Genomic DNA, 144,179 nt, shown 5'->3' on the forward strand with positions numbered 1-144,179 from the left:
CCTGTGAGATGAGATGAAGGTATTGTCGGAAGATGATTTCATATAGATTGGAAGTACAGTATATTAACATTTTATGCACCACAACACTGCAGTAAACATACAGAATGACATAACTGTGGAATATGCTTTGATGCATATTCATCTGATATCACTTCATGTCATCTCTCCCTTACCAATCTTGAATAAACGGGACACAGCTACCTACCAGTCACAATGGGTTGATTGCTTTACAGAAAAGTTTAAGTCATCAAAATCACATCCCTGTTGATGTTATAAAATGCCTTCCTAATATTTACTTAGACCCCCCTTCTACCCTCAGAACAGCATCAAATCGTTGAGACATGGACTCTACAAGTTATCGAAAGTGTTCCACAGGGATGCTGACCCATGTTGACTCCAATTCTTCCCACAGTTGTGTCACGTTGACTGGATGGTGGACCTTTGGTTGGTGGACCATTCTTGACACACACGGTAAACGGTTGAGTGTGAAAAACCCTGCAGTGTTGCAGTTCTTGACACAAGCAAACCGGTGCGCCTGGCACCTACTACCATGCCCTGTTCAAAGGCACTTAAATCTTTTGTCTTGCCCATTCATCCACTGAATGGCACACATGCACAATCCATGTCTCAATTGTCTCAAGGCTTAAAAATCCTTCTTTAACCTGTCTCCTCCCCTTCATATGCACTGATTGAAGTGGATTTAACAGGTGACATCAATAAGGAATCATAGCTTTCACCTGGAATTCCCTATGTCATGGAAAGAACAGGTGTTCCTAATGTTTGTATACATATTTGACAGTTGCTCACAACCACTGCAGACTGTGCCTCGATCACTTTCCCTCTTCCTATACCTGCCATTTTGAAAATGTCACAGAGTGCAAATGATTTAACTTACTGGTGTTAAACCTTTCTTCATCATTTCATTTATGCTGGGTTTTTTCAAGCAGTGTAGTTTTAATTCTGATTGTGGTCTTGGCCGTCCAAATGTTTTGTCTGGCGGCACCACCCAATTTAAATTCCTTTCAAGTGACTGCCACTCTAATTGTTCTTAATATGCACATTTAGAATATAAATAGTTACACAATCAAAGCCTCCAGGGAGTAGGTGTATGACATTTGGCACACCAAGGTATAAGAAAAAACATAATTTTTGTGTGTCAGAATATTTAAAAATAAATTCATAAAATGTCCAAATAAAATTCTTATCAATCTGTGTGTGTGTGTGTGTGTGTGTGTGTGTGTGTGTGTGTCCAACTTGTGCTCAATTGAAAAGTTTCCATACTAGCAATATGTTGTAAGATGAAGATGATACTAATGAGAGAATCAAGGTACCAGTAAGACAGCGATTCAAGTTTTGTATTACCATTGGACAACACTGACATCAAGTGGCAGGTTGCTATGGTTGCATAAGACTGACATCGAGACCGGTAAACTTCCCATCTATTGACTGAACTGCTTTTACTATTCCTCAGCTTGATGCTGACCACTGTTACTTCATTCAATACAAGGATAAGGCAGGGAGAAGTGAATGAAGTTAACATGTTTAGCAGATAGATCATTTGGCAATGATACAGAAAAAAAGCCCTTTCCAGAAAAAAAGGCTTTCATATTTTGTTCTCTATTTCTCCTCATATTGTTCCTCAAGTATGATGAGATAAGCATGATGAGATCAGAGGGCACCATCAGGCCAGCTCATTGATTGGCATACTCCATAATGTTTGCACTTGTGCTCAAAACATATTTTTTAATAAGTGATAAGCAGTAATTAATTGTTTTATGATGTGTTGATACAGCATTCAACCCCATTCAACCCACATCCGTTTCATGTTAAAACATTATCGAAACTGAAAACCACTATTATTTTTTAAATTGTCCAACCGAAAACCTAACTAGCCTCAAAAAGCACTAATCGCTCAACAATAATAATGGAGGAGGGTACTATACCAATGAGATGCACCAAAGGGCAGACGGGGCTATTGAAAGGGAGAAAGCAATCATTTTGAAAGAGACAATTCATTCAGCCTTGTTTATTGCCTTTTTGAAAAACATAGCTCATATGGCTGACCATATCTCCCTGGAATATTACATCATTTATACAGCAGCGTATAAGACATTTTTGGACTCACCTTGTTTTGCATGGCTGTCCTCTGTTGGCAAATTTTGCCATCAAAGGAAAAGTTTACAATTCCGAGTTGTATTTCCCCGTATTTTCCCAGTCTGACTTCCCAGTTGCAATCCTTGCGGTTAGCCACTGTCACCAATTCCTTCCAAACAACTCATTGTTGAATTTGCGATTTCCAACTTGTTGTGTAATGTTTGTCCAATGGCCGATGAGCACCGATACGTTTTATCTATAATTTATCTTCATTATTTCTCTTCATGTGACAAGGATTAAAAAGGATTTGCCAGTAGACTGTCTACTTGGTTTATCATGATGACTGCTTGCTAAGATTTTGAAAGTAAGATGTTGACCAGTCCAATCAAAGCTATTGTAGGTATAACATGATTTGACGTCATTTTATCTGTGGCCAATGACCTTGAGCCTTCTTGGAAGGGCACTTCTAATGTACCTCTATGGCAGCACCCAAAGGGCTCACATTCTTGGTGTCTACCCTTACTAAAGGCAGGTGATGTAGTGTCCCCATGAGTGACAGAACACTGAGCCAATCACGGTGCAATGCTGAGTCAGTCACGGTGCAATGCTCCTCCTTTCTCCTGGCCTGTCCCACCATCACAGAACGCACTGACCTAGGCTGAAACACCTGCATTTTGGAGCTGCCTGTTTGTATGCAGCTTTATTAATTCAATGATAAAACTTTTTTTTTTACATTGTTTGCAAACTGATATGTGACACGTATTAATGCCAAAATATCATGCAAAACAGCAAGTCCCCCCCTCAAAAAATGTTGGGGCTCTGCCCCACCTGCCCTGAATGACGGGTCGCCACTGAATTTATTCCATCCTAGCCAAATTTCCTCATCCGCTTGCGTGCGCCTCCCCTATACCAAGGTGTTTTGGTAATTCCCTTATGCACTACGCTTTCCTTGTGTGCTAACTTTTACTATACCACAGGTCAGTATAATCTACCAGTCTAAAGGTTTACCCTGCCCTTTAACCACCATTCATATCGACAATAGTGGTAGGTGGATCGTTTGTCCAGATCTGTAACAGGCTAACAAACAATCATTTCCCACCTTCAAAGCTGCATAATTTTTTTTAGATGAATCAACAAGAACAAATAGGAATAGCTGACAGGCAGCAGAGAGGCCAGGTGCATCATTGTGCATGAAAGAACAGTGAAGACATGAGACACAATCTCCAATATTGATCTTGTTTATGGACAATACAAGTATCCTACCCAGATTATCTTACAACACCACAACGCAATGAATTATTGCATTATTGTTTTAAAATGAGTACAACATTCTACTCTCGGCTGCAGTGAAAATGTCATTTGAATAATGACTCAAAATCCAAGTGATTTGAATGTTTTTATTCTATTTGGATCAGTTGTAGGTTTACTCTCAACAGTTTATAAGGTCTAGAATGCTAGCATGGAGGAGGAGGTATGATGGCGTGGGGGTGCTTTGCTGGTGACACTGTCTGTGATTTAATGAGAATTCAAGGCACACTTAACCAGCATGGCTACCACAGCAATCTGCAGTGATACGCCATCCCATCTTGTTTGCGTTTAGTGGGACTATCATTTGTTTTTCAACAGGACAGTGACCCAACACACCTCCAGGGTGGTAAGGGCTATTTGACCAAGAAGGAGAGTGATGGAGTGCTGCATCGGATTACCTGGCCACCACAATCAACTGACATCAGCCCTATTGAGATGGTTTGGGATGAGTTGAACCTCAGAGTGAGCCAACAAGTGCTCAGCATATGTGGGAACTCCTTCAAGACTGTTGGAAAAGCATTCCAGGTGAAGCTGGTTGAGAGAATGCCAAGAGCGTGCAAAGCTGTCATCAAGGCAAAGCGTGGCTACTTTGAAGAATCTCAAATATAAAATATATTTAGATTTGTTTAGCACTTTTCTGGTTACTATATGAGTCCATATGTGTAATTTCATAGTTTTGATGTCTTTACTATTATTCTACAATGTAGAAAATAGTACAAATAAAGAAAACCCCTTTCAATGAGTAGGTGAGTCCAAACCTTTGACTGGTACTGTAAATGTGGCACATTTGACCAATATCCCTCATTTATTCATGGTGCTGGCTGCACCAAGTCGTTTTGGATGCATATGTATGTCCATAGTCAAACATTGGCAGTAGAACTCAGTGACTTTCAACATGGCACCATCATAGCATGCCACCTTTCCAACAAGTCAGTTCCTCAAATTTCTGTCCTGCTAGTGCTGCCCCGGTCAACTGAAAGTTCTGTTATTGTGAAGTGGAAACGTCTAGGAGCAACAACGGCTCAGTTGCGAAGTGGTAGGCCACACAAGCTCACAGAACGGGACCGTGCTGAAGCCCATAAAAATTGTCTGACCTCGGTTGCAACACTCACTACCGAGTTCCAAACTGCCTCCGGAAGCAACGTCAGCACAAGAACTGTTCGTCGGGAGCGTCATGAAATGAGTTTCAATTGCCGAAAAGCCACACACAAGCCTAAGATCACCATGTGCAATGCCAAGCTTTGGCTGGAGTGGTTTAAAGCTTGCCTCCATTGGACTATGGAGCAATGGAAACGCAGTCCAATGAAGTCCCTCGGAGGAATGTGGGTTTGGCAGATGCCAGGAAAACGCTACCTGCCCCAATACATAGTGCCAACTGTAACGTTTGGTGGAGGAGGAAAAATGGTCTGGGTCTGTTCTTCATGGTTTGGTCTAGGGGAATTCTTAACATTACAATTACATTCTAAAAGATTTTGTGGAAACAGTTTGCTGTTGTAACTTTCCTGTTTCAGCATGACAATGCCCCTGTGCACAAAGCGAGGTCCATACATAAATGATTTGTCGAGATTGGCGTGGAGAACTTAACTGGCTTGCACAGAGCCCTGACCTCAACCCCATCAAACACCTTTGAGATGAATTGGAATGCAGACTGCGAGCCAGGCCTAATCACCTAACATCAGTACCCAAACTCACTAATGCTCTTGTGGCAGAATGGAAGCAAGTCCCTGCAGCAATGGTACAGCATTTAGTGGACAGCCTTCCCAGAAGAGTGGAGGCTGCTATAATAGCAAAGGGGGAATCATATCAATGCCCATGATTTTGGAATGAGATGATCGACGAGCAGGTGTCCACACACTTTTGTCATGTAGTGTATGTATTTCAACTGACAAATAAAATCAATCAATCAATCCAAACTGTGCAGCGGCCAATATTGATGAATGGAAAGAGACATCTGTTAGAAAACACCAAAAAGTTTAATGACATTCAGAGATTGTCAAGCCAAGCCTTCGATACTGGGTAAACCTAGAAGGCAGTGAGGGATGTGTTTTCGATTTGTCAAGATTCATATAGTCTATTGTGGTGTTGAAAACGCAAACCATGATATTGAAGTGCCCGAAGTCGGTATATTTTATTTATTGGTTGTGTGGTGCATTGGCACAGAAACCTGTTGGTGGAAAATCTGTTGCATATATTGTATATAATTATAAATATGTCATCAAAATATTTAAAATCTGATTCCCCTAGCTGATCATTGACTGCAACCGGCTCTGATTGTGAAGTAATGAAACAGGCAGGGAGAGTGAGCTCCTCTGTGGTGGTCGGTGAACCCTCAACCTTCTGGCCCATAGCCCTGCGTGGCGTCGACTGTGCCACAAAAGCAGTAGATATTCAGGTTTATAAACATAGGATCGCTACACTTATTGTTATTTGTGTTCGGAAACATTATTTTGAGATATTGTATGAGGGGGTGGCTGTTCAATTTATTTTACAATACAAAGGGAGGGTCATGTGAAAATATGTTTAACGTTAGGAGAGGGGTGCAAATAGTCTGGGTAGCCATGTTCAGAAGTCTTATGGCTTGGATGTAGAAGCTGTTTACAAGCCTCTTGGACCTCGACTTGGCTCTCCAGTACCGCTTGCTGTGCGGTAGCACCCTCTGTAGTGCTTTGCGGTCATGGGCCGAGCAGTTGCCATACCAGGCAGGATGCTCTCAATGGTGCAGCTGTAGAACGTTTTGAGGATCTGAGGACCCATGCCAAATCTTTTCAGTCTCCTGAGGGGGAATATGTTTTGTCGTGCCCTCTTCACAACTGTCTTGGTGTGCTTGGACCATGTTAGTTTGTTGGTGATGTGGACACCAAGGAACTTGAAGCTCTCAACTTGCTCCACTGCAGCCCCATCGATGAGAATGGGTGTGTGCTCTGTTTCTCTTTTTCCTGAAATCCACAATCATCTCCTTTATCTTGATCACGTTGAGGGAGAGGTTGTTGTCCTGGCACCACACGGCCAGGTGTCTGACCTCCTCCCTATGGGCTGTCTCTTTGTTGTCAGTGATCAGGCATATCACTGTTGTGTCATGGGCAAATTTAATGATGGTGTTGGAGTCGTGCCTGAACGTGCAGTAATGAGTGAACAGGGAGTACTGAGCACGTACCTCTGAGCGGCCCCAGTGTTGTCGATCAGCATGGTGGATGTGTTGTTACCTACACTTACCCCCTGGGGCCGGCCCATCAGGAAGTCCAGGATCCAGTTGCAGAGGGAGGTGTTTAGTCCCAGGGTTCTTAGCTTATGATGAGCTTTGAGGGTACTATGGTGTTGAACGCTGAGCTGTAGTCAATTAATAGAATTCTCACATATGTGTTCCTTTTGTCCAGGTGGGAAAGGGCAGTGTGGAATGCAATGGAGATTTGATCATCTGTGTATCATTTACATTTACATTTAAGTCATTTAGCAGACGCTCTTATCCAGAGCGACTTACAAATTGTATCTGTTGGGGAAATATGCTAATTGGATTGGGGCTAGGGTTTCTGGTATGATGGTGTTGATGTGAGCCATTACCAGCCTTTCGAAGCACCTCATGGCTACAGACGTGAGTGCTATGGGTCGGTAGTCGTTTAGGCAGGTTACCTTGGGCACAGAGAATATGGTGGTCAGCTTAAAACATGTTATTACAGACTTGGACAGGGAGAGCTTGCAAATGTCCGTGAAGACACTGGTCAGCGCATGCTCGCAGTACACGTCCTAGTAATCCATCTGGCCTTCCGGCCTTGTGAATATTGATCTATTTAAAGGTCTTACTTACGTTGGCTGCGGAGAGTATGATCACACAGTCTTCCGGAACAGCTGGTGCTCTCATGCATGTTTCAGTGTTATTTGCCTTGAAACGAGCATAGAAGTGGTTTAGCTCGTCTGATAGGCTCATGTCACTGGGCAGTCTTTTTATGCATTTTGTTTTTCTTCTGTACTGCAAATTGAGATGTTCATTAAACAATCATACATAAAATACAGTATATTATTATAATACACTTAACAAATATAGAAACCCAACATATGTGTTGGTCCAATGTTTGTTGAGTAAAAATCTTCCAAATGCACAAAAAGTTATTTCTCTAAAATGTTAGGGAGCATTTCTCCTTTGCCAAGATAATCCATCCACCTGACAGGTGTGGCATATCAACAGGCTAATTAAACAGCATGATCATTACACAGGTGCACATTGTGTTGTGGATAATTAAAGGCCACAATAGAATGTAATTTGTCACACAATGCCACAGATGTTTCAAGTTTTGAGGGAGCATGCAATTGGCATGCTGACTGCAGCAATGAACACCAGAGCCGTTGCCTGAGAATTGGATGTTAATTTCTTTACCATAAGCCGCCTAGTTTTAGAGAATTTGGCATTTTGTCCAACCGGTCTCACAACCACAGACCATGAGTAACCACTTCAGCCCAGGACCTCTATGTCCGGCTTCTTCACCTGCAGGATCGTCTTAGACCAGCCAACCAGACAGCTCAAATCAAATCAAAGTTTATTTGTCACGTGCGCCGAATACAACAGGTGTTGACCTTACATTGAAATGCTTACTTACAGGCTCTAACCAATGGTGCGGGGGGAAAAGGTGTGTGTGTGTGTAGGTAAGTAGAGAAATAAAACAATAGTGAAAAGACATTTGAAAAAAAGAGTACCAGCCATTTAGGCAGGTTGCCTTTGTGTTTTTGGGGACAGGGACTATGGTGGTCTGCTTGAAGCATGTTGGTATTACAGACTCAATCAGGGACATGTTGAAAATGTCAGTGAAGACACCTGCCAGTTGGTCAGCACATGCCCGGAGCACACGTCCTGGTAATCCGTCTGGCCCCGCAGCCTTGTGTATGTTCACCTGTTTTAAGGTCTTACTCATGTCGGCTACGGAGAGCGTGATCAGCCAGTCGTCCGGAACAGCTGACGCTCTCATGCATGCCTCAGTGTTGCTTGCCTCGAAGCGAGCATAGAAGTGATTTAGCTCGTCTGGTAGGCTTGTGTCACTGGGCAGCTCGCGGCTGTTCTTCCCTTTGTAGTCTGTAATAGTTTGCAAGCCCTGCCACATCCAACGAGCGTCGGAGCCGGTGTAGTATGATTCAATCTTAGCCCTGTATTGATGCTTTGCCTGTTTGATGGTTCGTCGCAGAGCATAGCGGGATTTCTTGTAAGCTTCCGGGTTAGAGTCCCGTACCTTGAATGAGGCAGCTCTACCCTTTAGCTCAGTGCGAATGTTGCCTGTAATCCATGGTTTCTGGTTGGGGTATGTACGTACAGTCACTGTGGGGATGACGTCCTCAATGCAATTATTGATAAAGCCAGTGACTGAGTCACTGGTGCTTCCTGCTTTAATTTTTGCTTGTAAGCAGGAATCAGGAGGAATCAGGAGGGTAGAGTTGTGGTCAGATTTACCAAATGGAGAGCGAGGGAGAGCTTTGTACGCATCTCTGTGTGTGGAGTACAGGTGATCTAGATTTTTTTCCTCTGGTTGCACATTTAACATGTTAATAGAGATTTGGTAGAACTGATTTAAGTTTCCCTGTATTAAAGTCTCCGGCTACTAAGAGCGCCGCCTCTGGGTGAGTGGTTTCCTGTTTGCATATTTCCTTATACAGCTGACTGAGTGTGATCTTAGTGCCAGCATCTGTCTGTGGTGGTAAATAAACAGCCACGAAAAGTATAGCTGAGAACTCTCTAGGCAAGTAGTGTGGCCTGCAGTTTATCACAATATACTCTACTTTAGGCAAGTAAAATCTAGAGACTTCCTTAGATTTCGTGCACCAGCTGTTGTTTACAAATATGCACAGACCGCACCCCCTCCCTTACCGGAGTGTGCTGTTCTATCCTGCCGGTGCAGCGTCTATCCCGCTAGCTGAATATCCATGTCGTCATTCAGCCACGATTCCGTGAAGGATAGGATATTACAGTTTTTTATGTCCCATTGGTAGGATATTCGTGATCGTACCTTGTCTAGTTTATTGTCCAATTGTGGCACGTTGGCGAGTAATATTGATGGTAACGGCAGCTTTCCTAGTTGCCTTCTGCGGGTCCGCACGAGGCATCTGACTCTTCGTCCTCTGCGTCTTTTCCTTTTGCACATAATTGATATGTCTGCCGTGTGGGGTGTTTGGAGAATATCGTGTGAGTCCTGCTTGCTGTTGTTGTTGTTGTTGAAGAAATATTAGTCTAATCCGATGTGAGTGATCGCTGTCCTGATATCCAGAAGCTCTTTTCTTCCGTAAGTTACGGTTGCAGATACATTATGTACAAAATAATTTACAAATATCACAAAAAATAATACATAATAGCACAATTGGTTAGGAGACCGTAAAACGGTGCCCATCTCCTCCGGCGCCATTTTCAGAAACCTCCTGAAGTAAGCTCATCTGCGTGCTCGTTTGCAGTTCGGCCTGATTTGCCTGATTGCAGTTCGGCGTCATAACTGACTTCAGTGGGCAAATGCTCACCTTCAATTGCCACTGGCATGCTGGAGAAGTATGCTCTTCACAGATGAATCCTGGTTTCAAATGTACAGGGTAAATGGCAGTCAGCTTGTATGGCGTCTTGTGGGTGAGTGGTTTGCTGATGTCAATGTTGTGAACAGAGTGCCCCGTGGTGGCGGTGGGGTTGTGGTATGGGCAAGCATAAGCTATGGACAACCAACACAATTGCATTTTATTGATGACAATTTGAATGCACAGATATACTGTGACGAGATCCTGAGGCCCGTTGTCTTGCCATTAATGCGCCACAATCACCTAATGTTTCAGAATGATAATGCACGGCCCTATGTTGCAAGGATCTGTTCATAATTCCTGGAAGCTGAAAATGTCCCAGTTCTTACATGGCTTGCATACTCACCAGACATGTCCCCCATTGAGCATGTTTGGGGTACTCTGGATCGACATGTTCGACAGCATGTCCCAGTTCGTGCCAATTTCCAGCAACTTCGCACAGTCTTTAAAGACGATGGTGGTGACACCAGATAATGACTATTTTTCTGATCTACGCTTCTATTTTTTTAAGGTATCTGGGACCAACAGATGCATATCTGTTTTCCCAGTCACGTGAAATCCATAGATTAGGGCCTAATGAATGTATTTCTGTAACGGTTGTCGTTGGTGGAAGAAGGAGTAGACCAAAGCGTAGCGTGGTATGTGTTCATATTTACTTTTAATACACTGAACACAAAATACAAAAGAACAAGAGAATAAATGAAAACCGAAACAGTCCCGTATGGTGCAAACACTGAAACGGAAATAACCACCCACAAACAAAAGTGGGCAAACAGGCTGTCTAAGTATGGTTCTCAATCAGAGACAACGATTGACCGCTGCTTCTGATTGGGAACCATACCAGGCAAAACACATAGAAATATAAACACAAGAACAAAACATAGAATGCCCACTCCAACTCACGCCCTGACCAACCTAAAATAGAGGCATACAAACGGAACTAAGGTCAGGACGTGACAATTTCAGTTGACTGATTTCCTTATTTAACTGTCAATTAGTAAAATCTTTGAAATGTTCCATGTTGCATTTATATTTTTGTTCAGTAAAGTATGGGGAAATTCACCCACCTCCAATGGACCCACATTTTACTGTCATACTTGTTTCAGCAAACCTGAGAGAGATGGAGGACAGGCAACCTTAATGTTAAACAAACTGTAGCTAGCTATGAAGGCATCCACCTACTTGGAGGAGCAGATGACGAAGCTTAAGAAATTTGGCATTGTGCCTCAGGTCCTCAAGAACTGATACAGATGCACCACTGAGAGCATCTTGTCTGACTGCATCAACACCTGGTATGGCAACTGCACCGCCCTCAAACTCAAGGCTCTACAGAGGGTGGTGCGGATGGCCCAGTACATCATTGGGGGCAAGCTTCTAGCCTTACAGTACATTTACACCAAGCGGTGACTGAGCAGCAAGGCCTGGAAGATCATCAAGGACTCCAGTCACCCGAGCCATGGACTGCTCACTCTGGTACTATCTGGCAAACTTTACCGGAGCATCGAGTCTCAGATCAACATGCTCAGAGACAACTTCTACCACCAGGTCATACTAAGGGTCTGGTTTCAATTATGGACTTTTTTGGCATAGAGGAACTACGTCACAACCTACGTCACTACTACACAAAATAGTAGCTAGCTAGCAAGATGGAGATCACATAGTTTTTTAATGTGGCTAGTTTGCATCAACTACCTTCACTAAAACCAAGTGCTGCAAACGTTTGCCTGCAAACTTTGGATTTGAATTGTGACGTTCTGGCATGCCTTTCTAGTCACGGTTGCCTAGGGTTGGGCTTTTGAGACTAGGTTGTCACCACTGAAGTAAAACAAACAAAAACAAGCAGTAGCTAGAAATGTAACGTTAGCTAGCTAAAGTAAGCATTTTCAACATCACCTGTCAAAAAGCACATCCTCTGACTGCAAATGAACAGAGAGGTACATCAAGAACTTCACCAACGCTACTTCATGCTCACTCTTCATCAAGCTATGTTATGTTGCTTAGTCTTCTGCTGAATATTTCAAAGGAGTCCTCTTCCCATCTTTTTGTATGCCTTTAAGTTTTCCCACGATAGTGACATTTCCCATTTCAACCAATCAAATCTCGCTGTTTTCAATTTTGACCTAGTGTACACTACCGTTCAAAAGTTTGGGGTGACTTAGAAGTGTCCTTGTTTTTGAAAGAAAAGCTATTTTTTTGTCCATTAAAATAACATAAAATTGATCAGAAATACAGTGTAGTCATTGTTAATGTTGTAAATGACTATTGTAGCTGGAAACGGCTGATTTTTTATGGAATATCTACATAGGTGTAGAGAGGCCCATTATCAGCAACCATCACTCCTGTGTTCCAATGACATGTTGTGTTAGCTAATCCAAGTTTATCATTTTAAAAGGCTGATTGATCATTAGAAAACCCTTTTGCAATTATGTTCGCACAGCTGAAAGTTGTTGTCCTGATTTAAAGAATCCATAAAACTGGCCTTTTGGCTCAAAATGGCCAGAAACAAAGTACTTTCTTAAAATAAAATAAAAGGAAAATATTAAGATGGGCAAAAGAAGACAGACACTGGACAAAGGACCTCAAACATTTGAACGGTAGTGTATGTCATAGGCATCAGCTGATGGAGGCAAAAAAAGTACATTCATTTTTGGACCATTATTTGGACGATTTTAGATCTCCCACACCTTCCCCCAAACACCGTGCAGTTGTGTGATTCGCTAAAATTAAATGATGAAAAATACTTTACTAAGTAGATCACTCCCATAGAATTCTATGGTGACTCCCAGGCCAACATTGAATCTTTGATATGCCAGGCTAATGCTGCGTTCATAACCAAGTGCAAAGGTGGTATTTACCACATACGACTGGGAAAAATCCTAGTTGCCCTCCAACTGGTAATTACTGGTGGGAATCTCTATTATCCCTGAGCTCCGACTTCTCCAGTGGAGAACGACTGCCCCCTTTCATTGAAACCAAGGAAGTTCAAGGCTGACTGCAGTACTGCAGGCATTGTTAGCGGAAAACAAGATTAAAAATAGCAATCTTAAAAATTGTATTTACAAGACCGTCATGGTACCAATGACAGCTTCTAATACTCCAGATGTATGTCCTTGAACCAATTACTTTAAAATTGCACACAGAAGAAGTTTAAGGATAAGTTAGTTGCTAATTGTACCCCGATCGGCCATCAACTTGAGTTACTCAATGAGAGGGGGCAGCACTGAGCTTCTGTAGCCTGCAACGTCACTTTCTGGAGAAGCTCAACTAAGCATGTTAGGTCTCCATCCCCCGAGTGCATGTTTTGGTTTTTGACATGCCCTAGCATTACACAACTGATTCAAATAACCAACTCATCTTCAAGCATTGATTATTTGAATCAGCTATGTAGTTTGGGAAATCTGGCCCTAAGGCAGCACAAATAGATAATATTTGACTAAAACATAATAATTTCAAACCTTGCTTACATTTGTATATGGTCACACATATCTCTCTATTATGCGTGGGAAAACTTTGGAACAGATTTTCCAAATTAAAATCACTTGTAGCTGAGCTGCTGGTGTTTTTACAGTCATTTATGTCCAATAATTAGGAACATTTCGGTGGCCCCCCAAAAAAACATTTGATGAAACATTGCATTTGGCCTATCCCATAGAAACACATTGAATAAATCATACATGGAAAAACAGATAGTTCAAAAATAAAGCAAAAGGAAGTATGTTTTGAAGTGTCTGTCCTATATCTGAGCGTTGGATTTATAATTATAATTTTACCCTGGAATAATCTGTATACCTTTGACATGGAAATGCCCCATTCACTTCCATGCTTTTTTTCCGGCCTGGTAAACGGTTATCTTCAGACAGTCCCATGACACTTGTGGGGGTCATAGAGCAAAACGGAGAACATCAACGCGAATACATCCAACAAGTTATGACTTTACAACAGGTAATTAGCACCTTTCCACTTGATTCTGGTTATAAACACAGCATCATATGCGCTGTGCGCAATAACCTGGGGAGGAAGTTAATGTTTTCGAGGCGTGAGTAACCCACTGAGGTATAATAAGTACTAGTCCCGATGATACAGTCATCAGTGATACAACCACAAGATGCAAGATAAGATTATGCAAAGTGAAATGAAAGGAGAATTCTCTGATACTTGTTGTATGTATAAGAAGGAAAAAGACACTCATGGCCATAAATACTCCATTCTCCTTAATTGGATAAAAGACCAGCCACCAACAATAAATCTGTGGTATCGTGAGAAGTGTTGCCACCAGAGAAAATGAGTGTAATATTTAGGAACAAGGAACAAGGAGGGAGATTTCTGTGCAATATGGGATCCCTTTTTGCTATCTCTTTTCCTTAATCTTGCAGATACCATAAAAAGTGTAAATATAATTTTTTTATGAATTTATGGTTCAACTGGACTGCGGTCACTTTTTTGTAAAAAATAAATATATTATTCTATAGGCCTCTATACTTTGGTAGGGGTATATTACACACTACATCCACACATTTAGCGACAGTCAATGTATTAATGCTATGTAAAGAAAATAAAGAATTATAATGGTAATGAAATTAATTTTAAAATATTAAAGTATTAAAATATTAAAGTAATGAAAAATTAAGAAAGAGAATGTATGATATATTTTTTTCTATGTTCTTGTTTTGGTGTTTACTGGTTATGTTATGTTTTATGTTACCTTGGTTTCTTTTTGGAATTCAAATGTATGTACATACTATGTACAATTTGTTTATGATGTTGACCTGAAGCAAGTAATATATATATATATATATATATATATATATATATATATATATATATATATATATTATATAAAAACACAGATAAAAAGGGGGGGTTGTAAGAAAATATAGCAATTCGAAATCATGTAACTCGTGACTGTCACATGATCTGAGCAGGGGCGTGGTTATTATAATAACGCCTGAGTTTGCAGCTTGCTGTGCTGTCAGACTTTTTGGAAACATTGGTCAGGATGATTTATAAATTATCTTTCGCTGTCGCCTTGTGTTTTAGTTTGTTTTTTGATCTCTGTATTGCCGAGAGCTACGTTTTGGATGATAAAATTGGATTAGGAAGAACGTTTGACGGCATTGGCGGTTTGAGTGGTGGAGGGGTAAGTAACACGTCCTCGCTGCTAATACCAAGCTAGTAGCTACTTCCTGATTCGACTGTACTGTGAACTAATCAATGAAACGAGTGCGTTGTAATCTAAATCGTTTTGTCACTTTTCTGCCACCTTTCCCTGTTCGTTTTAGGCAACATCTCGTCTACTTGTCAATTATGCAGAACCCTACCGCAGCCAGATATTGGACTACCTCTTCAAGGTAGCTGATACATCCGTATACATTCTTATGTTAGGTCTGAATTCCTCATCTCATTTCATGCAAGGTAGCCAGCCAGTAATCTTATTTTGGTGTGAGATCCATAACAGTATGTAACTTTTATTTTCTGTCTGTAGCCAAACTTTGGGGCTTCTCTACAAATCCTGAAAGTGGAGATTGGAGGTGATGCCCAAACTACAGGTAAACATTGAAAATGTACTTTTATGGTGCACTACTTTGACCAGGACTATTTTGGGATTAGGGTGCCATTTGGGAAGCATTCTTTGTGTATATCAAGGATGACACAGGCAGAGTGTGGCTTTGAGTTACGAATGTAATGTTCGCTGAAGACTACATGTAAATTCTGTTTTTTCACCTAGATGGAACGGAACCCTCTCACATGCACTATGAAAATGATGAGAACTTCTTCCGAGGTTATGAATGGTGGCTGATGAGAGAAGCCAAGAAGAGGAACCCCAACATCACTCTCATAGGTGAGGCTGAAGGAGCAGTAGACCCTTTCATTGCCGCCGTACCCTTTTCATCCCTGTATCAAACTAGAACACAAGACCAGTTGGAAATATCTGTGTACTGTGGGGTCTCTCTAACAATAGTCTCTGTTCATGTTTCCTTTTGTAACTGCAGGCTTGCCATGGGCCTTCCCGGGTTGGGTTGGACATGGGAAGAACTGGCCGTATGACTTCCCTGATATAACTGCATCCTATGTGGTGTCGTGGATTTTAGGAGCCGAACGGTACCATGACCTGAATATTGATTATGTTGGGGTGTGTATTCAATTCAATTTTGTGCGTTGTGTATTGAGAATATTTTAATTGGATACTAACATGATGTATACACTTACTCTACCCACCTGTTTTAAAGTTATCATGTTGATGTTTTATAACTATATAGATTTGGAATGAACGGAACTTCGACAGCAAGTACATCAAGGTTGGTGTTATGTTTTCTGTTCATATTTGTCCAGCCATTACCATTACACATTGTGAAATGTCTTAAAAAGAAAAAGATGACAAAAAAACTGCCACCAACATTTTGGTTTTACTGTTGCAGCCATTAGTTAATTTCTGTTACCGGTGGCCAGTGGCACCTTAATTGGGGAGGATGGGCTCATCGTAATGAATGGAATGGTAACAAAGGACTGGTATTCAACACATGGTTTCCATGTGGTTGATACATTCCAGTGACTCCATTCAAGTTATTATTCTGAACTGTCCTCACCTCAGCAGCCTCCTGTGATTTAGGGCTATTGGCAGAGAGAGACAGAAAATTGTTCATCAAAATCTGATCAAGATCAGCTGTTTGCATCTGAGAGCATATCATTTGTTACTAAGGTGCTCCGAGACACATTGGATAAAGTTGGCCTAACCGGTGTGGGCATCATCGCAGCAGACGGCAACTGGGATGTTTCCAATGCCATGGGTGTAGACCCGTACCTCAACGACGCTGTTGAGGTAGTAGGGTAAGTAAGGGACAACATGGACCACAGCTTGCGCTGAAGTGGCACAAAACAGCCTTTGCAACTCCGGCTCACAGCAAATCACTCAGTTTCCTCCATGGCATGGTATGGTATTTGTCACGTGAAGCTGACTAATGTCACAGGTGTAGTCAATAGCATTCTGTGGGTCTAGAAATGCAATGATCATGCTAAACAAACATGCTCTCAGATGCGTTTGCACTAAAGTATTAAGTTAAAGAATGTGCTATCATTAAACCCAGATGCTGGTCAAGGTGAATGAGGAACTGAACACACAGGGGTTTACTGTAATAGAGTATGGGTTCTCCATGGGTGTGTCTCGCCTTTCAGTTCCCCGGATCTGGTATGTTTGCTTCTGTCACGAGTTAGTTTTGCCACTCTACGATTCTAGAAACCTTGGCAAGCAATAAGGAAGTCTGCGTGCCACCTTTCATAACTTTGATTGCTCTGTTGTTGTCGTCAGACAAAGCTGAATGTTGGTGGCTTTTTTTTTTAATGCCTGAGTGGTCAGAAGCACAATTACAGTCAACTCCTGATCAATTTAAATTTTAAGTGATACTTCAGGATTACTTCCCTAGAGTCAGATGAACTCGTGGATGCTATTTTTATCTCTTGCGTGCAGTTTGAAGGAAGTTGCTAACTAGCGTTAGCCCAATGACTGGTGGTCTATGGTAAGTACTAGTACATACCATAGACTTCCAGTCATTGTGCTAACACTAGTTAGCATTGGCTCGCAAAATTACCTTTAACTTCCTTCATACTGGATGCAGAGACATGCAAATGTTATCCATGATTTCATCTGACTCTGGGGAAGAAGATTAAGGGCTTCATTGCCATAATCCCGAAGTAACACTAAGTGAATTTCAGTAGACCAGTACCAATTCAAATAAATTCTTCATTATTCTTCTGCATATCTGAATAATCTTATTTAGTGCATATATTCATGACAGTCTCAAACCACAGCAATATCAGGAGTTGATTCCATACTAATAGAGAATGTGCACACTTGTATGTAAGCTACGTTTATTGCTTGACATGTGCACATGTAAAAGGGCAATGTAGTGAATTGTCCTGAATGGTTCTTCAATACAGGATCACCTTTTCACTCTCCTCTCTTTCTGACTGTCACTGGTTAGCTGCTGCGGTACACTCTGGATAAGAGTGGTTTGGAGAGGGTCAGAATCATAGCCAGTGATAACCTTTGGCAGCCCATAACCTATTCATTGTGTGTCGATCAAGAGCTGGCTGACGCAGTAGACGTGATAGGGTAGGAGAGTTTCTATTTTGTTTCTACTGTTACAAGAGACCACTTCTGTTCAATTTACTGCATGCGCTGTTCAATTTACTGCATGCGCTTCTCCCATCTATTTAGGAAGTTATTCCTCAGAACTACCGCTTGCACGCACAGTGTTGATTTAGCTTATTCTTTTAAGTGTGCCTTTGTGCTCATCACTTTTTATAATTCCATTTGTGTGACCTGACAGGGCCCACTACCCAGGCACCACCACAGTGATAGAGGCCCTGAAGACCCAGAAGAAGCTATGGTCGTCTGAAGACTACAGCACCTTTAACGACGAGGTGGGAGGAGGCTGCTGGGCCCGGATCCTCAACCAGAACTATGTCAACGGACTCATGACTGCGTATGTAGCTAACTGTCGTAGTTACTGATTTCCACTAAAATCATTGACTCCTGTGCTCACTTTTAATTTCACAACAGAATGTGAGTTTGTGGGATTGGGCTGATTTTAAACAAGACTACTAAAATCACCTGTAGTATTGGAAGGGTGAGAGGGTAGTGCTATGATCAACACAGAGATTGACCTTAAAGGATTCCCCTAATGCCCGGGGTAAGTGAACTGATCTGTTGGGCTCTAAGGTTGCCCCATTGGGCAGGTGATTTCCAGTTGGTAACCTGAGACGAGGTGCAGCTATAAGAATCTGATAGATCAGTGTCCAAAACGTGCAACCCTCACTCATATAATGGTAGGAATGGGCTGCGTCCCAAATGGCACCCTGTTCCCTACATTGCTCCCGAGTGGCGCAGCGGTCTAAGGCACGGCTTCTCAGTGCTAGAGGCGTCACTACAGCCACCCTGGTTAGAATCCAGGCTGTATCACAATTGGCCCATCGTCATCCGGATTTGGCCGGCGTAGTCCGTCATTGTAAATAAGAATTTGTTCTTAACTGACTTGTCTAGTTAAATAAAGATTCAATTTAAAATTCTGACCGGAACCTATGGACCCTGGTCAAAAGTTGTCAGCCATTAAAAGGGTTACCTGTTGTCCTTTTTTTGTAAAAGAGTGGTCAGTGAAATATCGGTTTTGTTATTGTTTCAGCACCATATCCTGGAACCTGGTAGCCAGTTACTATGAGGACCTTCCCTTTGGGAGAGATGGCCTAATGACTGCAGAGGAGCCCTGGACTGGGAACTATGTGGTGGAATCACCCATCTGGATAACTGGTAACCCACAGCACTTAAATGGATAGTTCACCCTAACATTATTGGTACGGTTAACTTGCATACTAGCTACAGATTAGCACAATAATGTTTGCTTACCGTGTCACTGTTTTGAGTGGTTATTGCTTCCCCAAAAGTATCGCCAGCTCACATGTGATGTGGTGACATTGGCGGCCGTATCCTGCTACAGTACAGAACTCACCAACATGTTTTAGACAAGTGTGTGACAACTGCTAATGTGAAAAGGACTAATTTCATTGATTTACATGAGGTAATTTGATCTCCTAGCCCACACCACCCAGTTTAGCCAGCCAGGGTGGACCTATCTGCAAACCGTTGGGCATCTGGTACACGGGGGAAGTTATGTTGCCCTGACAGACAGTAAAGGAAACCTCACTGTTGTAATCGAAACCATGGTCAGTATTTATCTTCCTATACATTATGCCTATTAACCAGGATCTTTATTCTGAGTAATGATGTATAATCTGAGTAAAAGGCTTAATCCTATTGTTGATTGTACACTGTGCTATGAACACTTCTCATTTTGAATAAACAATTATAGTAAAGCCCTTTTTAAAATCTCTGAAACTTAACTTTTAATTCTGCTTTTGACTGGAATGGAAACCTGAAGAGGACATTGTTTACTTTCTCTTTCAAATTTAAGCTCTGCTCTCTCTGGAGCCTACAATTTAAGCTTTAGAAAAGCAAAAGGAAGTCTTGTGAGCTAGCAGCTCACTTCTACTTAGCTTTCTGCTGATGCAAGGATGGTGTAGCCAGAGTGGTTTGCGCTTCAGACAACTTTACTATTTTTTTATCCCATAAACACAAAGATATCTGACTACTGGGCTATCACCTTCGTTTATACATTTATTTGTCTTCTGTTCAGACTCATGATCATTCTGTGTGCATCAGACCTCCACTCCTGCCCTTCAATGTCACAGCCCAGAATGTAACATTCCAACTCAAGGGATCTTTTGTGAGTACTGTCGCGATCCCCTGGGACTTTTCTGCCCACTTAATGATTGAGAGGCTACTTTGTCTGAGTACGTGTTTCTCTGTCCTAGGCTTCGATCAAGGAACTACAGGTGTGGCAGTCAAAGTTTGACTTCAAGACTAAAAAGCCGTTCTTCTTCAAGAAATTGAGCCCCTTAAAGGTAAACGTACTCCTCTGACAGAAATAGCTCTGCAATAGGTCACGCCAGCCTCTAAAAGATTATGACAAGAGTGTCATCCTGTCAGATATCATGTCTTTGGATCTTGTTTTTAGAGTGTTGTACAAAGTGATATTACTCCCCTGTGACATTTCACATCTCCTCACTAACTTTTTTATGAGTGGTTTTGTGATTTTTAGGTTGAAGATGTTTTGATGTGGGCAATTTTTTTATTGACTACATTGTCATGAGTTTCATGCTCCCTCCCTCTCTGGTAGATTTATGATGGTTCGTTCACCTTGAGCCTGGATGTTGATGAGGTTTACACTTTAACCACCATATCCACTGGGCAGAAAGGGACATACCCTGATCCACCTGCCTCTGGCCCATTCCCTAAAGTCTACTTTGATGACTTTAATGTTGGTAAGTGCATTTTCAAGCTAGAAGTGTCACTATCTGCCAAAAACAACCTGCAAATGTAAATTCTAATTATAGTTTAAACGATTAATTAAATGCTTTTGTCTCGCTCGCTGCCTTTCTCTTTTTCACTCTCTCTGCAGCCAACCCTTCCTTCTCTGAGGCCCCATACTTTGCTGACCAGACGGGGGTGTTTGAGTATTACATTAACCTGACGGACCCTGGTCCTCATGTCTTCACTTTGCGCCAGGTGGTCACACAAATGCCTGTTACCTGGGCAACAGATGCTGACCAGACCATCAGCGTCATTGGAGACTATAAATGGTGAAAGGGCAGGGGTCAGGGCCGATGCCAACCTTTATCCTGGAGGGTCGAAGTGTGCACTTTGTAATGTATTGTGTATGTACAGTAGTGTTTCAGCAATAGGCCTTAGATCCTCTGCTCAAATCCACAATGATAGTAATATTACCCTGGTAAGGAAAACGGTTCAGTTCAAGAAAGTGGGCATTTTACTGTGTGTTTTTGTAATGTTGCATACTGTATGTTTTCCAGGCAGAACCTGACAGTGATGTGTGATGTCTTCATGGAGACGGTGAAGACTGGAGGAGTGTTCATCGCAGCCAGAGTAGACAAAGGAGGGCAGTCTGTCCGCAGCGCCAAGGGAGTCTTCTTCTGGGTGTTTGCAGATGGCTCCTACAAAGTCACCAATGATCTAGGTCGGTATTTCAATCATAGACATACACATTAAAAAGGCTAGTTTCCCCGACACAGATTAAGCCTCGTCCAGGACTGAAAACCATGGTCAAAGGATAATCTCCTTTTGACTGTAACTGTTTAGTCCGTGACTAGGCTTGTCTGGGGAAACGGCGCCATAATGTTTATACCTGAGTTTTAAACATTCCTTATCAGTAAATGATGTATCATTGTAAAGCACAAGGTGTTGAGAAATCAATATGCCAAGTCTTATTACTCCATAGTTGGCAAGACTGTACTGGCAGAGGGTCTGTCTGGAACGAGGGCGTATGGCTGGCACACGTTAACCCTCACAGTCGAGGTATGTTTACAACTTCAATCTCTGAAATGGTACACCAAATATTTCCAGAGAAACCTCATGTTCATCATCAAAATGTGTCTCTTTCAATTTTGTTTTTCATTTAAATGACTTCCAGACCTTTTGTAGGGTGACATATTGTCTATGGGCACATTAGCTATACTAAATACTTTTTCTTTTTCCAGGGGCAGTATGCCACAGGGTTGCTGAATGGATATCCACTATGGAAGGATGCTGTGGTATTGGGACCAAAGAATGGCTGGGCTGCCATAGGAACACACTCATTTGAACTGGCACAGTTTGACAACTTTGGTGTGGAAGTAAAATGATAATTTTTCTGTGTGTTTGTGGTGAATTAACCTTGGTCATTAATTAATTTATTGGCACAATTATGCCTCTATGAGCCCTTAAATGTGACTGTGTAAAATGAGAATGGTGGCTTTTTTTTCCACAAATATTTTTTAAAGGGATTGATTTGGATTCAGTGCCATTTCACTCACAAATATCCATACTTTCTATTGTTATTGTGTGTGTGCGCAAGCAGAGACTGAAGAGGAAGCGAGTTATCTCATTGGCTCCTATACAGTCAATGAACTAAGTAGACCAGACCCAGTTGCTATTGCATTGATTAACCACCCCTTAGACCAGAACTGTGACCATATTTATTTTTTGTTTTGTCAACTGCCTGAGTAATAGTTGCACAATTTAGCAGAGAGTGTTATCAACTGACTTTTCACCTAGTCTGCTCTGGGGTTCATACCAATGACCCTTTCGGTTACTGGCCCAACGATTTTTAACTGCTAGGCTACCTGTTAGTAAGACCTCTTCATTTATCCACCATCTTAAGTGCAAGCCTTAGCTTTAAAGATTGTTGAATGCCTAGTATTTCCCCAGAAATATGCTGAAATTACTGAACAGTTTGGATCTGAGCATTACTGTGATGGAATTACTTTTCTGTTAAGCCTTTGTTTTGTCTTTCCACTGATAAAATAATCATTGCCCAATCACTGTTAATATCGATTTTTAAAGAAGTATGACAATTAATGCTCTTTACAATAAAGAGATGGCATATTTTGAAACTGACTCTTATTTGTGCATATTTGTTAAGTTTGTGTCAAACATTTGGCAAACGATACCCCTTGAACGTTTGTTGCTAAGTAACGGGAGAGACGCCCAGTCAACATCTGAGCGCAGGATGGCTGAGGGAAGTTGAGAAGATTATTCATCACACCAAGCGTATTTTTATCAACAACGTTGACTCCTATGCCTCGAAATGTATCGCAAAGGTTGGGCGTTCTGAAACCTACATTTGTCTAAATTAAGCTGCGACTCGGAACTAAACCGTGTGTCTCATCCATTGCTATCCAGCTAACGTTAGCCTAGCTGTGTGCTTCACCGTTGCTATCCAATCAAATATGTGTCGGGTTGTATGCGTAGCTATCTAAAAGAAAGTTGCTACACCAATGGGTTAGACTGGCTTTAGCAGAACCATACCTGCTTAAAATGTCTCTCTATGCTCTGTGCAGTTCTTGTCTGCCTGTGTAGTGGGGGCGTCCTTGGTGGAAACTGACGAGCCAGAGGTGGAGGAAGGGGAAGAGAGGCTATCAAAAGATGACCATCCAAAAGTCAAAGACGGAACCTTTCAAATTGTCGGAACTATCGCAAACAAAAACGAAAGACAAAGTTATGTGTTGGATGAATATTTTGTGAGTAACATTAGCCTAATATGTGTAGCAAAATGTCATTTCCACATGCTCTGTCTGCATCTTATCAAAGAAGGAAACGAACGTTAAGTGTTACCTAAACAAGTCCTATGCTATGTGTTTGAATGATTTCAGCAACTGAAAAGGGAAGAACTCCTGGAGCGCCTGATGGAGTGTGATATCATAATTTACAACATCACTGAGGATGCTGACCAGATGGACGAGGCCTCTTGGGCAATCTCAGGTAGGCTACTGTTTGTCTCTCATTGACTGATTATTAATGCACACACACACACCACAACACTATCTCTCTGTGTTGGTCTGGGAATTATAACACATTGCATAACACACCATTGATTCAATTGAAATGTTTGCATTGCATGACCCTAGAAATCAATGCCTACTTCACAATTCACTGTTCTTTCACCAGCCCTTCATGCTGTGATGGCCAGGTTCAATCAGCCAAAGATGTTCATCCTCATATCAACTGTAATGACCTGGGCTCTCAGCAAGCCTGTCGATGCGGTGAGTGGGCCAGGATTCACTTCCGCTTTACTGTAGCGACCTTATGCCAACACCTAGCCTAAGTACCAGTCTCTTTAGCTAACATTCCACTCCTTGCCACTCCTTGTCATTGCCAAAGAGACTGTCCTTTTGGCAATCTTCAAATATTAACATTCTATCATTGATGAGCTTGAGGAAATCAGAGGATTTGATTCTGATTCAATAACCCTCACAGCTATCATTCAATGTTAATGAAAATTAGACAGGAAATAAAATAGGAAAAAGTTCTAACTTAAATCATAGTTTTGATTGGAAACATTCTAGCATTGGGCATTTCATTGTAAACATAAACACTGGACGTGGGGAAAGCAGAGGATTTCCCAGCAGTTCATTCTGAATACTGAGCCTATTTTATATCCAGCAAGCAAGAGCAAGGTGCTTCTTTCCTCAATAATAAAATATTGCTCAAAACGTATTAACTTAATAACCAAACTACTATGTTTGGGACATGCATTGGGCTAGGCTACTGGTTCAAGAGCTATAAGAGGAATACAGAGGATGGAAGAGAGAGAGGCCAGTGGAGATGCCAGCGGAGATGTAGGCAACAACACGTCTGCCACGCTGATCCTCAACCCTTGGGCCCCTCAGGGGTGTGTACTTAGTCCCCTCCTGTACTTTCTGTTCACCCTAGACTGCGTGGCCAAACACGACTCCAGCACCATCATTAAGTTTGTTGACGACACAACAGTGGATGAGGATGACAAGGATGAGACAGCCTATCTGGAGGTCAGAGAACTGGCAGTGTGGTGCCAGGACAACAACATCTCCCTCAATGTGAGCAAGACAAATGAGCTGATCGTGGACTACAGGAAAAGGGAGGCCGAACAGGCCCCCATTAACATTGACGGGGCTGTAGTGGAGCGGAGCGAGAGTTTCAAGTTCCTTGGTGTCCACATCACCAACGATCTATCATGGTCCAAACACATCAAGACAGTCGTGAAGAGGGCACAATAAAACCTTTCCCCCTGAGGAGACAGAAAGTTCTACAGCTGCACCATCGAGAGCATCCTGACTGGTTGCATCACCGCCTGGTATTGCAACTGCTCGGCATCTGGCCGTAAGGCGCTACAGAGGGTAGTGCGTACGGCCCAGTATACCACCGAGGCCAAGCTTCTTGCAATCCAGGACCTATATAATAGGCGGAGTCAGAGGAAAGCCCATAAAATTGTCAGAGACTCCAGTCACCCAAGTCATAGACTGTTTTCTCTGTTACCACACAGCAAGTGGTACCGGAGCGCCAAGTCAAGGACCAAAAGGATCCTTAACAGCTTCTACCCCCAAGCTATAAGACTGCAGAACAATTAATAAAATGGCCACCGGACTATTACATTGATTTCCCCCCACCCTCCCCATTTGTTTTGTACACTGCTGCTACTCGCTGTTTATTATCTATGCACCCCTACCTACATCTACAAATGACCTCTAATATGTATATAACCTCGTATATAGCCTCATTATTCCTTGTATATAGCCTCGTTATTCTTATGTTATTGTGTTACTTTCTTTGCTTTCGTTTGTTTGGTAAATATTTTCTTAACGGTTCTTGAACTGCACTGTTGGTTAAGGGCTTGTAAGTAAGGTCTACATTTGTATTCGGCGCATGTGACAAATTAAGTTTGATTTGATTTGCACAAGAAGGGGAACAGGCATGACAGAGATTCATAGGCTGGGCTATTAATCCACCATTCGTATGCTAGCCTATATATTAGGCCTAACCAAATCCTACTACAGTGAATTTAGGCACCCCCTCCTGTGCTATGCAAGCCCTGACACACGCTTTGTGCCAATGAATAGAAGTTGAGCATCGCATGAATTAAATGTGCAATAAAAAAGTATTGTGCCTAGGCTTATTTAATGAAACCCTGGCTGTTGGGTTGTTGACGTAGGCAACAGATCGCAAAGCAGGGAATCCCCATTCCCCAGTGAGCTGGTTTTTTACTTTCTCATCAGTGCAAGTGCACTGTCCATCAGCTCACATCAGCAGGATGGGGAGCCTTTTCATTGGGACGGACGTCTAACGTAGATCACTAAAATAATTTCTATTACATTTCCTCAATTTTAATATTTGACCTATGGGGACACCTATACGTTCGGCAGCCAAGCACACGAGTGATCATTGTAGCCTTTTATCGTCGAGACATAATGTTGAAATGTCTTCACGCCTAGAATAAAAACCTCCAGGCTTCCGTCATACTCAAATGAATGAAAAAAATGAAGAATTACGTGGGGCAGTTTTGAAAAATGAATCCCATGCTAATCTTCCTCTGGAGTAAGTCACATACGTGGATAATAATTACATAACCAATGTCTCTGGTAATACTATTAGTTATCTCTCTCCCCCTTCAAACTTTCCTTGTCAATTCATTTGAGGCAATATTATTTTAGCATTATGCTATAATGTAGCCTAGGCCTACTTTCTGATGGACTACAGCCAAGATTTGAAGGTGAGCCTAGGTTTTTAATATGTTTTTAGGAAAGGACAAATGTGATTTTTGTGTCTTCCTCTTTGTGCGCACTCCATGCACGTTCCAGAACGTTGTCATGGAAAATATGAATGTTGTTTCCAACTACCAATCAGCAACTGCGCCGTAAATCTGGCTGCATATTGAACGTTGAGATTGCTGAAAGGCCAGTCTCTTTGGCAATGAGGAGTGGCAAGGAGTTGAATGTTAGCCAAAGAAACTGGTACCCAGGCTAGCCAACACCTAACGACCTTGTCAAGAGGTTTCCGATCTCTTGGCGTAATGGCTATGGTGTTGGGTTGACAGTCGCTGGACCTGTGTTCGAATCCTGGTTAGAGCCACCCCCGAACTCGCTACATGATCTAAACTGATCCACGTGTTTACAAAGTATTGTATCACTTGTAATCAATAGCTTTAACTGTTTCAACCCAGACTTGTTCACTGGAAGTTTTTTTGAATGTATGTTTGCTGTTACATTTTCAGGATGACCCTGAGATTCCATTCACTGAGGAAGACTACAGGAGAAGAAGAGCCCATCCCAACTTCAAAGAGCATATCAACGTTGAAAAACTTGTGGTCAAAATGGGCAAAACGGTTAATCTGCATATTCTTTGTCAGTTTATTGTGTTATTAAAATTGTTTAGGCATTACTGTTCAGTGCCAACACAACATTATTTTCAACCTGCTCATTCCAATGTTTTTCTTTCGCTATAGAAAAGTTCATTGCTCTCCACATACGTAGTGGCCTCAGGAGTTCAGTATGGAATGGGAGAGCAAGTTTTCCACTTCTTCTTCAAGGTAGATCATAACATTGATTGATTATTGTTACCTACACTGAGTGTACAAAACATTAAGAACACCTGCTCTTTCCATGACAGACTGGTGAAAGCTATGATCTCTTATTGATGTCACTTGTTAAATCCACCTCAATCAGTGTAGATGAAGGGGAGGAGACAGGTTAAAAAAATATTTTTAAGCATTGAGACACTTGAGACATGGATTGTGTATGTGTGCCCTTCAGTGGATGAATGGGCAAGATAAAAGATTTAAGTGCCTTTGAACGGGGTATGGTAGTAGGTGCCAGGTGCACTGGTTTATGTCAAGAACTGCAACGCTGCTGGGTTTTTCACGCTCAACAGTTTCCTCTGGTGTATCAAGATTGGCCCACCACCCAAAGGACACCCAGCCAACTTGACACAACTGTGGGAAGCATTGGAGTCAACATGGGCCAGCATCCCTGTGGAATGCTTTCGACACCTTGTAGAGTCATCCATGCCCTGATGAATTGAGGCTGTTCTGAGGCCAAAAGGGGGAGGGTGTTCCTCATATTTGGTATACTCGGTGTATATTTGTATAAGGGATCATTGAATGTAAGTTGTCTTGTGTGGTTCCTTTTTCATTAGACATCTTGGTTGGGAGACTTGCCCAAAGTCCCTATCTTCGGAGAAGGCACCAATGTCATTCCTACTATTCACATCAATGATCTTGCAGGGTGAGTCCTATTCTTATTTTCCTTCAAAACAAGCTCTGTTATGTACAGTCACTAGTGAAAGCCTACACACCCCTTGCATGGTCTTCACATTTTGCTGCTTTAATAAAATTTTATCTCAAAAGGGATTCAAATTAGGTGTCTCCCTCTATTGATTTATACGGTCTAAGACACTGCATCTCAGTGCAAGAGGCGTCACTACACTCCCTGGTTCGATTCCAGGCTGTATCACATCCGGCCGTGATTGGGAGTCCCATAGGGCGGCGCACAATTGGCCCAGTGTCGTCCGAGTTTGGCCGGGGTAGGCCGTTATTGTAAATAAGAATTTGTTCTTAACTGACTTGCCTAGTTTAATCAAATAAATTGATTAATACAACCTACTCCACATTTTCAAAGTGAAAGAAAAATGATATAACATTTCCCAAATTACTAAGAAATACAGAAATTTGAATGTATTGATTGCGTATGTCTTCACACCCCAGAGTTAATACTTGGCGGAAGCACCTTTGGCAGTCATTACAGCTGTAAAAGAAAATGTTTTATAAGATTCTACCAACCTTGCACAACTCTTAGGGCAACATACAGTATATCCATTGTTTTTGTCAAAATTGCTCAAGCTCAGTAAACTTGGTTGGGAATCATTGATGGACAGCAATATTCAAACCTTGTCTCAGATTTTTTTTAAGCAGATTTAAGTCAGGATGGAGACTCTTGGAAAGGCATTCCGGTGTGGTGTGTCTTTGGCATTAAAATGTGTGAAATTGTCTCAGGGTTTTCTGCTAACTTTTTACCTGGGCTTCGCTCCTTTTATATTTATTTTGATCCTGACAAGCATACCTGTAACATGATGCTGCGGATGGTCATTAGTAACCTACCGAACTTTCTAACTGCCTGGTACACTCTATTGTCCCTCTAATCACTTTTTACATCAATGCAAATATAATCCAAAATTGAATCAAACAGTTCTTGAGAGCCCATAAGCTCATGTTGGGCAACATTTCTATAGACTATGCAGAGTTTTGATGGCCATCAGCTTTCTATAGTTTAAGCCTACTATATTTCTCAACTTTCCTAATATCAAGCACATTGCTTCTCTTTACAACAGGGCATGAAAAGGAACCACGGGGGAAAAGCATCCTCCATTCAATATTTAAGTGCATAGATGACGTGTATTTGTTTCCCCATTGCTCCTGTTTTGAGACGGGTGCGTGATAATGGTCCATTCCAAATCAAAACAAATTCTCACATATATTATTTAGTATATGTAAAGACTAGATGAAATCAAGAATAGTCTGATGGGTGACAATATTAGCCTATATCTTGTGAATGATGCCCAGCTTGTGTGCAGTAAGGCAGGAAACAGTGAATGTCTTTTTTTGTGCCTTTTTTCAAATCACAGTCACACACCTCATGTTGCCTAGCCCATAGGCCTATATATTTTGATAGGGTTTGTATCACAACTAAAGTGGCCAAATAGCTTTCAAAATTAAGAAAATGAATCCACTTTACAAGGGGTGTAAACTAACTGTTTACCTAACTGGCATACATATGCAGCTCGTGAGTTTCAAGTTTAGGGAAGATAATTTTCACAATACAAATGCACCTTTATAATAAAAGCATTACATGCATAACGCATTTGCGATCACTTTTGAGAAGATATGTTTTCCCATTAATTGATTGCATTTTGAAACATTTGCGCTTATAGCCTACTGCTGCGTCGCATTGCTGCGCTTATAATGTGAAGAATTAGCCAAATAGTTTGTCAGCATTTTAAGCTAAGCTTTTAAAAGTTTTTTTGAAGCTAGTGGTTGTATTAATTTGGAGTCTTATCGAGTCCCACAACTGTCCCAGACTATGTAGTTGCATCCCCGATGTGTTTGTCTTCACTTGTAGCCTGTGAGAAAGACCCGATCATGTGACGGGCATTGGCTAATAAGAATTGAGATAACTGAGAGAGCCATGTGAGTGAGAAATGCTTCGGAGCACGCATGCGGAAGAAGGGAATTATAATTATTATATTCAGCCCAAGGACACAATGTCCACAAAGGGCATAGATTTTTTTAGGGGGCATTACAGCCACACAAAGAGGATACCACCGGGAAATGTAAGGCATTATCAAGTCCTTGTCAAATTGTAAATGATAGACTGATGAAGTGTGTGCAGACTATGCAATAAACAAAGCAGAGCTCATGCCTTTCAATCAACTTTTTTCAAATCATCATTAGAGTCGCATAATGCAGCCTTAGAATGTATTAAAAATCAGAACATATAGCCCAATGTTTGTATCAGAACTACATTTGCATAAATAACTAAATTAAGCATATAGGAGGACCTGTTTCTTTGTTAACCACTCAACTCAAAATAGCCGCATGTGGGCACTCCCTCATTGTTTGGAAAAAATATCCTTTCTATTTTATTCAACTATGACCAATTGTATTCTTCATACAATCAAATAATGCCACGGAATTCTGAGCAAATCTTGTCTGCTAAATGACCTAGTGTAGCCAATTTGGCATAGCCAGATCAGGACCTAACATAAGGACAACTCAGAGTATGCAATTCTGTTCTTCTGAAATAGACTACATTTTATTCATATCATGTTTCTTTAGACCTGTCTAAAATAAATAATGGATTTATTGTGATGGTATAGGCTATATTAAATTGATTTATCAGATTTTTTTAAAAATGTAGATGTCTGCATCAGTGGCTTGTATGCTATGCGTGGAAGCCAGGAGACGCTAAATGTGTTTATGTTAATTAACGATCAATAACCGTGAGACCGGCAGTTATTTGCATGACAATCACCGGCTGACAAAACTTCATGACCACCACAGCCCTAATGCTGCCACGACAATACTTGAAAATACAAAGGGATCAACAACATTGCATTCACTCAACATTACTGAAAAGAAGGAAGCCTGTGTTCCAAAAAAATCCCCTCCAAATCATCCATTCTTAACCGCAACAAGGCAGTTAAGTAATACTGCAAGACAACAAGGCAGTTAAGTAATACTGCAAGACAACAAGGCAGTTAAGTAATACTGCAAGACAACAAGGCAGTTAAGTAATACTGCAAGACAACAAGGCAGTTAAGTAATACTGCAAGACAACAAGGCAGTTAAGTAATACTGCAAGACAACAAGGCAGTTAAGTAATACTGCAAGACAACAAGGCAAAGACATTCACTTTTTGGTCTGAATTAAAAACTACAGGTTTGGGTCAAATCCAATAGAACACAACACAGAGTGAAACCCTCGGTATTTTCAAGTATTGTGGTCACGGCATCATGTTATGAGTATGCTTGTTATCGGCAGGGGTTGGGGAGTTGGTCAGGTTTAAAATAAATGTGAAAGGAGCAAACGCCCAGGTAAAAAGTTAAAGGACAACCCACTTTGGTCTTCTGAAAACTTATCCCTGGGATATAGTTTTATTTTTCCACGAGACAATTACATACATTTTCATGCCAAAGACACACCAGAATGGCTTTCCTAGAGGTGTTGAGTGTTCCTGGGTTGCAGAGACAAGGTTTGAATATTGCTGTCCGTCAATTATTCTCAACCAAATTTACAGAGCTTAAGCAATTTTGACAAAAACAATGGACATATGTTGCACTAACTTTCTTCTGTTCTATAACTTTCTTTCTCTTGGAAAATGTGGAGTAGGTTGTGTAGACTGTAGGGGGAAAAATCCAATCTAATCCCTTTTTAGATGTAATTTTAAGGCAGCAGAATGTGAAGACTGTGCAAGGGATGTGTAGACTTTCACTAGGCACAGTATCTATTAATCGGACACTTTTTTCTCTCTCCTGAAGTGTGATCCAGAATGTAATTGACCACAAGCCAAAACCACATTACTTAGTCGCTGTGGATGATTCCAAGACCACTATCGATGACATTGTAAAGGTAGTTCAAGCAAATATGTTTGATCATTGGGAATTCGACTCTATAGGTTCAATCATCCCAAAATAGTGCTTTAAGGATTATTTGAATTCTTATTTTTTCATCACCAGACAATAGCCGATGTGGTGGGGCCAGGAAAGACCAAGAGAGTGCCAAAAGAGGATGCTTTTCTCACTCGGGATTTGAGAGTATGTACAAAGATCAAATCAAACTTTATTCATAATTCAGACGTTACAATATGCTTCACATAGAATCTAAGGTAAATACAATGTTTAGATGGCAGTTTTATTACCATGGTCTACTGTTCATCATTATATTTATTCAAGAAGCAAATCATTAAATCTGGTTTAAAAAAATACAAAAAATTGTTCCTCAGCAAATGGACATCGATGCTCTGTTTGTCAACCTTCGGATTGAGGCTGTCTACCTGAAAGAGAGCTTCAACATCCACTGGGTGTGTGAGTCTGGTCTCATAGACAACATTGACCGTGTTGTGGAGGAATACAAGCAAACCAGGGGCCTGCTGGTAAGTTAGACAGCAGCCGTAGCAGGCTAGCAGCCCATACTATCATTTAAGATTGAACAAAGACACTCTTGTATTGAACGGGTGTATATTGTTGCATGACGGTGTGTATATTTCAACTAGATCAGACTAAATTCTGAGTGTGGGTTGCTGGAATGATTTCATGTAAAACCACATTGCGTTTGACTGAATAAGTTATCTGGTACGTACTGTAAATTACTCTTGGTATAGTAAATGTGGTCTTTTCCCTAGCCCATCCGAGTGTGTATCATGGGCCCTCCAGCGGTGGGAAAGAGCACAGTAGCACAGAGGATCTGTAAACACTACAAACTGCACCACATCAGACTCAAGGAAACTATCACTGAGACCCTTGCACACCTGGTCAGTTTCCATCCAGTAGACAGACTAACAAACCAGGGCTATATCCCAAATGGTACTCTGTTCCCTATGGTGTGTACTACCTTGGGCCAGAGCCCATAGGCCTCTGGTCAAAAATAGTGCACTATAAAGGGAATAAGGTGCCATTTGGTAGGCAGCCTAACGATCCAGGTGCACCATACCAATGTGTGCCTTTTAAATGAGATCCATGCTGCAGAGGCTAACTCTCCTTCATTCCAGGAGTCTATCGTTAGGATGGAAGACGGAGAGACTGAGGCAGAGGATTCTGCCACCTCATCAGAACTCCTGGAGACTTTGAAGGAGAACATGGATCAAAATGGAGGTACAGAATGATGCAATTTGTTGTTGACCATATTCCTTTTCTAAAACAAGATGATATAGTCAGTGCAATACATGCTTTCTCTGTCTGTTCTATCCTGTTCTATTCTCCAAGGTCGACTGGATGACCAGTATGTGATCAGGATCATGAGAGACAAGCTGAAGTCAAAGCTGTGCAGGAACCAGGGTTTTGTCCTGGACAGCTTTCCCAAGACATATGAACAGGCCAAGGACCTGTTCTATGGTGAGACAGAGATGTATCCTCACTACTGGAAGTATGTTACAATGGCGGCGGCCCAATAGCACCTTATTCCCTATATAATGCACTACTTTTGACCAAGAAACACATTCCCTATGGGCCCTAGTCAAAAGTAGTGCACTATATAGGGAATAGGGTGATATTTGGGAAACATATTTATAGTTTCAGCTCACTTACCAAAATCTGTATTTTTTGTTTAGCTGATGATGATGAGCCAGAGGATATGAGGTCAAAGATCCCTCCATTCAACAAGAAGATAATTCCAGGTCTGTCCAAGCTGAAAACACATATGTTTGCCGTTTTGTTCATTACACGATGAACGTGAATACCAAGCCAAGTAGTCCTAGACACAGTGGTCATCATTATTTCAAAGTAGTTACAGAGCTGACCCTGTCTTTTGAGATCTTTCAGAACACTTCAGTGCTTTTCTGCATCTCTTCAGTGCTTTTCTCACCCCAGAACCAAAAGTATTGCGTTAGAGATTGCGTCTCCCCACTGGAGATTATAGTGGTTTTATTATGTTGTGTACTCTCGGTTCTAGAGTTTGTGTTCTCCCTGGACTCCTCCGATGCATTCCTGAAGAACCGTGTCCTGAACCTCCCGGAGAGCCTGGTGGAGGGAACGTCCTATTCCCAGGAGCAGTTCCTGCACCGCCTTGCCAGATTCCGGGAGAGCAACGTGGAGGACGAGACCGTCCTCAACTACTTTGAAGAACTAGATATTCACCCGGAGCACATTGGTAAATACTGAGGGAACTAACTTTTTGAACAGTTTGGCGGTGTACCCATAGAAATTAACCACTGGCATACCACTTGTACTAGTACCACGCATACCACTATGTCATAAGTAGATCTCCATATTGTCCATTTCTGTTGGGGCTATAAAGTACTTTTCTATTTAATTATATTCTACTATTCATCTATGAATTCAGGTACAGTACAGTGTGATTTTACTAACTACTACCTACTCAAGTGTATCTAAACTAGTCATTTTGTGTTATTTCGGTGTCAGATATCACCAGCAGTGACGACCAGGAGTACCTGGTGGTGACAGAGAGGATCATCAAGTCAGTGGGCAAGCCTAAGAACTACGGCCCCACCAGCCAGGAGCTGGAGGAGGAGGAGAGGAGGAGCGCAGACCGCCGGCTGAGAACGGAGGCCCAGAAGAGGGCTGACACAGAGAGGCGGGAGGCAGAGGAGGCCCAGCAGAGAGCAGCCCGCTGGGAGGAGTGGGTGAGTTTAAGAGGCGGGGTATAAGGGAGATTAGAACTTACCCACTCTCTTCCTCTTACCTGTAGCTTTCTTGAAGGAAGTGAATGAGGGGTAGGTACAACAAAAAAAATCTCAACACACCTATGGGAACATCTCTCATAATTCCCATATATTTTTTATTCAATACAGCCGCTGTGACAGTGTTTTTAGTAGCAGTCCTCTTACTGTATGTTAATGGACAATTCTGCCACTTTTCAACCTCAAATTCATCATCTCCAGCACCAAACCAGTGTCTACATTTGTAAAAACAGCGTGTTTCTATGATCTGTGGTTCAAAAGATTAAAAAGAAAGGTCTTTAAAAAAAATGCTTCTCTATGACATCAAATCAACTGGGATTTTTAAAACCTGCAACACATTTCCGTCCAAGGGAGGGTCTTTTCTTGCTCCCCATATCACCATGAATCTCATAGTGTTTGAAAATCACTGTTTTTAAAATGTTGCAACTTTTGATGATGTCATCGGGTAGCACTTTTTAGCGTCATATTTGTTTCTACAAAACGTAGAAATAAGCCGTTTCCACATATGTTGACACTGGCATTGTGCTGGCGATAGTAACAAAGTGGTGGAGTTGCACTTTAATGGTTCTGTATGTGTCCCAGAGTAAGTGTCTGGAGGAGGTGAAGAAGCAGGAGCATGATCTCCTGGAGGTCCAGGCTGTTCCCCTGAGAAACTATCTGATGAAGAACGTCATGCCCACTCTCACCCAGGGCCTCATCGAGTGCTGCAAGACCAGGCCTCAGGACCCTGTTGATTTCCTGGTGAGTCCACATTACAGATTTTTTTTAAAGAAGATATATTTCAGTAATTTAGCAGATAGTCTTATCCAGAGTGAATTACAGTTAGTGCATTAAACTAGGTAGTGCATTAAACTAGGTTTAGTAGCGAAAACAACCACAGACACAGCATTATTTGTTGAACAAATCCTCATACATAATATGTAAAGATTTTCCAAGACATCCTCACATCAAAGTGATGTATTGAAATATGGCCATTTCTTCCATATCAAGCTATGCTATATAGTTGAGGTTAGTTGAGGTTTTCAAAAATAGTTACAAGGTTTTAATCCGACAGCGACTACATATCTTTATTATGAAATGGGACTTTGTAAAACATATTCAAATGTTGTATTCTGTGTTTTGTATTTCAGGCAGAATATCTCTTCAAGAGCAACCCCCAAGTGGAGTGAAATCAGACTTGTCTTCAGGATTTATAACCTCACATCAGTACCATCTACAATGCAGATTTGTACTCACATCATATTTAAAAGTGATTTGGTAAAAGCCTTTTCTCACAAGAGTTTTTATTTTGATTATATTTAGGGGGGATTCTTATACATTTACAGTATATTGTAGCTGTGTTATATGATTTCCCCAATAACATTATTACAACACAATTGTAAAAGATGCAATGAAGCCATGATGTTCAACTCATAACATTTCAACTTAGTGAGTTTACATCAAAAGTAACATTTCAGTTCACACGTTTAAAGTGTCTAAATATTACTTTTGATGTAAACTCACTAAGTTGAAATGTTATGAGTTGAACATCATGGCTTCATTGCATCTTTTACAATTATGTTGTAATCATGTTATTGGGGAAATAATATAACACAGCTACAATATACTGTAAATGTATAAGAATCCCCCCTAAATATAATCAAAATAAAAACTCCTCTTGAGTTTGGTTGCAGACATATTTCAGCCATAACATTTTAGGTGGCCCTCCCCCCATTTCATGCTGTGACTTTGATAAACTCGATTAGTAAATTATGTCATTCCCTGCCCTGTTTTATTGACACACAGCTTTGTTTGTGTTGTTTTCTGCAGACCATTACTTAAAAGCCCCCAAAACTGGAGAAAAAAAAGCCTGACTGAAGCCAACAGCTAATTAACATGTTAATTTGCGTAATGAACTCGGGTGCGCTTGGTAACTTAAAAGTAGACCCAGTCGGGTCATAATGACTTTGATTTGGCTTGTGATTTCAAAGGATAAATGTAAAAAATGGCAGCTAATTGCGTCACTCTCTCATGTTTCCACTCGCCGCTCTAAGTGTACATAATTAGCTGTACTGGAACACCAAATTATTTCATTGTACATGCTTAATCACCACACTGGGAAATCACTTTGTTTGAGAACATTGTAGCGCGAGCCACAACAACACAACACAATTTCAAGCTGTGTTTTTATATTTTCCATTTTGATATGTAGGCATAAATCAAACCACAGATTTGAGGTAAAAATATGCATTTTTACTTTGACTTTTACAGAATTTTCCCCTCAAACTAAATACGATGTACTTGTCTTTGTTGTTGAAATTGTTTTATTCGGGGGGAAAGTAATAGATTCTTGACAGTTAGGCTACATTACCTTCTTCTAGTCTCCCTTTTGTCATCTGAACTGATACCTTCACAGGGGAAAATAGTGGTTGACATCCACCTCCACATTGCATATTGCTTTTCAGCTTTTCTGATCCATGCAATTGTTGGAGAGGAGACTAGGAGAGAAGAGGAAGCCACAAAATACTATAGAGATGCATCCTTTGTAATAGAGACTGGTGTCATGTCCAATATCATCCAACAGGGGTCAGTCTCTACTGCTTTTGAATGGCAGTATTATAACACTAGGTGGCAGCCTTGCCTCAGCTATGGGCTAATTGTGATAATGTAGTTTTTTGGTTTTACCAATAACAACAATTATACACTAGACATTGTATTTTATTTGTATATATATGTATATGTTTAATCATAAATAGATACATTCATCTTTACTATAAAGAATTACAGCACATTACCCAATTTAAGCAGTTATAGCTTACTATATCATAGGGTCAATATGCTGAGCTGCAGGTGGACAGAATACAGTGTGATGCTGGTCACTGTTCCTTAAAGCCACTTAAGCCATGGAGGAATGTCTCTTTCACACACACACACACACACACCATGAGCCGAGGCCTTAACTTGGTGGGGAAATTTTCCCCCAGAAAACCTTGCCTCATTGGCGTTCAGAAAGAAAATGTGTTTTGTTGCTTAGGAACAGTTTGCCTTCCGTCTCTGCGGGTGGTCTCCTTGTGAATATCATTATGTGCCCCTCGAGTCGGGAGGACGACACATTTTTCTTTTCTGCCAATATTTATTGTCTGCTCCACTCACTGTCGGGAGGTCTGGAAAATGCTTTCATTGATTAAAGGGGGTGCTAGGCAGGCGAAGTCTGTGAGAGACGTCACCTACCTTTATAATCATTTGTCAACATTATATTTCTAGAGGACAGCTTCAAGCTTACAGACAATATTGTTTTGCTTTGCTTTATGGGGAAATCTGCAAAGACAATCGAATTGCTAAATATTACAAAAACACAACTATATTAATGAATTGTTCTTATTCTCAGCTTTGTGTTTGTGTCCGTCTCAAGTTATTTTGAGTGCTTTGTCCTTTAGATGAGTATAAATGAGCCACCCTCTAAATAAGTGGCACCTGAACATTTCCAGCATTTCCTACACACACACACACACCCCTTCCCTGTGAAAACATGCTTGACTTTGAAATCTCCTCAGTAGCTTACATTTATATCCCAAGTGTGAAAACTCTCACCTTACATGATCAACACACACACACACACACACACAGCAGAGGCACTGCTCTTCTGCTCCAAACATCCTCCTCTGACAAAGCCAAGAAGCTGCTCTCTCTCATTAGTGTGTGAGGACAGCATAGCAAGCCCAGAGTGAGAGCTTCCTCCTTTCTCCCTCTGAAGTTAGTTTCTGCCTATTGTAATGGCAAGGCAGATTCATTAATATGCCACTGATAAGTACCAAGGAAATTATTTGGAGGAGGAGGAGGAAAAAGAGAGGGAAAGTGGTGGGGCGACGGGACAATCACTCTCCCTCTTCCGGCTGGGCCATGCCAGCTTTCGGAAGTAGATGACAGGCGCTGACAGAGGGAGGGGGTGCGTTCAGGCGGGGCGGGGAAAGAGGTGGCCCAGTGAGCGCCTAGAGGACACCGCAAGGGGCGGAACGGCCCCCACCGCGCCCCGGCCTCACAACGGATCGACAGAGGGATTGTGTTGACAGGGGGGAAGAGGAGAGAAGGAGAAGCAGCCACATTTACAGCAGGGATGGAAATTCATCAAACTAGGGGAACACCTCCAAGAGCCACGCTGCAACAGCAGGCTCTGTTGAGCTCTGTGTGTGTGTTTCTGTGTGTTGCTCTCATTCCTATTGGAAAGTCAGGGCTATTTCTCCGTGATGGATGGGAGAGTTGAGGTGGTCTTCGTTAGAGCATTGCTCATTAGTAATGTATGCTACTGTCCTGTCTAATTGCTTGCCCATAATTGTCAGTGTAGGAGAAATGATCAAACTCCCCCTGACCTATTCTCCATCGGTGCTGCAGATTTCCCCTGCGCTGCAGCTTTACTACTTTGATATGTCTAAAAGTGGATATTAAGTGGGTCATTAACATGTGTCCAGCATCTGTTACGGTAACAATGTTTAATCACAAACTAAAAGTTGCTTTCGTAAAAAATGTGTTCAGCACTTCTAAGCTCAACTACACAAGCAGTTAATTATTCATTTCTTTCCCCGTTTTCATATGTGTGGGATTAAACAAAACAAATAGGTTGAATGAAGTGCTAATAGTGCTGACCCTGTGCTGTTTCTCACTGCTTTTCCCAAATGTGATAAAGGGTGTAGGTGTTTCACTCATGTGCAGCAGCCGTAGAGGACCCAGCCCTACTCCCACTGTCAGTGCATCTGCTTCTGTCTCTCCATCGTCTCGCTGCCATCAGGTTTCATACCTAGTTGATTCCAGGATTGTGGAGGCTCCGCTGGGATGGGGCCTGGCTAGAGGCTTGGAGCTAGGGTTGGACCTGGCTGTGGCTGACCTGGCTCAGGTAGGGGCTGGCTGGGGCTTGGAGGTTGGGAGGGAGCCATGGCCATGGTTGTGGTGGGTGCTGCCGATGGTGGAGATGGAGGCCTTTGTTAAAACATCAGGTGGAGTGTGGGGGTTTGGGCACAGTGAACTAAGGAGGGCAGGGGTGCTCCATGCTGCTCTGCCAATCTGCTTCTAACTCTACCACATCACCCCCTCTACACAAACACACAGTCACAGACACACCCCTTCCCGAGCTGAAAGGAAGGAGGGGGTGTGAGAGGCCACCAGGGGAAGGGACTGGCCGGCAGGGGTGTTTGGGTGGTTATCCAGGCAGTGTGAAACCCAATTCACACCCAAGGACAAAGAGGGAGAGATCATCTCCTGTTAAATACACCTGGCTACCCTCATCTGTCAATCAGCAGATCTTTAATAAACATGGTTTTAGAGGAGAGGAGAGAAATAGGCTACATCCCAAACGGCACCTTATTCCCTATGTAGTGCACTACTTTTGACCAGGGCCTCAAGGGGCCATTTGGGACGCAAATAGACATGAGAGAAAACAGAGGGGAAAATAGTTTTTTTGTATTGGTATTTATTTGGTATTTAACAAAAAGTGCACAAAGTTTTGTAACTGTTATAGCCACAAAAAGCACAAATCCATCAGAATCACTACAAACTTCAATCCCTGTATGATTCAAAGTGGAAATGGTGTCCAGTAAGTACCGTAAGTACTATGTATTAGCCTATACATTAACAGAGTGGTTATGCAGAGAAGCATTTTGCCCACGCTCTCATTTCTATGATGCGTATGTCAACATCAAGCAATGCCTTCCTTAGCTGCAATTCTGTCATTCCTTTTTTACTGCAGAAACAAATCCGTGTGACAAATATACACTTTCTGTAAGTGTGACAAACACACAGCAACAACGAGATGACATCATCATACGTATATAAAATCCTAGATAGAGAAATTGTCATATAATACAACATTAAAATAGTCCCGTTCCCTGTTGATGTGAAGCATTTTGATCCCTTGTTCCCTCAGTCCATCTAAAATAGTTTTACCAGAAGCTCCAAACCAATGATTGAAATGTTCATATCTGTTTAGAACTACATCAAGTTTCTGAACATGAATCCTAAAAATACCAGGGTACAAACTGATTATGTGAAAACTCATAAAAGGAAGCAAAACAGCGCAATAAAAACAAAAGGCAAACTGTCGTCGCTGAAACTGTGTGACATACCTGAGGCTGTCCATGTGCGAATGTAAGTTAGCAGAGTTCAGTTCAGTTGTGGCTGTCATGCAGATGATGCTGTGGAACATAAGTAACAACCAGACACAAGAGTGCTCCCCTGAATATTAGTCATGACACACACACACCTTTCCGTATCAACAGAGCTTTAGTCCGCATCACACTCCGGGGACATTAAACGAGGGGGGGCGAGGCGAAGAAGAGAGAAAACAACTCTCTTCATTTCTAGGTGATTCACGTTTTGAGTGGGCTTGCAATATTGCTTCATGGAAAGTGTGTGAGCCTAGGCAGGAGCATTAGCCTGGGAACAGCAGGGCGGACCATTGGTCCGGGTCAAAAGTAGTGCACTACATAAGGAATAGGGGTGCTATTTGGGACATACCCCTAAGTTTCATTAGGGACCAGAGCTCCGGCTTTATTACCCAGATTTGGAGTTTTATGGTTAGCATTATTTGCCATATAATTATTATTCGTATAGATCTGCTAGTCAACTGTTTGGGATGGACATTAGGACAGGACGTCTGTGTGTGTGTGCGTGACAGAGAGTGAGGGAGAGAAAGTGTGCGTCTGCGTGCACGTGTGTATCCATTTCAGTCATGTTGTGGGGTTGTCAGCGGGTCTCAGAGGAGTCGGGCCACGGCAGCTCTGTTTCCGCGGCGATGCGGTGACGTGCAGCGTTCCCCGTGCAGAGCTCACTGATCTCTCTCAGTAGACTCTTCTGTGTCTCCATCAGAAAGTCCTCCTGGAAATGACAAACAGTCAAAGACACTGAGTACAGTAGAGTACAGTAGGGAGGACCACAGGATGCATATTTCATCTCCTACAGCACTGTCTTTCCATCTCGTCTTATTCTTATTTATTTATCTATTCCTTTGTGTTTCTTTGGGTTCTATATGATAGAGGGGAACTCATGAGTAAGTAGGAGAACACACACAGATGCTTCTTGCTGCCATGTTGTGTTTAGAGAGATATCGAGAGAGAGAGCGAGAGGGAGAGGGAGAGAGGGAGAGAGCGAGAGAGAGAGGGAGGGAGGGAGGGAGGGAGAGAGGGGGAGAGAGAGAGAGAGAGAGAGAGAGAGAGAGAGAGAGAGAGAGAGAGAGAGAGAGAGAGAGAGAGATCTGACGCGTAGCGAGCTGGCTGGAGGACAGCATTAGAGATGCTGTTTCCTCCTCATAAATTATCGGCGTGACGACCAGGCCCTCCAGCGCACCGGTGTGATTCTTTCAGCGTTGGGGATGGAACCCTGCGTAGACCCGCTGTCATCCCGCAGTGACTACCCACCCACCCTCAACCGCAGCCCAAGCAAAACCCACACCAACCCAACCCATGTCCAGGCCCATGTGTTACTGTGAAGCAGAGGCAGCAGTGTATGGGTCTCCTTCTCCCTCCTCCTCCTCCTCCTCCCCACCGCGCGGCCGGGCCGGTCTGCAGCAGAGCAGTTAATAAAGAGATTGATTATCAGGCTGTCAGGAAGTGACAGTTGGACAGGGCGTCTCTGCGTGAGTGACAGAGGGCACGCTCGCCGCACAGCAGCCAGGAGAGGAGGCACAGGCACCACACAGCCTTCCGCTCTACCCGCTCCAACCGCCCTGTGCCACCCACACCCCCGGCACCCAACCCGACACCCCGCTTCAAGCCGTGCCAACACTGCTGCCTGCCGGGGGAGAGGGAGGAGGGTGAGAGAGATGGGGGCATGCAGAGCACGCTGCTCCAGCCTTCTGGAGTAGGAGAGAGAAAGACAGGGAGAGGAGGAGAGGAGAAGGAGATGAGGAGAGCAAATCAGCGGCTGGTGACTCTCACTGCCAGAGTCAGAGAGTCAGAGTTCACAGCCGCTGCCTTCTGGAGAGAGAGAAAGCACGAGAGAGAGCGCAAGAGAAGTGGGGGAGGGAGAGAGGGAGGGGGGAGGAGAAAGAGATGCCAGTGACAACATACTGTACTGCCGGCGAGGTCATATATGCAATACACACGAGCACACGAGCACACACACACACACACACACACACACACACACACACACACACACACACACACACACACACACACACACACACACACACACACACACACACACACACACACACACACAGGTTTTAGGCATTATCTTGAGTAACATTTACAATGCTCAGTTTTTTAAAACTTAAACACAGATATGCACTGCCAGTCTCAGAGCGTTCTAGTGAGGATATCCCTGGCTCGGTGATAGAAGGGGAGGTGTTGAGTGCCGAGTGCACAGCCCACACCCTAATTAATGATTTAACAGCACACAGGTACGCCCAGACAGCCAGGCAGGTGCTCTACTCGTTCGCTTTGTGCTCCTCTCAGTGTCACTCCTCCCCTGCACTGAAGGCTGTCTGGGTGCTACACCTCTCCTCCTTCTGACTCTGTTTGAAGTTTGGGACCTGCCTGCCCATCGGTCTGTCTGTCCAACAACAGCGCATCCCCCAATCCCCAACACCGTCCCCCCTTTTTAATGAAATCCCAGCACTGATAACATCAGGTGACAACAGTGGATTCATCCTTTCCAGCTGAGTTGCAGCTTGCCGCATTACCCTGTTCAAACAGTGCATTGTTCAAAGACAATTAGTGTGTGTGTGTGTGTGTGTGTGTGTGTGTGTGTGTGTGTGTGTGTGTGTGTGTGAAAAAAAAGCTGCTCTCTGTCTTGAAGAAGATCAAAACAACCAGTGAAGGTTTCTGATCTGCTCTGGCCATGCAGCGCTGTGATGAGAGGAGGAGAGGGGATAGGAGCAAGGAGCTGTCCGCCTGCCATGCTCCCGAACGCAGTAGCAGACTAGAGAGGAGTGGAGCAAGGCCTCTCGCCGGATGGACGTTTCTTCTGGTAGCACATTGTGTGTAGTACTAACATGTTCATCTCGCATTGTACAGTAAACAGACAGTATAGGCTACAGTGTTCTGCGTGTACTAACTGTACTAACACACACACACACACACACACACACACACACACACACACACACACACACACACACACACACACACTTCTTATTCTGAACACTGGAAGCATCTACCTAAGAGGGGAGACTACCTACTTAGTAATAGTCATTTTTATTTGTTTTACAATACCATTGTAAGATTTTATTTTGACCATGGGAAAAATACCATCTGTATTGTGAATGTGGGTTCAATTGGAATATAGCCGTATACTGTGTAGCCTAGCTCCCTTCTGACACACAAGGTTGACACACCGCAATAATGACCATATGCTATATAACGAGCATGAAACGTTTTATACAAAGGAGCAGCATGACCACCACACTGGAGCTACACCCCATGCTCGCTCTCTGCCACGGGGAAACACAGAAACCGTCACAACCATCAGACAATGGGTATGCCCATCACACTGACATGGTAATAAGATCATGGCGATGTGTGTATCAAGAGTGTAATGATTTAGGATGACTGTGGCCCCGAAAAAAAAAGGACCCGGACTCCAGAAGACTCCAGAGATGATCACATTGGGCTTTTTTTTCTGTAGGAGGCAACGTTTATAGTTTCTATGTTAGAGTACATAACATTCTTGCATTAGTATGTCATATGAAAACAGACCTAACGGCGTAATTGTTGAAGTCGATTCACAGGGCATCAATCTGGAATTCTGAATACAATCACAATGCCATTTACAATACGTGCTGTGTGTGTGGCACATATCGGTCTCACATATCGCACCACTATACGTGTTTTATAATATTCACAATGTGTAATGAATGTGATAGCAACAGTATGCCTATCCTGAATGCAATTGCAATTCCATCTTCAATGGGTCACCAGCTCTCATGCCAGGTTGTCAGTCTTCCACCACTATGTCACATGGGTGCAGCAACAAAGTGTTAGGGAAGGTTATCAATGCAAAATGAACATGACTGTGAGAGGATTGTAAATACAACCATATCCAACACTTAAATGGTGCCTCAGAGTATCAGGACTATCTATCACCCTTGCAGTTCACATGCGTAACACTTTCCTTCGATAGTTCGTCTGCTCCACAGACTATCAAAGGGAAAAGGGATTCAAACCAGCGACCTTTCGGTTACTGGCCCAACACTCTTAGGCTTCTTGCTATGCTACCTGCCGCCCCTTATCAGTTACATACCAGTAACATGCCAACTGTATGTCTGTTGACTTTCAACAAGAAAGTGTCTGTAGTCCATCTAGAGATGTTCAACAAACTGTCTGTAGACTCAGTAGCATCTCAACTGTATATGTCATCATTATCAACGCCCTCCATTTGGCAAATCTGACCAAAACTCTATACTCCTGATTCCTGTTCACAAGCAAAAAGTCAAACAGGAAGTACCAGTCACCCACTCAACATGGAAGTGGTCCGGTGAAGCGGATGCAAAGCTACAGGACTGTTTTGCAAAGACTGGAATATGCTTCGGGATTCATCTGATGGCATTGAGGAATTTACCACATCAGTAACCGGCTTCATTAATGAGTGCATTGACGACGTCATCCCCACAGTGACCGTACGTACATATCCCAAACAGAAACCATGGATTACAGGCAACATCCGCACTGAGCTAAGGCTAGAGCTGCCGGTGAACTATCAGGCAAAGTGTCAATACAGGACCGAGATCAAATTCTACTACACCGGCGCTGACACTCATCGGATGTGGCAGGGCTTGCAAATGATCACGGATTACAAAAGAAAACCCAGCTGCAAGCTGTCCAGTGAGTTCACTGGCAAGTTCTCAGACATTTTCAACCTCTCCCTGACCCAGTCTGTAATACCTAGGATGTTTCAAGCAGACCACCATAGTCCAGACCCTATCTCTACATATCTGTAGCCATGAAATGTGTTGAAAGTTTGATCATGGCTCATCCCAGACACCCTGGACCCACGGTAATTCGCATACCACCACAACAGATCCAAAGATGATGCAATCTCTATTGCACTCACCACTGCTCTTTCCCACCTGGAAAAAAGGAACACCTACCTGAGAATGCTGTTCATTGACTACAGCTCAGTGACTACAGCTCAACACCATAGTGCCCTCCCTCAAAGCTCATCACTAAACTAAGGACCCAAGGATCCTGACAGGCCACCCTCATGTGGTGGGGGTAGGAAAAAACACATCTGCCACGCTGACCTTTAACACGGGGGCCCATCAGGGGTGCATGCTTAGTGCCCTCCTGTACTCCCTGTTCACCCACAACTGTGTGGCCAAGCACGACTCTAACATCATCATTAAGTTTGCCGACAACATGACGGTGGTAGGCCTTATCACCGACGACAATGAGACAGACTACATGGAGAAGGTCAGAGACCTGGAATTGTGGTGCCAGGACAACAACTTCTCCCTCTACGTCAGGATGACAAAGGAGCTGATCATGGACTACAGGAAATGAAGGGCAGGGTCGAGAGCGTTCCTCAGTGTCCACATCACTAAGGACCTATCATGGTCCAAACACACCAACACAGTCATGAAGAGGGCACGACAACACCTATTCCCCCTCAGGAGACTGAAAGGATTTGGCATGGGCCCTCCGATCCTCAAAAAGTTATACTGCTACACCATTGAGAGCATCTTGACTGGCTGCATCACCGCTTGGTATGGCATCTTCTTGGCATCCGTCTGCAAGGTGCTACAGAGGGTAGTGCATACGGTCCAGTACATCACTGGGACTGAGCTCCCTGCCATCCAGGACCTCTACACCAGGTGGTGTCAGAGGAAGGCCCTGAAGGCCCTCTAGTCACCCAAGTCATAGACTGTTCTCTCTGCTAACGCACGGCAAGCGGTACCGGAGTGCCAAGTCTGGGAACAAAAGGCTCCTGAACAGCTTCTACCCCCAAGCCATAAAACTGCTGAACAGTTAATCAAATGGTTACCAGGACTATTTGCATTGATCCCCCTTTTGTTCACACCCCACATTATTGCACTTGCTTTATTTACACTCACTGGACTCTACCCACACACTCACACATACTACACTGACACTCCAACACACACACGCTCACACACACACGCTCACACATGCATATTGACGTCACACACACCCTCACACATAGACACACTTTCATACTCTTCACATATAATGCAGCTACTCTGTTTATTATCTATCCTGATTGCCTTATCACTTTTATCCCTACCTGCATGTACTGTATATACCTCAATTACCTCAACTACCTCATACCCCTGCACATTGAATCGGTACCGGTACAAAATACAAATACTCCTTGTATTGAGCCTTGTAATTGTTATTTTATTGTGTTACTATTTCCTTTTTTTCCTGATTATATATTTTTTAAATCATGCTTTCTAACTCTTCATTGTTGGGAAAGAGCTCATAAATTAGCATTTCACTGTCAAATCTACACCTGTTGTATTCAGCGCATGTAACAAATAAAATTTGATTTGACATGATTTTCAGAATAATTCACAGTACTTAATTAACGCAATAGGGAAGGTATTCTGAAAACAACCATACATTCCATACTATAGACTTCCATACTGGCACTGTGATACAGGCATATCCGCCGCACAGCAGCAGTGTGTGTCTACACACAACAATGCAATCCACCCCCCCCCCCCACCCGCTTGAATGGGCTTATCCTGCCTCTCTCATCCCAGTAAACACTCTTTTTGCACTCGATTGGTCGTCGGAGAGATCAATAGCCTCAGACAGAGCGAGCAGAACACCAGGGTAGGGATGGTGATGTCTCGTTGGGTTGATTTTTTCCCTCTCTCCTTAAACCGACACAGAGCACGAGAGACCATTTCACACCCCCACCAAAAAAAAGGAGAGATGAAAAAAGGAAAGGAGGAAGATAGGAGGAGCAGACAGAATCTCACATCCACCCCCAAAAAAGAAAGAGACAAGAGGAGACGAGGAGGAGGAGGAAAAAGAGAGAGAGTTACACAGCGAGCTTTAGAAGGAAGGCAACACAGATGGACAAGTACTTTTTACGTCTGGAGCTTCTGCTGGCATGGTGCCACGGGCACAGACTCCCTTTGTTTGCCAGGCTACTAAACTAATAGACATAAAGGCAGGTTCCTGCTGGCCTGGAATTATAAAGTCATTAAGGAATCCAAATACACACACACATATATATATATATATATATATATATATATATATATATATATATATATACAGACACAAACATGCACAAGCGCGCGCACGCACACACACACACACACACACACGCACGCACGCACGCACGCACGCACGCACACACGCACACACACGGCATGCAGGGGCCAAGAGAGGGGACGAGATGACTAGGCCATACCCCTGGTGCAGCTTAAGCTAAGGTAACGTGTGTGTGTGTGCAAGGTTGGGGGCCTTGAGTGACTTCACTGTGAGCGTCAAACACACAAACACTCATAACTGAAGAGGAGCCGAAACACAAACCGCTCCTCTGCATCACCATACAAAGCAAACTTTTATCAAAAATACACCACCTCCACCTCATCACACTCCACAAATATGTATTTTATTTGCCAAAAACTGTTACTTTTGTTCCTCTGTAATCACAGCACTACATTGTCAAACAACGAGAGTGTCATTCTTCACTATGGGTATTGTTCCCCTCCTTACATGTCTGCCTCGCCACAAAAGGATCCTCCGCGGGCTTTTGTCCCTGGTGTAATCTCAATATTATTTAAGATGGCCAGCGTACAATGGCAGCGAGAACAGGAGCCGCTTAAGCCCCTCTCCCTGAACAGTGGTCTTGGCAACTAAACTAACTCATTTGTTAGCTGTGCATTCCCTCAGACAGACCAGTAAATGGAGGCACCATCCAACTATTACATGGGAGGAACTGGGGCTGCTGCTGCCACTGTAGGCTGGCCACACCACCATCTATAACCCCACGTGGAAAACCTTACACATGGACTGGTTCAATCCCCAACTTAGTCAGCTGCAGAAAGAGACCCTGCAGGCCATTCCCAGACACTCTGGAATGTACTGTAAATATATTCTGGAATGTGTCTTTAGAATATGGAAGCGGAATGGGATAGAACAGTTTATTATCATCATGTTGATATATTGTAAATGTGAAGTGTGGGTGTCATCTGACAATGAGACCCAGACATGCCCAGAGAGAGTTACTACTAAAAAAAAGCACAGATCTTTAATTTGATCACTCTTTTGTTGCAGAGAATTTCCCTACACTACAAGAAATGCAAACGTGTAGTGTATGAGTTTAAAAGGGCAACTCAAGTTTGTCATTCCCACTTTGTAATGTCAGACGATTTTCCCTAATGAAAAAATGTATCAACCCCTACAAAACCGTCCATTAATTATAATCCACACAATAATTAACATTTCCTGTTCCTGCAGGATTCTTTTCCTGCTGAAGCTAGCTGGCTGAAATTAGGATCCTACATCTGTATATACTAGTAAACAGGCACAGGTCATGAGGTAGAAAATACCCCAATTCTCATGGACTCTAAATACGACTAACATTACAGTACCTGTCTTTAGATCAAGAGTTGTACTGTAGTGTGTTAAAAGCAGAGTGTTTATACGACTGGAAACCTCAGAAGCCCTACATACTCCTTTCCATCTCCAGAAACTCATAATGTATTCTCACTATAATAAACATGTGTGGATCCAGTGTTTGTTCGTCTCTTTCTTCGTACAAAGACGAACGCGCGTGTTCTCCGACAAGGGTGCTGAGAGGCGAAATTTCAAAGGCGAAACTTGAGAGCGAAGGCTGCGCATTTACAATATTTAATACATTTAAGTACGGCTCGATGGTAATACTACAGTATGCACATTTTGCATTTGTGTATGCATGTGTGTGTGGCATGTGTTTGTGGGTGTGTGGGTGAGAATGAGACTATGAAGAGAATCACTGATGAAAAAAGGCTACTTTGAAAATTCTATGATAATTGGCTTCTTAAAAGGAGCTCATTTTTAACTATGTCACTGCGACTGCTGCATGACAATTAATCTGTTTGCCACTGCTTCCTTGGCATCTGTGCCAATTACTTTATATGCTAATATATGTAAATTACTAAACATTTCAGATGCCAGTTACAAGTATATGCAAGTAGTGTATTGTATTTTATTTAAAGTAATATTCTTAACGCGGATCAACAAAGCAAGTGCTTTACATTTCGAGGGGTATATATATATTTTTTTCTTCTGTGGCATTTTTCTGTGGCATTTTTCCTAGGATGTGGCGGTATTGGGTACACTGAAATAATGCAATATAAACACTTCTGTTTAACATTTACTCTCCAACTAAAACAAATATTCTTAATAATGATACTTTACACCGTAACTATTTTCTACACAGTAAAATAAACTGTTAAAATGAAAAGTTTCAGTATATAAAATTCAAACCTTTATAGCAGAAGATTTCAGAGGCAATGAAATTAGAATATTATCATGTTTTTCACAATGCATGATGAAGTTAAAAGACAGTAGTTTCTCTACCAAGCTGACTCTTTATTTAAATAAATAAACCTCTCCATCTAACCATGTTTACTCATCAAACCGGATGCATTCTACCTTCTTCTGCCCTATCTCAGCGTTAGGCGTATTAGAAGACAAAGCTGTAGAATTGCTCTTTTATTCTCTCTAAAGGCGACTAATGTTGTCGATATGTAAATGTTAATGAATGCACTTTAAGCATCTTACAATGCCCTTTTTCTCTTAACATAAATTGCTATAATTATCAGTGCATTTAGTTTTTCCTCTCCTGGTCTCTCTGGAGCAGTTACATCAACAGAGTGAGGTGTTGTTCTACTGTCCTACAGTATCGCTGTCTACTGTAGTACTGTATACCAGGTAGACTGGCTGCTGCCTCTGCCTCTTTCTATTCTCCCAACTCAACTGAAGATGTCACTATTGTATACAGAATGGATACTCAGGAGAACCACAGAGAGCAAGAGAGAGAGAGAGAGAGAGAGAGAGAGAGAGAGGGAGACAGAGAAAAAAAGAGAGAGAAAGAGAAAATAGAGATAGAGAGAGAGAGAGAGAGAGATAGACACTACTTGGGGGGGTGTTTGCATGTTCATCTTTACGAGGACAATACGAAGCTGGATGTTTTAAACATATTTTACATTTAAAACAACTCTGCCTGCCCGAACTTTGAATGTCTGGAAATCCAGTACACTTATCAAACCAAGCTTGTACTTTCCTTGTTAAACATGTCATATGTGGCACCTGTCCAGGTGATAATTTGCACACGAGCATGATGTGCACACTAAACAATCTGTATATCGCAATTTATTAGGCCTTTCATTCAATAGAACACAGTGGACCAATTGTAAAATATTCTATGCTCAAACACCTGAGTGAAATACCTGAATTTCTGAAGTAGCAGATCCAGTTGTGGTTACAGTAAGTACTATACAGTATTTACAATGCATCACCCCAGTACAAATAAGGAGGTCAAAAACAGAGTGAATTCTACTGCCAGCCGATTCATTATAGCAATTAGGAAAAGGATTTGTTGGATTTAATTCTCACACTTGAGTTTAACTTCAGCATTTATGGTTGTAAATGGACCCGTAAGGAAGCATTTCACTGTTCGTCTACACCTGTAGTCTACGAATCATGTGACAAATAACATTTGATTTGATTGTTGTGGTTTCCTTCTGGGCATGACATAATTCTAACATCAGCAGATTAGGGGAAGTTATGACGCAATAGTTATATGGTGAGTATTTTTCTATTTGGAAAGAAGCAGAGGAACGGATAAATAGAGAGAGATAGTCACGGCGCTAAAAAGAAGAGAATGAATGTAAATAGATTTAAAATACATCTACATTTGCGTACACACGAACACCTCGACCAGAGTTTCCAGAGTGTTACGATGAGAACTTAGAGCAAAGCCTCTCTCCTAATTTATAGCGACCTTAGTCCTCCTCCCTGTCTTCCTCCTCCTCCTCCCCTCTCTCTCTGTCTGTCTGGTGAGCTCCTGCGTGTATCCCTCTCTACATGTGTCACCGTTGTGAGTTTCTATCTGTCCTCTAACAGCGGCGCTCACACCCCTACCTGTCATTAGGGAGGGGAGGACACAAGGTTGAAGAAGGTCTTGATTAACACATGATCACAGGAGCGAGCGTGTGTCTGTTTGTGCACGTGTGCGCACGTGTTTGTGTGTGTCAAGAGGGTCTAGATTCACACAAATGATCACAGGGGCCCACCGCTGTGACCTCGGGCCGTGCTCAAGCACCACCGGCTGTAGCTACAGCTTATTTAATTGATCTCGGCAAGTTGTATTTTTTTATTTCACATTTACATATCAGTGCTGTTAAAGCAAGCTCTGGGTGGGCGTGGAAGGGCTTATTCGCGATACAAAACTCTTTTTGTTTTGCTCGCTCTCCTCCTACGACTGACTGATTCCTTTGCCTTCCATCCACAACATGCCTTCACAGGTGTTTAATGAATTAGCCCAGAAATCATAGTACCTGTTATTGTGTTTTTACAGGTGAATATGCATCCAGGCTATTTAAAACGCTTCACGTCTGTCCGTGACATTTTAAAAATGGACTCCCCGAGGGTAGACTTTGCCAATTGCCTTCCCATTAGTTTTGTCTCTGTGTTTTAGGAGAGGGGTTGGATTACAGACTCTTCTAAAAGCCATACTGCTTAGATAAAACAGAGCACCCTGCCTCGGCTGGTCTCTTGCACTGTGACATTTTCATTAAAGGCTTAAAAATGGAGAGAGAAAAAGAGGAATTAAGTGTTGTTGTTTAAATGCCTTTGTTCATTTTTCAGGTGGTATGACAGTAGCACTAGTGTAGGGCACACTGGAGAGAGAGAGAGAGAGAGAGAGAGAGAGAGAGAGAGAGCAGTTCACTCTCTTTCTTTCTCTTTTGCTCTCTCTGCATCTTGCTTTGCTTTTTCATTCCTTCCTCTTTCTAGTTCTCGATCTCACTCGCTCCCTCTCAACTCGCTCCCTCCCTCTCAGTCTCAGTCGCACTCTCTACCTCTCAGTCTCAGTCTCTCCCTCTCAGTCTCCTCCTCTCAGTATCTCCCTCTCAGTCTCTCCCTCGCAGTCTCTCCCTCACAGTCTCTCCCTCTCACCCTTTCAGTCTCTCCCTCTCTCTTCTGTTGCGGTGTACAAAGATTATGCACCGTCCGGCATCGCTGCCGGTAAAGCGCCATCTGTACGGAAGCGTGGCAGGCGCCGTAATCCGCCTGACGCAGGTTGTCGTGGAGACGGATGGCAGGGCTAGTTCGCCGCAGGTGTGAGAGCCGGTGCCATGGGAGTGGGAGCGTAACCCTTCCAAGGGGATGGAGACTGGTGAGAAGGTGTGAGAAAGGGGGGGCACTAAGTCTCTGACACCCAGGAAGACTCAGGGAGAGGAAGCACCACCATTCACCGTCCCTCTCTCTCTCTCTGCATCATCATCACATACATCTCTAATGCTCCTCTATGTGCTTTCAGTTTGACTTAAAAAAAAAACATAACTATGGTGTAACTCTGAGAATCCGCAGCGTAATGCTTTAATAGTTATGTTGGTGGATAGTTTGAGGACAGGACATGGTGCAGTAGCCCCACTTACTCAACCTTGTTCCAGGATGTTGCTACAGAAAAAGGCCTCCAGTGTAAAAAAAAAAATGAAGCTCTCTCTGGGGCCTCGATTTTGGGCTGCGGCCCTCACACAACAATCCAGTGATTGAGGTGCCTATGGAGTACAATTGATTCACCACAACTCACAAACCAATCAGCTGCCCAGGCATATACTTACACAACTTACAATCATTTTAATGCACACCACAACTTGCCGTGTTATGTCAGATGTAAACACTGCTGTGGGCCGCAGCTATTACATCGACATTTAGCAGATGCTCTCAAACTGACTAACAGTTTGTAAGTCACCTTGAGGTAGCTAGGCGAGACAACCACATATCTCAGTCACAGTAAGCACATTTCTCCTCAATACAGTAGCTATCATGAAAGTCAGTACTAGTAGAAAAAGTTAGTTGATTAGAAACATGTTTATTTTATATTTCAGCAAATGTATGTTGGTTTCAACTATACAGTATGTTGAATCAGTGCATGATGGTACAGGTCCACTGATTACTGATTACAATATACCATTTATCCTTAAATCGTTTAATCTATGGGAGCTTCAACTGGCAGGGCAAGTCAATGTGTGCACATTAAAGGTCAACACCCAACGGAATACTCACTATAGAGGAGCAGTATGCCGTACGTACTACTTCAATGGTGGGTTACCGGTTTCCCTATGTAGGTGAGATAAAAAAAAATAGGGCAGGAGTCAAAGGGAAAGGCGACATTTGAAAAAGGTACCACTCTCTGCTGCCAGCCTAAAAGCATACAAATTGCTGTTGATGAGTTTTTGTATTGGGTGTGCGTTTATCCGGCGGTATCCTGGGCTTCCATGGAACAGCGAGACCCTGTGTGCGCTCACACACACACATAGGCAGGGCCGGATTCTTCAGGTGTTCATTTGAATAGAAAGAGCTGAACGAGGCCTTGCGTAATTGATCCCCTGGGAGAGAGGATGTCTAAGCCTGCAGAACCCACTTCTTCCCCAATTACACACACAAGGCACGCGAATACACAGGCACGGGTACAATTGTACACACACACACACACACACACACACACACACACACACACACACACACACACACACACACACACACACACACACACACACACACACACACACACACACACACACACACACACCAAAAGCACAGCCAGGACCAATCAGATTGTTCAAATCTAAACCAACTCCAGGGTAACCACTATGTCCATACAATTAATGATACTGTATGTAAACATTGTTCAATAGGAGTCTTTTCTCAGCAACAAACCCACATGATGGCTATCAAAATGGCCTCCACATGCCTCATCCTATCCTATCAGGTCAGAGCACAGCACAGCCCAAGCCATGCGGTCTCATTCATAGACGTTGCATCCCAAATGGGACCCTATTCCTTATATAGTGCACTACTTTTGACCAAAGAAATGCACTATATAGGGAATTGGGACTCAGTTTCCTCTTCTCCTCAGAGCTGAATTTAATAAAAGCGGTGTTGACAGCAGGGCGCGGCGGTCCCTGACGGGTTCAGGCATGGGGCAGCCATGATGGAGCACCAGTCTGTTAATTACTGAGTACCTCTGGGGTTCCTCACCTGGCCCTCTGCATGCTCCACACGCTCCGCATGCCACGCCCGTCATTACCCACCACCACCCTACCGCTACCCACCCACCCTTGAGCTCACAAACACCACGCCTGAGCCAAACAGGTGCCGATCACTGTGCCACCAGTGTCCGCCACGCTCCTCTGCCCATCGCATACACACCTCTAGCATACGCATGCGCGGGCATACACACACATAACCTGCCAGGGAGCAGAGAACTAGGATACAGCCAGGGCCTCCTAGAGCCAGGGCCTCACAGTGCATGTTAACGCACACACGCGCACACACACCACACGCGATTCAGAGGGGTTAACTAGGGGACAACAAGCGGGATGGATAACAAAGGTGAATAACATAATAATGTATTTTCTGGTATGGTTGAGTCGTACAATATGGATGAGTGGACAGGTGAAGTGTGGTGAATGAATACCATGACACTGACAGTGGATGTTCTCATCCCAACACTGCTCCTGAACCACACAATGGTGAGGAGTGAATTCCGTGACCTCTCAAGCAGTGTTGTCTATTCTGTGGAGGGACACCTGCATCATGGGGGCATCATGGCATCTGCTGTGATTAACACTTGTCCACTACTATTCCTCCCCTCACTTCAACCCCCTCTCCCCTCTCCCTTTACCTCAACCCCCCTCTCTCTTACCACTTTCTCTCCCCCCTCTCAGGCCTGGTGTAGGGAGTGTACAGGGAACAGACCTGACCCCTCCCCCCATCTCAGGCCTGGCTTGGGGACAGTGGGGGGAACTATAGGGGTAACAGCTGCCCCCAGCCTGTCTGTCCGTGACTGGCTGGCCAGCACTTTATTAGTGGCTGTCCAGGACTCCAGCTGATCCTCTCCCATGCAGAGCCCATGTCACACTGATGTCTTCATCGCTAAGCGGAGCAGACGCCCGGCGCCCGGAACTGGCAGCTACTGGAGGTGACAACAAATCCAATTATCTACCCTCAACGGCGTCTGCCCAGCCAGGACCACAGGGGTTAGAGCTGACAGGGGACAGAGGTATGGGATGGGGGGACAGTGGGACAGGGGACAGAGGACACACACAGGAAAAGTTTCAGTAAAGGAAAGGAGTCTTTCAGGAGGATTAAAACAGAGGGAGAGAGAACATGAGAGGGCCAGTCACTTGAAGGAGATGAGTGAGTGAGTGAGTGAGTGAGTGAGTGAGTGAGTGAGTGAGTGAGTGAGTGAGTGAGTGAGTGAGTGAGTGAGTGAGTGGTGTAGTGAGTGAGTGAGTGAGTGAGTGAGTGAGTGAGTGAGTGAAGGGAAGGGGAGAAACAGTCACACTAACAATGCCTTTGTGGAGAGGTGATAGAGTTGATTCACAGCAGGGTGCTTCCCTGATACTGTCTATACTGGGGATCTGTTAGCAATATTACCACCGCCTACTTATGTGAGAAAACCCTGGGACAATCTGGAGAAACACATGCTACAGTATACAGCACCGTACTCCAGTCCATGTGTGTCAAACAATTGCATAATTTACAGAGAATTTGAAAGTGATTTTTCAAAAGAAACAAAGAACAGAAAGAAAGGACAGAAAGAAAGAAAAGACCTTGGTCAAAAGTAGTGCTCTACATAGGGAATAGGGTGCAATTTGGGTGCATTTAATCATCGCAGCATGGCTCTTAGAGTCCGTGTCCTGTTTTTAACAATAATTCAGTTAAATCTTCATAAACAAATTGGTTGATAGGTGCAGACTGGGACACTACATGTTAAGTGCTGATCATAAGGGCTGAGTATTGATCTGTTATCAGACAGACCATTCTAGCAGAGCTAAAGGTGAAGGAGACCTGGAGGAAGTGTGGGGGATTGTCACCACTCCAGGGGGGTCTGAGGAGAGAGAGAGAGAGAGGGAGGGAAAAGCCACAGAGCCTGCCAAGTCATCTCCCCTCCCTCACTCTCCTCTCTCCCTCACCTACTACTCCTCTCCCACTCTCCTCTCGTCTTCCACCCTAGGGAAAGTGTCTCAACTTATGTCCTCTCAGCCGTTAAGAGTGTCTCTCCTCCCCGGCTCCATCGGCCAACCACCAAGGTCCCCGGCTGCTCCTCTCCCTGACAGACGATCAGACAGGGGGACATCGTATGGACGAAGAGCGGGGTGGTTGTGGTGGAGCACTCACCCTCGCTGGGGCAAGTGACTGAAATGAAGACATTAAACTATCCATATTTATACCCAAATCCTCCTCAGCCGCCGTGGACCGGCTAATTTCTTCCTTCTCAGCAGCTGAGAAGGGAGGCAGCAGCCATTTGAAAGTGAAAAGGATGGTTTGGTTCTCAGTGGATGGTGGTTTCCTGATGAAAGCGAGGAGAGAGCAAGCGAACGCGAGCGAGAGCTAGACAGAGAGCTTCATGGTATTCAGATGAGCGGGCGTCAGGCTCTCTGGGCTCTACGATGGGTGACTGGTGACTCGGGGGCATTTGAGCGTAGAGCACCAGGACATGCCCACAGAGGCGCTACCATCCGACACCCCTACTTATGCATTGCATATATATTTTATATATATATAAATAATTGTAGACCTCCACAAGACTGGTTCATCCTTGGGAGCAATTTCCAAACGCCTGAAGGTACCACGTTCATCTGTACAAACAATAGCACGCAAGTATAAACCCCATGGGACCATGCAGCCATCATACCGCTCAGGAAGGAGACGCGTTTCGGTCTCCTAGAGATGAACGTACTTTGGTGCGAAAAGGGCAAATCAATCGCAGAACAACAGCAAAGGACCTTGTGAAGATGCTGGAGGAAACAGCTACAAAAGTATCTATATTCACAGTAAAACGAGTCCTATATCGACATAGCCTGAAAGGCCGCTCAGCAAGGAAGAGGCCACTGCTCCAAAACCGCTACAAAAAAGCCAGACTACGGTTTGCAACTGCACACGGGGACAAAGATCGTACTTTTTGGAGAAATGTCCTCTGGTCTGATGAAACAAAAATAGAAGGAGGAAAAAGGGAGAGGCTTGCAAGCCAGAGAACACCATCTCAACCGTGAGGCACGGGGGTGGCAGCATCATGTTGTGGGGGTGCTTTGCAGCAGGAGGGACTGGTGCACTTCACAAAATAGATGGCATCATGAGGGAGGAAAATGATGTGGATATATTGAAGCAACATCACAAGACATCAGTCAGGAAGTTAAAGCTTGGTCGCAAATGGGTCTTCCAAATGGACAATGATCCAAAGCATACTTCCAAAGTTGTGGCAAAATGGCTTAAGGACAACAAAGTCAAGGTATTGGAGTAGCCATCACAAAGCTCAGTCCTATAGAACATTTGTGGGCAGAACTGAAAAAGCATGTGCGAGCAAGGAGGCCTACAAACCTGACTCATTTACACCAGCTATGTTAGGAGGAATGGGCCAAAATTTACCCAACTTATTGTGGGAAGCTTGTGGAAGGCTACCCGAAACGTTTGACCCAAGGTAAACAATTCAAAGGTAATGCTACCAAATACTAATTTAGTGTATGTAAACTTCTGACCCACTGGGAATATGATGAAGGAAATTAAAGATGAAATAAATCATTCTCTCTACTATTATTCTGACACGTCACGTTCTTAAAAATAAAGTGGTGACCCTACCTGAAGACAGGGAATTTTAACTAGGATTAAATATCAGAAATTGTGAAAAACTTAGTTTAAATGTATTTGGCAAAGGTGTATGTAAACTTCCGACTTCAACTATATATATATATATACATTATATACTATATATATATATACAGTGGGGCAAAAAAGTATTTAGTCAGCTACCAATTGTGCAAGTTCTCCCACTTAAAAAGATGAGAGAGGCCTGTAATTTTCATCATAGGTACACTTAAACTATGACAGTTCTTGAAATTTTACAGATTGACTGACCTTCATGTCTTAAAGTAATGATGGACTGTCGTTTCTCTTAGCTTATTTGAGCTGTTCTTGCCATAATATGAACTTTTACCAAATAGGGCTCTCATCTGTATAACACCCCTACCTTGTCACAACACAACCGATTGGCTCAAACACATTAATTCCACAAATTAACTTCTAACAAGGCATACCTGTTAAATTAAATGAACTCTTAAATTAAATGAACTCTTAAATTAAATGAACTCTTAACAGGGCATACCTAGGTTAGAGCGATTTCCTAGGTTAGCTAGCCAGCTATTGTCATTCTTTTAACGCAACGTAACGTAATCAACACTGCTAGCTAGCCAGCTAGCCCCGAATAGCAGCACAGTAGAAACTATTACACTCAACGGAACGACTTGATTAGTGTAGTGTCAACAACGCAGCCAATGCCAGCTAGCCTACATAGTCAACAACGCAGCCTCTGCCAGCTAGCCTACTTCAGCAGTACTGTATCATTTTAATCATTTTAGTCAATAAGATTCTTGCTACGTAAGCTTAACTTTCTGAACACTCGAGACGTGTAAGTCCACTTGTCATTCCAATCTCCTTTGCATTAGCGTAGCCTCTTGTGTAGCCTGTCAACTATGTGTCTGTCTATCCCTGTTCTCTCCTCTCTGCACAGACCATACAAACGCTCCACACCGCGTGGCCGCGGCCACCCTAATCTGGTGGTCCCAGCGCACGACCCACGTGGAGTTCCAGGTCTCCGGTAGCCTCTGGAACTGCCGATCTGCGGCCAACAAGGCAGAGTTCATCTCAGCCTATGCCTCCCTCCAGTCCCTCGACTTCTTGGCACTGACGGAAACATGGATCACCACAGACAACACTGCTACTCCTACTGCTCTCTCTTCGTCTGCCCACGTGTTCTCGCACACCCCGAGAGCTTCTGGTCAGCGGGGTGGTGGCACCGGGATCCTCATCTCTCCCAAGTGGTCATTCTCTTTCTCCCCTTACCCATCTGTCTATCGCCTCCTTTGAATTCCATGCTGTCACAGTTACCAGCCCTTTCAAGCTTAACATCCTTATCATTTATCGCCCTCCAGGTTCCCTCGGAGAGTTCATCAATGAGCTTGATGCCTTGATAAGCTCCTTTCCTGAGGACGGCTCACCTCTCACAGTTCTGGGCGACTTTAACCTCCCCACGTCTACCTTTGACTCATTCCTCTCTGCCTCCTTCTTTCCACTCCTCTCCTCTTTTGACCTCACCCTCTCACCTTCCCCCTACTCACAAGGCAGGAAATACGCTCGACCTCATCTTTACTAGATGCTGTTCTTCCACTAACCTCGTTGCAACTCCCCTCCAAGTCTCCGACCACTACCTTGTATCCTTTTCCCTCTCGCTCTCATCCAACACTTCCCACACTGCCCCTACTCGGATGGTATCGCGCCGTCCCAACCTTCGCTCTCTCTCCCCGCTACTCTCTCCTCTTCCATCCTATCATCTCTTCCCTCTGCTCAAACCTTCTCCAACCTATCTCCTGATTCTGCCTCCTCAACCCTCCTCTCCTCCCTTTCTGCATCCTTTGACTCTCTATGTCCCCTATCCTCCAGGCCGGCTCGGTCCTCCCCTCCCGCTCCGTGGCTCGACGACTCATTGCGAGCTCACAGAACAGGGCTCCGGGCAGCCGAGCGGAAATGGAGGAAAACCGCCTCCCTGCGGACCTGACATCCTTTCACTCCCTCCTCTCTACATTTTCCTCTTCTCTCTCTGCTGCTAAAGCCACTTTCTACCACTCTAAATTCCAAGCATCTGCCTCTAACCCTAGGAAGCTCTTTGCAACCTTCTCCTCCCTCCTGAATCCTCCTCCCCTCCCCCCTCTGCAGATGACTTCGTCAACCATTTTGAAAAGAAGGTCGACGACATCCGATCCTCGTTTGCTAAGTCAAACGACACCGCTGGTTCTGCTCACACTGCCCTACCCTGTGCTCTGACCTCTTTCTCCCCTCTCTCTCCAGATGAAATCTCGCGCCTTGTGACGGCCGGCCGCCCAACAACCTGCCCGCTTGACCCTACCCCTCCTCTCTTCTCCAGACCATTTCCGGAGACCTTCTCCCTTACCTCACCTCGCTCATCAACTCATCCCTGACCGCTGGCTACGTCCCTTCCGTCTTCAAGAGAGCGAGAGTTGCACCCCTTCTGAAAAACCTACACTCGATCCCTCCGATGTCAACAACTACAGACCAGTATCCCTTCTTTCTTTTCTCTCCAAAACTCTTGAACGTGCCGTCCTTGGCCAGCTCTCCCGCTATCTCTCTCAGAATGACCTTCTTGATCCAAATCAGTCAGGTTTCAAGACTAGTCATTCAACTGAGACTGCTCTTCTCTGTATCACGGAGGCGCTCCGCACTGCTAAAGCTAACTCTCTCTCCTCTGCTCTCATCCTTCTAGACCTATCGGCTGCCTTCGATACTGTGAACCATCAGATCCTCCTCTCCACCCTCTCCGAGTTGGGCATCTCCGGCGCGGCCCACGCTTGGATTGCGTCCTACCTGACAGGTCGCTCCTACCAGGTGGCGTGGCGAGAATCCGTCTCCACACCACGTGCTCTCACCACTGGTGTCCCCAGGGCTCTGTTCTAGGCCCTCTCCTATTCTCGCTATACACCAAGTCACTTGGCTCTGTCATAACCTCACATGGTCTCTCCTATCATTGCTATGCAGACGACACACAATTAATCTTCTCCTTTCCCCTTCTGATGACCAGGTGGCGAATCGCATCTCTGCATGTCTGGCAGACATATCAGTGTGGATGACGGATCACCACCTCAAGCTGAACCTCGGCAAGACGGAGCTGCTCTTCCTCCCGGGAAGGACTGCCCGTTCCATGATCTCGCCATCACGGTTGACAACTCCATTGTGTCCTCCTCCCAGAGCGCTAAGAACCTTGGCGTGATCCTGGACAACACCCTGTCGTTCTCAACTAACATCAAGGCGGTGGCCCGTTCCTGTAGGTTCATGCTCTACAACATCCGCAGAGTACGACCCTGCCTCACACAGGAAGCGGCGCAGGTCCTAATCCAGGCACTTGTCATCTCCCGTCTGGATTACTGCAACTCGCTGTTGGCTGGGCTCCCTGCCTGTGCCATTAAACCCCTACAACTCATCCAGAACGCCGCAGCCCGTCTGGTGTTCAACCTTCCCAAGTTCTCTCACGTCACCCCGCTCCTCCGCTCCCTCCACTGGCTTCCAGTTGAAGCTTGCATCCGCTACAAGACCATGGTGCTTGCCTACGGAGCTGTGAGGGGAACGGCACCTCAGTACCTCCAGGCTCTGATCAGGCCCTACACCCAAACAAGGGCACTGCGTTCATCCACCTCTGGCCTGCTCGCCTCCCTACCACTGAGGAAGTACAGTTCCCGCTCAGCCCAGTCAAAACTGTTCGCTGCTCTGGCCCCCAATGGTGGAACAAACTCCCTCACGACGCCAGGACAGCGGAGTCAATCACCACCTTCCGGAGACACCTGAAACCCCACCTCTTTAAGGAATACCTAGGATAGGATAAAGTAATCCCTCTCACCCCCCTCCCCCTTAAAAGATTTAGATGCACTACTGTTCCACTGGATGTCATAAGGTGAATGCACCAATTTGTAAGTCGCTCTGGATAAGAGCGTCTGCTAAATGACTTAAATGTAATGTAAATGTTAAATGCATTCCATCTGACTACCTCATGACGCTGATTGAGAGAATGCCAAGAGTGTGCAAAGCCGTCATCAAGGTAAAGGGTGGCAACTTTGAAGAATATAAAATATATTGGGATTTTTTTGTTACTACATGATTCCATATGTGTTATTTCATAGTTTTGATCTACAAAGTAGAAAATAGTAAAAACAAAGAAAAACCCTTGAATGAGTAGGTGTGTCCAAACTTTTCACTGTATGTATTGCATAGCCCCTATGTAAACTCAGAAAACCTCCTCTCACTGTCAACTGCGTTTATTTTCAGCAAACTTAATGTGTAAATATTTGTATGAGAGATAAACTGAAAAAGTTCCACAGACATGTGACTAACAGAAATTGAATAATGTGTCCCTGAACAAAGGGGGCTGGTCAAAATCAAAAGTAACAGTCAGTATTTAGTGTGGCTACCAGTACTGCAGTGCATCTCCTCCTCATGGACTGCACCAGATTTTCCAATTCTTGCTGTGAGATGTTACCCCACTCTTCCACCAAGGAACCTGCAAGTTCCCGGACATTTCTGGGGGGAATAGCCCTAGCCCTCACCCTCCGATCCAACAGGTCCCAGACTTACTCAATGGGATTGAGATCCGGGATCTTCGCTGGCCATGGCACAACACTGACATTCCTGTCTTGCAGGAAATCATGCACAGAACGAGCAGTATGGCTGGTGGCGTTGTCATGCTGGAGGGTCATGTCAGGATGAGCCTGCAGGAAGGGTACCACATGAGAGAGGAGGATATCTTCCCTGTAACGCACAGCGTTGAGATTGTCTGCAATGACAACAAGGTCAGTCCAATGATGCTGTGACACAGCGCCCCAGACCATGACGGACCTTCCACCTCCAAATCGATCCCGCTCCAGAGTACAGGCCTCAATGTAACGCTTATTCCTTTGACGATAAACAACGAATCCGACCATCACCCCCGATGAGACAAAACCGCAACTCATCAGTGAAGAGCACTTATTGCCAGTCCTGTCTGGTCCAGTGACGGTGGGTTTGTGCCCATAGGCGACGTTGTTGCCGGTAATGTCTGGTGAGGACCTGCCTTACAACAGGCCTACAAGCCCTCAGTCCAGCCTCTCTCAGCCTATTGCGGACAGTATGAGCACTGATGGAGGGATTGTGCGTTCCTGGTGTAACTTCGGCAGTTGTTTTTGTCATCCTGTACCTGTCCCGCAGGTGTGATGTTCGGATGTACCGATCCTGCGCAGGTGTTGTTACACGCAGTCTGGCCACTGTGAGGACGATCAGCTGTCCGTCCTGTCTCCCTGTAGCGCTTTCTTCGGCGTCTCACAGTACGGACATTGCAATTTATTGCCCTGGCGACATCTGCAGTCCTCATGCCTCCTTGCAGCATGCCTAAAGCACGTTCACGCAGATGAGCAAGGCATGGGCATCTTTCTTTTGGTGTTTTTCAGAGTCAGTAGAAAGGCCTCTTTTAGTGTCCTAAGTTTTCATAACTGTGACCTTAATTGCCTACTGTAAGCTGTTAGTGTCCTAACGACCGTTCCACAGGTGCATGTTCATTAAGTGTTTATGGTTCATTGAACAAGCATGGTAAACAGTGTTTAAACCCTTAACAATGAAGATCTGTGAAGTTATTTGGATTTTTACGAATTATCTTTGAAAGACAGGATCCTGAAAAAGGGACATTTCTTTTTATGCTGAGTTTATGTAGTTCATGACCTCATAATAACCATACACATATGGTATCATCTGGGGAGGAGGGAGCAGGAAAACATATAAGAGCTAATCAATTAACTAGAACACCCTCATGCCAGCCTTGAAAAGACCAAATGTGCACTTGAGTTTGTTTGCTCATGCATATTGCCACCCTCTTTCCCAACACCTCCTTTCTCCTCTCCATCTCCCTGTCTTCCAAACCAAAAAATCATCTCTCTGTACTTCCTGTGAACGTGTGGGTCACACCTCTGACTGCTGAGAAGTGTTGGAGAGGAGAGGAGGATCCATTAAAATTATAGCAAGATAGACCAAGTGTGACACATCAAAGGGCCCGGAAAGAGCTCCGAAACGGCGCAACGCAACCCCTGCTTCATACATACAGCACCCTCCCCCTCCTTCCTCCCCCCCCTAGAGCAGCAGGGGGAACAAAGGGATACGGCACACAGTACATGGTCAACAGAGACCCCCAGAAGACTACGACTGTGCAGTCTGCCTCTGTTCTGGCCCGTTCCCGGATCCCTCCCACACGGGCCCACTCCCCCCCTTCTCCACCTCCCCCCGGACACAAACACATCGTCCTCCCCGTGACTACACGTCCGATGATTACACTACCCCCCCACCCCAAAACACACACACACACGCTCAGAGGGGCTAATTAAGGCTTTAATATGCAAATGAGAGCAGCAGTAAATTACACAGCTGGCAAATATGCCTATTTTTCCCTGAAAATACATCAGGAGTGCAGCGAGCTACGAGTTTGTTGTTGTGTTTGTGTTTGAGAGACACTGGTTCATTTTCTGTTTGAGAGGCTCTATCCTCTGATGCACTTACTAGCAGCTCTAATGGTGATGGTTACAGTTGGAGTTCAGGAGTAGACGCCTTTGTGATTATAGCAATGTCCGAAAATGTGGTCAGAGTAGTCTTTTGATAGTTCTTGAGTTAGGGTAATATGCAGAAGTCAGAAGTCCTTGTTAAAGCCTCCATGCCTCTCTTATTGCAGCAATGCGGTGAAAAGCAGGGAGGGTCTGAATGGCAGTTCGCTCTCTGTGTGAGGGCCCCATCTCTGAGGCATCATCTCTGTGGTTCTGGGTGGGTCGGGTGGCGTAAGTCTGTGTCCCAAATGGCACCCTTTTCCTTATTTAGTGCACTACTTTTAACCAGGGCCCGTAGGAAATATGCCATGTGGGACGCGACCTCTGCTGTGGTCTCTGGAGCGCTGGGCTGGCTCTGCCTATGATGATGCAGCCCATCACCCCTCTGAGCCTGAACCTGAGTGCTGACTACATGCATGGACAGGTTGTCCCATCCCAGCCGTCAAACAACCAGCCACCGAGACTGACCAAGCCAAAGGAGAGGGGCCCCCAAAAAACATCTTCCCCAATGACTGCCTCCTCCTCCCTTTCTTACTGCACCCCTGTGTGATAAAGAGCCCCCCTAAAACAGCTCCCCAGAGACCCCCTCCACATCCTCCTCCCTTCACACCTGTACCCCTCTACCAATGCCCCAATGCCATCACACAAAGCAACAAAATAACTTTCCAACACACAGCATTCTAAAACAGCTTCCAAAAGGCTGTGTCCTCCACTCTGTATCATTTCTCCACAGAGGCCCAACTCAAGCAACCTTAGACTACAAGTAACCCCTGCTCTCCTAATTATCACTCTTTGTAGGGAACTACACCTTCACAATGACAACCTAGTCTACATATTCAACTTCCTCACTGTACCCCTCATCTGTAGGGCAGAGCCATTCTACATTTACATCATATGCTCTCATCCAGAGCAACTTATAGTAGTGAATGCATACATTTTCGCAGACTGGTCCCCCGTGGGAATCGAACCCAAAACCCTGATGTTTGCAAGCGCCATGCTCCACCAACTGAGCCACACGGGTTATGGACCAACAAACAAAATATCCACACATCAAACTAGCGATTAAGAGGCAGCTGCTAAATGTTGTCGGTGAAGAGGTGGCTGTGTCCAAAATGGCACCCTATTTCTTAAATAGCGCACAACATAGGGCAAAGGGTGACAATTTTGTACGCAGCCCATGTAGTTTGTTTATTAGGCAGGTTGATAAGCAGGATAAACAGTCTCTCTTCACCTTGCAGCCTTTCAGGCAGGGAAGCAGCAGCTCCAGATAACTACACGCTCTAAATGTTGCTTTTCATAAGGCTGCTGGCTCAATGAATATTTTAGATGGGTAAATAATTAATAATTAACAGCAAACAGGCCAATGATCAAATGGAGCAGTGTGGCAACAGACATGAAAAATCCGACGCTTGTAAACAAAGATGCAAAGGACCCAGATTTCCTCCCATCCCTCCGAGTCCCAGGCCCCGCCACCTTTTTGTCTTTTAAATATGCGCATCCACAATTGAACCACACACACACACATAGCCACACACGCACCACATACGGGCAGACCAACGGCATCACACGCCCACTCTTTTACAGACACACATACACTCCCACACACATACCCAGTCATTTTCCTTTAGAAAAATGACATTTTCACATTTCTTTGCGACCCGGGGAATACAGCGGGACTGAGTGAGGAACACTTGATCTGGCCCCCCGTTGCTTTCTGATGGAAAGATTTGCTTTTTAATACAATCGTCACTCTTCCCACCTGGATCAGCACGACCGCCAAGACAAATCCCAGCTGTGTGACTCCAAACCTTACGACGGCACAGCGCAAAAAAATATTCCTTATTACCATGCCTTAAACATCCCGGACTGAAACCACAGTAACTCCTGTCTCCACAACAGAAATGTTAATCATAAGGCTGTGTGTCTGATGCTAGGCATGAAATGCTTTTCTCCAACAAGGAATTTATTTCTGTCCCCATTAAAATTGATACAGTACCTGGTCTGGTATAGGTACACATTCACAGTATGCACAGTACGTTAACCTATCATCATTTCAAATAATAGCTTCCCATTTCCCCCCCACATAACCAGGCATATACTGTATATCCAGTTGACTTCTGTCACCGGGGAAGAAATGTAATAGAATTTGAATTAAAGGAGTAAACACCAAAATAAAACTGCAAACACTCAAATAAAACAGGTTTTAGAGCCCCATCCACACGAAGCCATTGGAGTTAATTTTAAAGTAAGAATTCCGTTCCTTGGAGATTTTAATTAATGCTTTAATATGCAAATAAGTTAGCTGAGATAAAATCATGACAAACAGATGGCAAGTGCGGGTAATTATTTTGTGAATCCAGCAGGGGCCTGTATTAAGGTAGTGGCAGAATAGTTCTCCTCAGGCCTTCACAGACACACACAGAGGAGAAAAAGGCAACACTGACATACCACCATGGATTACTTTTTAGTTGTCTTTATCTGACTTCCAATTGTGAACTTTAACATGACCAACCAACGACTGTGGATTAAAGAACTCATATTTAAGTTGTGGCAGCATCGTTCTCCTCAGCTCTGCGTCTCCTCAAGAGAGGACAAAAAGTCAACAACGCTGAAGACGTATCGCAACACTTAATCGCCATGGATGACTTTTTAGTGTCTGACTCTGGTCCTGGTCAAAAGTAGCGCACTATATAGGGAAAAGTTGCTATGATCAAAAGTACTGCTCTACATAGGGAATTGGGTACAATTTGAGATGCTTGAGACTGATGTACCTGTTCCTGTTTGGGTGTGTGGTCCAGGTCTAGTGAGGTGAGGCTGTGGTTGATTCGTAAGGCCAGAGAGAGGGCCATGAGACCTCCAGCCCTGACCTCGTTCTCACGCACGTCCAGGCGCTGGATCTGACGGCTCTCAGCTAGGAACTCAGCCAAAGCCACAGCACCTACACACACACACACACACACACACACACACACAGTGAAGAGCTAGCAAACACACAAAATAACATGAGTGACGACTGTGTTAAAGGTGAGTACCTTCACAAGTGAAGTGTGTGTGTTCCAGGCCTAGCTGCAAAAGTGAGTGGTTCATCATCAGAGATTCCCTCAGTGTGTGGATACCTCTGTTCTGCAGGTTATTCTCCCCCAGGTTCAATGTCTCCAGAGTCTTTAGGACAGGCTGGAACACAGCACAAACACAAGGCCACAGATCATACTCTGTGTGCGTCCCGAATTCTCTATATAGTGCACTGTTTGGCACATAGCCTATATCATCTACCTGAATATAACATCCAATAAAATATAACAATTCTGACATTCTTATAGAACAACAACTAGTGAAGCAGGGACAATAAATCTGCACATTCAACCTCATTTTTAGATATTTTGCAGCAAGTTGTTTATGGTGTTTATGAATCTGTTACAGGATGTTTAATCTCTTCTTCTCTTCTTGCTACAGTTCACTATAGTACTTACTATAGAATTATATAGTAAACTATAGTACAGTGAAGAATCCTATACTCCATGTTGTAGTATCCCTCGATTGTGTAGTGCTTACCGTAGAATTTTGTAGTATACTGGAGAATACCATACTACACGTTGTAGTTTCCTTGATCGTATAGTGCTTACTTTAGAATGTTGTAGTATACTGTGTAGAATACTATACATTATACAACGGGTGGGTCTAATCCTGAATGCTGATTGGTTAAAACCGCATTCCAGCCAGTGTCTTTTCCACAAGTTACCACCAGCTAAATCTATGACGTTAAAATGCCTATTTACTCTGTTCCATCTGGCTGCTCAATCCTCTGTCTCATCAGCCCAGCCAGGAAATGTATGAATCTTGATCTTCACTATAAAAATAATCTATACATCATCTCACATTTCTTTTAGACTAACATTTAGTTTTCAACAGAAGAGATTTGTGTAAACCTTGCTGTCTCTCTGACATTTGCAACATTGTTTCACTATTCAAATTCGATCTCCAGCTGTACCATAGTAATGAATGTCTCGGGAGTCTCGATGAGACAGACAGGCAGGAAATGTTTCTCACCCAATCGAAATCATGAATCAGCTGGCATCATTTTTATGGGTATATACAAAGAAATGTAAATTGAAGAAAGGTCAAATGAAACAAAGTACAGCTAATCTCTCCAGCTTCAGTTTGAAGTGATTGTGTTAGCTTTGTTGTTGGCTAACTCCTCTGAACAACAGTGTCCTGACGAGTGAGCACATGTTCTATGCCAGGGGAAATCGCGCCTCCTTAGCTCATTGTTATGGATGTATCCAAATAAATGTCATTAGAAAACAGCGTAACCCTTGCTTGCTTGCTAGCTAGGCAACTATGGCTAACAACTACGGCTAGCCAGAATAGCAGCAAAGTAGCTTCATTTGCAATTGTTTAAGAACGTTGCCCGCCAGTATGGCAATGTAACATTTAGAACAAATGACTGGGTCGTGTCCATAGATACAGAACAAAAAGACTGAATGACTGGGTCACGTCTTTAGCAACCGAACCGAAAGAAACAACGACCAGCCGGCTTGGGTATCAACCCAAGATTTGTTTTGGGACTATATCTTGTGGAAGGAGGAAATAGATAAATAAATAAATCAAAATAACATTCATGAAAATACGTCAATCATTATTTGAAGATGTTGGTAACCCGTTGTATAAAAGTGATAATGCCCTCAGGGCCAGTATTTGTAGGATATATTGCCCTAACACCTGTGTCAATATTTCCTCCAAACACCGGCTTGTCGGGCATTATCACTTATCTGTAGTACTTAATTGAGAATTTTCAGATTGGACTACTAGCTAGCTTTAACAATGCCATTTTGATTTGAACAGTATGTCCTTAGGGAGCTCATACCGGGGATTTCCTGAGGTTCCCACTAGATCGTGGTGTGCCAACTATAGAATTTTGTAGAATACTATACTCCACACTGTAGTATCCCTTGATTGATCGTCAAAATATATTTAAAAACACAATACAACCACAAACGTGGATACAATGCATTTAGAGATTTGTCGAGAACAAAGTCAATTAATTAAGTAATTAATTCCATTGTGGTCCTAGTTCAAATATTTTAGACATTTACAGCCAACCCCCCCCCAAAAAATACTAAAGTATACTATGGTCTAAATGTATATACACTATAGTATTCACTGTAGTGTTTTTGAAGACATGACTGTAGTAACACCTGCTGACTAGGGTTAGCTAAAATTGCAGAACCACCAGACAACGACAGTTACTGTCTAATGAGTGGATCACCTCAACCAGAACATACAGAACTAGATATAAAGAACAAGCAAAGTTGATTAAAACAGAGGATAGGTTTGTTTTTTAGAAACACATTAACAAGAGAACACCAAAATGACTTATATCTGTTACTTATACTAGATAGCTTTCTGAAATACAACAATACTTTCACAGCGATTCAGCTGACCAAGTTTCTTTTGAAATATGTATTACTGGTTGTCTGATAATTGTTGATTTAGACGACCAGTGATAGTGACAAACAATACTGTACTTCAGATTGTAGAAAAGACAGAACAGTTAACCACTGCATTTACATTAGTAATAGATATTTTAGAAATCACCTAATTAGAGGGTGCTGCCAATAAACTGCATCAACCTCAAACCAGAAAAGCCTCTCCAAACAAACCAATTGAAAACAAAAAGGACATTTCAGTGGCTTTATATAATGAACATCTTGAATGTTGTCACATGAATAAACTCACTGATAGTCAAACTCAACACATACCATTCATAATAGACCACACCAAACATTTTCTTCAAGACCGCAAGGTCACAAAACAGTTGCTCACAGAAATAAAAAGCAATGACGCCTCATCGTATCCCCCACCCCACCCTGCATGTCCTCCCCTAACAAGGGTGCACAGGGAAACACTGACTACAACTTTGGTTCCTGGCCTGTCACACAATATTCTTCTGTTACAATATTGTAACCGATTGAGGTTTAGGTGAGGGTTATGGGGATGCCCACCTACTGTGGGACTCCTGTTAAAGAGCAGGCGGAGGCAGAGATGCAGTTCAGTTTACTGGAGATGATACATGGCAGGGAATGATTGACATGAGACTCGTTTTGAATTGAGACTTGTCTGGATTTGTCTGGAGTATGGTTTACATAAAAGGAGATAGAGAAAGGTGTAAATAATAACAGGCAAAACCAGCAATGAACATACATAATTAATCAGCTGTTAATAGCAGCATTTAATGGGTAAAACTATTTAAATATAGCAGCAGTTAACAATGAATGGCCAGAAAGGGTTACAATAGCATGCAGCATGGTAGGCCGAAGCTATAGCAGGCTCATTTATCAATGGCTGTATAGCACGGCAAGCAAATAAACAATAAGGCTAGCAGAAGTAGAAAGTATAGCCATAAAGCAGGCCTAGTTAGCATAACAAAGACCATGCATAAAAAGTGCAACAATTATTAACATGTGGCCATTAACACAAGTATCAAAGAGAAAAGATCAATACACTCAAAATGGCTGTTTGAATGAGCTGTTAGCATTTTGCGGCCAATATCAACTCTACAAAACAAATAATGGCATGGGCGTCCTCGTCTTATCCTTTTTTGTAAGATAAAAGGCTTGTACTTCCATTTCAATTACACATACTGGTGGTTGTTGTTTGTTGTGCTCAACGACTCTGTCTGGGTGAAGGACCCGGATTGAAAGAAGGTGCCCTCGAACCTGCCCATACAGTAAATACCTTGCCATAAAGTTATATAGAGGTCACACCTGCCACAGAGCGCTCGCTGTCCTCACGTGACCATACAGATGGGTACACTATCAATAGATGTCTTACCTGTGGATCTAACAATGTAGTGTATCTACAGTACTGCCATGTGGCTTGCAATACACTGGCATTACGCGCAGACAACTACGGTTACGCATCAACGAGCACCGCAGTGCCATCTGAAGAAATGACCTGAAATTACCAGTGGCTAGACATTTTCAGGAGGCTAATCATGCTGTGACTGATCTTAAGTTCTGCCATTGACCATGTTTCTCAAGCTGCCACAATATGGATGAGCACCAGCAGTCCCCCCAAGCACTCTGAGATGTTTAGCCTACTTGAGTATTTTATATCTATTGCTTCTGATATTGTTTTGTAGCCTAGCCTTTTTCAAATTATATGTGACATTTGAATTGCCCGTTTCCTATATTCTTCTACATATTCCTTAATATGAATATTTATTGACTCCCTATTCTCCAGTATCTAATCAACTATACACTTGCACCTGTTGCGCTTGTTACGCACAGCAGGTGTGTCTCCTTAAGTACTTGTCTTCCTAATTTGTTTGTGCAGCACTGATGAAGGCATAAGGCTGAAACATATGCTTCATTTTTTGTTTTTTCCGCACCTTGCACTTTCACCTTTTGTTTTCTTTTGAGCATGGATAAAATTAAGTGCATTATTTTTTGAATCTCAGCCTCCTAGGGTTATGCCTTTTTCATGGTTTTCAGTGCTAGTAACTTTTGAACTATACAGATATTTTCTTCTCCCACACACCGGTCACCTTCCATTCTAGCCTGAGTGCAAACACTCATAGTGGTTTTCTAGAGGGCACACGTGACACGCATGCCCTCCCCCACATCCACGTCACAGAGCACAGTAACCAGCTTTACCAGTATAAATCATCAACAATCATCAGACAACCAATAATACATACCCAGATAGGGGCTTGCTCTACTCAATCATAAATACTTAGGACTTTAAGTCACATATCATCAAAGAGGATCATTTGAAATACCTACCATATTTATGATTGCCCGAGTGGAGCAAGCCACTATCTGGGTATGTATTACTGGTTGTCTGATAATTGTTGATTTATACTGGTAAACCCAAAAGGAACTGCCAGTTGGTTTTGAATCTTTGTACAGAATTCCTATCCCTTGATCATGACTCTCAGTTCCATTAAATTACACATAAGTCATTGGACGAAGGCACCTTCTGTACGGGGGAGTTTTGTTAAGAGTCCTTATTCTCAATCTAAACATTAACACATTTACATTTTACATTTACATTTAAGTCATTTAGCAGACGCTCTTATCCAGAGCGACTTACAAATTGGTGCTTTCCCCTTATGACATCCAGTGGAACAGCCACTTTACAATAGTGCATCTAGGTCTTTTAAGGGGGGGGGGGAAGGATTACTTTATCCTATCCTAGGTATTCCTTAAAGAGGTGGGGTTTCAGGTGTCTCCGGAAGCGTTGCTTGTAGTACGGTTTTGGAAGCATAAGGACCTTATCTTAAATATCATTGAGAAATCTTTTTTTTTTTTAAATAACAAAAGGTTAAATTGATACACATCTTATCAGGTTAGTATACCCACACAGCCATATCTCCATGTTACAGTGCTTGTTTTTACGGAAAACAGACAGAAGACGAGGCGACCGCATGTGATAATTAGCTCAAGCGTGTGACTGGGGAAGTGTAACGGAAGTGTAGTTTCGTTGGATTGAGGCGCCAATGGCTGTATGGATCTGTGCAAAAATTCTACAGTAAGTTTTCTTTTATATTTGAAGGATTCTTTCTCTCTGATGGAATATCGTGGGTGAAACTAATGGCTGAAAACTGTAGGGAAACAGCAGAATGCCGCTTAGAGTTTGAGAGCTACAATATTGATCTGTTGTCTTCGGTACTTGTAGTGCTAATGGACACGCTAATAATTGTTGCACTTTTTCTGAATTGCCTTTGATATGCTCATTACACTCACCCCCCAAATATGCTGGGTTAAAAACAATCGAATTTGGGTAAATATTGGACAGAACACACTTTTGATTATTTTGAATCAGCTAGTTGGAGGCATGGCTTTCAGATAGTTATTTTTGGCCACCCATGATGTCATTCCAGTTCATCTGTTTTGTTGTAATTGTCAACACATGTTAAGGTTGAGCACTGACACTTTTGTAGCTTTAATAAGGCTTACACAAGAGTATCAGTTCCTTAAAACCTCTCTGGGCAAGGGGGCAGTATTTTAACGTCCGGATGAAAAGCATGCCCAAAGTAAACGGCTTGCTAAGGCCTAGAAGCAAGGATATGCATATTATTGGTAGATTTGGATAGAAAACACTCTGAAGTTTGAATAATGTCTGTGCGTATAACAGAACTGATTTGGCAGGCGAAACACCGAGCACAATCCATCCAGGGAAAAAAATGTTTGAGCTCAATGTGTTTTCTATTAGGTTTCTATGGGAAGCTCTTTTTAATAGAAATATGCTTTCAGTTGCTATGGCTTCCACTAGATGTCAACAGTCTTTAGACATTGGTTGATGTTTTTCCTTTGAGAAATGAAGAAGTAGCCCTGTTCTTTCCATGTGTCACACAAAGGGACTCAAGTCTTTTGGAGCGCATGACCTGGAACGCGCTTCACTTTGTTTTGTCCGGTATTGAGCACAGTATTTCCCGTCTTAAATTTGATTGATTATTTAAGTTTTTGGATACATAAGTTTGGATTAGGAACGTTGTTTGAAATGTTTGGACCAAGTTTACAGGTAATTATTAGATACTTTGTAGACGAGTTGGAACCGGTGTATTTCTGAATCAAATGCGCCAAATAAATGGACATTTTGGGGATATAATGAAGGAATTTATCGAAGAAAAGGACCGTTTGTGATGTTTATGGACATTTTGGAGTGCCAACGGAAGAAGATCTTCAAAGGTAAGGCATGAATTATATCGTTATTTCTGATTTTTGTGTAGCACCTGCCTGGTTGAAATCTGATTTTCATGTGTTTGTATGGCGGGTGAATTCTTATTATGAGTATTTCTGTTTTTGAATTTGGCGCACTGTAATTTCACTGGATGTTGTCAAATCAATCCCGTTAACGGGATCCGAGCGGGAAGGGGGGTGAAGGGATCCCTAAGAGTTAAGTGCCTATGAACATCCAATGTTGGGATAGTTACCACTTTGTTATAATATTTAAATAATGTTAATTAAAAATGTGTGCGAAAATACTCTCATTGGTTGTGAAAGCCACGCCCCCCTTAAGCCACACCTCCAGTCTTATCTGACCCGGTGGATCATAGCTCAGCGACCCAATTACGCTTGTTACTTTTGTTTATTTTATATTTTGTTTGCTTGCCATGCTATGCTATGTAGCCATTGATAAATTAGCCCGCTATAGCTTCGGCCTACCATGCGGCATGCTATTGTACCCCCTTTCTAGCAATTCATTTTTAACTGCTGCTATACATTTATGCATAGCTTTACCCATTTATATGCCCATTTCATTTGAACATTGTCATTGATTATTGCCATTAACAGCCAATTAATTATGTATGTTCATTACTGTTTATGCCAGTTATTATCGGTGTCTCCTTTTAGATAAACCATATTCAATACAAAGCCAACCAAGTCTCAATTCAAGATGAGTCTCATGTCAACTGTCAATCATTCCCAGTCATGTATAATCTCCTGAATCTATAAAGACTCTTAAACTGAACTGCATCTCTGCCTCCACCTGCTCTTTAACAGGAGTCCCACAGTAGATGGGCATCACCATAACCCTCACCTAAACCTCAGTTACAATCTTGTAACTGAAGAATATTGTGTGACAGGCCAGGAACCAAAGTTTTGGTCCAGTGTTTCCCTGTGCACCCTTATTAGGGAGGACATGTAGGAAATGTATAAAATAACACCTTGGTCGCATTCAGATGAGAGGCCTCCTGAGTGGTGCAGTGGTCAAGTGTCAAAAGTGATTTGGTCATGTGTCAAAAGTGTGTGCAGAAGGGAAGAATATCATATAGCAGATGAAGGGAAATGCTGCAACTGTGGAGGTGAACATGCCTCTGAATTCTTGGCGGGCCCTGGAGAAGGAGGTGGCAAGGGTAAGTAGTGTCCATCGTGTTCCCAGAATGTTTTTTGACTTTTCTTATTCAATAACTCATCCAGCTGGTGGCGGTACAGCACCATTGACATTGAATGCCAACTGCCGTTAAACCCCATCGAAGAAGAAGAATTCAGGTGAGAGCTGTATACCTGGAAGGCCATTTGTGGTTGTGTAGGTTGTACGGTGCCGGTGCAATTTGTTTATTTTGTGACCATGCGGTCTTGAAGAAACGTTTGGGATGTGTTCTAATGTTCTGAATGGTATGTGTTGAGTTTGACCATCAGTGAGTTTATTCATGTGTGACAATATTCAAGGTGTTCATTATGTAAAGCCACCATTTTCAGTTGTTTTGTTTGGAGAGGCTTTGCTGGTTTGAGGTCCAGGCAGTTTATTGGCAGCGCCCTCCAATAAGTTGCCTTTGTAAAGTCATTTGTATTTCAAAAATATCTATTGTTTATGTATATGCAGTGGTTAACGGTTCTCTACCTTCAGAAGTACAGTATTGTTTGACACTGTTTTTGGTCATCTTGTTAAATTGTTCATCCTAATCTCTGATAGCCAAGCACTGCATTTCAGAAACCTATCCAGTGGAAGTAACAGATCTAAGTCATTTTGGTGAACTCTTGTTAATGTGTGTTATCTGTCAAACATGCAAATCTAATTGTCTAAGTCAGTGGTTCCCAAACTTTTTATAGTCCCGTAGCCCTTCAGACATTCAAACCTCCAGCTGCATACCCCCTCTAGCACCTGGGTCAGCGCACTCTCAGATGTTGTTTTTTGCCATCAAGCCTGCCACACACACATTATACAATACAATTATTAAACAAGAATGAGTGTGAGTTTTTGTCACAACCCAGCTCGTGGGAAGTTTGTGTCTTAACAGCACAATTTGCCAAGGCAGGATACTCTGAGCGCAGCCCAATCCAGAAATATGGCAGTGACTTCTGATTAAATTACATTTTCACAGAACCGCATCTTGTAATATTGATGAGGCTCTCTTGTTCAGATATCGGTAAGTGGACTGGAGGCAGGGCATGTAAGGGATAAAGAATCAAGTTGTTTGTGTCATCCGTTTTGGGAAAGTACCTGCGTAATTGCGCACTCAATCCACTCAGGTGCTTCACTATATCACATTTGACATTGTCCATAAGCTTCGGTTAATTTGCACACGAAAAATCATACAATGGTGGAAAGACCTGTGTGTTGTCCTTGTTAATGCAGACAGAGAAGAGCTCCAACGTATTAATCATAGCCTCAATTTTGTCCCACACATTTAATATAGTTGTGGAGAGTCCCTGTAATCCTAGATCCAGATCATTCAGTCGAGAAAAAACATGACCCAGATAGGCCAGTCCTGTGAGAAACTTGTCATCGTGCAAGCGGTCAGACAAGTGCAAATTATGGTCAGTAAAGAAAAATGTAAGCCCGTCTCTCAATTAAAAACAACGTGTCAATACTTTGCCCCTTGTAAAAGTGTTACATGGTCGCTGCCCATATCATTGCATAGTGCAGAAAATACACGAGAGTTCAGGGGCCTTGCTTTAACAAAGTTAATCATTGTCCAAAACAGTTTTCTTGCTGTCAGTCATTCCCTTGGCAGCAAGAGCCTCTCGGTAGATGCTGCAGTATACCCAAGTGGTGTCGGGAGCAACTTCTTGCACGCGCGTTACCACTCCACTATGTCACCCTGTCATAGATTTTGTGCCAACAGTACAGATACCAACACATCTTGACCACCAAAGTACATTTGATGTCACGAAGCTGTCCAGTACTTAAAAAATATCCTCACCTGTTGTCCTGGTTTACAGTGGTTTGCAGAAGAGGATGTCTTCCTTAATTGACCCCCCATAAACGTAACAGACATATACCAGGAGCTGTGCCAGGCCTGCCACATCTGTTGACTCATCCAGCTGTAACGCATATAATTCACTGGCTTGTATGCAAAGCAGTAATTGTTTCAAAACATTTCCTGCCATTTCACTGATGCGTTGTGAAACAGTGTTGTTTGATGAAGGCATTGTCTGTATATATTTTTTGGCCTTTCCCCCAGCGCTTGTCCCAGCCATATACGCGGTAGCAGGAATAATTAAGTCCTCCACAATAGTATGGGGCTTGCCTGTCCTAGCCACTCGGTAGCTCACCATATAAGACACTTCTAGACCCTTCTTATTAATGGTATCTGTTGCTTTTATACATGTCTTACTACTCGAAAGTTATCTTAATTCTCGCTCAAAAAATCTCCAGTGGCTTATTTTTCAAATTGGCATGTTTTGTTTCTAAATGTCTGCGCAAGAGTGACGGTTTCATCAAGTTGTGAGATAGTACTTTTGTACATATAACACACTGTGGTTGAGGAAAGGCACTACTCCCAATATAAGTGAACCCCAAATCAATGTAGTTCTCATCATATTTGCACCTCTTCGATGGTCCAACGTCCCTGTCTGTTGTTCGGTGCTTTCCCGGGTAAGGGGGCAGTAGCTCTGCGGCTGCATCTGATTCACAACTGTCAGTGTCCATGCTAGCTGGGCTAACAACACATGTTGAATTACTGATGCTAGCATTGGATGTGCTCGTGGAAGCAGAACAACTTGTGTTGTCGACAGGTGCAGGTGTAGTACAGCTGGTAGTACTGAATAGCAACAACGTTTGGCTACATACAGTGGCTTGCAAAAGTATTCACCCCCCTTGGCATTTTTCCTATTTTGTTGCCTTACAACCTGTAATTAAAATCGATTTTTACGGGGGTTGTATCATTTGACTTACACACCATGCCTACCACATTGAAGATGCTAAATATGTTTTATTGTGAAACAAACAAGACAAAAAACAGACAACTTGCTTGAGCATGCATAACTATTCACCCCCCCACCCCAAACTCAATACTTTGTAGAGCTGCCTTTTGCAGCAATTACAACTGCAAGTCTTTTGGGGTGTGTCTCTATAAGCTTGGCACATCTAGCCACTGGGATTTTTGCCCATTCTTCAAGGCAAAACTGCTCCAGCTCCTTTGGAGTTGGATGGGTTCCACTGGTGTACAGCAATCTTTAGGTCATACCACATATTCTCAATTGGATTGAGGTTTGGGCTTTAACTAGGCCATTCCAAGACATTTAAATGTTTCCCCTTAAACCACTCGAGTGTTGCTTTAGCAGTTTTCTTCGAGTCATTGTCCTGCTGGAAGGTGAACCTCCTTCCCAGTCTCCAATCTCTGTAAGACAAAAGAGGATTGCCTCAGGAATGTCCCTGTATTAAGCCATTATTCCATCCGATAGGGTTCTCGGGGTGATGAGAGGTGTTGGGTTTGCGCCAGACATAACGTTTTCCTTGATTGTGTGATGACTCTCCCGCTCTGTCTGCCGAATTCTTTCTCTTTGCTCTTGTTTTCCTTAATAGGATTTGATGGGCGGAACCAGGAGGGTCATCAGCGAAATGGGACACACTTGGGCTCGGGTGTGTCCCGGGATAAATACACCTCTTCCCCATTTATTGAGGAGACTCTCCATGCAAACACACGGTTAGATTTTGGTTGTGGCATTTTTATGGCCATTTTGTGTGTTTGCTTTAGCACCTTTCCACACCCCTCATTATCACATTTATGCACGCAACCACTCACTTACATTACTGACTACAGACACTGTTGTTAATTGTATTTATGTTACTTCAGTTAATAAATATATTTTTGTTATTCCTTATCTCCACGTTGTCTCCCTTTTTGTTACAGACTTTGAGCCGGTTCATGACAAGTGGGGGCTTGTCCGGGATCATAAGGTTGGTTCCTAGACATTTTGGCGTATAGAACTTTGTTGCATTATGAAGGACTAGTATTAGTGTCGTTGGGCGCTGTATGTGTGTTGTGTTTGGGAGAAAATGTGGAGTTAATGTTTGAGAACTCTGTAGGTGCTTTGTTTGCAACTTTTGTTACAGCTTTTGAGTTGTAATGTTTGGTAGGCCCCGTGTTGGTTGCCTTTAATTGTTAGGTAAACTTGCCACTGCGGTGGATAGTTTGTTGTGTTCTGTGTTGGAGAGAGTACATTGTTTAGTTTCTAGAACCCTGCCCAGGCTGGAAACTCTTGGTCTACTTGCTGTTGGGACATCGGTCCGAGGAGGTGAGTACAATCGGCTCTGTACCTCAGTGGGTGATTTGGGTAGGGTAGTGACACGTGCTACCCGGAGCTATAGCCTTTCTTTTTCCCCTGTTAGACTTAGCGAAGTGTTTCACTTTGGAATACTTTGAGCATGGTTATTTTGTTTGTTATTTTTGTGTGGTGTCCATGGACTGAGCAGTTGTCTCGGGGACACATCCGTGGCTTGGGGAAATCTGCCAGCGTGCTGGGTATTTTTTTCCCTTGCCAGCGGGCTACAGTGTGTAATTTTCCACTGCAAATCCTCATGAAGACTAGGGTTGAGTTATTGTAGGTTTTAGGGAAGCTCCATATATATCTAATCTCTCTTCTGTGGTGCACAGGGTGATTGTCATTTAGTGTGATTGTCATTTCTCTTGTGGTCCGGTCTGGTGTGCTCAGCAGAGGGGAAAAGCAAGATAAAAAAAAGAATTATTTACTTGTGACTATGGCGTCTTACGTAGATGAGTTCATTCACTTTCCATCAGAGAAACTGTTAGTACATAATTCTAAAGAACAGCTGTTGAAGGTCACTGAACACTACAAGGTTGAAATGACTGATGAACTAAAAAATTATGTTAGGTTGATATTGAAAGCCAATCTGATGGGGAGTGGTATTCTTGAAGTTACCACTTGGGCAGCCTCTGCCGAGGATTCGCCTTCTCCCTGTTTCGTTACAATGGCCGCCCCATCTGTTAGACCTAGTGGTCTGTCCTTTGAAGAACAGAAATAACGGCTTCTGTTACAACTTAGAACATGATCGTGAGAAGCTAGAGCATGATCATGTAAAGTAGGAAAAGGGATTGTAATTTAAACAGCATTTGAAGCGTGCTAAAATCAAGCTGCAACAAGAGCGGTTAGAGTTGGTTATAGGGAAGGAAAGATCTCGGGCGAGTTTGCTCTGGGAAGTTGACCCAGATTTACCTAGGGGTCGCTCCTCTTTCAGTCGTGCCCCAGACACATTTTATACTGTTGGGAACTTTAAAAAACTAAAAATTTAATGAGAAGGACCCTGAGACATTCTTTTAGTTGTTTGATCGTGTTGCTGATGCTAGGATTTGGCCTGATTCTGATAGCACTTTAATGTTGCAGTGTGTGTTGACTGGTAAAGCACAGGAAGCATATTCAGCTCTTAGTGTAGCCGACAATGTCATTTATGATAAGGTTAATATGGCTGTGTTCCAGATTTACGAATTGGTTCCTGAGGCTTTACCGCCAACGATTTAGAACTTTAAAAAAAGCGATGATCAACAGACTCATTTTGAGTTTGCGCTTGAGTTATCTTCACAGTTAAATCGATGGTGTTCCGCCTCTGCAGTTATGACATTCCAAGGGCTGTGTGATCTGATTATGCTAGAACAATAAGGACACAATCCCTGATCGTATAGCCACGCACATTAACGAACAAAAAGTAAAGACTGTCGCTGAAGCTGCGGTTTTGGACGAGTATGTTTTGACTCACAAAAGAGTCTTTGCAGAGCCCCGTATTCGGAGTGAGTGCGGAAGTTCAGAAAGATTTGGGCCTCGCTCAACGAGATACTCTCGTTCACGGGCAGAGTTTCATTCAACTAGGGTTGAGCCTGAATCCCGTGGTAAAGCTGACTTTGGTCAAGAGTGTCACTACTGTCAAGGTTCAAGTAATTGGAAAAACGAATGTCCGGTTCTCATGGCTAAGGGTAAATTCAATACTTGTGCTTACATTAAATCTAAGCCTATGGCTTTAGCAGTGGCTGTCCCACATCAGTTCACTCCTGACACACTCTCTCATGCCCAGGGGCATGTGAAACTCCATATTAACCCAGACTATTTACCTTTCATTACGGAGGGTTTTGTGCCTATGTTAGGAAGTAACGACCTAGTGCCAGTGAAGATCCTGAGAGACACAGGTGCCTCTGAGTCGTTTGTGTTGGAGTCTGCGTTTACCCTTCTCTGCTGAGACTGATTTGGGGAATAGTGTTCTAATTAGGGGAATAGGTTTGAACACTCTGTCAGTTCGCTTGCATAAACTGATGTTGGATTGTGGACTGGTGAAAGGTGAGGTTGTTGTGGGGGTGCGTCCTTCGTTGCCTACTGAGGGTATCAACATTATCCCTGGGAATAACTTGGCTGGTGAGCGTGTATGGCCTGTCGTGTTTCCATCTCTAGTGGTTTCCGCTAAGCCGTCATTTGCAGGGATTCCTGATGAGAGTGTGCAGAGTTTCCCCAGAGGTGTTCTCTGCGTGTGCAGTGATGCGTTCCATGAGCAGTGGCGACCTGGTCACTGGGCCGGCTAACGAGAATGGCACAAAGAAATCTGTCACTACTTTCCCTGTTATCCCGTTATCTGTACCCCGCTCAGATCTAATCAAGGAGCAACGGGCTGACCCCACATTAGAAGAGTTGCGTGACCAAATTGTGCCTGTGGAAAAGTTGGGAGATGTCGACCATGGCTATTTTCTCCAAGAGGATGTCCTGATGAGAAAGTGGGTGTCTCATGGTAGTTGTTTTGTGGGGGAGGCGATTAGTCAGGTTGTTGTACCAGCTAAGCTTCATGAGTTGGTGTTTACAACTTCTCACAATGACGTTGCTGGACATATGGGTGTGAGGAAAACCTACAATCGCATACTAAGACATTTATTTTGGCCTAGATTAAAGAGGGATGTTTCTGAGTTCATCAAATCTTGTCACACCTGTCAATTAACTGGTGAACCTAATCAAGCTATTAAGCCAGTACCACTGTTTCCTATTCCTGAACTCAGCCAACCTTTTGAGTATCTGATTATTGACTGTGTTGGTCCTCTGCCTCATTCTAAAAAGGGTAGTTCACTGTGATGTGTCAGACCACTAGGTCTCCTGCTGCCTGTTCTCTCCAGTGTATCACGACTAAGTCTGTGCTAAAAAGCTTTGACTCAGTTTATCTTACTGTTTGGAATCCCTAAGGTCATTCAGAGTGATCAAGGATCTAATTTCCCCTCTAATCTGTTTGGTCAGATTCTCCAACAGCTCCATATTAAACACAATTTGTCTAGCGCCTATCATGCGCAGAGTCAAGGAGCGCTGGAATGTTTCCATCAAACATTTAAGTCTTTGTTGAGAGCTTATTGTACTGAGATGGATGAGGATTGGGAGGAGGGGTTGCCTTGGTTACTGGTAGCCGCTAGGGAGGTTTCACAGGAGAGCACGGGTTTCAGTCCAAATTACCTTGTGTTTGGACATAGGGTGCATGGACTTCTATCTATTCTTGCTCTGCTGCCAATTGTTGGTTCTCCTTTTCAAGCCAAGTTTCAAGGTTCAAATACAGTTGTGCGCCAGTGCACTGACCGCAACTATCTAGTTGGCGCTCCAGAACGGAGAAAAGCACACAAACTGTGCCATGTAAATCTGTTAAAACTCTATGTATGTTCCTCTGAGGCTGAACAGTGAGAGTCTACAGAGGATGGTAAACCTGTTCTTTTGGCCGATACCGTTATTTCGCTGGGTTCTTGTCATTCTAGGTCCGTGCATGGGGAGGAAGATGTTCCTGGTCTCAACGATTGCATACTGCAGGGTAGATTGAAAAATTCAGAGACACTAGATGTTTTAGACAGCCTTCTCGCTCATCTACCTGTTGATGGGTGGGAAGAGATGGTCGGTCTGATTCAGAGATTTCCAGGTTTGTTTTCTGATACACCTACACGTACAAACTTAATAAAACACGATATTGACGTTGGGGATGCTGACCCCATTCATCAGCGGTTCTATAGAGTTTCTTCAGAGAAACTGCGTTGTCTGGATGCTGAGGTCAGGTACATGCTGGAGAGTGATATAGCAGAGCCTCTTTCTCCAGTTGGGCTTCTCCCTGTATCTTGGTCAGTAAACTGGATGGGACAAACAGATTTTGTACGGACTACCACAAGGTAAGCAGTGTCACTAAGCCAGATTAATTTCCTCTTCCCCGGGTGGAGGACTGCGTTTATCAAGTCGGAGCAGCTAAGTTTGTGAGCTAATTTGACCTGTTAAAGGGCTATTGGCAGGTGCCACTGACAAGTAGGGCTCGTGAAATCTCTGCCTTTATTACACCTTCTGATCTGTACTTCTATTTGATTACGAGTTTCGGCCAGCGTAATGAACCTGCCACTTTTCAGAGACTTATGAACAGGGTTGTCTCCGGTCTGGCCGGGTGCGCTGTTTATCTGGATGATGTAGTGATATATGAAGATACTTGGGAGGAACATCTGTCCCGTATTCAAGCCTTGTTCGACCGCCTAGCTGCGGGTCGCCTCACGATCAATCTGGCAAAGTGCGAGTTTGCTCAGGCGACCGTTACATACGTTGGAAAGGTGGTTGGGCAGAGTGAAGTGTGTCCTGTTCAGGCTAAGGTTGTAGCTATTGATGCTTTTCCCACCACCAACGACTAAAACGGAACTGATGCGTTTCTTGGGATGATTGGTTATTACCATCGTTTTTATAGGAACTTCTCTACTGTGGTCGCGCCCTTGACAGATTTGCTGAAATCTAAGACTTTTCATAACGTCATCCCACAAAGATACCTGCCCTGTCCAGTAGCCTACACTCTCTGTTTACTGACAGCTGGAACTGCAATGTCACCCTCTTCCATGGCTGTTATCTACAAATGCATTTGGAGACTGTTTATAATTTACAATGATTACATCAAGATAGCTAGCTAATGGGAAGTTAGCTAGCTGATGACATTTTAATTCACTTAGCTAAACAGTGTGTCAAGCTAGCTAGCTAGCAACTCAGTTGAGATAGCCTACAAAGTGGCCTACTGTAGCCAGCCAGCTAGCTAATAATACATTATCATTTAAAAACATGTATTTACTTACTTGAATAGGTTTTCCCACTGGCTCAAAAAAATTAAATAATGGACAATATTCACAATATTTTTGGTCGTAGCAAAGTGCCGCCAGCAGCCATGTGGATGAATGGAGGGAAAAAAACAATTTAGTAAAAAAAAGGGTTTCCCACCAGAGCGGTATTGACCATGTTGTGACGTTTGACTTTACCAGCGTAATCCACTTTCAATTTCACTAAATATAAATCGCATAACTGTGGGAGACAGTTATAACTTGAAAACTAGCACTTAAAACTAGCATAGGCAACAACTACCCGGACGGTAAACAGTGGTGCACATAACACACAGCACCACTTCTACGGGTGTGTGGGGAGAGGGTTCTTGAAATGTCACATCCAATCAAAATTTTGCCGTTGGGAGCCAGCGGGCCATTCAAAATGTTTTTGCAAAACAAATTTTCCAGACCTCCAAGAGAGGCGTGACCATGACGTGATTCTGGAGGTATGGCATCGTGAGACTACTGTCGTGTTTTTTCAGATATGTCTGTTCAGTATTTACTGGAAACACTGCAGTATACTACAGTCATGTCAGCAAAAACACTACAGTATACTACGGTCATATCCGCAATAACAGGAATACTATAGTATACTATAGTCAGAGTGAGGAGCAATACATCAGTGTACCTCATTGCCACCCCCGTTCCACTCCTTTGGTCACCCGGCTGAGGAGGTAATGAATGAACGCGAGGGTGGAAAGATGCTGGCAACAGCAGACCTGAGGAAGTGCGTCTTCACAGTTAATTTGTACAGTGGTGACTACAAACACACTCAAGAGCCCCTCACTGTGTGTGTGTGGCACACTCAAGAGGCCCTTGCTGTGTCTGTGCTAATGCCAGCTCAGAGATGTGCAGAGGGGAGAGGGATACACAGAGGCACGACACGTCGATGGACGACTGAAACCTTTCCCAGAGAGAGGAGATGCTTGAAGGGGAACGCAGGGGATAATAGCGACCAATTAAAGACTTGACTGGTTGTTTGAGGGTTTGAGTCAAGCATGGATGAGGCCTGTCGCATGTAAACCACTGTAGGTTTGGAGAAGAGAGCTTTGGGGAAAACACAATACAGGGCTTCAGTTAAAACCAAAAATTCTAAGACAGATTTTGAGGTTTCAGATGACAAAACAAATGAATTAAGCAGAGTGAACACCCAGAACTATAAATTGTGAAGATGTAGTCCAGCCATACTCAACAGGCGGACCGCGGTTCGAATCTGGACCCAGAATGGGGTTGATATGGACCGCAGGTCCCAACTTAAAAACAACTTTTTTTAACAACTCAGTCGGGCTTTCAATTTAATGTTATTGAGAGTTGTACTAGTAGAATGTACAAGGTGCAATTTTTAAATGTTGTAGTGCATGGCAGCTTTCCTCTTATGTCATTAAGACATTACTTTAGAGAGCTATTTATAATCTATGTATAACTAGCCCATGTTAGTTAGGCTAACCAGCTAACTTACCCATCTAAATCTTGTAGTTATCAAGGCCACCTTTGATTCCCATTGATTTTGTTGAGTCGCTCAGGTATCATATGAACACACATAAGACATGGAAAAATGTGTAGAATTGAAAGAAATTTACTTAAAAACGGTAAAAGAAATCATTCCGCCAAAAAGAGAGGTGTAAAAAGTTTGGGTCGTGAGGTGATGGTTTGCCGATAAATGACAAAATCCATCAGAACAGTTGTCAGATAGGACATTTGTGTGAACGGACCTTCTGAAAAAGTAGTTGAGTATCCTTGACCAAGTCCATTAAGTCGCAAAAAATGACCAAAAAATGCCTAAAAAGAGGAACTAAAACCGGAGTACCTATACCAATAACAAATATAAAACTCACAGAAAAAGGGAGTTATACTGTATAGTGATTTGTCACTACACTAAATGTGTGTTCTGGATAACATTACAACCCAATTACATTCTGTGACACCAATGTGTTTCCTTGTCCGACCCAAATAACCCGCTCTCACTCTGTTCTCTTTCAACAGAGACAGCCCAGAGGACAAAAGGAAAAGAGAAATACAACAAACGAGAAAGGTTAATAACAGCTTTTCCTGTGTCATATTTGACAAGACCAGCCATTGGCCTAATTATCGTCATTATGGTTTGCCAAGACTTCTACTTCTCCTTCTTAGTGGCTGGCAGCATGATAGCCACTTCTAAACGCATATCTATTATTTAATCAAACTGTTGGTGGTGGCAGAACGGAGAGAGAGGGGCACTTTATTTTTGGCCTGGGTGAGTTCTATTTGAATATGCCAGTGGGCCAAGGCTTTTAATGTATACCCTTTTGATTTCCAAGTCGCCACCACTCAAATGACAAAGGTGCAGTTTATGTTGCCAAAGGGAAAGGCTAAATCTGAGTCAAAGGCTAAGGCTGGGGTTGAGCTAAATGGTAATCCAGGATCAACACAGCGAAAAATACAATCAGGATCAACACAGCTAATTTATGATACAGGATCAACATAAGAAAGTAACATGTGTTCCTCACCAGAACTTTGGCTAGATGGACCAGTCCATTGTTAGTGATCTGGTTGTTCCATAGAATCAGAACCTTCAGTCCATCTGTCTGAACTCTCAGACCTTCACAGATCTCCTCCAGTCCTGCACAAGACCAGAAAAGAGAAATGAAACACTTAAGACTACAGTGCACTAGGCTAGTCATACAGGGCTTACATAAATGACAAGGGGAATTAAACAATTTGCTGCTACCTCAATCTCTGTGAGTGATAACAGAGTGAAAATGGTCCTGTTCTTTGACCAGGACCGTCACCTGAGTCTGTTATGGTGTTGTTGCTGAGGTCCAGGATAGTGATGGTACTGTTCACAGGAGCTTGGTTGCACCTTAATTGGGGAGAACGGGCTCGTGGTAATGGCTGGAGTGGAATAAGTGGAATGGTATCAAATACATCAAACACATGGTTTCCATGTGTTTGATGCCATTCCATTCGCTCAGTTCCAGCCATTATTATAAGCCGTCCTCCCTCCAGCAGCCTCCACTGGTACTGTTGTATCTGTTTCATACAGAATATGTTCTTTAAGTGCACCTGAGTTTGCTATGGTGTTGTTGCTGAGGTCCAGAGTAGTGATTGAGCTGTTGTATCTGAGCAGGTCTCCTAACTGCATAGAGTCCTGTTCGCTGTTCAGATTATTGTTGGACAGGTACAGCTCCCGGAGCGCTCTGTTGCTCTTCAGAGCAGCCACTATGGACAAAGAAACCAAAGCAATATTACTTTTTAAGTAAAGTTTGGTTTGATGGTAAAGAATCATGCTAGTCTAATAAATAACCTACTTTAGCTTAAGAACGTTTGAGACTAAACCATTGTATTTATAGTATGTCTCGAGTCAACCAGCGTTTCTCAAAAGCACAAATCTCCCATTATTTCGACCAAAAATATTTCAAAGCATAATTTTACTGCACACTATCTCTCAGTGAATTGTACAGTGAAGTGTGTGCGCGTGTGTGCATTGGTGGGTTGTCACGCAGCCCAGCCTTAGCGGATCGATGCAGTAGATTTGATCAGGCCCTTTGGGCTGCATGTGGAATGCCAACATTGTCATCATGCACAGTGGGAACCAAATGGAGGGATCGCTGGATTGATCTGGACGACTCCACGGCGTGCGGCCCGTCGAGCGCCACAATCAGGGCCCCTTCGATCGAAGGCAATGATCCACAGCTGGGCCCCCCGCAGAGAAGGATGGAAAGGAACGGGGGAGGACAGGGGGGTAGGCAGGGGCGACGAGGCTGGATGCACGGCCCAAAAATATCAAAAGGATCCAGGAGGGTTTAAAGAGATAGGGTCTCTGTCTCAGTGGTGAGAAGGAAGAGCATGTATGTGTATGTGCCTGTCTCTTCCTCTGGCTCATTTACAGATTTACAGGTCATTGTCTCCTCCCTGATCACTAGAGTACACCGGCCCAGCCCCCTGCTGCTCACAGAAGAGGAACACCTCCCTCGGTCGTCACGGTTACGTCCCAGAGATGAAACACCAGCCAATCAATGAAGGTCACCGTCCAAGGACAGCAGGACCAAAGCCATCACCATGGAGCCGTAGGGTGTGACATTGGTGAAAGCTTTCATCTTAACCTTAAGCTGTACTTGGCTAAAGGCTCAGTGGTAAAAAATATTTTTAAAAACAAATGAGTAAATTACAGAAATATGATTGAAGTAAATGTTATAATACCCCTCAACATAATTTTTTTTTTTTACAAGTTAAGGTATTTGTATATCTTGCTCCTGACCAAGGTAATATTATTGTCAGGGAAAGTCCAGTCCTATTGGAAGTCCACTGCTGTGTGCTGGAGGGCAGTGTTGGCCTCTTGTGCCTGGGTGCAGTGGTACGGACACAGTGTAGCACATGGATGTCAAACATACTGCTCCGGCCTGCGAGCCTATTCAATCCAGCCTGTGGCTGCTGTGAGTAAAAAATGTACTGTACAGTGCAAAAGTTTTAAGCAGGTGTGAAAAAATGCTGCAAAGTCAGGGATTTTGTAGGCCTATAGTCAGGTGTATGATTAAACAATTATACCAAACAGCTGCAAATAATCATCAATTCAATATGTAGGTTGAAACACAATCATTAACTGAAACAGAAACAGCTGTGTAGGAGGAATAAAACTCAGCTAACAAGGTGAGGTTGCTGAAGACCGTTCACTGTCAAAAGTCATACACCATGGCAAGACTGAGCACGGCAACAAGACACAATGTAGTTGTACTGCATCTGCAAGGTCTCTCCCATGCAGAAATGTACAGGCAGACAGGGGCTTCCAGATGTGCTCTCCAAACTCTTTTGCAGAAGCAAAGAAACGGGCAACGTTGAGGACCGTAGACGCAGTGGTCGGCCAAGGAAACGTACTGCAGCAGATGAAAGACACATCATGCTTCCTTCCCTTCTAAATCAGAAGATGTCCAGCAGTGCCATCAGCTCAGAATTGGCAGAAAACAGTGGGACCTTGGCACAGCCATCTACTGTCCGGAGAAGTCTGGTCAGAAGTTGTTGTCATGGAAGGCTCGCGGCCAAAGAGCCATACCTCTGACGTGGAAACAAGGCCAAGCGACTCAACTATGCATGAAAACACAGGAACTGGGGTGCAGAAAAATGGCTGCAGGTGCTCTGAACTGATGAGTCAATTGAAATATTTGGCTGTAGCAGAAGGCAGTTTGTTCACCGGGGGGCTGGAGAGCGGTACACGAATGAGTATCTGCAGGCAACAGTGAAGCACTCCTTGCACGTTTGCGGCTGCATTTCTGCAAATGGAGTTGTGGATTTGGTTAGAATTAATGGTCTCCTCAATGCTGAGAAGTACAGGCAGATAGTTATCCATCATGTAATACCATCAGGAAGGCATCTGATTGGCCCCAAATATATTCTGCAGCATGACAACGACCCCAAACACACTGCAAATGTCATTAAGAACTATCTTCAGTAACAAGAAGAACAAGGAGTCCTGGAAGTGATGGTACGGTCCACACAGAGCCCTGATCTCAACATCATCAAGTCTATTTGGGATTACATGAGGAGAGAGAAGCATCTGAGGCTGCCTAAATCCACAGAAGAACTGTGGTTAGTTCTCGAAGATGTTTGGGCCAACCTACATGCCGAGTTCCTTCAAAAAGTGTACATAGAAGAATTGATGCTGTTTTGAAGGCAAAGGGTGGTCACACCAAATATTGATTTGATGTAGATGTTTCTTCTGTTCACTCACCTCTGCATTTTGTTAATTGATAAATATCAACTATTAACATTACTATTTTTGAAAGCATTCTTACTTTACAGCATTTTTTCACACCTGCCTAAAACGTTTGCACAATACTGTATAATACAGTTGAAGTCGGGAAGTTTACATACGCCAAATAGATTTAAACTCAGTTTTTAATCCTAGTAAAAAGTCCCTGTCTTAGGTCAGTTAGGATCGCCACTTTAATTTAAGAATGTGAAATGTCAGAATAATAGTAGAAAGAATTATTTATTTCAGCTTTTATTTTCACTCTGTCATTTAGGTTAGTATTGTGGAGTAACTCCAATATTGTTGATCCATCCTCAGTTTTCTTCTATCACAGCCATTAAACTCTGTTTTAAAGTCACTATTGGCCTTACGGTGAAATCCCTGAGTGTACAAAACATTATAAACTGAGATTTCCATGACATTGACTGACCATGTGAATCCAGGTGAAAGCTGATCCCTTAGCGATGTCACATGTGAAAGGGGAGGACACAGGTTAAAGAAAATCATTTTTAAGTATGCGTGCCCTTCAGAGGGTGAATGGGCAAGACAAGTATGGTAGTAGGTGCCAGGTACACCGGTTTGTGTCACGTTCAAAAGTTTCCCATTTGCATCAAGAATGGTCCAACACCCAAAGGGACATCCAGCCAACTTGACACAACTGTGGGAAGCATTGGAGTCAACATGGGCCAGCATCCCTGTGGAACGTTTCGACACCTTGTAGAGTCCATGCCCTGACAAAATTAGGCTGTTCTAAGGGCAAAAGGTTGGGGTGGAACTCAATATTAGGAAGGTGTTCCTAATGTTTTATACACTATATTTTTGGGGGGTATGGGAGTTTTAGAGGGGAAAAAAGCGATGTATAAAGTATTATTTTTTGCACATGTTCTGAGGCCTGGTTACTGGTCCTCGTACTACAGAAAGTCCTAGGTAGAGAGGATAGTGTCTCTGGCCACGGTGACGGTGTGGATTGGTGCGGCGGTGTGTAAAGTGACAGGTTGAAGATTAGGACATCTAATCCCGGGCCAGTACCACTGTGAGGGTCACAGGGCCAAAATCTGCTCCTCCGCTCCTTGTCCTCCGTCATCTGTTCCTGCTGGCCACGGCCAAGCATGGACAACACCGAGTGCACACACATATACACAAGGAATACACACAGACACACACAAACACACATATGCAGTCACGCACACACACCCACACACACAGGAGATACTACTGAGCCCTATCAGGCCATGAGGAAGAACTCAGAAATAACAGATTGTGTGTGTGTGTGTGTGTGTGTGTGTGTGTACGCTGTTTCACTACCTTCTACCACAATGTCCTGACAAGGTAGGAAAATAAGAACATTTTGGAAAAGTCCGGACTTTTTTTCCATGTCCTGAATTTGTTCAAATGCTATTTTAGGGTTAGGTTTGGGGTTTGGGTTTAAGAGTTAGGGTTAGGGGTTAAGGTTAAAGTTATGGAAAATATAGTTTTGAATGGGAACACATTTCTACTCCCCAAAAGTCCTGATAATTCTCTAAAACAAAGCTGTGTGTGTGTATGTGTTATGCATACGTGCAGGGCATACCAAGCGTGAAGAGGGGTCTGCCACTGAGGCAGGTGCTTTGGAGGTGCAGCACGGTGAGTCTGCTGCTTAGGAGGGCTCTTGACAGGACATGGGCTGGATACTGTAGCAGGGCCACGTTACACACATCCAGCCTCAACAGACACACACTCTACAGAGAGACAAACACAAGGATCTCATCAGAGAGAGGGGGAGGGCGGGGGACAGAGGGAGAGAGAGAGAGAGAGGGGGGTGGGGAGAGATAGAGAGAGATGGACGGGAGATAGAGGACAGAGATAAAGGGAGAGAAAGTCAGCAAAACTTTGAGGGGATGGAAAAACAGAGATGGAGGGAAGGACAGGGTATGACAGGGACAGAGAGCGAGAGAGGCGTGTAAGAGAGAGTGAGGGTCTGAGATGCTAGGTTATGGACTGGCCTCTGTACCTTACTTCTGATCAAACACTTCCAGAACCTGTCAGAAAAAGATGGCAGGGAGGGAGGGAGGAGAGGCTGAAAGGCTAGGCCGTGCCCTAAGTGTGGACTGAACTCCCTATTCTAGCTCACCTTCAAACACTAGAGGAAGAGGGGAATGCCAGTAAGGCAAAACAACACTGACTGACAGAAGGAGAGAGTGACAGAGCGAGAGTGTGGCTGAAGGGCTAGGCTGTGTCCCTGGTGGGGACTGGCCTCCATGCATCACCTCTCCTCAGCAACCACTAGCCTGTCTGAAGGAGGAGAGGAGAGGAGGAACATCAAAAAAGGATGGGAAGAAAACAGTCCTGAGTGACGGAGGGAGAGCGGGCAGGTCTGGGGGCCATTGTTAGTCTCCATCAACCCCCCCCGCCAATCTCTCCGTCCGTCTGGTCGGCACATCAAACGTGTCCAGATTTTTTTCTCTCCTGCTGCATCCTCCATCTCTCGCTCTACACCAAGGTGATTTTGATTGATCTTGAGTAATACTGCCTAAGAGCCAGCTTTTGGTCTCACCCTTGAAGTCCATTTCACCACGAGGCAAAGCCTCACCTCTCTTTCATCTAAGAACTATCACTAATTGAACAAACATTGAAATGAATTTACACCATAACCAGCCGATTCCATCCAGCACTCTGAAATTCTAAGGAATGATAGAGGTTGTCATCTGGGCTTATTTTGTCATTGGCAAATTACTTAACGATCCCTCATCTGTTTGTCTATCTGTCTGTCTCTCAGACACAGTCAGCTAACGTAAGATGCTTGGGAAGATTTCCCTGGCATACTTTGAGTCCTGCCCTGGGCCCTGAGAGGTTTATCACCCCCAAGGACACGACCAGGCTGGCAGACAGGCCTTCAGAAATAGCATTTGGGATCTGCAGGATCATTTCTCCTGGCTCTGCTAGCTAATCAGATGCCCGTGGTAATGAAGTCTGAGGTACTGACTGGGGATAATGGCGCATGCGTGCGTGCGCGATTGTGTGCATGCATGCGTGTTAGCTAACAAAGTTAGGCAGCTTCTCTGGGAACTGCCGAACTTGAATATACTTCTTTTTTTTTGCCCTCAATACTCACTCGCCTTACTTCTAGAATACATTCACTCCTATAGTATGTGCACTCTCTTACCCCTGGCCTAAATCCACACATAGAAACACATTACGCTGAACTACATGTACCTGCTTTATCAAATGAGAGAGGGCCTTCCAACCAGATATCCCCATGCCGGTGTTGTCAGAGATGTCAAGATGGGGGGTAGATTCATAATACAAAATCATATCCAGCAAGGATGATGCTCCCTGGAAGAAGAAAAAAAAAGAAGAAAAGGGAGCGAGGTTTAAATTCAACAGCAACATAGTAATGGAGTTCCCAGTTCCTTTGATGGAGAGTAAAATCCGATACACAGGGACAGCTGAATACAAAACCCAATTGGAAAGTAAAAATGAAAAAATAAAGTTTTTGCTCATAAAACTCACATTTTCCTCCAGCTCTGCCGCTTGCAGATTGATGAAATCAAAGCTCAGTGATTTCAGTATGACTTCCAGAGCCTCGCAGGAAAGGTGGTCTAATCGCTCACCTGAGTAGGGAAAGCAATCAAATAGAAGATAATTGGGACTGTTTGCTAACAGTCAGATTGCCATGTCCCCAGTCAGGAGTCAGTGTTATTTTGTGATTGGAATTTTAGGAAACTCAGGGAGGCTAGAGCACAAAAAACAACCTTCCCCTCCTTTAGAAAACGTAAATCATCTCTTTATCTGTGCAATTGTTTACTTTCTGAATTAAAGTTGTACAGTAAGCTCCGAGAGAAGAAAAGCATCTCCACAGATTATGTGACTGGTAGTTAGTGCACAGTGTGATGCGGCGACTCAAGAGTTAAAAGGCGAAAGACGTTCTCTCTCTAACAAGATCCCATCCACTGTCCTCCCTCCCTCCCCTCCCTCCCTCCCTCCCTCCCTCCCTCCCAGTCATGAATCAAAGGGTGTCTGATTATTCAACACCAGATGACTTTTGAACAAAGAGAGCGACTTTGATGGCCGCAGCGTCAGTCCGCCTCTCTCAGAGGCCCTAGCTCCTTCCTTCCTTCCCCTCATAAACTCTTATCTCCATGACCACGGAGGGAGGGAGCAAAACAGCACATCGCTGTCTCACAGCTCACAGACATCCTCCTCCTTTTCATCATTAGCATAATCATTTGTAAAAAAAAAAATGTTTTTAAATGTTTAAACAATAATCACTTAACTGTACCGTAGGAACAGGGGGAACCGCAAGGAAGGGGAGGAACTGAAAGCCCCTCTATCTAATCCCCTCTGTGTTGGGGAAGATAATAACTAATGCAGGGTGTCATCACCCCAGTGTGATGTCATCAGTGCTTGACAACTGCGAGGGGGGGGGGAACAAGAATACCCCATGTTGGAATCACACATCCCCACTGGGGTGGCAGCTCTCCTGTTACACTCATCAAAGGGGGGCAGGGGTTAACCCCAAACTGAAGCTTCACAGCATCAGAGGAGTGATTAAATTCTACTGGTACTGTAAATGTATGTTACAGTAAACCGATGGCTATTTAGCAATAATCTGTATAATGTACTGGAATGTGATGTCTTTCGGGCTACTAACTTTCTAGTATTGTAATATTCCAATCTTACACTGTTATAACCGTTATAATAGTCATTCATTTTACACTCAACAAGCACCATACCACTCACTGTTTAAAATATCGTATTAATCATACCCTATGTCGTAAATAAAGTTAGAACAAACATTTCACATTAGCTTACCTTTCAAATCCAGACATGGGGCCCTGCCATTTAAACTGGTAACCTGCTGATGGAGAGAGAAAATGTAGCATTTCTCATTAACATAAACAATACAGTTAAATGTAGCCCTCTAACACGAGGCCTCTGCATCCCTCCATGGCTCTCTGACTTGTTTGTTCAGAGTTAGAAGCTCTAGCTTCCACTGCCACCACCACAACAGCAACATGAGAGCATGAATTATGGATTTCACACAGTTTACTATTGATGGCAACACCATGTCCTAATTAACCAGTGTATATTAATTAGCAACAGCTGGTCATCTGTTGAAGCATTCATTTGCTAAGCCACTGTTCCACATACATCTAATTTGACTACATCAATCTCCAAAGGTGACATAATTGCGTGTATCGTGGAAGTTGTCATCTTTTATTCTCCTGACAACCAGAACACAACAGCAAAGGAGAGAAAGAGAATCCCTCCTTACATGCAGATGAAAAAAGAATGTGATAGCATGTTCCCTCGTCTCTCCCTCTCCCTCCCTCTCTCTCTCTCTCTCTCTCTCTCTGGAAAGGAAGGAATGCGATCATTTCAACTGTTTCTCCCTCACATCAAGTGGAGGAACCGAACGCACGCCGTCTTCGTTTTGCCAAATCCCACTGTGTGAAGATGCCACCGGCTTATTCTCATATACTGCCTGTTTTATTTCATCCTTAAATATGATTCATTGTTGAAGGGACATGAGAGTACAAAATACCTTGAAGGAATGATTTCCTATATATTTTCTGTCTAGGAGCAGGGAAGAGAGACAATAGACCCCTTAAAAATGTTCTCAGCCAGAACCAAACTACATTAATCAAGATAACATAAATAAATTACACTTAGTAAATAGAGGCGTATTATTCGTTATAATTACACATTTCCTTTGAAATTATCAGTATGCAGAAACACCCCAAAACAATACAAGGAATAACGCAAGACACATGAGTGACGTGTCACATTCGCCTAAAAAGAACGTGCAACACATATTGTGCCAAAGACAATGTTGGCGGCAGAAAAGGCTACACACACACTAATATGTTAGAGCCTGGAATGAACAGCATCATGTAGGCCTGCTATGCCCTGAAACAGTACTCCCTCTCTGTCTGTCTCTGAAATGTGTATCCCTCTGAGAAATATCCATATTTTATTTACAGAGGAACCACCGCCACAAAACAGAGCATGCATATCAATTTATTAAACCCCCTAATATAACATTATAGCAGTATGAGTTATGATATTGTTCTACTTTATGATAGCATCTCTTCTGAGTACTTAGCAGAATAACCCAAAGAGAGGATTTTATTGATGAGCAGGAGACATGAAAGTGTTATACGGTGTGGTCGGTCAATATACTGTATATATTCTGTTTGGGATAGAGTACAGAGATGTGACAAATGTCTGTAAAATCATTTGAGGCTGTGCAACCACCGGCCCACGCCACCGATCACACAAACAACCACACAAGTGCAAGTGCGCACACACACACACACACACACACACACACACAGAATATAGAGCTTTTTTTAGTTGCTTTTTAGTTTTTTTCATCTTAATGAATTTCTGAACTTATGAGCCCCCTTCCTTTTCCCTGTTGCTCTGCTGCTGAGATGTGCTGCCTAGCGTGGAGGAGAAAAAACGAAGGGCCCGAGTGCCAAACCTCTTGATGTATCAGGAGGGAGAGGGACAAAATGAAGGGATACAAAGAAAGGAAAGACAAGCTTTCCCTCTCCCAGGCAGAGAGGGATATGGTTTATAAACTTGACTTCTAGCGAAGTCATCTCTGGTGCATTTGCCATTCATCACTCCGTCGTCGGTCCAGGAATCCCAGTCCCGCGCTCTGCCTTTGAATTAACAAATGTTTCACTGCAGCTTTTTAATTTTTTTTAAAACTCATTTAATTAGTTGAAAAAAAAGTTGTTGTTTTTCTGAGCACTTTTCTACAGTTAAAGCTCTTAGGGGTTAAAATCACCAGCACATTTTCCATTCAGCATCTTTTCTGCAATAAAGGATAAATTATTTAAAATAACACGACCTTTTATCTCACACCCTTTGAAGGCAGCAAATAAAAAATGTAAATTGGGAGCTAATTAATATGCAAATGTATTCATTCCCAGTTAACAATTAGCAATTAAACCTGCAGTGTCTAGAAAGAGAAGAGACAAAATTAGTAACTTCATTTATCATTAAAAAAAATGTAACGTACAGTACACAAAATTCTAATTGACTTTGAAAATATTTCCCACTGTCTTTCTTTGTTCATCTGTAATGATTTTGAAATGTGTGACAGTACATTTGGTAACATTATTAATGAGTCTTCATGTAAAGTATCTGTGTATTGTATCCCTAAATGCTAGATGTAAAATATAATGTTTATATTCACCACCTGCCTCTGCATGCTTCCGCTCCTCCATGTTTGAGTGCTTCTCTCTCTCTGTGTGTGTGTGTGTGTGTGTGTGTGTGTGTGTGTGTGCCTGTGTGTGAGGGTGATTTTGTGGTGTGTAGCAGAGCTAAAAATATAATCACAAATATCATCTCCATACTACAGAAACCACAGCATCAGCCAGGTCCAGGGGGGGGGGGGGGGGGGGGTCTTTGTGTGTGTGGTGTGTGTATCAGTAAAGTCCAGAGGGTCAAGTTTTAAAAAAAGTCTGCATGGGAAGTTATTTAGACTGGATGGTGTTTAGATGTTTGTGAGTTTGTATCGTATCGCTGGGCAGACAGAGGGTTATTGCATATCACAGACGCTGTGCTTTTCTGATGGATGCTGAGGTACAGGGCTCCGAGAGAGAGGGAGATAGACAGAGAGCACAGGAGGGAGAGGGAGAGATGTGTACACACAGACGACAGGATTGACTCAAATGGGAACCGTTTGGTTTGAAATGTAAGCTATTTACAAAACCTATGCCTGATCTCTGTATATGTCAGATCTTATCAAGATGATGCTGCTGCAACAGCAATATTACAACTGCAAATGAATTCAATAATCACTAATACTAATACTGCTGTTATTCTAAAATAGGAGTAATACTACTTATATAACATTTTTGGTTACTTATAAAATCACAATCACTATTTTCCAAAACTTTCAAAGCTATTTTGTCCACTGTTGAATGTATTTTAATTGAACCAAAATGAACCATATTAGAGGGCTCCCCTCAAATTAAAATGAATATTGAGAGGAGTCACAGATCCTTTCACTTCTAAAAAAAAAGGATGTTTTAGTGAAGGTTTGTCTGAGCATTACCAAATTACAATCTTGAGTGTGAGCCTGTGTAGGTTCCCAATGGTCTCCAGCCAAGCTAAGGAAAGGAAGCACTCTTCTCTTCAGGCTCTCACACTCCTGCGTTCAGATAGCTGTGGTTAGGGCATTGCCCCCAGTAAGCGTCACCTCTTATCGCTGTCTGTGTTGTAATGAGCGAGGAGACATATGTCCGGTTCCCATGTTTTTTTGTTGTTGTTGATAAGCCTGCATTCAGTCGGAAACATTCAAATCCCTTTCACATCCCTCAGCTTTTATTTGCATCTGAAGGACTAACAACAGCCTTGGAAATAGTGTAACTCTTACTTAATGACATTTACCTCTCATCTGCCTATTCTCTACACCTGGGGAGACACAATAAAAATCATTTAATGCATTTCATTGTTTTAATGTGTTTCTCTTTAGAATTACACGAGGCAAGAAAGAGAGAGAGAGAGAGAGAGATCTGTGTGCTGTGAGAGGCACACTGGCTGGCAGCAGCCAAGGATCATGTTGTAACACCACCGTACCGTACAGTAGGTAGGCCGCTACAGCAGAACAATATTAATGCTAGTCAAGAGAATGAGAAACCAGCAGGGTTTGCATCTAATGCACAAATATTTTTTCTTGTCTTTAAATTCCTTGGGGGGGGGGGATTTGGCCACACACACAACAAAAACTGCATTTCTGTGAATTAAACCTTGTGAATTTAACAGCAATAGAATATCACGTTGGCAGCTTTGCACCGGGAGGGATAATTCATCCTTCAATAAATAGGGAATTTATGACGGGGTAATTGATTTCTCCTCAGTCCACTCAACTGAAAAATCTGCAAGAGAAATAACCGATATCTATTCATTAAATGATTCAACAACAAGCAACTAATTCCTAGCTTAGGCTACTCCACCTGGTGCCAACAACCCAGAGAGAATACTAAATCCTATTTAGGTCATTGTGATTTGAGTCTTATAGTATTTTGGAATCATATCATCACACCCTTGTACTGTAGGTGAGAGCTCCAAATGAATACAGGACACTAATAAAATTGGAGGTGCTTTTGAAATGAATGAACATAAAAGTAAACTAATCCTACTTTAAAGGCCAAGTGCAGTCAACATTCGGTTGTTCCTGTGTTTTCATTCATATTGTACAACAGCTGATGAAACTAACACTGTAAAAGTGAGAAGAAATGTCTTCGGTGTTAGTTTCTGGTTGAAAATATAATCTACACAGGACCTTCTAATCATCAGATTTGCGTGGGCGGGAGTTTCAGCATCAATGATGACATCACCATGCGATAAATTGGTTAATGGACCAATTACAAAGAGAGTTCCAAACCTCTCAGCCAATAACTTCGAGTTTTAAGTTTCCCCTCCCCACTCAGACCACTCCCAGACAGTCCAATTCTTGCTTGAGAAATAGTTTTTTGCTCAATTTGAATGGAAATCTATTAGAGAAAGGTACTTTATTGATGCAAACATGGCTGCCATTGGGCCATTCAAACAAAAAATTACAACAGTCCTTCATGTCAAGTGTCTCATTTTGAATCTGAATGATTGCAGCATTTTGAAAAGTTAACCTTTCTCCCCCATGCCTAAATAGGGCTTAACTATGTTGATAGGACTTATCAGAATTATGTAAATAATCACAGGATCTAACCCAGAAAATAAAGCTTCATGAAATTCCAGACTTCAGAGGGAAAATGAAATGAAAGAGTAAGAGAGTCTGTGTTTAACTAAGGCAGCCCTGGGCCCTGAGCTGAAACCCATTATTGTTTATGAAGATGTAACCAAAAGCAATACTGTTTTATCCACTTAAAACATTTCAAAGAAACAGCGAAAGCCCACGGGTACAATAAAAGCTTTAAATAGTCTTCAACGGCCAACCTCAGGGGGATTACCCTGCTGAAAATACCTAATTTAATAAATATGCTCTTTAAGCTCACACTCTCATTTTGCATACTCTTATTATGAATTCACTCTCAGCCCTCTCTCTCTCTCGGCTAAATATTTCTCCTCTTAGCTACTCCTTAACCATACATATTTTACTCTTTTAGGAGGACCACCTACATTCATTTCGAACGCAATTGGGTTCATTAGTGCGTCCAACATAATACAGTGTGGGAATGTGTGAGTGTGTGTGCTTAATATAAGCACTGCTAAGTCTCTAATTTCCAACAAAGAATTCTCTTTGATCTAATCTTACATTTATGCAGGAGGGAAACTGATGTTCTTAACATTGCTGGTCCAAGTATAATAAGTAAGTACATAAAATAAATTATACATGTCGGAGTTTGTGTGTGTGTGTGTGTGTGTGTGTGTGTGTGTGTGTGTGTGTGTGTGTGTGTGTGTGTGTGTGCGTGCGTGCGTGCGTGTGTGCGTGCGTGCGTGCGTGTGTGTGCATGTACACCCGCACTAGCCCATGTTTATTTGTTTTTGTTTACAGCTGTGCTATTATTTACAAAGCCACTAACTTAAATCCAATGTAGTAGTTAACCTGCTCTTAGCCTCTTCTTTGCACAAGAGATGCAGTTCTAATTTTTTGTGCAATAAGCCTGATTGAAGCTGATTGAACGAACTGATCCAAATTACCCTTGGAATTTTAATATGTGCAGTCACACTGTGTGTCTACTACTGTGAGTGTCTGCTACAAAGCCAAGGGACCACAGTATCTCTGCCTATCTGTGGTAAAATCTTGTCTTACTTTACAAAAAATGTATCCTGTCACCACAAATCAGTATACCGGTAGTCAGAGATTATTCATATCACTGGGTTTTATACCGATATGAACTGATCAGAATTGTCTTTCTTTTTCACTACTAATGTACCACAGTGCAACATGTACTGTATACTGTAAAAAAAGAAATAAAAAGAAGGTTATTTATTATTATTATTATTATTTTGGGAAGGTTAAAAAGACCCCATATCAGGTTTCAATTACTGGCCAAAATGGGTTGAAATAAAAGATTTTAGGGACAATATATATGAAATATGACTTTGAAGCAGTCTTGGTTCTAGAAGCATATTTTCTACGGATGTACCATAGAATTACATTAAACTAATCTTTTAATAGGATCTCTGTGGAATGTACCTCAAGTTGTTCCAGAATCTTGGGTTTAGGTTCCACCTGGTGCCTGTCGCAGCTCCTCTTGTAGGCCTCAATTACCTCTGCCAAGGTGAGGCTGTCAACTAAAATAGAAGAATACACTCATTACCCACCTTAATGTCTCTCTGTCCCAATGAACTGGGAGCTCCCACTCCAAAGTGCTTAGGCCATATGGATGGTACACAGTCCCACATCCTAAATGGCACCCTATTCCCTATTTAGTGTGCTACTTTTGACCAGGGCCTATATGGCTCTGGTAAAAAGTAATGCACTTACAGGTAATAGGGTGCCATTTTGGATGGAACCTGTACACTTCTGATTGACTGACTGTGGGGAAGGGAGAAGATGTCAGTCATTTGGAAGTGGGAAGGGCAGAGAGGATGAGTATCTGCCTTATAAATCAACCAATCAAGCGATCAAATTCATCCCAGGTGCCTTATGGAGTGAGCCTAACAGGTGTAGCTAGGCCTATAGGACTTGCAGATGGAAACACTTGACTCACTGACAGTCTCAAACTTGATACATAATTTGTGTCACACTAAAGTTATAACGCTCACAAACAATGTATTTCACACCACTCATCACTAAAACCGTAACATGATAATGGCCTCCATAGTCATTCCAATGGTTCTGTAAACATCATGTAAGTATATCCAGAGAATGACAGCTCCCTCTAAACCAATGAAAACACTTATCTTGAATCTGATTAGAAAAGTGTGTGTGTGTGTGCACCTCAGGATGCTTAAATCCTTGCCATTAATTAAAACATATCTACAGTAATTAATTAATTTACTTCAAAACATTTAGGTCACTAGGAGATACTGCTGTGATTCTGTGTTGGTTACCATGTTTATGCAAATCACTAATAAATATAGGAGGGTGGGGAATCAGGGAGGGAAAGAGGGGAGGACCAGAATACAAATCAGGAGACTTGATCTTGAGACCATGTAAAATGTCAAAATGTCCAATGAGTGGAGTATGAAACTGATTAGTGCTAGGTCTACCTTACATCAATCAGCCCTCCACACTACACAGAACAACATTAGCCTATGCCAACGGGCCTATACCATACCTACGTGCAGATTCTAAGTGGGCCTATATCAATCACTAAAAGTTATCCCTCCCTTATTCCCTCAGAGCCATCAAGGGAGAGAAGAGGTAGAGGACATCAGCTCACCATTGATCGTGTCCTTGCGCTCAGCGAAGCCTGACACTATCTCCTCATCCGGAGGGAAAGACACATGCTTTTCACCTTTACATTTCTTTGGGCGCCAGGACGGAGACGGGGATGAAGTCTCTCCGTCATTATCGCTGTCACTGCGTCTAGTCATCGTTCGTTCCGCTTCCAAACGTCCAGTATGAATCTCCCGGTTGGGGAGGATATTTTTTTGGATAGGGGCGCAATTGGATTCGAGTCACCAGAGCGCTCCGAGTTTTATCCGTTTATCGTTGGACATCTCAAGGGCCATTCTTGTTTTATACAGTCGTAGCTCACAGGTCATCAAACTACACGTTTTGTTATAAAAGCGATGGCATTGAATAAACTCCTCGTCTAGTGGCAACAGGATTCAAACTCTCCCAAAGTTTAGGTTTCCAGTGCAACACTTCCAGGGAGATGCTCAGGCTAGAAACAAGATACGGCTACTCATGTGCCCATTTGTTATTCATGAGCCATGCCATGTGATGCAAGTGAAACCCAATATTTTCTAAAACTATCAAATGGCCAGCAACAAGTACAATAATAATTCAGTTAAACTTGTATAAAATAGGTTACAATATAATTGGTAACTACACAATATATAATATATATCATACAAATTTAGAATGATTGACTTCTCATTTTGATATTCCCACTGACTGCAATCTCTACTAACTTTGCTAAACCTATCAAATGTTTATACTTTTGCATGTAGATAGGGGTATACGCTGCTGCTGCTCCTCCTCTTCTCCTTTATCCTCCTTCATCTCCTCCTCAGCATTAGCACCTGCATCAACGTAACATTCGATTTAGAACGTCATTTCCCAGCACCCCTGTAAATATGCAAATGTCAGAAAGTGTTTCTGACCAATAGGCTTGAGCAGTGTTGCAGAATGCGCCAATCGATTTCCGGTTGGACTGCAGTGCGGGAATTTTTGAGAAGCATCGAGTATAGCTTGGAATTAACAACAAAGTCAACGAGGTTTGTTAAAGGTTTATGTTATAAACCTGTGAAATTCAATGCCTTTGTTTAGATATATTGATATACCGTGTTTAAGAACACGATTATCATGGAAACGCTGGGTTTTGCGATCTAATCATCCAAAGGCAAGGTTTTTGCTAATGTCAGATAGCTAATGTATCTACGACGTTAGCAAAATAGTTAAGCTAACTAGCTATATGTTCTGACAATCTTTCAAACGTATGCACGCTTGTTTACCCGATATTGGCGTTTAAGTTCGCAAAATGTTGCTACCAACTAGTAGTTAACGTTAGCTAAATAGGAAAAACCCTCTCGCCCCATTTGGTGAATGAAACTGGCTAGATTGACGATAATAAGCTACACAACATGAGCAAAAGTATATGGACACCTGCTCGTCTAACATCTCATTCCAAAATCATAGACATGAATATGGAGTTGGAGCCCCTTTGCTGCTATAACAGCCTCCATCCACTCTTCTGGGAAGGTTTTCCACTAGATGTTGGAACATTGCTGCAGGGACTTGCTTCCATTCAGCCACGAGCATTAGTGAGGTCTGGCACTGATGTTGGAAGATTAGGTCTGGCTCGCAGTCGGTGTTCCCATTAATCCCGATGGGGTTGAGGTCAGGGCTCTGCAGGCCAGTCAAGTTATTACACACTGATCTCGACAAACCATTTCTGTATGGACCTCTCTTTGTGCATGGGACATTGTTGTGCTGAAACAGGAAAGGGCCTTCCCAAATTGTTGCACAGAATCGTATAGAATGTCATTGTATGCTGTAGTGTTAAGATTTCACTTCACTGGAACTAAGGGGCCTAGCCCGAACCATTATTCCTCCACCAAACTTTCTGGCATCTGCCAAACCCAAATGTGTGTTGGACTGCCAGATGGTTAAGTGTGTTTCATCACTCCAGAGAAGGCATTCCCTCTGCTCCAGAGTCCAATGGCGGCGAGCTTTACGCCACTCCAGCTGACGCCTGGCATTATGCATGGTGATCTTAGGTTTGTGTCCGCCTGCTAACGTCGCTTCTTGAGGCAGTTTGGAACTCTAGTAAGTTTTGCAACCCAGGACATACGATTTTTACACGCTTCAGCACTCGGCTGTCCCATTCTGTGAAATTTTGCGGCCTTCCATTTCGCAGCTTAGCCATTGTTGATCCTAGACGTTTCCACTTTACAATGTTGACCAGGGCAGAAATTTGTCAAATTGACTTGTTGGAAATGTGGCATCCTATGAGGTTGCCATGTGGAAAGTCACTGAGCTCTTCAGTAAGGCCAATCTACTGCCAATGTATGACTATGGAGATTGCAAGGCTGTGTGCTCGATTTTAGACACCAGTCAGCATCGGATGTGGCTGAAATAGCGGAGTCCACTATTTTGAAGAGGTGTCCACATACTTTTGTATATATAGTGTATCTTAGCTAGGTAGTTCGATGAGCCAGAAGTAATCGATGTGCTAGCTACCTTATTGGTTACCTTCATTCAGTCGCTTGCCACTCAAGTGAAGTATCATGTGATATGCTGTTTACACATCATATTCAAACCAGACATTGAAGAAATGTTGGTGAAGGTCAAATTAAGTCATTGCTAGCTTTATAACAAGCTATATGTTTTGGGAGGAGCCAGGCTCCCTTACTGGTTGGCAGTGGCAAGATAGTTTTGTTGAAGGAAGCACTGTTACATCTGCTAGATGTATCACTAGATTGCATAGATTCTCTATCCTGTCCCTCCAGATGCCCCCTAAAGCCAAGGCAGCAGGCAAGGGCAGAGGACCAGAAAAGAGAAAGCTTGCTGAGGAGTTCCCCCCTGGAGAAGTACTTACAGATACTGGCAAGAAGTCCTGGAAACTGGGAGCCCCCATTGGACAGGGCGGCTTCGGACTGCTCTATCTGGGTAAGAGAGGCATGGCAACATGGGTTATAAAACACATCTAGGCTAGTTCATTGATTATTGATCGGGGAATTCCTCATCCGCTGACCTCAGAAGATCAGGAATACTACATGTCTTGCATATGTATTTCCAGCCCATTCCGTTTTAAACTCTAGGCTAGTCTGAGGTCTGTTATTGTTTTACAGCCGATGAGAATTCATCTAAAACGGTTGGTGCTGGTGCCCCATATGTCATCAAAGTGGTAAGACAACTCTGGCTTGGTAATCCAAGCCTTTTTTTATATGATTGCCTGATTGGCCTCAGTTCTATCTCATGCCTGTACACGCAAGACAAAGGAGACATCTAGCATCCTTACTGTATGCCTGTACAGTTGATGACAATATACTCTGACTACCCTGCATGACTCCAGGCTTACCTATGCTGCATGTTCTGTATAGTGTTTCCAGGATGACTTTAACTGATCTTATGCTCCTGCTTATGTCATAAACTGACACAAATGGGATGAATAAAGCTGTACTGTTTGGTCAACTGTCCTGGTTTTTCCCCCTTCATCTAGGAGCCCAGTGACAACGGACCACTGTTCTCAGAGCTCAAGTTCTACATGCGAGCTGCCAAGCCGGATCAAAGTATGCATACCACTCCCTCCCTCGTGATTGCACACCCACGCGGTCCCTCAACACTGGAAGAAACAAACACAAATAGAGAAATGAACAACTTTCTTAATTAAATAAGTGAAGTAGTAGGGCCATGTAGTGAGGTCTTCACTTTCCAACATGGTGCCTTTGGCTCCTGCGTTCGCCCCAAGGCCACAACTTTGCATTTTATATCATAACAATCCAAATGTCAATCTCCCCTGACAATTAACTGTTATATTACTAAGGAACGAAGGCTCATATTTTATTCATGGAATATGGTGGTGTCTGTTGGTAAATATTTGTCCCAGTAGCAGATTAGCTTGCGACCGCCTCTGGCTCGCCTCCCATGGAATTATCCTTCTCATTACTTTGAGCACCACCACCAAGTTTTAGGAAGTGTGTTTGGAAGCATTTGTATGACCGGCTAAATAGTACTATCTTGATTTGCCTCACTGTTACTTTTCACTTGCAGTCATATGGTTTAACCCTTAACAAGTGACTCTCTTTTAGCATGTTGTGATGTCGTTTTAGCTGAGTATTTATGCTGTTTTTCATATGTAGTATATATTATTTTTTTTACAACTGTTCTCCATTTTATTTTATTGTAGTTCAGAGTTGGATGAAGTCTCACAAGACAAAGTATTTGGGAGTGCCAAAGTACTGGGGGTCTGGACTGCATGAGAAAGGAGGGAACAGGTATTGACTAGTGCCTTTTTAAAACCTGGTTCTTTCAGTACCTTTGATGGCAGTCTCATTTAAATACCTTTGAACTAGTGTTACACAATATCCCGAAACCTTAGTACTTTTTTCGATAGTGTAAACATGAAAAACGGTTTGGCACTAGAATTTCTGTTACTTTCGGTACTTTTGTCAAATGTTTCTCAAGTCATCTACTGATCGAGAGAGGATCAAGTCGATCAACGCAGCCGATGTCCCCCTCATAGCGCTAGGGCTCCGTGCCTGCTCCGTTTACTCATTGCTAGCTCTACCCTGTCCGCAGAATATTGCTGATTTTCAAAGCTGATTGTCACCAAAAACTTTATTTATTCACTTAATCTCTCCAGCCTCACGTCTCTCCCAGTCAAAATCATCTTTGCTTGAGCCTGGAACTGTGTGTGTGAATGCCATCATGTGTCTTAAAGAGACAACACACACTTTTATAAAAGAAGGTATTGAAAATAAGTCTCAAATTGAATGGAAATATTGTTTTTCATCTGTAGGCCCATGAAAAGGGCTTGTAAGTAAGCATTTCACGGTAGGGTTGTATTTGGCGCATGTGACAAATAACATTTTGATTTGAAATCAGCCAAAACAAGCTCAATAACTCAATGCCTGCACACACTCCTATTTAATATGCATCCACCTGCATTGTGAAAAGGCCTAGGCTACATCTTGAGTTACCCAGTTTTTCAATAGACTATTATGTTATGTTGTTATATACTTTGTTTATTTTTTACCCAATGTTAAATTAGTTGTATAATTGATTCATTAATGCATATATTCATGTAGTGATATTGAACAAAAAAAAAAGGGTGTAGATCAAGTGCCATTCCATGACTTTGGCAAATACACTTTCTTGTTTCGCCGTGGTGTCATTTTGGTATCGAGTATCGTGGTAGTATCGAGTATTGTGATACTAAACCTGGTCTCAAAGTCAAAATTCTGGTATCGTGACAACACTGCTTTGAACCAACATAGCAATTGTTTACTTTACAGACACCCGTAAAGTTATGCATTCATGAATGTCCAACCAACCCGCCACTTCTCCAGTTGCAAAGAAAGGGATGTTGATTGATTAACATATGCGATTGGGTGCTCCCCAATTGGCACCCTATTGCCTTTATAGTGCACTACTGTTGACCAGGGCCCATAGGGTGCCATATAAGTAGTGCACTATAGGAATTGGGTGCCATTTGGGATGCGCCCTGAATCTGTTTTCCTCTGGTTCCTCCCTTCCCAGGTACAGGTTCATGGTGATGGACCGGTTTGGGACGGACCTGCAGAAGAAGTTTGAGGAGAGTGGGAGGAGGTTCCCCCGAAAACTGGTCCTGCAGCTCGGACTGAGACTCGTGAGTTTTAGTCATCTTAACTGCCGATTTTTAGATAATCGAGCCACGGGGGGGGGGGGACTAAAAAACGACAGTTAACTAAAGCATTGATTTATTTCATTCACGCTATTAAAAAATAATTTTAAAAATGTTGGCTGTTTATCTCATTTACTGTGTCTTGAGTGTTGTGTTAACATTTTTTTTAAATTCTCGCTAATTTTGTTTGCCTATGCACTACTATCTCAGGAAATAATGTGTTTGCTATTTTTTGTTGACTTCTCTTCCCCCGCTCACTTGTGTAGCTTGACATTCTGGAGTACATCCATGAGCATGAGTATGTCCACGCTGACATCAAAGCATCCAACCTCCTCCTCAGCCATAACAACCCCAATCAGGTCAGTGGCTGTCCCACCTGTCTGCTATTCACTCTGCATTGATTGGCACCTTTTTTTTTTTTTTATCTGGCCCTGTGCTAACGCACCCGACTTTGAGCTCATTATTAAGCCAGGGCTTGATGTTAAGTTTTTAGTTCAATCAGGTGTGATAGTACCGCGGGAGTGGTATGGCTCGCATACTTGGTCACTATATTATCAGGGCTATGTAGCCTAGCTAGCTATGTGCTTTGTGTGTAGTGGATTACGGTTTCAGAGGGGAGGCCTATTTCTCAGTCTGGGTACGATTTCAAATGATTGTCTCTACCTCTTCAAGGGAAGTAAATTCCTTTGACCCGATATGTAGCTAAATTGAAAAAAAACAAGGGATATGTTTATTTATTTGATTATGCTCCTGCCACTGGTTCATTAGATTCAATTAAACAAATGTGAGAGAGAAGAGGGTGATGGGAGGCGTTCATCATTCCTCTAAACAGGGGAGAGATTAGATGACTGGTAAGAGATCTTTCAAGCAAACAAGGTGGGGGCAGGGGCAAATATTTAATTTAGAGATTAATAATGTATCCATGGTGTGTTATTAAAGTGCTATTTTTAAATGACAATTTAGAAAGCAGACCCTTGGGAGTCTCAGTGTTAGCTCTCTGTCAATCTGCCTACTCTCTCCCTCCCTGCAGTTGTTGGAAACATTTGTTTGACTTTCTGTACTGTAGCCATGACTAGTATTGTATGCTTTGTACGGATGTGCCGATGCGCATCAGTCCGTGGAAACCAAAACCTATCCAAATGTAGCACGCGTCTGTCCAGAAAACCGCTAGGAATTGCTGCTGTTGCTCATATTGCGTTCTTTCTACCTTCCCGAAAATGCCGCTCAGTGTCGAACTGCTTGTAAACTGTGTCGACTGTCATTGATCTACAAGTCATTTTGCGTGCGTGCCAAACATCCCCAGGCAATGTCAATGCCCTTGTGAAACTGCGCACCCTGCCCAGTTTCGCGTGCTTACTAACGCCAGGTTGGAGGCCCGTTCCTGATCTTCCACGTCTGCGTGGCACCTTTAGCAGTCAAGTGCTAAACTTCCGTGATGTTGGGCTTTTATTAGTCGAGTGACAACCGATGTCATTTGCTAGGTTATTGTTATCTTATGTGCTGTTGAACAGTGTGTTTTACCGGAATAAAAGTAAGCTACCGGAGACAACTGTAATCTGGCTATAGCTGCTGAACAGGGTTTACCATAGGTTTTTATTTTGATCAGGTTCATCGTCAACAGCAGCGTTGGTAATTTTGCTTTAAACAGGTTGGTGTGTATTTGGATTTTTAGATGTACAATGAGCTATCATTTTTGCAAAGTGCACTGCATAGCTGAAACAAGAGGAGAACTTCCAAACTGTCGGTCGAAACCTTTCGATTTTGAGATTGGGGGGGTGAAATCGTAAATTGTGCTATATACTCATTGGCTATGTCATAGCTAATTTGTAAACGATAAATATTGATACATTGCTATCTTAAACACTTAATCTGCCAAAATGACAAGTTAATTAGGTGATTTCAGAACCAAATTGGGGGGGGGCAAAAAACAGGCTACACGGCCCCCCCCCCACACACACGCACACTCTTATAGTGGGGTGGTATATGCCAAGTCTCCCTTATGGCTCAGCTCAGGTGACTACGTAGTACATAGACCATACATCACACACACACAGTCAGCTCAAGACAGATCTAGCTCAGAGAGGCCCAGCTTATGAGCTCCATCAGCAGCAGATGTTTAATTTAGAATAGGAAATGAATGTGTTTATGCAACAAATGTTAGTGCATCAAACCAAATTGCATCGATTTGTTCTCTAATCAAACCGAATCGTATGGAATCATTTCAATCTACTGTATAACGCATCGTTCCTGTATCGGAGCCCATGTATCTTTATGCTTATTGAAAGGGAAAGATCCTTATTTTATTCTTGTAGTCCAGGTGACCCCCCCCCCACACATATGTACAGTTTATTAGTAATATACTAGTTCTAGGCCCATCTCGTGTATATTCCTTAGGTTGGATATGTGTCCGTGTGTGCATGCATGAATTTGTCTGTTTTTGTTTGCAAACCTATAGGTTTATTTAGTAGATTATGGGCTGGCCTATAGGTACTCTCCTGAAGGCATACTGAAGGAGTACAAGGAGGACCCTAAGAGGTGCCACGACGGGACCATCGAGTTCACCAGCATCGACGCACACAAAGGAGTCTGTAAGTACACCTCGCCTTTAGCCAAGCCAGGGGCACGTTCATTTGGGAGCAAATGTTGGCGGGGGAAATGGTTTGAAACAGATTTTTTTATTTTTTATTTATTGTTGATTTACTTGTATCAACACCACCTAGCTACCAGCGGTTAAGGTGCATATAACCTGCCGTTCACACCTAGCTACCAGCGACCAGTCGTTTTCGATGGGAGGAGGAAACACAAGGACACACAGACACTTAATGGTTGGCGACTCGAAAGCTTGCGAGCTGTGTTGAAAAATCCCCACGTTTATGCCCATTTCTGCTATGCAACGTTGTGACAGCCAATTGGGGTGGGCTGCTCTCACAATCACGCTTTGAAATTGGATAACAACAACAACAACTGCTGTAATGCACACCTACGCGGGCAGATTTCAACAGCTCCATCGCTGATTATGTCGGCAAATGTACGTTTCCAGAGTTTCGTGTCTATTGGTCAACTCAACCGTTGTATGTCTCCAGCACCTTGTAGAAGGAGTGATCTGGAGATCCTGGGCTACTGTATGGTCCAGTGGCTCTGTAGTAAATTGCCCTGGGAAGACAAGCTGAAAGACTCCCTCTACGTCAGAGACTCAAAACTACGGTAAGATGTCACACACGTACCTGCATGTGCAAAACACGCACAAGTGCTTGTGCGTACATCCCTCTTAAGTTTTATTTTTCTCCCCCTCACAGATGCAGAGATAACATCTCAGACTTCATGTCTCAATGTTTCTCCTCACAAGACAAGCCAGGTGAGGTCTTTTCATTCACCTTTTATTTATTTATTTTGGACTCGCCCCTGCTATCAGTTTCCTTTTTGTGTCGAAAGCCCATATTGCTGTGGGGACTTGCCAGTTACGTCGTCATTACTAGCTGAACTGACTGACTCTCTGGTCCTTGAGAACACCTGTGTTGGGAGTTCAGCCCTCCACATTACACCCCGTGCCTCTGTTTCATTCACAGTCCCAACCAGCCCTAATTGAACTGAAGCACTTCTTCATCACACACACACACAGAGGAGAGGAGAGTGGCTGTTCACTCTATAAAAATGGGACCTGCCGATTCCCTCATAATGAATGCTAATTCATTAGCACCACCGCTAATTCTCCGACCGCAACAAAACTTTCCACTTTAACTTTGTTGTGAAGCCGTGAACTTACATATGTGTCGAGTGCATCAGTGTGAAGCATAGGTGAGAGTCAGTATGGGGGACGGCTAGAGTGTTCACTGAGGTTTTCTAGCCATTTGGAGTGAAAACGCTTCAAATATGTTGTAAACTTTTTGAGGGTTTGTTAAATATCTATGATTTTATTTTTGAATGATTTGTGGGCCATTCGTACGGTATTGAGGCCTGTAGATTTAATTTGGCTCTACATATCATTCACCTTTAGAATATGGACATGGGGGCCATAGTCGACAAGACCATTCTATCTGAAGTAGGAGCACGTCCAATGCAGCTGTTTTTATCTCGACATCAAATCATTTTTAGTTAACAATGAAGTACCTTTACTGTGATTTTTTTTTTTTTTCAATTGTGGTCAAAAATAAACAAAAATAGCTTCTTAGCAAAGAGCAATTTCTCAAGCAAGACTTTTGCTAGGACTGTCTGGGAGTGGGGTGGGGGAAACTGAAAACTAGCTGTTACTGGCAGAGAGGTATGGAACACTCGTTCTCATTGGTCTATTAACTCATTTCTGGTGATGTCACTAGGCAGGCCAAAACCCCATCCCACCAAAACAGGCTGAAATTTCAGGCCGTCTTTTCGAACAGCTCTTACACTAAAGGGCATTTTCATAATTTTCACAATATTACAGTATCATTCCGACTTCATAGTGTGGAAATGTTTCGGGTGAAATCATGTTTTTTGACTGCGCTGGGCCTTATAACAAACTTTGACTTGGGGAGTTTAACTGTCCCTTTAATCCTGAAGCCAGGGTCTTGCCTCCCTCCTCCTCTCCGCCTACTGTTGTCGGCCTCCTCTCCTCTGATCCCTATGTGGCAGCGCCTGCTCTGTGCGCTTTGTGGCAGCCGTGTGACAGAAGGAGAGATTTCTCCGCGGGCTGTTGTCTTGTGCGTACAGCAACACGCAACGCATCACAACGGCCCAGAGAGAGAGGTGACTGCAGTGGAGCCATCATGGTTCTGTTGTGTCCGCCATCATCACTAATTCTGTTTGGTGTGACTTATTTTAGCTTTCACCCAGGCGGTAAACAACAGTTTGGGAGCAACGGAGCAGAAGGAAGAGGGGCTGACGCACCGTGCCACTTCCTCTCCTCATCCCTCTATCCTCTCCTCCTCACTCTCTCTTGACTTAGCCCCAAGGTCAAAGTGCCAGTGCTGGCTTTATTAGGAGAGAGGAAAGGAATGCGGGTAGAGGAGTGTAACTGGAAGGAAGTGCGCTAGCTAACACCTTTTTTATTTTTTTATTCTGTTTTCATTTCATTTCACCTTTATTTAACCAGGTAGGCCAGTTGAGAACAAGTTCTCATATACAACTGCGACCTGGCCAAGATAAAGCAAAGCAGTGCGACAAAAACAACAACACAGAGTTACACATGGGATAAACAAATGTGCAGTCACACAATGGCAATTGCCACACAATGGCAAAAAAAATCTATATTCAGTGTGTGCAAATGGAGTACAGAGGTAAGGCAATAAATAAACCAATAGTAACGAAGTAATCACAATTTTAGCAGATTAACACTGGAGTGATAGATGTGCAGATGATGATGATGATGTGCAAGTAGAAATACTGATGTGCAAAAAAAGTAAATAAAAACAATATGGGGATGAGGTAGGCACTTGGATGGGCTGTGTACAGTTGGGCTGTACAATTGGTAAGCTGCAGTTGAGCTGCAGCGATTGGTAAGCTGCTCAGATAGCTGATGTTTAAAGTTAGTGAGGGAGATATGTCTCCAACTTCAGCATTTAAAAAAAAAAAAAATGCAAATCGTCATTGGCAGCAGAGAACTGGAAGGAAAGGCGGCATATTTAGGTGTTGGCTTTGGGGATGACCAGTGAAATATACCTGCTGGGGCGTGTGCTACGGGTGGGTGTTGCTATGGTGACCAGTGAACTGAGATAAGGCGGAGCTTTACTTAGCAAAGACTTATAGATGACCTGGAGCCAGTGGGTTTGGCGACGAATATGTAGCGAGGGCCAGCCGACAAGAGCATACAGGTCGCAGTGGTGTGTAGTATATGGGGCTTTGGTGCCAAAACGGATGGCACTGTGATAGACTGCATCCAGTTTGCTGAGTGGAGTGTTGGAGGCTATTTTGTAAATTACATCGCTGAAGTTGAGGATCGGTAGGACAGTCAGATTTACGAGGGTATGTTTGGCAGCGTGAGTGAAGGTGGCTTTGTTGCGCAATAGGAAGCCAATTCTAGATTTCATTTTGGATTGGAGATGCTTAATGTGAGTCTGGAAGGAGAGTTTACAATCTAGCCAGGCACCTAGGTATTTGTAGTTGTCCACACATTCTAACCGTCCAGAGTAGTGATGCTTGGCGGGTGCGAGCCGCGATCGGTTGAAGAGCATGCATTTAGTTTTACTAGCATTTAAGAGCAGTTGGATGCCACAGAAGGAGTGTTTGGCATTGAAGCTCGTTTGGAGGTTTGTTAACACAGTGTCCAAAGAAGGGCCAGATGTATACAGGATGGTGTCGTCTGCGTAGAGGTGGATCAACACCTAGATAACAAGCGTTCAGAGCATCAGTTTTTCAGTTTATCGTCAGTTGTGAATCGTTGATTTGACTTAGTTTGTCTGTTTTTGGTTCAATATGGTACGTTGTTTCTTCTCTGTGTTGGATGACTATTTTTATCACAAGGTTGTTGGAGCAGCTTGGGAATCAGGTAGAAATTCATTGCCTCGTACTATTTTCTACTGTGTGCTTCATTGAACAGTAGAAATGAAACCACTGCAGCTAGCTACCTTTAATTGTGGATAGGACTCACTTAAAATGTGTTCTTAAATCTGTGTGACCCTCTCAGTAGAGATTACCATAAATGGAACATCTAAATCAACTTTCTTTATTTTGTATACTGGAGATGGTGCTGCTTTGGACAGCATCCCTTGAGGAAGGAAGCAGCTGAAACACCGGGGCTTAACTATTGAGTTAAAAGCTGTTATTAATATCAAACTTGTATTTTCATGGTGTGCACAATGTCTCTAATGTTATGATCTTCAGTCATTCTTTTGGGGTAAGCAGCGCAGCTCATATACAACTTTATCTTCAATCTTTGCTTCGTGCGGGGACTCCTGACCTAAAACGTAAGGCTCAAATCTAAACCCCCCCCCCCCCCCAAATCTATTGTTTCCTCTCCTTTTTAGACGAACTTCAGAAGTTTATGGAGGAGGTGAAGACTCTAAGCTACACAGACAAGCCGGCCTATCAGAAGCTCCGGTCCATTCTGGAGGCGGGGCTTAAGTCGATCGGCGCCAAAGATGACGACAAGCTGGAGTTCTCCTCATCGGTCAACGGAGTCGGGCCATTGTCCTCTGTCGAGGTCGGTCCACAAAGAGCCCAACACAGAAAGACGTGTTGCTGTGCGGTCATGGTAGCCTCAGCGTTTAAAACCTGGCACGCTCCAGACCTTTTTGAAGCCCGGCCTTTCAAACGGAGCCCATTTCAACCACCCCTAATGTGTTTACCTGTTAAAAGCCATTTGAAATGTAAAAATGCCTGAGCACGATCCCAGACTAATTGTGCACGTTAGTGTGAATGGCTGCCAAGTGCATTGATTTTCAAATCCAATTAAGGTGTGATGCTTTTAACAGATGTACCTTGACCGCTGCTTATTGGTGTTTTTACACCCAAACCACACACACACACACAGAGCCTTCATTTTGCTGTTCAAAGCCATTTCTACATTACTCTGGCTTCCACACTGGGATTCCTCCAACCAGCTCAAAAGCCTTTTTCCATTTCTCTCCTCCCCGCTCACTCGATTCTCACAATTCCTTTCCTGCCCTCCCTTCTCCATCCTACCAATCTCCCTCCTCCTCTCCCCTTCTCTTCATTATCTTCCCCTCTTCCTTCCTCTCTACCTCCCTCCTCTCCTCCCTCCCTCCATCTCTCTTATCCGACAGGTCTGAGTACCTGTGTTTATCCCTCGCTAATGTATCACAAATTTGCTGACACGGTAACCTTGGTGTCGGCGCGGCCCCGCAATCAGCGCACCGCTCTCACGGCAGAGGGAGGGATCTCCTCCCTCTTCCTCCCCCCTCCTCGCACTACCCACAATGCCGTTTGCATATGGAAGGTGCCACCGGGGAGCTGGCCCATGCCAGTTGAGGGTTACCTGCCCACTGCCGTTATTGTATGTAATTATCCAGCCAATCTGTTCAGCTCAGCAGGGTCTGCTGGTAATCATGAGGTAGCAATTGGCAAAATGGAAGTCAGCAGAGAGGAGAGAGGGAAGAGAAGAGGGGGGGGGGGTTGGGTGAGTGATAGTTCAAGTCCGAGAGAGGGGCGAGCGTTCATTATACAGTCTGAGAGATGGAGGAAAGGTGGAAGGGAGGAGGGAAGGAAGGAGAGATGGAGGATTTGATTGCTGTCGTTAAGTGCATCTTTCTCGTCGCATCCTTCTCGGCTGGTATGATTTCACGGACAAAGTTATTATCTCGTTTTAGTCTTTAATCTGTATAAGGGGGAAAAATTAAGTCATAGTTTATGAAAATGGTACCAAAGGGATCACCTCACTAAGTACGGATACAGCTCTGCTTTGTCAGTTACTAAACCATCAAATCTCAACTTTGACCCCAAAGGAAGTTCCAGATGCCTTAAATGATGACCCGAGAAACAGAATTAGCGCTGACCATTGTTGTTATTTAGATAGTCATGGAACCATAATTTAATTTGTACTTTGAATGGATTATTCCTGTAGAAGGTTTTCTTACTCTGCGAGATGGCAGTGATAATTGCATTTGCTCAGATGTCACACAAGGCTCTGGGCAGATGTAAACGTTCGGTCGTCGTGTACCCAAGCAGAGTTTCTCATTTCATGTTTGATTTTGGCCTTCTCCAAGGATTCTGCAAGCGGACCGGGAGATTTGACCACTGCGCTCGCTCTCTCTCACTGTTTCTCTTGCTGTTGCTCTCTCTCTGCACTTGTTCTCATCCCTCTTTTCTTTCCCTCTCCTTACAGAAGACTCCCAAAAGAAAGAGAGCGGTAGATTATAAAGGGGAGGCTAATGACGAGACCGACGGCACTCCCGCCAAGAAAAGAAAAGCTGAAAAGAAAGGTAAGAATCTCCTTTTTTCCTTCTCCCTCCCCCTCTCTTCAGGTTAAATCTCACTGTTTTGAAATTGTAATCTTCTCCCTACAGAGGTGAATGGAGTGAAAAGGGTAGTCATCCCCAAGAAGAAAGCGACCCTTAAAAAGACTGCTGCTAGCCCGAAGAAGAAGGCTGCTAGCCCCAAGAAGATACTGGTGGAGATGGCTACTCAGACCACTCCTGGCCTGAAGAGAGGTAGAGGTAGACCCAAGAAAAAGGCAGACCCATTAGAATCAGAATGAGTTGAGTTGTACTTCTCATTCTGTGTTCCAGCCACCCTTTAATTTGAACTACTTTGCAGATATGAAACAAACAATCATAATATCAGACAAAAAAATGTCAAATTCCCAGTTTACGCTACAAAATCAACTTTGTAACGGTTTTAAAAATAGCTTCTATTTGACTAAACAGTCCATGATGTAGACTAAGACATTGTTGGCAGAATAGATGGATGCAGTTCAATGCATGATTCATTTAATTCACCAATACATTTCTTGGTAGTCCCAAAAAATATTAGGCTATCAGGTTGTAAATCACAGCTGGCCTGGTACATTGTTTGAGCCAAATGCATTTAAACTCAGTTTTTCACAATTCCTGACATTTAATCCTAGTAAAAAATCCCTGTCTTTGGTCAGTTAGGATCACCACTTTATTTTAAGAATGTGAAATGTCAGAATAATAGCAGAGGACATTTCTCTAAAAAGTACGATCTTTGTCCCCATGTGCAGCTGCAAACCGTAGTCTGGCATTTTTATGGCGGTTTTGGAGCAGCGGCTTCTTCCTTGCTGAGCGGCCTTTCAGGTTATGTCGATATAGGACTTGTTTTTCAGTGGATATAGATACTTTTGTACCCGTTTCCTCCAGCAGCCTAGCATTAGTTGTTCTTGTTGATTTGCATAACTGAGGGAGAGAGAGCCCACCTCTCAATGATTGTAAAGTTCCCAAATGTAAGAGGACTCTGTGGTGTTTACGTATTTGCAGAATTCCATTCAGGTATATTTTTGTTGCATTTATCGAATGTGCTCAAATGATCTAAAAGTTGCGCTGTTGTAGCTGCCTGTAAACACACAGTCCAGTTCAAAGTGAATGCTGGCAGGCCTATCTGGAAAATGGTTTGTTTGTATAAAGCCCTACTGTAGCTCCGATTGCCTACAGCACACCAGTCTGTGTAGACTTGGACAAGACAGATGTTTTTATTAGGTTTTATTTACTGCGGTGTCTATTACTTGTCCAAACTCACTGCCAATTTCCCACTCTATATTGCTGTAGAAATTTTACAACCACCTTAGTATATGTAAATCCCAAACATTCTAAGAATTTATATGAAAAAAATGTTGACACAACATTATCTAAGTGCTTGTCAGAATGTTTCTAAGTGTCATTCTTCCTGGGGGTGTATATGAACAGATTTTAATACGATTTCATATTTCTAAAATGCTGTCAGTTCCACTTTAAGAGAGACTCCTTTTTTAAAAAGTTTCTACAGTATCGTTTGTATCTGTTCTGCATTTTTTTTTTTTTTAATTTACATTTCATTTTGTTAACACGCATGGCCTTCTGTAAGTTGGATAATAAAATAATAATGATGTGAGTTTCTGTGGTATGCTTTCTGTACACCAAAACGTGTCATGTAGAATGTCCACCCACTCTTTGGTGATGAAATTCCACATCCTTATATGTTTATGAGAGAACATTTTACCCAAGACAAATATGATTATTCGTGTTCTTGAAATGTTAAGTGGGGTTGTTTTATCTAGCATATCTTTAACATTTATTGAATATCCCCAAAAAGTTGGGACTTCAGTTGGGACTTCCTAACCGAGTACATCCGATTAATAAGAACAGAGATGTGGTGCAGGTTTCTCGTAACAACTGTTGAGGATTTTACATTTTGGGGTTGTCGTCAAAGTTGTTAGCATGACAGTCTGAATGAAATGTAAAAATGTGTTTTTCATTGGGCACCCTATATCATGTTTGTGTGTCATGTATATTTTGAATCCAATAGGTGAAAAATATATGGGAAAGCTAAAATGCCTCCATGCTACTCAGTCATCCCACACATACAATACACTTGGTTTCCTTACCTGTTTGTCCTGCATAGTTTCCATTTACAACATAGATGACCAGTTTCTACTTAACATTATCTTCTTCTCGTGACCCCCTAATAGATAAGTATCTCCCTCTATATTGTGAACTGCTGATGGGAATGTGAAGCGCCAGTTTAGTGCTCTAGTGTGTCTGACATGATTGGGTACCAGGGCTGAGGGCTCATATCCCTTCCCTCTCTTCTCCCCCTTCCATCTCCTCACTCCACTCTTCCCTTTCCGCTTCTAGCTTCTCCCATGGCCTGTCCTCCACCGGTGGGTTGGCCACAGCTTCAGTGCAGTAATTAGGCCTGATGTGCAGGACTTCAAATTAAGTGACAGGATTTACTAAAACTGTCGCAAATTAGACCGATTGTGTCTAACTTCTGGAACTGAAAATGCCTGACTGGGGCCGAGCGTAGTATTTAGGGTCAAGGGACTAATGTGAGGAGATTAGAGATTATTTAACGGTCATTCGGTTCACATTTGGCGAAAAGAGATGGTCAGACATAGATTAGTGTCTCTGTAGCCCATATTACTGATAAAGTTCACTATTTTACCATCGTCTGTGGGCAGAGAAGTGGTTCTTTTGAACATCAATTTATTTGAAAGACAGGTCAATGTGGAATAGTGCCTCTATTACTGATTAAAATAATAACCCTGTTCATTTTTTTCTTCCTATAGTCACATTGTTATGTTGCATATTGATTTAAGCTTTCAAAAGACATCCACCTTTTCCTCACCTGATAGTTGGTGATAGTTCAGTATATTACCAGATATATAAAAAGGAAACCTCTGCTTGTTTCCAAAAACATAAATCCTTTTGTCACCTGAGCTGCATTTTGTCATACAAGCTGTCCACCTTACCACCACTGTCCCCATTATGCACTTCTTCAGCCCATACAGACCTCTCAGCACCAGGTGTTTCTGTTGAAGGCAAACTACAGACCACCTATCTATCCCCCATTAACTCTGGTTAGATCCCTGCCTTTCTCCCTCTGTCCCTCACACTCTGTAAGGCACACGCTGCCCTGGCTATAAGTGACACACCACACACAGAGGAAGATGTCTTTGTAAATGTTTGTGTTTTGTGAGCCTGCAGGGTCTCATGGCTGCATGGTGGTGGCATCGATCCCCTCAGCCCAGCCCGGACGCATGGAGGGAGGTAGTAAGTGCACCCCTGCCTGCCTGTTCCCTTCTCTTTCCCTTCCCAGAACCTGGGTTGCGCCCCAATAATCTCTCCTCCTTCCTGAAGAGTGCACTCGTTCACTACTCCCCACAAATGTGAAAGCATTGTATTGGTGTAGGATAGAGGGAGTTTTCATACACCAGTCATTTCCTTTCAAATCCATGGAGGGAAGTGAACAAATGCACACTTTGGGAGAAAGGAAGGATAGATGATTGGGACACAGCCGTGACCTTGGGGGCGCACAGCCATCGCTCCTCAGTAGGGGGCAGTAGCACATAATGATGGCACAGAGAGGGGGGCTGGAGAACAAGGGGAGGGGTGAAGGAGATGACACTTAAACATAACAATACCACCTGTTCCTTCACTAACGCTCACGGCCAGGCACAGTCACAGACTATGTCCCAAATGGCACATAATGGTAGCACTATGGGCCCTGGTCAAAGGTAGTGCACAATGTAGGGAATAGGATGCCATTTGTAACAGTTACTCTAGTGGTAGGGGGTGACAGTGTTTTGCGGTGCCCGACTGCGGACATTGATTGACCTGTGTTTTTATCCAGTGCCTGACTGCAGGTGGGTGTCTACATGCTCCCCGGGGCCGGGATGTGGCTGAGGGACACACACCCACTGTCCGAAACACATACACCATCCGTAGCACACACACTGGATGGACACATGCTGAATCGTGACAACCTTCCCAGCAGTAGTATAACCACCTCTTGTCCATCCTGAAGCACCAGGCCATGATATGGATCTCAGACCGATATGGACAGACCCAGCCTCATAATACTCAATAACACTTTAACTCACTAGTGTCACTATTTTAAGTGTTGTAACTTTTGAGGCAATGTCAGGTCGCATTTATTGAGGCGCACTCAAGAGTTCAAAGTTAATAAAATAAAAACTATTTTAAGAGGAGAAGACGAGGGAGAGTTAGTGTTTTGAGTATTTCTGTTTGTGTTAACCATTGACTGTACTGTATAGATGTTCGCTGACAGCAAATGACATCTACCAGATTAAATGAAACACAGGACATTCCTGCAGTCAACATGCAAATTGCATGCTCCCTCAGAACTTGAGACATCTCTGGCATTGGGTTGTGTGACAACTAGACATTCTTAGTGGCCTTTTATTGTCCCCAGCACAAGGTGCACCTGTGTAATGATCATGCTGTTCAATAAGCTTCTTGATATGCCACATCTGTCAGGTGGATGAATCATCTTGGCAAAGGAAAAATGCTAACTAACAGGAATGTAAACAAGAGAGAAATGCACTTTTTGTGCATACGGAAAATGTCTGGGATCTTTTATTTTAGCTCATGAAACATGGGACAAACACTTTACATGTTGCGTTTATATATGTGTTCACTGTACATTGATTGATTGATCTTATGCTGCTCAAATATAAATGACAAACATAAATTGTAAATTCATCCAGTATGTTAAACTCTTCAGGAACTATTTTGTTTTGTTCCTGAAGGGGTACAAACACTTGGCACTAGTGGTACCCTGTCAGGTCATCCTTTGTACTTTTAGTTAGAAGTGCATGCCTGTCCCCCAGTTCGGAACACACGCCACACCAGAGCTGCAAAATTCCAGTGACTGTCCAAAAAGCACAGATTTCCCATCTGCAAGTCACATCATGCTATCTAGCAAAATGATGTGTAATTCCTATTGGTCTCCAACCAGAATTAGGATATCCCAACAGTTAGAATTATTATTCACCTGCATTCAACATTCAGAATGCATGCCAGGGTTTGTCATATTGTGTAGAGACTACCTAAACTATTTAAACTTTAAACGCACATTTCAGTAAGGGGTGCAAAATATCGAACTAACAATCAGGATTAGTTTAGAAATATGAAGGCTATTTATCTTTGTGTAGCATAAGATTGATGAATAAATCAATGAACATGCACAAACATTGATTTTGAAACAAACTATTCTAAAAATCAACCTACAATAGAGCATGCTGGGAAATATGATAATGATTGTTTTGGTTCAAAGTGATGTGCATGAGTTTCATGCCCCTTTATTATCATAAAACTAGGCTCTCAAAAATACTTTAAATACTTACAAAACGAATTCTAACTGAGTGTTTTAAATCAACGTTCAGTGTTTGTTCAGTGTTGATTTAACACGGCCAGTGTTGATTTGTTTTGTTTTTTTTACACTGGAGAATTTACTGTGTGCGTTTGGGTAAAACTTATGTGAATGTATGTTGTGTGTATATATAACAACTTATATGATTCTGCGTTTTGTGTGTGTCTGTCCAGAGCTCTGGCTTCTACCACCTGTTCATGCAGTAGCTCATACAGCCGAGGCCCTACAGTCACTTTCTGCATTTCTCTCTCAAAAGAAATACCTAGATAAAAGCTTCACTGCCACAATTGTCCACACCTATCTATCTCCACCAGCATTTCTGATGAAAAGAAACCACAGAAATTTCACTCTTATTGTGTGCTGATTTACCTTCCTCTGTCCCACTCCCCCTCTCGGCCCACCCCTCCCTCCCACTCTTCCCTCCCTCCTACAAAAACAACCCGTCTCCCAAAAGACAAAAACACCCTAAACTATACCCTGATTTCAGGTGGGTGGGGTGGGGTGAAAATAAGCTCTTTCAATGCAGTTATGGTACATTTGTGACTGTAGTTGTGCGTAAAATATTAGAAACAGCGGGTTCTCAGTACATTGGGAGAATCCAGGCTTGGCAGTGGGGGCTAAGACATGCGTCCTTATCGGTATTGTATTCACACTACACCGTCCTCCTGCTGTTTCTAATCTGCTGCTGCCGCTGTGAGCAAAACTGGACAGGCATTTATTGTCTCAGCGGGGGCATGCTTGACAAGAGAATGTTAAACACTCCACTACCTGCAATTTTCAAAGGCGATACCAGACATGATAAAAATGTAGATACACGTTTCATTTCTGTTTTGGGTGAAACAGCAGCAGAGAGAAAGAAACTGCAACCAGAAAATTACGTTTTTTTTTTCTCTTTATACTTTTCTAATTTTCTTTCTTTTGTTTTGTCCTTTAGAGCTGTGAGTGTGTTGTTTGTTGTGTATGTGCATGTGTCTGTGTGTGTGTGTTTTTATGTCTTTACGTGATGTGTGTGTGCTTGGGATTTCGGCAGGGCTGTAGAAGTTCAAGTTCAGCATAAGGGAAAGTGTTGTCTTCTCTCTGCAGCCCGTGATCCCCCAGGCAGAGGAAAGGAGGACTCTTCCACGCAGAAAGTGCCAAAGCGGAGTACTCCGTCCGTGGGCCAAACTGAAGGGCTTTAATTTGATTTAGCCCTGGCAGCGATGTTGAGTGTGCTTAGTGGTCATCAAAAAGACATGTTCATCAGCGTGCGGCAGGCTGCCTGACTCTGGAACTGTCCATGCTTAACGCCCCCCCCCTCCCTCTTTCTCTCATCCCCTCCCTCCCTCCACACTCAACCACCACAACCCTCCTCATGCCATGCTTAACGCCCCCCTCTCCCTCTTTCTCTCATCCCCTCCCTCCCTCCACACTCAACCACCACAACCCTCCTCATGCATACCACCACACCCACCTCCCTCCCCACCCATAACCTTCCTCAGTCTTGAAACGTCCCCTCTCAACCCCTCGCCTCCCTCTCCACCCCTCTGCCACTTGGACAAGTGAGTGCCAGCCGCGGCCATGGTATGGGAGTGGGTAAATGTTGGTGACAGCACGGTGTTAACCTTCAACAACGTCATCAGCCACGGCAGTTTTTAATTACTCTGACACATACACGTATCACAGAGAGAGAGAGAGAGAGATCGTATTAATTAAGTGTTGGCTGGGGCTTCTAATGAACTCTGATGGGGTCCTAAAGAGGACTTTCAAACTTACGTTACGCCCCGTTACACCCCATTCTCCCCCACCTCCCCTTCGGATCGTTGTCATTCAGTGGGGATGGAGGCAGCGGCTGGTCATATCAAAATCACGCCATGGCAGTGTCGAGGCGAGGAAAAGAAAGGATGTACAAATATTCTGTTTCCCAAATGGACCTGGGGCCCTGGTCAAAAGAAGTGCACTAAATAGGGAATAGGGTGCCATTTGAAGTGCTCTAAATAGGGAATAGGGTGCCATTGAAGTCCACTAAATAGGGAATAGGGTGCCATTTGTGATTCAACCACAGGCCCTGATGATGCTAACGTAACGTGTGAGCGATGGCTCTTAAATTAGGTCACAGTGTCTAATGGCCAACAAGCTGGGAGCGCCATTAAGGGGAAATAAACCTATGTGGACATATTTATTAACCAATCTACATGTTGGCTGAGGAGCATCTATTAGTGGATAATCAGGGAGGGAGGGTAGTTGATTGCTGAATGCTACAGTCCACAGGGTTTAGCCGTTGTTTTCTACCCCTGTCGTTGCTCAATAGCACGCACAGATATACCTGCTGCACAGTCAAAGATTAGCTTTCACAAAGATGGCTGAGGAACAAGGACTTTATAACAGGTTCATAACTATACACCTTCAGAGCCTAAACATAACACATTCATAGCTGTTTTTCCGAATTGTGCAGGGAAATGTAAATAAAGCGTTTCTTGAATGTAGATTAAGATTTTTTGCCATCGAATGGATCTCATATCTCAATGCGTTTCATATGTTATATATGAGGCTCAATTTCGCTGCAAAATAACTCCCGACCCTCCATACATCCTCTCTCCCTGGTTCTGCCAGGCCACAACTCCTCCCTGTCTGCTCTCCCCTCCCTACCGCTTGCCCAGGCGACCTCAGCCCTATGTTATCAACAAACCGGAGGGGAGTCCGGAGAGTCCGGAGGGGGACCGTTGCTTTTTTCTTCCTGGATGTCTGGGAGGGGTGACAAGGTCCGGCTGGTCGACAGGCCCCAGGCCATGATCCATCTGACCGGGTGTGAGTGCTGTGGCTGGGGGTAGTGGTGGTGGGAGTGGGGGGGGTGGAAGATACGGCCCGTCAGGGCACTTGTGCTTATCCACTGAACACAGAGGCCTGGTAGGGAGCCCGGGGCAACGTCCCCACACATGGCCACAGAACATTGTTGTGGTAGCCTGTAGGCTGTTCAGGGTCGGGGACAACCAGTCTGTCTGTGGTCAGTCAGTGGTCTGAGTAGGAAGGTCTGTCTGCCTGCCGGCCAATGGCTTTCAAGGTGAAATCTCCCTTTATGTTGAGTTGACGTGGTAAACAGTGTCTGGCAGTGGAATTGTTGAAAAAGGGAGGTACAATATTTCCAAACTTGCCTTTTGCCTCAGCTTCCGAGAGTAATTTTGATGTACTTATAATATAACATTTCACCGATAAACAACATTTACAACTTAAAAAACAAGCTTCATAAAAAGCCTTAAAATGTATCCGTGACACCATTAGTGTTGATGTATTCACTGTCTGCCCTCAGTGCAAGTGTTTGATTTGTCCCACTTTCCATTTAAAAACTGGGAGATACAACATTTTGATGCGCCTGATAGACTGTAATTAAAATGAATTTTTCTCTGGTTCCTGCCCTGTAAAGCTACTCTCCTGGGTCTGATAGTACATGAAAAGTCAACGCTGCTGAATCTACACTCAGCCTTCTGTCTAGATGGGAAATACATGCATTCTCATAGCCCTTGGTGTGCAGAGAGACTCTGGGGTTGTGTGTGATATACACAAGGAGCACCAGCTTTGGGAGTTGGCTTGGTAAATCTTTTCACCTCAACAGTTTTTCCTCAATATACTGCAGACCCTGTTCTTTGTAACTTTTTTGTCCTATTGTTTTTCACTTTGAGTGTCCTTTATACTGTATTATTGAAATGTAAAATGTTTAGAAATATAGTAGAATATTCCAAACGTTTTCACGTACAATATAGGAATACAGTTGAAGTAGGAAGTTTACATACACTTAGGTTGGAGTCATTAAACTCGTTTTTCAACCACTCCACAAATGTCTTGTTAACAAACTATAGTTTTGGCAAGTCGGTTAGGACATCTACTTTGTGCATGACACAAGTCATTTTTCCAACAGTTGTTTACAGACAGATTATTTCCCTTATAATTCACTGTATCACAATTCCAGTGAGTCAGAAGTTTACATACACTAAGTTGACTGCCTTTAAACAGCTTGGAAAATTCCAGAAAATGATGTCATGGCTTTAGAAGCTTCTGATAGGCTAATTGACATCATTTGAGTCAATTGGGGGTGTGTGTACCTGTGGTTATATTTCAAGGCCTACCTTCAATCTCAGTGCCTCTTTGCTTGACATCTTGGGAAAATCAAAAGAAATCATCCAAGACCTCAGAATATTTTTTTGTAGATCTCCACAAGTCTGTTTCATCCTTGGGAGCAATTTCCAAATGCCTGAAACAATAGTACGCAAATATAAACACCATGGGACCATGGAGCCGTCATACCGCTCAGGAAGGAGACGCGTTTGGTCTCCTAGAGATGAATGTACTTTGGTGCGAAAAGTGCAAATCAATCCCAGAACAACAGCCAAAGGACCTTGTAAAGATGCTGGAGGAAACAGGTACAAAGGTATCTATATCCACAGTAAAATGAGTCCTATATCGACATAACCTGAAAGCAAGGAAGAAGCCACTGCTCAAAAACCGCCATAAAAAAGCCAGACTACAGTCTGCAACTGCACATGGGGACAAATATCGTACTTTGGAGAAATGTCCTCCGTTCTGATGAAACAAAAATAGAACTGTTTGGCCATAATGACCATCGTTATGTTTGGAGGAAAAAGGGGGAGGCTTGCAAGCCGAAGAACACCATCCCAACCGTGACGCACGGGGATGGCAGCATCATGTTGTGGGGGTGCTTGCTGCAGGAGGGACTGGTGCATTTCACAAAATAGATGGCACCACGAGGGAGGAAAATTATGTGGATATATTGAAGCAACATCTCCAGACATCAGTTAGGAAGTTAAAGCTTGGTCGCAAATGGGTCTTTCAAGTGGACAAGCATACTTCCAAAATTGTGGCAAAATGGCTTAAGGACAACAAAGTCAAGGTATTGGAGTGGCCATCACAAAGCCCTGACCTCAATCCAATGGATAATTTGTGGGCAGAACTGAAAAAGCTTGTGCAAGCAAGGAGGCCTACAAACCTGACTCAGTTACACCAGCTCTGTTCGGAGGAATCGGCCAAAATTCACCCAACTTATTGTGGGAAGCTTGTGGAAGGCTACCTGAAGCGTTTGACCCAAGTTAAACAATTTAAAGGCAATGCTACCAAATACTAATTGAGTGTATGTAAACTTCTGACCCACTGGGAATGTGATGAAAGAAATAAAAGCTGAAATAAATGATTCTCTAGTATTATTCTGACATTTCACATTCTTAAAATAAAGCGGTGATCCTAATTGACCTAAGACAGGGAATCTTTACTATAATTAAATGTCAGGAATTGTTAAAAAATTAGTTTTATGCATTTGGCTAAGGTGTATGTAAACTTCCGACTTCAACTGTATATACAGTATCAAGGACATTAATTTGCCAATTGCCAGTGACTGTACAAATGCATAGTGTGCTGCCTTGCTCGCTCTCTCTCTCTGTTCCCAGGGAGTACATATCTTCATCTGTCGCCTCACCTCCCAACAGCTGAGCTCTTCAACTGGCCCTGCTTCCCATTGTGACCGAGGGGGGAGAGTAGGGGTGAAGGGGAGGAGAAGGGGTAACCCTTCCCATCTCAGGTTTCATGGGCACACCCTCCCCTCACCACCCGCCACCTAAAACAACCACACAACCTAGCTGCCCCCTCTGCCCTCTCTCACCATTGTGTTCCCCACATCCCCCCTCCCCTTTCCCCTCTCCTCACCCCGGCCCCTGGCCTCCAGATTGGCTTGCTCAGGAATGGGAGGAGAGGATGTGGCTGGCCCGTCCATCTGTCAGACTCACCATCAAATAATAGGATTTTGTGTCTTGGAATTGAAGATAATTGCAGTCTCTATTCCGCTGCCTAACCGTATGATATTAACCCCTCTGCTCCCTAGACCTCTCCCCAGCCCTCCGTCAAGTCAGTGTGTGTATCAGTGTCAGTGTCAGCGCCAGGCTCTGGGGCCAGATGGCACTATGTTTGGATATCCGAGCTGGAGGAAGATCATGACCAAGTTCAAGTCCAAAGGACCACAGCTTCTCTCCTCTCCTCATGTCCCTCCTTTCCCCTCCTCTCCTCTCCTCCTCTCCTCCTCTCCTCACCCCTTCTTTCCTCCTCACCTCTCCTCTTCCTGCACTTCCTCTTCTCATCATCTTCCTCCTACATATGGATGTCATTCAAAATGAGGACAGTCCTAGGACTTCTGTTCCATACTGTAAAGTTAAACATACATGAGGGGAACCAAGCTGAAGTGGTAACCCACTTATATAGACTGGGAGCAGGAGCATGCAAAGGGGTCGGGCCGAGAGGGTGAGGTTGGGATGTGGGCTTGCAAGTGTGTGCTGGATTTAATCTAATTCAGTATCTGGGGTGCATAGGGTGCATACTATAGCATAGGTCAAGAGTCGAGCAGGTGGGTTTACAGAAGAGGTCATTCAAATACACATACGTCAATTTTTGTTGAGTTATGCTGTATTTCAGTGTCCGTTATGTGACCCAGAGCCTACTGCACCCAAAGGGCATCAGATATTGAAGTCGTGAATATGTGAAAGTCTGCAGGGAAATATTGCAGAAGAGCAGAACCAGAGATAGCCTAATCTTCAATGTTGGTGTATTTATATCTCAGTCTTTGTCTGTGAAACACAATGAATGCCCAGACATGGACATTATTATTATATTCTGTAAATCGTTGACTAACTTAACCTTACATTTATGTGCATAACTAGTATTTGTGTACCTTGCTCACGATGGTGTAGTCACGTGGTCTTTAGTTCACCTGTCCTAAGGTCCTCTCTCCCTTACTACCCTTCTCTCCCCCTCTCCCTCTCTACCCCTCCACAGTCTGTCTCTCTCTCTCTACCCCTAGCACAGTCCCTGTGACCCAGCCCTGGTTACTGTCCCCTTGGAAACCATTTAGAGACCTCTCCACATCCAACCTCAGGGAACAACAACATGACAAGAGTGGTGCCTCAAAACAACATTAATATGATGGATACGTAGTGAGAGATCACATGATAGAAAGGGAATAGGATTTCTGCCAAAAATAACTTAGAACAGGATGTGGATTTGTCCTTTCTATCTGAGGGTAAGACAGTAGGTGAGACAGGGCAGTAGGTGAGACAGGGCAGTAGGTTAGACAGAGCAGTACGTTAAACAGGGCAGTAGATTAGACAGGGCAGTAGGTTAGACAGGGCAGTAGATTAGACAGGCCAGTAGGTTACACAGGGCAGTAGATTAGACAGGCCAGTAGGTTAGACAGAGCAGTGCGTTAGACAGGGCAGTAGGTGAGACAGGGCAGTGGGTTAGACAGGGCAGTAGATTAGACAGGGCAGTGGGTTAGACAGGGCAGTAGGTGAGACAGGGCAGTAGATTAGACAGGGCAGTAGGTGAGACAGGCCAGTAGGTGAGACAGGGCAGTAGATTAGACAGGGCAGGAGATTAGACAGGGCAGTAGGTTAGACAGGGCAGTAGATTAGACAGGGCAGTACGTTAGACAGGGCAGTAGATTAGACAGGGCAGTAGGTTAGACAGGGCAATAGGTTAGACAGGGCAGTAGATTAGACAGGGCAGTAGATTAGACAGGGCAGTACGTTAGACAGGGCAGTAGATTAGACAGGGCAGTAGGTTAGACAGGGCAATAGGTTAGACAGGGCAGTAGGTGAGACAGGGTAGTAGGGGAGACAGGGCAATAGGTTAGACAGGGCAGTAGGTTAGACAGGGTAGTAGGTTAGACAGGTCAATAGGTTAGACAGGGCAATGGGATAGACAGGGCAGTAGGTTATTCACAGGGCTCTGGTTGAGCCTGGATTTGATTTGAATTAATATGTTAATATACCTTTTTACAGTTTATGTGCTAATAGTTATCAATAACGGGGTGACTCAGAGAATAACAGAGAAGCGTTAGTGTGTTTGTGTGGGTTGATGTTTTATGAAGCATTTTACCATGACATGTGTAAAGCGTGTAAAATGCCCTGCTCCATTATGAAGACATGTGTAGTCTACATGTCTAAGTACTTTACGCGATTACAACCCGTTGTTCCTTTAATGAGCACTCCCACTTCCTCTCTTCCCCCTTTTATCATGAAGAAGAACATGGGATGGATCGGGGTTCACCTGTACTAGAACATCATCCATCTAAAATAAAAACAACCAGACCTTTTTCCTGCTGATTCCAATGATCCTCTTCTCGTTTTCGCCATCTCTCGTATGTCTCTTTCTTCCTCCCCCTTTGCCCCTCCTAGCCTGGAGTTATTGTAATTTAGTGACGATTTGTCACTGTCACAGGCCCCTAGTCCCTGTCCTATCTGGGGATCGTTGGCCAAGCTCACTGGAGGTGTGTGTCTGTGTGTGTCTCCGTCCGCCCATGTGTGTGTGCGCGCGCGTCTGTATGCGGGAATGCATCCGTCCATGTGTGTGTGTGTGTGTTAAAGAAGGGGGTGTCCTCACTCATGGTGAGGGCCGTCATCTTAACACACTTCATTAATAGGGTTAAAGCTGGCTAATTGTAATCCAATTAATAACAGGCACAATGATCTACCGCCTGCCTGTTACTGGAGGACCCAGCTGAACAACTTCTGAGGGGGCAACCCCTCACCGCTTCAGCTCCTTCACCAAACATCCCCTCCATCTAACACACACACACACACCTTGCTGTTCCTTTCTTCCCCCTCTCACCAACCTCTGCTGCACTAAATCATCTGTGCATAGGATGATTAGGATGTAGTTATATTATTTTGATGAGAAGAAAGAAAGGAACTGGCACTGACCAATTAGAACGGAGCGATTGATTTAATGTCGTCTGGCTATTAAAGAAGACGGTGTAGGTCAACACTTTACCTCGTCTCTCTCTCTCTCTCTTTGTCTGTCTGTCTGTCTGTCTGTCTCTCTCTCTCTCTCTTTGTCTGTCTGTCTGTCTCTCGCTCTCTCTCTCTTTGTCTGTCTGTCTCTCTCGCTCTTTGTCTGTCTCTATATCTCTGTCTCTCTCTCTTTGTCTGTCTCTCTCCCTCTCTTTGTCTGTATCTCTCTCTCACCCCTATCTTGTTATCTCTCTCTCTCTCTCTCTCGCTCTCTCTCTCTCTCTCTCTATATATATATATATATGTATACTAAACTTTTCAACGGTAGTGTGTGTGTATATACAGTGGGGCAAAAAAGTATTTAGTCAGCCACCAATTGTGCAAGTTCTCCCACTTAAAAAGATGAGAGAGGCCTGTAATTTTCATCATAGGTAGGCTCTCACAGACCTGTAACTTCTTCTTTAAGATGCTCCTCTGTCCTCCACTCGTTACCTGTATTAATGGCACCTGTTTGAACTTGTTATCAGTATAAAAGACACCTGTCCACAACCTCAAACAGTCACACTCCAAACTTCACTATGGCCAAGACCAAAGAGCTGTCAAAGGACACCAGAAACAAAATTGTAGACCTGCACCAGACTGGGAAGACTGAATCTGCAATAGGTAAGCAGCTTGGTTTGAAGAAATCAACTGTGGGAGCAATTATTAGGAAATGGAAGACATACAAGACCACTGATAATCTCCCTCGATCTGGGGCTCCACGCAAGATCTCACTCCGTGGGGTCAAAATGATCACAAGAACGGTGAGCAAAAATCCCAGAACCACACGGGGGGACCTAATGAATGACCTGCAGAGAGCTGGGACCAAAGTAACAAAGCCTACCATCAGTAACACACTACGCCGCCAGGGACTCAAATCCTGCAGTGCCAGACATGTCCCCCTGCTTAAGCCAGTACATGTCCAGGCCCGTCTGAAGTTTGCTAGAGAGCATTTGGATGATCCAGAAGAAGATTGGGAGAATGTCATATGGTCAGATGAAACCAAAATATAACTTTTTGGTAAAAACTCAACTCGTCGTGTTTGGAGGACAAAGAATGCTGAGTTGCATCCAAAGAACACCATACCTACTGTGAAGCATGGGGGTGGAAACATCATGCTTTGGGGTTTTTTCTGCAAAGGGACCAGGACGACTGATCCGTGTAAAGGAAAGAATGAATGGGGCCATGTATCGTGAGATTTTGAGTGAAAACCTCCATCCATCAGAAAGGGCATTGAAGATGAAACGTGGCTGTGTCTTTCAGCATGACAATGATCCCAAACACACCGCCTGGGCAACGAAGGAGTGGCTTCGTAAGAAGCATTTCAAGGTCCTGGAGTGGCCTAGCCAGTCTCCAGATCTCAACCCCATAGAAAATCTTTGGAGGGAGTTGAAAGTCCGTGTTGCCCAGCAACAGCCCCAAAACATCACTGCTCTAGAGGAGATTTGCATGGAGGAATGGGCCAAAATATCAGCAACAGTGTGTGAAGACTTACAGAAAATGTTTGACCTCTGTCATTGCCAACAAAGGGTATATAACAAAGTATTGAGATAAACTTTTGTTATTGACCAAATACTTATTTTCCACCATAATTTGCAAATAAATTCATTAAAAATCCTACAATGTGAAGTTTTGTATTTTTTTTTTTTTCATTTTGTCTGTCATAGTTGAAGTGTACCTATGATGAAAATTACAGGCCTCTCTCATCTTTTTAAGTGGGAGAACTTGCACAATTGGTGGCTGACTAAATAGTTTTTTGCCCCACTGTATATATATATATATATATATATATATATATATATATATATATCTTATATATATCTTGCTTTCTCTCTCTCTTGCTGTCTCTCTCCCTCTGCATCTCTCTCTCTCTCTTCCCAGCTATCTCTTGAAAAAAAAAACACACCAATATGCACCAGCCTCTGCAATCCAAGCTGCATCCCCTTCAGTCAAAACTACCTCTAAACTTATGCTTCGCTTACATTCACATTTAAAACAGCATATCGCCAGTGCCCACCTTTTATCTGCAATGTTCTACGCTGTAGTTTCGAGAGGAGAGAAATAATAATATATAAATAAGGGGGGTTGGGGGGGTTGAACCTACAATATTTGTGTTTATGGCTTCGGAGGGAAAGAGATAAATGACCTCACTTTTAAATGTGGTTTTAATGAAGTAGGGATTGAGGGACTCCTCTGTCCCCCTGGCATTACACTGCGATTCTCGCCCCCCTCTCCCCTCCTCGCCTGTCCTCCCTGTCCTCGTCCTACACACACATCAGCATGCTAGTCTCTGACCTACATGCAAGTCCACGAAAAGGACATCAGGCACTGTTTAAGTGCGGATAGGAACACCTCCCATTTTTTTGATAAACAACCCTGTGTTGTTCTCCCTCTGGTGTGAATGAATGGTCAGGGAAAAGGGAATAGTGGACAGCGAGCAGAGAAGCGCTGAAATGATCAGTGTCCCACAGTAATGAGTGTCCCCTGGCCTCTCTGGCTAAATGATGGACCCTCTGAGCCTCTCTGGAGGGTCTATGTCTGTGTCCCAAATGGCACATATTCCCTACATAGTGCACTACTTTTGACCAGGGCCTATGCGCTTCTTGTCAAAAGTGTTGCATTATGTTGGAAATAGGTTGCCATTTGGGACCTCTGTCCCAGACCAACCAACCCCCTGGACAGTGGACCTCCAAGCAGTATTAGTTTAGCCACCATATGCTAGCCACATGTGCCTGGGCTCTGCCTCGACGTTAATTGGATACTCAGGCCCCCAATTAAGGCTCTGGCCCAAACGAGGACCAGGAGAAAAACAACCAGGCTTCTTCCTCTCCTCCTCTTCTCTTCCTCTCCTCCCTTCTTTCCCTGGGACTTCATTAAGAGGATGGTGAAGGGACATCCTGGGGGGAAAGAAGGGACACAGGCGTACACACATCTAGAACACACACACACACACACACACACAGACACACACACACACACACACTCAAACACACACACACACACAAACATATTTTGGGTATAAACATATAGTACAAACACTGACATACATACTGTACATGGACACACACTGCACACACGCACATAAATAGTATGACCTAGTGGCACAGCCGGAGCGAACCAGTGGAGAGAGGAAGAGAGAAAAGAGAGAAATGTTAATCACACACAGAGGGTATGTATTCCTCTTCCTCAGTTCAGGCCTAAAAAATATTACAAATTCATAATATGAATTTTAAATGATATGCTATTCCTCACGAATGCGTAATGTGTGTGTGTGTGAACGCTCTGATGGTAAACGTGTGTTGTATTTGCCCTCTGCGGATGGAACTGCAGCCTTGTGTCTGTCTCCTTAGAGGTGTGTGTGTGTGTGTGTGTGTGTGTATGCACATGTACAGATGTAGGATCTGAATTTGTTGCTGAGAATTTTCAGGGAATGCAAACTTGTAGTGCATTCAAGGTTTAAAAAAGCTTCTAAAGTTTGTAATTTCCACGTTAAAATGTCAGGCTTGATTTAACCTAACAAAATGTATCACCCCTACAAAAATGGTCCATTATTTATAATTCACATAATAATTCACATGTTCTGTTGTTGCGGGATTATTTTCCTTCTGTCGCAAACTGGCTCAAATTAAGATCCTACATCTGCACGTGTGGTAGTTTACTTATAAATTCATCATCCACGAGGCTTTGCTCATGATTATTTGTGACTCGCGTCTTTCCATTTTAGCGCCAGTCTGACACAGACACCGCTACTAAACAGGCGACAAGCCTTGTAATGAAGTTGATTTTTTAATGTTGCTGCCACACAGGATAAAGTGCTGTCTAATCAAGCCGCCCTGCCCACCCCTGCCCACCCCAACATTCACATACTATTTCCTCAGACGGGCAGCCTCAGTGGGACTGATGGCAGTGTGTGTACACCATGCATTTGTTGTTGTGTGGCTAATGTCATTAGTGACATCCTACTGTTTTTAAAAGGCATTAGCCTAGACAGCTCCAGCTCTAATGCTACTTCGAGTTCCCTCTGCGTTTGTGTTTCGTCCTCTTAACTACTCTGGCTGCGTAGCTTCTTCTTCATTCATCCCACATGGGGAAATATATAAGAGATGCTAATTGAAATAGATAGAAGGAGAGCAATGGAATGGATAGATATTCTCCTCTCTTGTCCTCTCTCCTCTTGATATTGTGCCCCCTGTACTTGTTTGCATTTCTTCTCCTTGACTACTCTTAGTGGTCTCTGTCCATCCCATGTTGATATACTCAGAATAGTGAACAGAGATAGAACAGAGAGGGGAAGTTAACTTCTCTCTAGATAGATGTTGTCCTATCATTGTTCTCCCACTACTTGTGTTAGCATTTATTCTCCTTGACTAGGCTACACTTACTGGCTTCCTGTGGCCATCCCATATGGATCCAGAGATATAGAGATTTAAGAGATGCCTGTCAAAGTATATAGGGACGTGAACATCCTCTTAATTGTGTCTGGTTATCAGATAGAGGTTTAACTTTTAATGGAGGGCTATAAATTTAACATCAGCAGTCCTCTTAGCGTAGTGGTGGCTGCCTGTGTCTCGGCGGGGCGGTGATAGGTTGTTGCTGTTGTCCTGAAGCTCGCCTGCAGACTGCCCTGGAGGGAGCACTCTCCACGGGCGCTATAGAGCCCCCTGCCCTGACACTCCTCACACAAGCACGCACACACACACAGAAGCGCACGCACATGCACACACACATGCACACACACACACACAGAAGCGCACGCACATGCACACACACATGCACACACACAAGCACATACACAAACACATTCATACAGACGAAGGATCTAAGTTTGAGCCAGTTTACTACATCAGGAAAATAATCCTGCAGCAACAGAAAATGTGAATTATTATGTGGATCATAATTCTTAAAAACAAAAACAATTATTGTAGGGGTTGATGCACTTTTCGTTAGGGCAAATCAAGTCTGACTTTTTAAAAGTGGAAATTGCAAACTTTTAGAAGACTTTTTAAACCTTGAATGCACTACTAAATGGCATTTCCTGCTGTGAAGGACAATTCTCAGCATCAAAAGAGTGATCAAATTAAGATCCTACATCTGTACACGCACATACTTTCGAACAAACACACACACACACAAACACTTGCGCAAGCACACAGGCACACACACAAAAAAACCTGTCACCCTTTAATCCTATTCCACACATGCAGAATTCATCCCAGCTTGTGATGTGTTAATGATCCCTCTGCGCTTCTAGACATCTCTTTGCTACACAAAGAATAGGAACTAAAAATGATTACAAGCACACTAACAGATGATAAACTCTATAAATAAAGTTGCACGAGTACTTCCAGATATTTATTGGATGGCCGAACCTTTGTCAGCCAGAGACAGAGGGGATCACACCTAAATAAGACAACAAACAGGGACAGGCACCGGGAGAGACAGTGGCCACATCTGTGCAGATGCCTCTAACTCATCCCTTTTAACTATCAGGGGGACATATTTCAGCGTTGCGCAGGACCATCAATCCCATTTAGTAGTCACTGAGAGGTTCACACACAACCCTGAACATGTGGTGGCAAACCTGGCCCACTAGTGGAGCCTGGGCCCCAATTAAAAGCACGTTTTGGGCGGCAGGTAGTCTAGTGGTTAGAGCGTTGGGCCAGTAACCGAAAGGTTGCTGGATTGAATCCCCGAGCTGACAAAGTAAAAATCTGTCGTTTTGCCCCTGAACAAGGCAGTTAACCCACTGTTCCCCGGTAGGCTGCCATTGTAAATAAGAATTTGTTCTTAACTGACTTGCCTAGTTAAATAAAGGTTAAAAAAAGACATTAAAAAAACATTACCAGAGCCTAGCTATTGCCCAGCTAGCAGCTAGTGACTGGCTAGTGTCCCTCAGCCCTGGTCAAATATTTAGGCTGCATCCCAAATGCTTTTGACCAGAGCCCATAGTTATCTGGTCAAAGGTGGTGCAGGAAATAGAGTGCCATTTGGGACACATTTATAAATTGCTAGCTAGAGCAGCGCGCTTCTGTGCTAGCCTAGTGCTATTCTACCTCCAGGCATGTCTTCAGGCCCTCTTCATTAAGCTTTGTTTAGTTCCTGCCAAGGGAGAAACAGGGACAAATGTGCCAGTCACCATCTCTCCCTATCTCTCTCTCTCTTTCTCTCCTCTCTCTCTCTCTCTCTCTCTCTCTCTCTCTCGCATCTCTCTCTCTCCTCTCTCTCTCACTTTCTCTCTCTCCTCTCTTTCTCTCCTGTCTCTCTCTCTCTCCTGTCTCTCTCTCTCTCCTGTCTCTCTCTCTCTCTCACTCTATCCTGTCTCTCTCTCTCTCACTCTCACTTTCTCTCCTCTCTCTCTCTCTGTCTCTCTCTCTGTCTCTCTGTCTCTCTCTGCCTCTCTCTTTCTTGTCTCTTTCTTCTCTCCCGCTGTCTTTGTTTGTGACAGAGCTGGAAGTGGTTGGTCTTGGCAAGCGGGATGGGCCTCCCATAAACCTCTATCTTTGCTTGTGGAGTGGGGATCTTGGCTCGGGACACAACACAGTTGTTTAGCATCAACACTGTTTTGTGACTTTTAAACTGTAATCTGGCCCCTTAAGAGGGGTTTTCTTTTTTCATCCAACATGTTTAACTAATGGTGCTATTAGCGAGCACTTAAAGGGAAAGTCCCAAAATGTTTTTCATGTCAGCATTCAAGGGTTAAAGATATTGAACTTTCAAGAAGCAAGGGTCACTGACCTCATCATCATGATAATGCAAATTGCCTGCACAGTCTTCCTTAAATATTTTACTCAATGAAGTCTAGTTTTGTTGCATCATTCTCTTCCGTGTGTTTGTATGATTAGTGGGTTCGTGTCTGTGCTTGCAGGTGAGGTTGGCAGAATGGCCCCACTGCTCTTTTTCCACTCACAGTGCTGCTGATGTAATCATGTTGGCCATACTAAACGCACACACACACGCACACACACACACACACACACACGTTTGTGTGTTTATGTGTGTGCATACATAACATAAGGGCTGTTTTTCTGTGTCCAAGGTGTCCTTGGAGATCAATCCCCTGCATCTTCGCTTTAATGAAGCCCCAAGCAGGCACTAGGGAGGGAGGGTAAAAGCGAGACCTACGACGGCCCTTAATTGGGTCTTAGTAGCCTATTAATGCTGGAGGCTGGGTGACCTCCCTCCCGTGGCCACTTTACAATCACTAACGTGACATCTCTAAAGCACTGGGCCTCGCTGAACAACAGGACCAAACAGAGAACCATTTCCCCTCCCTCCCTTTGTAGGACCTGTCTCCCCAGTCCCCACCGGCACCGGCATTAGGCCCTTTGTTGACACGATGGCCATTATTTTTCATGGCAACAGGGTCTTAATCAATGAGGTGGAGGTAGTGTGTTTAGGGTGCCCAGGTCCCACTGCACACACACATATACACTCATAAACGAGTGCACACACACACACACACACACACACACACACACACACACACACACACACACACACACACACACACACACACACACACACACACACACACACCACCCCTCCATTGTTCCCATCTACTTGTAAAGAACTGACACCTTTCATAACATTTCCATACCACTGTTGTGATAAAAACACAAAAAAATATATATTTTTTTGACTTTTGAGGAGAGTTTGTGTTATGGCATTTTCAATCACAACATATGGCAGGGATGGCTTCGCTTTCCTAAAGACAGGATTTCATTTTTCATGTTGATCAGGGCCTTCGCTCTCCAGACATCAGCAGACACTGAGAGAGAGGGGAGAGAGAGGATGAGAAAGAGAGAGGTGAGAGGAAGAGAAAGAGAGAGGGGGAGAGAGAAGCTAGAGGAAGGCGAGAGAGAGAGAGAGAGAGAGAGAGAGAGAGAGAGAGAGAGAGAGAAAGTGGGGAGCGTTCCGTTCAGAAGAAGTGCTCTCTGAAAAGAAGTGATGGCTGCATCAAAGCAGGCTGTCAGCTAAAAGGTAGACTTCATCATCAGGAGAGAGAGAAACAGGAGAGGAAAGATACTTTGTTTTCAAACAGCCGTCTTGAGCCGATGGTGTGGCAGGCAGATAGACAGACAGACATGTAGCTAGTCTAATTAATAACAGAGTGTTCGCTGTGTTGACCTAAAAATGTTAGCTGCTCATCACCATCAACTGATATATTTTTAATAGGAGAGGGAGGTTGGCAGGCAGTTCTCGAATCCATGCTTTCATATCAAAACAGAATAACAGGCTGTTGACCTTATGCCAACGGCATTTATATATACTACCTCTGGGTTCTGGTTGATCATCTTCTCCAAAGGGTTACATATCCTACATAGAGCTACATTGGGCAAGTATACCCACAAAATAATTAAGGAGACTGGTCCAGTTCAACACCATGGCCAGTTGGCCTATATACTGTATCCATCAGTCTATTGACTAATTTCAAGTTTCACAGTTCTAGATAACCAATTAGTAGCTGTGGGTTTGAAGACAAAGGGCTTAATGTTAATAGGTTACATACTTACCATAGAGCTACTGTGACCACTTATCACTTCTAAGGACACCTAGAAGGGCACTTAGAAGTAGACTTTGTTACCCACAAGGTCCCATGTTTTTTTTTTATGTGTATAAGCTGTTGTTACATGTTGCGGACGAAACGGAGAGGATGACTTCCAGAGATTAGCGAGAGGACTATACTCGCAAACGTTTGCTTAGACTCAAGGTTTATTTATACCTATGGCCTACAAACACTAGCTGGGAGTTAGTTGTCTGAGGGGGGAGAAAACAACTTAAAACTGCCTGTTACTAGCAGAGAGGTTTGGAACTCTCTTTGTTATTGGTTTATGAACTAATTTAGCGCCTGGTCATGTCACCAGGCAAGCTGAAACTCCCGCCCAAGCAAACAGGCTGATTAGAAGGTCCTGTGTAAGATTGTATTTTAAACCAGCAACTATCAAGAAATGACACTGATCACATTTCACACGTTTCTAGCGTTAGTTTCATCAACAAAACACAGGAAAAAATATATATATTTTGACTGCACTGGACCTTAAAGAATGACTTCAACGGGGAGCTCCATCTTTCTTCAGCCTTGTTCACAAACATACTGCTAGGGCCTAATAATCACACATCGCATAGTATGAGGCAACATGGACATGTACACATAAATGTAGGCCACGCCTATAATGTTTTATATGCATTTTTATGATCAGCTACTTTTTCACATTTGCCCTATTTCACTTGAGAACCAGAAGCGTAGAGTAAAAGATACATACACTTAGGTTGGTGTCATTAAAACTCGTTTTTCAACCACTCCACACATTTCTTGTTAACAAACTATCATTTTGGCAAGTCGGTTAGGATATCTACTTTGTGCATGACACAAGTAATTTTTCCAACAATTGTATACAGACAGATTATTTCACTTATAATTCACTGTATCACAAATCCAGTGGGTCAGAAGTTTACATACACTAAGTTGACTGTGTCTTTAAACAGCTTGGAAAATTCCAGAAAATTATGTCATGGGTTTAGAAGCTTCTGACAGGCTAATTGACATCATTTGAGTCAATTGGAGGTGTACCTGTGGATGTATTTCAGCTCGGGATTTGATCCAGCATACTTTCCGTTACTGGCCCAACGCTCTAACCGCTAGGCTACCTGCCGCCCCATAAGCCAGGTGTACACTACACGATTCTGGCCCCATTTTAGCGGTTCCAGACAAGTTTTTGAGATCGGTGCCTACTCGGGGTGCGCGGCCATCACCGACGCTCATTTAATGTGAATGGGTCAGAGACGCAGTCTGAGTACTACGGATCTCATATTTCAGCTGTCCCAGATGTCCTGATATTTTCAAACATGTTTGATTTGATCAGCTTAAAATCTGCAACGCTCTTGTAGTGTGAGATGTGCAACGACAAGTTTGAGAACGGTGATCAGCAATAGCCAATGAGAGCTCGCCAGAGAAGAAACCAGTGATATGATGACGTTGTTTGGCATCACCCAGATTGTGTAGACTTTCGAGCAGGAGTGATGACTACTACTAGTATGTGTTTGTACTTGCCTTTAACCAAAGCCAAAGTGTCAAATCGTTACAGCTCTGAAGTTCACAAGCAATGTTATTTCATTCAAAATGTTGGCTAGATTTTTCAACTTCATATGACAAGTGTGAATGTCTGACTGAAAACGTTTGAGGCTGCTTTGAGCCCCAGCTCGTTGTAGCTACGAATTGTAATCACATCATCACATTATTGTTTTAGTGAGACAGCATGGTATAGAGAATCCTCATGACCAAGTTAAACATCTTGTTGTGTGTGACCCATGTCTGTGCCACATCGTTTAGTGTGCGCACCACTGCGTTGGCAAGAAAATAAAACTACAGGAAAGACGATAGTTTAATGTGAGAGGCTAAGCGTTATTAGTAGTAGTAACTAGTGTAAAATTGGCTTTAGTGATATAATGGCGCCAGATGGGATGGTTGCCATTTTAAGGGCTCCTAACCAAATGTGCAATTTTTTTGTCGCATTGTTTGTAACTTATTTTGTACATAAAGTTGCTGCTACCATCTTCTGAACGAAAAAGAGCTTCTGGACATCAGAACAGCGATGACTCACCTCGAACTGGACAAAGATTTCTTCTTTAATGAGTCCGACACGAAGGATATACTGCTTAAAGGATATACACAAAGGATATACTGATCAGGCCCAAATCCCTGTCATTCGCGTGAAGAAAAGGTGAGGAAACAGAGGGAGAAGGTTGGGGAGGATTCGTAGGCAAGTGAGTAAACCGACACGACCATCGGTTCAATTGGCCAACGTGCAATCATTGAAAAACAAACTGGATGATCTATCTACCAACAAGACATTAAAAACTGTAATATCTTATGTTTCACCGAGTCATGGCTGAACGACGACACGGATAATATAGAGCTGGCTGGGTTTTCTGTGTGTTGGCAGGACAGATCAGCTACGTCTGGTAAGACTAGGGGCGGGGGTGTGTGTCTATTTGTCAATAATAGCTGGTGCGTGATGTCTAATATTAAAGAAGTCTCACCTGAAGTAGAGTACCTTATGATAAGCTGTAGACCACACTATCCTCCAAGAGAGTTCTCATCTATATTATTCATAGATGTCTATTTACCGCCACAAACTGATGTTGGCACTCAACGAGCTGTATAAGGCCATAAGCAAACAAGAAAATGCTCATCCAGAAGTGACGTTCCTAGTGGCCAGGGACTTTAATGCAAGCAAACTTAAATTGGTTTTACCTAATGTCTACCAGCATGTCCCATGTGCAACCAGAGGGAAAAAAACTCTAGACTACAGAGACACATACAAAGCTCTCCCTTGCCATCCATTTGGCAAATCTGACCATAATTCTATCCTCCTGATTCCTGCATACAAGCAATACCTAAAGCAGAAAGTATCAGTGACTCGCTCAATACGGTAGTGGTGAGATGATGCAGATGCTACGCTACATGACTGTTTTGCTAGCAATGACTGGAATATGTTCCATGATTCATCCAATGACATTGAGGAGTATACAACCTCTGTCACCGGCTTCATCAATAAGTGTGTTGAAAACGTCGTCCCCACAGTGACTGTACATACATATCCCAACCAGAATCCACGGATTACAGATAACATCCGCACCGAGATAAAGGCTAGAGCTGCGGCTTTCAAGGACCAGGGAACTAATCCGGACGCTTATAAGAAATCCCGCTATCAAACAGGCAAAGCGTCAAAACAGGACTAAGATTGAATCCTGCTACAGTGGCTCTGGTGCTCGTCAGATGTTGCAGGGCTTGCAAACTATTACGGACTACAAACGGAAACCCAACCGCAAGCTGCCCAGCGATGCAAGCCTACCAGATGACCTGAATGCCTTTTATGCTCGCTTCGAGGCAAGCAACACTGAAGCATGCATGAGAGCATCAGTTGTACTGGACGACTGTGTGATCACGCTCTCCATAGCCGATGTGAGCAAGACCTTTAAGCAGGTCAACATTCATAAGGCCGTGGGGTCAGACGGATTACCAGGGCGTGTACTCAGATCATGCGCGGACCAACTGGCAAGTGTCTTCACTGACATTTTCAACCTGTCCCTGGACAAGTCTGTAATACCTACATATTTCAAGCAGACCACCATGGTCCCTGTGCCCAAGAAAGCGAAGTTAACTGCCTAAATGATTACCACCCCGTAGCACTCGCGTCAATAGCCATGAAGTGCTTTGAAAGGCTGGTCATGACTCACATCAACACCATCATCCCAGAAACCCTAGAACCACTCCAATTCGCATACCACCCCAACAGATCCACAGATGACGCAATCTCAATCGCACTCCACACTGCCCTTTCCCAGCTGGACAAAAGGAACACCTATGTGAGAATGCTGTTCATTGACTACAGCTCAGCGTTCAACACCATAGTTCCCACAAAGCTCATCACTATGTTAAGGACCCTGGGACTGAACACCTCCCTTTGCAACTGGATCCTGGGATTCCTGATGGGCTGCTTCCAGGTGGTAAGGGTAGGCAACAACACATCTGCAATGCTGATCCTCA

The 144,179-nt window shown here is 43.4% G+C and overlaps 4 protein-coding genes across 8 annotated transcripts; 3 read left to right on the plus strand and 1 right to left on the minus strand.

The window, feature by feature from the left end:
* The first annotated feature begins 14,859 nt into the window (after positions 1–14,859).
* On the plus strand, positions 14,860–22,932 carry galcb (galactosylceramidase b). Of its 2 annotated transcripts, none has more exons than XM_029687696.2 (17): positions 14,860–15,073; positions 15,216–15,284; positions 15,419–15,482; positions 15,662–15,775; positions 15,927–16,066; positions 16,194–16,232; positions 16,634–16,761; positions 18,261–18,416; positions 19,113–19,237; positions 19,523–19,650; positions 20,121–20,210; positions 20,299–20,388; positions 20,664–20,808; positions 20,946–21,126; positions 21,355–21,518; positions 21,780–21,856; positions 22,039–22,932. In XM_029687696.2, exons 1-17 carry the CDS (start codon positions 14,933–14,935, stop codon positions 22,180–22,182), a joined length of 1,995 nt encoding a protein of 664 aa, XP_029543556.1. In that variant the 5' UTR covers positions 14,860–14,932; the 3' UTR covers positions 22,183–22,932. The 2 variants fall into 2 exon arrangements, with proteins under 2 accessions (XP_029543556.1, XP_029543555.1); XM_029687695.2 differs by lacking the exon at positions 16,634–16,761 and adding an exon at positions 17,913–18,043.
* LOC115145970 (adenylate kinase 7-like) lies at positions 22,887–36,073 on the plus strand. The gene is given in 19 exon segments (XM_029687693.2): positions 22,887–23,056; positions 23,058–23,139; positions 23,380–23,559; positions 23,692–23,800; positions 23,987–24,081; positions 27,066–27,176; positions 27,297–27,380; positions 27,986–28,074; positions 31,883–31,973; positions 32,081–32,158; positions 32,347–32,496; positions 32,746–32,874; positions 33,112–33,214; positions 33,326–33,454; positions 33,670–33,735; positions 34,011–34,208; positions 34,481–34,701; positions 35,341–35,499; positions 35,889–36,073. Coding segments are annotated over 19 exon segments (2,283 nt in total). The 3' UTR covers positions 35,928–36,073.
* A 3,942-nt stretch (positions 36,074–40,015) lies between these two features.
* si:dkey-288a3.2 (protein phosphatase 1 regulatory subunit 37) lies at positions 40,016–103,434 on the minus strand. 2 transcript variants are annotated; one of them, XM_029687702.2, is made up of 11 exons: positions 102,963–103,434; positions 101,771–101,868; positions 95,425–95,467; positions 94,123–94,223; positions 93,826–93,945; positions 92,204–92,351; positions 87,954–88,109; positions 87,398–87,510; positions 68,131–68,272; positions 67,870–68,036; positions 40,016–41,601 (listed from the first exon to the last, which is right to left on the minus strand). In XM_029687702.2, the coding sequence occupies exons 1-11, from the start codon at positions 103,114–103,116 to the stop codon at positions 41,470–41,472; spliced, it is 1,374 nt and encodes a 457-aa protein (XP_029543562.1). In that variant the 5' UTR covers positions 103,117–103,434; the 3' UTR covers positions 40,016–41,469. The 2 variants fall into 2 exon arrangements, with proteins under 2 accessions (XP_029543562.1, XP_029543561.1); XM_029687701.2 differs by having other exon boundaries at positions 95,425–95,470.
* On the plus strand, positions 74,673–119,048 carry LOC115145973 (serine/threonine-protein kinase VRK1-like). Of its 3 annotated transcripts, XM_029687697.2 has the most exons (15): positions 74,673–74,790; positions 79,355–79,475; positions 79,683–79,729; positions 105,700–105,859; positions 106,042–106,097; positions 106,413–106,482; positions 107,100–107,187; positions 108,452–108,560; positions 108,842–108,934; positions 111,031–111,163; positions 111,659–111,779; positions 111,872–111,930; positions 115,511–115,686; positions 117,328–117,424; positions 117,509–119,048. In XM_029687697.2, exons 2-15 carry the CDS (start codon positions 79,361–79,363, stop codon positions 117,697–117,699), a joined length of 1,515 nt encoding a protein of 504 aa, XP_029543557.1. In that variant the 5' UTR covers positions 74,673–74,790; positions 79,355–79,360; the 3' UTR covers positions 117,700–119,048. The 3 variants fall into 3 exon arrangements, with proteins under 3 accessions (XP_029543557.1, XP_029543558.1, XP_029543560.1); XM_029687698.2 differs by lacking the exon at positions 74,673–74,790 and having other exon boundaries at positions 78,951–79,475; positions 117,331–117,424; XM_029687700.2 differs by lacking the exons at positions 74,673–74,790; positions 79,355–79,475; positions 79,683–79,729 and adding an exon at positions 103,861–103,965.
* Positions 119,049–144,179: the final 25,131 nt, after the last annotated feature.

The sequence above is a fragment of the Oncorhynchus nerka genome, linkage group LG18, assembly GCF_034236695.1.
Source record: "Oncorhynchus nerka isolate Pitt River linkage group LG18, Oner_Uvic_2.0, whole genome shotgun sequence".
NCBI lineage: Eukaryota > Metazoa > Chordata > Actinopteri > Salmoniformes > Salmonidae > Oncorhynchus > Oncorhynchus nerka.

Bases quoted from the DNA above. Each gene is read 5' to 3' on its own strand.
- galcb (XM_029687695.2), top strand. From the start codon at position 14,933: ATGATTTATAAATTATCTTTCGCTGTCGCCTTGTGTTTTAGTTTGTTT. The intron at 15,074-15,215 runs GTAAGTAACACG...TGTTCGTTTTAG, and splicing joins GCGGTTTGAGTGGTGGAGGG to GCAACATCTCGTCTACTTGT. The intron at 18,044-18,260 runs GTAGGAGAGTTT...GTGACCTGACAG, and splicing joins GACGCAGTAGACGTGATAGG to GGCCCACTACCCAGGCACCA.
- LOC115145973 (XM_029687697.2), top strand. From the start codon at position 79,361: ATGGGCGGAACCAGGAGGGTCATCAGCGAAATGGGACACACTTGGGCT. The intron at 79,476-79,682 runs GTTAGATTTTGG...TTTTTGTTACAG, and splicing joins ACTCTCCATGCAAACACACG to ACTTTGAGCCGGTTCATGAC. The intron at 108,935-111,030 runs GTCAGTGGCTGT...GCAAACCTATAG, and splicing joins GCCATAACAACCCCAATCAG to GTTTATTTAGTAGATTATGG.
- si:dkey-288a3.2 (XM_029687701.2), bottom strand. From the start codon at position 103,116: ATGACTAGACGCAGTGACAGCGATAATGACGGAGAGACTTCATCCCCG. The intron at 87,511-87,953 runs GTGCACTTAAAG...GGTCTTGTGCAG, and splicing joins CAACACCATAGCAAACTCAG to GACTGGAGGAGATCTGTGAA. The intron at 41,602-67,869 runs GTACATCAGTCT...TGTCATTTCCAG, and splicing joins ACACACCCAAACAGGAACAG to GAGGACTTTCTGATGGAGAC.